The sequence below is a fragment of the Glycine soja genome, chromosome 12 (genome assembly GCF_004193775.1).
Source record: "Glycine soja cultivar W05 chromosome 12, ASM419377v2, whole genome shotgun sequence".
Lineage (NCBI taxonomy): Eukaryota > Viridiplantae > Streptophyta > Magnoliopsida > Fabales > Fabaceae > Glycine > Glycine soja.
The window spans coordinates 10476379-10616119 of NC_041013.1; the positions used below are offsets into that span (position 1 = coordinate 10476379).

Below are 139741 nucleotides of genomic sequence, written 5' to 3' on the forward strand. Positions count from 1 at the left end.
CAGTTGTTACGATTGACTCTCAGACTCGAACGAACACGTGAACACATTAGTCACATAGATGAATCTGCTCATGAATGACGACACAATGATGTGTTGAGTGTTTCCCACAACGTTGAAGGGTGTAACACTCTATTTTTATACTCAATTGCTGAAAAAATCCATTGACTCATTCGCGACACTAATCATGTGTTTTAGAGCAGAGTATGCGATGAGCATACCACATCATCTGACAGTTGTGGCACTTGCCAGCTTTAAGCAAGAACAAGATGAATCGCTTCACGAATTCATGTAGAGGCTCTCATTAGTCTTAGTTTGGATTTGTAACTTGAACCTTGAAGTTGCAATCACTTCTGTGATTATGGCACTGAAATCTGGTCCCTTCTCAAACAGTCTATGCAAGAAACCGCCTACAACATTGAGCAAGGGTTGTCGAATTCATTCAAATGGAAGAGATTACTAGGTTCAAAGAGAAAATGTGTGAAGAAACCTCAAGAAAGCTAGTGGACCCAGAGGTGAAGATCGAAAGCAGTTGAGGAAGATCCAAAATCGACAAACCACCTTGATCCAAATTTAGCCACTATACTCCGCTGACGGAGAGTTAAGGCTGAGTACTAAAGGAAGCTTGCAATACCAGGTTGATCCAATCATTGGCTAAGAATCGACTTCCACCAATAGTTGAAAAGTCCAAGTACTATCAATATCATCAAGTCGCTAATCACAACATTGAAGATTGCACTATCCTTAAGGATAAAGTAGAAAAAATGATCCAAAAGTAGCATCTGCAAAAATTCGTCAAAGATCCATCACATGATAAGAAACATGAAAGGGAGCGAGATAGAAGCCAAGAACGTAGCAGCACTTGCAAGGCAAAAGAAACACACCATCAGGGTGAGAATCCCCTACCCGAAACACAACTTCGAGGTGTAATCAACATAATAGCTGGAAGATTCGTGAGGAGAGGAAGTTCAAACTTGGCACGCAAGCACTATGTCTGTAGCCTTGAGTCTCTTAACTCAGTTGCAGTCGAAAAGAAACCCACAAGGAGCCTACCCCTCATTACTTTCATAGATGAGGATTTCGAGGGAATAGACCGATGTCACAATGATCCCATGGTGGTCAAAATACAGGTTGTTAACATCTTAGTATGCAAAGTTCTACTTGATAATGGGAGATCGGTTGATGTCCTATATTGGTTGGCCTTTAAACAACTAGGCATAGCAGTAAACTAGATTGAGCCATTCCTAAAGCAATTCATTGGTTTTGTAGTAGAGACAATGAGCACAATAGGATATGTGCACTTGCTAACTACTTTCAAAGATGAAAAGGGGTCAAAGTCCATCATGATCAAGTACTTTTTAGTCGACACCTTGACTTCTTACAATATATTGATAAGATGTCCTTCACATAACGAGTTAGGGGCCATCATTTCAACTCCGCATCTAGCGATGAAGTTCCCAAGTAAGGATGGGAAAATTATCACTATCAGAGTTGATCAAATGAGTGGAATGGAATGTTATATTGTAAGCCTCAAGATTGCTAAAGGGAAAAGGGTAGCAAAGCCCAAAGTACAATCGGTAGCATGCACCTCCCTCAATAGTAACTTGGGAGAAAGTGAACTCGATTTGAGAAAAGCAAAGTCGAGAGTGAAACCCACTAAAGAAGTGAAGTCCTTCCAACTCGACAAAGATCCTTCTCAATGCACCAAGCTTATATGTCAGATGAGTAAAGAAATGGAAGAATCCATAACCCAAGTATTGACAAATAATGTGTACCTCTTTGCATAGTTAGCATCAGACATATCAGGAATTGACCTCAAGTTCCACTTTCACAAGCTAGCTATTTGCCAGAGGCTAGACTAGTCACACAAAGTAAAAGGAAACTCGATCCTAAAAGGTAAAAAGCTATGGATGAAAAAGCAAAGCAACTCCTAAATGTAGGATTCATTATAAAAGTACAATTAACCACATGGTTAGCTAATGTAGTAATGGTAAAGAAATTTGACTCTCAAATTTGTTTTCCCTTCTTCTTTTCCCAAAGTCTTTTCTTTTTCTCGCCACACTCAAAATTTTCCCAGTAAAACTACAATTCCGGATGTTGGATCATCATGAAATTAAAACACCAGGTTTGGAACTCATTTTCACACATTCCCACCGTTAGAATTTGCAAAATAATGTTTGTGGTCGGCAAAATCTGCCTCATGGAGCTTTCTTTTTCTTGAATACCCCAAAACTTGTCATAGTAAAACTAAAATTCCAAAATAGTTAACTGTTGGATTGTAATGAAAGTTGCACACTAGGTTTGGAACTCATTTTTGCATATTTTCACCGTTGAGATTTACGAAATAGTGTTTGTAGTGAGAGACACGTCCCTCGCATGAAGACAATGAAGAGACTTCAATCCCTTCCCATTCTCTCTAAATATTGGAAACCATAGCAGAGAAACCAGAGGAAAAGCTTGAGGAATCTTAGGAAATCGCTAGAGACGCTGCTATTGCTGCCGGACTATACATGTGAGCCCACTTAGAGGTAAGGGATGAGTTTATTATTAGTCGTTATTTACGACTAACTTATGTATTGAATAGTTACATAAAATTAACCTCCCCCCCCCCCCCCCCAATTTATGGTTCTTTTTGTAGGAATTGTAAATATTTTCATGTTTAGTTTGATTTTATATAGTATATACTCCTATTTTGTGAATTAATGTTGAAACCACTTCAATTTCAGGCTAAAAGAAGAGAAGGTTCAAGCAGCTGGTGTCTCGCTAAGCAAGGCATATGTGCTTAGCGAGTGACATCCGCTAAGTGAGGCACACAACTTACTTAGTATGTTGGGAAACCCTAGAAGAGATCAATCAAAGATGTGCTCGCCCAGCGCGCCGCAAGCTCGCCCAGCGAGCCATTTGTCTCTTCTCGCGCTCAGCGCGCCTAGCTCACTAAGCCAAATTTCACTAACTCGCGCTTAGCGAGCCAATCTCGCTAAGCGAGCCTTCAGAATCTGAAATGCCAAAGAGCCTTTAAAACACTGAAGTTGGTTGAAACTAAGGGGAGGAGTCGAAAAACAGAGCCAATGGAGAAGCTAGAGTGACAGAAACGAAGCCACCAAGAGAGTCTAGGTTAGAGGAGTGAGATTAGGGTTCTAGAGGTTGACGGAGACATCCTCAACCATCCTTAGCCATTTTCTTCCCTCAAAATCTGTCCTTTGTATTGAAAGTTCATTACTTGTAATGGAAGGCTAAACCTCTTGGTTGGGGAGTTATGTTGAACCTTTGAATTAATACTCTTTCACTATCTATTAATTGTTGTTTTTATGTGTTCATTGCTTCTATCTACACTTATTTTTACATGCTTGTGGCTTGATCACCCATTTGTATGTATAGTTGGGATTTTTAGCATTAGAAAGTGCTTTAAAGCCTTAGAACTTGATAGAGCAAGCTAGAAAGTTGTATGTCTAAGAATGGAGTGCAGTGATTTAGTCTTATTATGATGTAATCGTAATGCAACTCTTTTAGGCTGAGTTTGTTGAGGGATCAAGGACGAGGTTTAAAGAGAGTTAGGCCCATTCACTCGAGGGATCTTGGTTTGGATAATTTCTCAGCATAAGAACACTAAGATAACATTAAATAGAGAAAAATATATCACAACATCAAGGTAAATTCAGTAGAACAATCCAACGCTTTCTCACTTGATTGTTTTTACTTCTCAAACCGTAGATATTTAGTTCATAGTTAACTAGGTTTCCATACAAAACTCCAACTTGATATTTACTTCACTTTTGATGGTGTACAAATGTTTGCTCACTAAACATACATTTTCTGAGTGAAACAAGTTCCTTGTGGATACGATACTCGATTCTTACCATTTTATATTACTTGTGCGACTCGGTGCACTTGCCGATTAGCATCACAGAGAGCGCGAAACATTTATCGCAATTGGGATTAGAATGGACATGTGTAGAGATCCTTAAAGGATTAAACTCAGATTTATTTTGGGATGTTTACTGTATTGTGATTCTTCCTTTATGATTATAAGTATGAGATTATTGTGTTTGACGGGCCAATTGATGCACTGATGAGAATTGGTTGATAAAATTGAGTGCTCTTAGTGTTTTTATGTTTTTGACCTATGATTTTGATTCCTTTGATTTTGATATGATTATGTGAAATTATTTGAGGGGTTTAATCATATGAACATAGCATATTAATATTAGTATTGTGTGACATGTATATAATTCATGAGGCGTGATAATGTGTTGTCTTGGGATTATGAAAGTATGATGAACTATGTGTAAGTAACAAGTTGAGTATGTGTTAAATTGTGAGATTACACATGTGTATTGAAATATTGGGTGCATTGAGTTGTGAGCTATGAACCATACAATCACACCGCTGTAAGACCCTTTAAGGGCGATAAGTTAATGCGCGTCAAGTATTGTGATGGGATCCACTGCGGGAACCCGAAGAATTTAATCACTTTGAGGCGCGACGAGTTAAAATTATTTTAAGAACAATTAAGGAGTCATGTGTTTTGTACAGTTCATAGATAAAGTTTGTGTGCTAAAATATTTTCTAGGTTGGACCTGAATTAGGAGGGAGAGGCCCTGATGGACTCTTCGAAGTCTAGGCCTTGGTGGTAAATACACCCAGTTTGAGTGTTCCTTTAAGTTTGTGCCGATCCCACATGGTTGGAGCATTCTCGTAAAACAGGGTGACCTTGACTAGTCTCCTTATGATTTTACCTAGTGAAAGTGACTTGACTTACAAGTGTGTGGTTTGTCTTGTCATGTACTCCTAGGCGTTCGATGAGATTTTTCATTGACATGGTACTACATTGCATATAGGATTGAGTCTTAGTATATTTGTTGCATAATGCTTGTGTATTGATTGATATTGATTGGTTGAGTGATATTGTGTTTTGATCATTGAGTACGTGAATGATGTGAAAATGTGTGAGACATATAGCATTGAGATATGATGTCACACGATAAGTGGTGGAATGACGTGAGTTATGTTTAAATAAGTTGTATTTCATTTATATGATATGCATATCTATGTTGTTCCACTTCTCTCTATTAGTTAGGAATGTGATAACTCACTCCTTGTGTACTATTTGTGTTTGGATCTTGTGATGATCTCAAACTTTGTGCTCATGGGAGCAGATGGTTAGGTGGATGGCTATGGAGAACCTCATGCTAGAGGACGTTGGAACACAATGCTCTAATAGGATGTGACATTGAGACATGAGTTCTGTATTATTTGCATAATGTTCTAAACATGTTACTTTATGTTATTCCACATCTTACTTGTTTCCTTTTGTAAAAAAAATGGATGACCTTGTTTTGGGTCAGAGATGTTTTCATTCCCTTATTTGATAAGTTTTTAATTTAGTGATTAACACAAATGTGAACCTTTTCTCACATGAGCTCCTTTATGTTTATTGAATAAAACCATTTTAATTAATTCAATATTTTCATGTATGATATTATATAAATATGTATGTCATGGTAGAGGGTGTCACACAGCTAAAGATAGACAACATATAACTTAAGCTATTTGGCTAAAAGAAGACCAAAAAAACTAGGTTACTCGGCTAAAGATAGACCATAAATAACTTAAGTCAATGGCTAAAAATAGTCCCTTAAAGGAAAAAGATACTCAGCTAGAATAGACTGACTTATTTGGCTAAGAATAGAAAGATAACTAAGCCAATTGGCTAAACATAGACCAGAATAGGAAAAAGTTACTCGGCTAGAATAAGTAGAATTATTTCAACTAAAAACATACCAAAGAAACTAAGTTATTTAGCTGGAAATTAGACTAAATTACTTGGCTAAACTTAGAGTAAGATATTTAGCTAAAAAATGAGACTGAAAGTAGTCAACAAATTCAACTAAAAGTCAAGAATCAATAAACCGAGAATAGCTAAAAACTTCAAGTGATTGTATTATCAAGTAATTCCTAATTGAGAATTAAAAAGGGAATAAAATCAAATACAACACTTAGAATAAAAAGGCAATGGTATATATAAAAAGATGGACCCCATTAAGTAGGTCGAGTCCAAGCCTTTACATAACCAAGAAATACTAAGTAGTAGGCTCTTCAATGGCGCCTTTAGCAAGCGCCTCAGCTTCAAGAACCAACTCCCCCTGGTGATTCATTTCCTTGTCACTATTAGAAAGGTATATATCAGCCTCCTTAAATAAGTACTTGGCTTGGTTAGTGGCCTTAAAGAAGCTGACTTCATGAGTTTTGAGGATCTCGGCCTTAGCCTTGTTGAGATCACTGTTAAGCTTAACCTCAGTCTCCTTAGCATTCACCTTGAAGAGAGCAAACTCCTTGTTAAGGCATTCAATCTCATCTTGGAGAGCCTTGGCCAAGTCTTTAGTAGTAGTAAGCTAGGCCTTTAAAGCCTCTTCTCGAGATTCAACCTCTTTCAACTTAGTCTTTGTATCCTCAAGAGACTTTCGAGAATCCTTGGTCGATTGCAAAAATGTCTTATTCTCCTTGGTGGCCTCAATTAGAGCTCATTCGGCCTTGGCACATTTAGCAAGGGCCATATGGGATTCGGCATCAACCTTTTCAAACTCATTATCCCATAACTTGGCAATCCCTTAAGTCCTTTCTTGGAAACACACAATGCAATCCATTAACGCTAGGAGGGAAGCTTCCATAGCATATTCTAGTCTGACTATAAGAGCACATGGATTGAAATCCTTATCCCATAGAGAAGAAATTGCTTCCTTCATAGATAAGAAAATGAGGTGGCTCTCGACGACGAAAAGAGTGGCAATTAGCACTAGCTCCACCTTTTGCCTTTTGGAAGACCCTTCATCTTGAGATGAATTCACCCTCTTAGCGACACCCATGATTATAGAAGGAGGAGGAAGAACCCAGTTGTCTTTGAAATGGTCATATTTTTTTGCCCTTGGCCTTCTCAACTTGTGCCTTGGTAGCCATAGCCCCTTTAGCCTTGAGCCTTTTTAATGGATTGATAGTCAAACTTGGGCATAATCACTAGAAAAAAGAAAGGCAAGGTTAGAAGTAGGCAAAAAAGAAAGGAAAATAAAAGTAGAGTGAAGAGAACACACAATCCAAGTCCTATTTTGGAGTCTTGGAGAAAAAGAGATCAACCAAGGTCTTACAATAAAGCCCTCTCAAAAACCTATAAAGTATAATCATATCCTCTTAATATAAAAAAGGCATATATGGAACAAGTTTTCAAATATCTTTGTTAGGGGAAGGGGTGCAGTAGAAAGGAAATCTAGTGCCCCCTATTGAGTAAAATAAATCAACTTTGACTCAATCCCAGGGTGCACTCGGAAGAAGTAGCCTTTGAAATCCTTGTAAGAAGAGGTGGAGGGACCAATAACAGCCTTGTTGAGAATACCGATAAGGGAGACCCAACCACCCTTCCTATTTTGTTTTACATTGTAATGGTGAAGAAACTTGGAAGTGATAGGAATAATGAAAAATTCATCACATAGCACCCTAAAGGCACACATGGATGCCTATGCATTTAGATGCAACTGGGTAGGGGTGACATTTAACTCCCTCAACACATCAACCTTAAACTTGTCAAAAAAGACAATGAGGTGAAGATGAAAGAAAAGAGTAGAATACAAATACATAAAAGGAGTCTTATTCGAAGAGGCATGCATGAAGACACATTAGTCCTTTGAGCAGAACTCGATGACCATCATGTCAGAATGATCAATGTGATAGAACTCAGCGAATTCAAGGAATTCAGTGATAGATTTGTAAGTTAAAAAACTAGTCGAGTAAGAATTAACCTCCCCATAAACTCAGGTGTAACCTAAAAGGACAACTGGAGGAAAAACCTTTTTTGGCTTTACTAGGTTTTTTCGGTGAAGGAAGAGAAGGAATGAAAGGACAAGGCGCTATGACATGAACAACAGTGGCCTCCGAGTCCAAATTAATCATATTGGGGGAGGATTTGGCAAGGGAGACTCGGCCTCATCCTCCTCGGGATTCTCATGCACGTCAGAGTTAGAACAAAGCCCCTCTTCGATAGCAGCAGCAACAACGACACCAACAGGGGTGTGTTAATAGTAGGAATGCTGGAAACATGATCACTGATGGTGAGAGGGATCATTGTTAGAACTTTCCTCTATTTGATGAACCTTTGGCAAAAGCATCTATCCCCACTGGAGCGTTTAAAGCCCCTACTGGAAAGAGACATAATGAAGAATTTAAAGGGCAGGTGTTGGGACTTTTGGCAAGCGTATCAATTGTCGTTGTAGATTTCACATTTATAAAATAGTTCGTCTCTACAAGAACTCGAGTCTACTTAATTCATTCAAATAAAGGCTATCAGTTCAATAGTTATGTACAAATTTAATCGAATGTCATTGATTTAGGTTTGATTAACTAAAGACAATATAAAGTAAAAGAAAAGTAAAAATAACGGAATAACGGAAATAATGGAAAATGCGAAAATAATGGAATTTAGTGCATCGAAAATACGTAAATTATGGAAATAATAATAACTACTTGAATTAATTCAATAAAACATAGGATTGGATTTCATCATTCATAACCTTAGTATCCTAATAAGATTAACATCTATGAATCATTTTCCAACATTACTGATGCAAACATTAAGTTATCCCAAGTCGATCCCTCGCACTTGGAACCAAAGAATATTTACTAAATACTGATCTCTCGCATATGCAGTAAATACCCCAGCATTACAATTATATTCTCGTGCTTTTGTAATCAAAACATTACGCTCTATTCCTAGAAACGTAACATAAAGAGCGAAATCATTCAGTTCAAATTCTAATATTACCTTCAAGTCTTAGTTAAAATACAATTTCATGACACTAGTGATCAAATAGAATCAAGCATTACGAGTATAATGAAATTACCAATAATGAGTAGAAAAGATTCATACATATATAATATCAAAAAGGATACATAAGGGTACAAAGATTACATCCAATCCTTAAGAAAAAATAATCAATCATGCAGAGCACAAGACTAACAAGAGAAATGATGAAGAAAGTGATCCACAGTCACAACTCTGAAGCGCCTCGGCTCCACTTTTCCTTGTCTCCTTCTTCTTCCTGGCTCTCTCTTGTTTTTCTCTCTACTGAAGACTTTGTTGGTTCTCCTTTAACTTCCTAAACATGGCTATTTATTGAAAAGAGCCAAGAGGTGTTGAGAAATTCGCCTAGGCGAGCTGTAGGTCTCCCAAGCGAATTTATGACTTAATGCTGAAGGCACCAATTCACCAAGGCGAGTTGTAGCTCACCCAGGCGAGTTGGTTGCTTATGGATGAAGAAATCTTATTAGCCTTGGCGAGCTAGATGCTAGCCTGGGCAAATGGATGTTTGAAATCTTGGAAAATGACCATTTTGCCCTTCCTTTTGGCTTTGCTTTTGGATCTAACAAACAACCATCAAAACCTACAAAATCATGGATGAATCTTTCATATTTAAACAAAAACATTAGTAAATGTACAATACATATAAAACAACTAGATTTAAGGGTAGTTTATAAGAAAACTATTACAATTGAAAGATAAGTGCTAACATTTTAATCCTAAAAATAACTAAAATATGACACTTATCAACTCCTCCCAACCTAGAATCTTGCTTATCCTCAAGCAAAGTAATTTTTTTTACAAATAACAATAGTATAAGTATAAAATAAATATGCTTCAAAAATTATGAACATGTTTTGTAAAGAATCAATCCCTAAACTGATCAGAACAACATTTTTCAAAAATGCAATAATGAGAAATGAAAGCACAAAGATGAAATTTACATAACCAAAAATGAGATTAAGATCATTTTGCATTTTGTTTTTAAAGAACATAAGAGGAAACACTGGATGCATTCAAACAGAGGAAAACCTCTCAAAGGTGTATAATTCTCACACAAGCAAGTGTTTCATCTCAATTCCAATCATTGATATGTCATAAATCAATTTTGCAAGTCATTTCCCATCAAATCGAAGATAATGTGCATAATCATCATGGGTCAATAGGTCTTTTAAGATTAGGCTTGGTTTTGAAGGAAATCTTGGTTTTGTGGATATTCAAACATACCTTGAGAATAGAAGAGTAGACATAAAAATCTAGCTAGTAACTTAAACGAATAATCACTTCCTATCATTTTTCATTTCAACCAAGTTATCACTTCTTTCTATTTAGATATTTACAACAACTCTGTACATGATTTAGACATTTTATCCACAAAGAACTTGTTTTTCCTTTTCATTTTCTTTTCTCTTTTATTTTCTTTTCTATTTTTGTTCTTTTCTTTTTTGTTTTCCCTTAATAGTCATATTAAAAATAGAATATTTACATTACATTAGCCACCAAATGATAGAAATCCCTATCAAAACACCCTTGCTCTCCTAACCTAAGCTAAGGTAGGAAACTTTTATCCTAGGTTAGTGTTCCAACAAAATATCAAGTGTTTGGCTTAAAAGGCTTGCAAATGGTAAAATAACATACATTGGGATAGCTATTTGGCCAGTGAATTAAAATGTAAAAAAAGAAAGAATGCCTAGATCATATCCATGAATCATATGTTATGACAATTAGAAATTCATGCAAAACCAACTACAGAACATATCAATGAGGACACTCAATGTAAAATTTGTGGTTGCACACACTCACTAAAGCTTAAGGCATGTTTCCATAATCAAATCAAATCAGTGTTTCAAAAGTTGTTCTTTTATCAAGTCCATGCAAAAACATCTGAATTCATTTGGTTTTTGGGAAAGTCCTTCATTGTTTTCATTCTCAATGTTTTCAAAAAGAAAATTCCTTTTGTTGTGTTCTAATCCAAAAATAAGTTTCAAAAATATTGGTCGTTGATTCTTTCCAAAGCATGTTATGTTCAAGAAATTTTTTCTGTTTAAGTCCCAAAAAGAGTTATAATCTATAACTATACTAACAAAATATCAAAGCACGTGTAAATTAGTCAAAATAAACTCGCATAAGTTTTTCAAAAAATTGAAAACAATAAGGTAATAAAGTACTGAAATTTAATACAAAGCAATAAATAAACATAAAGACAAGTTCACGAATTTTTGAAGACCATGGCTAGGGAGCTCAGTCTCCTTGACAATTATGGTTGAGGAGCTCAGTCTCCTCCAATGAAATAATCAACAGGATCTGCCATGTCTTCATCCTTTTCCTGAAAAATAGGCCTATCCTCAGGCTATGCAATAACAACTTTAACAAAATAGATTAGACATTCAAAAATATAATTCATGAATAAAGACTTAAAAGTAAGGTTCAGAAATATAAGTCATAAGATTAAAGTAACATAAATTAAGACAAAATTTAAAAACACTGGGTTGTCTCCCAGGAGCGCTTCTTTAACGTCTTTTATGCTGGACGTTATTGTTGTGGCTGAGGCTTCACTATTTCATCATCTATAATTCTTTTCTTCTTCATAAGAAAATCCTTCATGAATTTAGCATATGTTGGCATATGCTCTAACGCCTCAGTAAAAGGAATGTTAATATGCAGTTGTTTACAAATATCTATAAAACACTTGTACTATCTTTCCTTATCTTTCTTTGACGGAGCATGCAGATAAGGAAGATGCTCAATTGGTGGATGGTTTACTATAGCTTTACCTTTATTAGTGTTTTGTTCATTTGATTTCTTCTTCTCTTCTTCACTTACCACTTTTTCTTCCACTTTTTCACTAGTCAACACTTCATCATTTTTCTTGTTTTCTTTTTCAACTCCTTCTTTATTCTTTTTCTTGTCATTATCCTTCAAACCAATCATAGTTCCCCACCTTGTTGTAATTAAATTACAATGTTCCTTTGGGTTGACTTGTGTGGTTGCTGAGAAAGATCCACTTTCATGTTCAAATAGTTGTTTTGCCAGTTGCCCAACTTGAACTTCTAGATTTTTAATAGAAGCATCAGTGTTCTTCTGGTTTGTGATGGATACTTGTATAAATTATGTTAACATATCTTCCATATTTGACATTCTATCTGGCTGAGCTTGCTGTTGTTGTGGACCCCTATTTGAAAAACCTCCATAAGAGTTGTTAGAAGGACCTGCAAAAGAAGTGTTAGTGGGACCGAAATTTTGTGGTCTCTAGCCATAAGGCTGATTTGAACCTGAGCTACCTTTATAGCCTTGTTAGCTTCCTTGAAAGTTTTGTTGAGGTCTGGCTTGGTTCTGTAGATAATGGGCTTCCTCTTCTTGTTGTCTATCTCCAGGTGTTGAACAGTGGCCATTTTGATGATTACCTCCACAGAAATCACATATCAAAATTTATTGAACTTGGTGAGCTTGATGTGTTTTGTGTGGTCCACCTTGGTGATATTGCTGAGGAAGTTGGCCTATCTGTTTTGTTAAGGCCTCAATTTGTTGTGTCAAGTGTTTATTTTGTGATAGATGATAATTGATGTGCATAAGTAGATTATGTAATTAAAACATATAAGAATTAGCAATATCTTCCCATTTGTATTGCTTCTTTTTGTGTGAATCATTGGAATTTCGGCATCCAGAGTTTTTATGCAGTAGGTGCCTTAAACTGCTAATTCATATTGTTTTGATGATTTTATTTTGCAGATATACAAGCAAAGGATAGAGAGAGAAGTTAAAGCCTGATGGTAGTGCGCCAAGCTCGCTTAGTGGGAGAGTGTCTAGTCAACGTGAAGAAGCAGCTTAGAGAACCTGCAATCAGGTGAAAGGGCGCTTAGCGCACATGGTTCGCTTAGCACCTAACCACTAACTCGTGCGTAGTGCGCAGATGCGCTCAGCGCGTATTTAACACTAGAATTGCATTTTGAGTGTCAAGCTCCATTATAGCTTTTCTTTGAGTCGAAGCTCTATCATGATGACTTTGATAATCACTGGCTACTATGGAGTCAATGATTACAATGGCTTTCTTCGGACTCTTGGACATCATAGTGCCTCCAGTTGAGGCATCAAGGATTATCTGGGTTTGAGGTTTCAAACCATTATAGAAGATACGCAGCTATGCAAAATCATCAAAGTTATAGTTTGGGCACCTTCGCAACAAAGATTTGAATCTCTCCCATGTCTCATAGAGAGGTTCGTCATATCCTTGTGAAAATGTCGCAATAACATATTTTGTGTTGATAAACCTTGAAGGAGGAAAGAACCTCGCTATGAATTTCTCCTCCACCTCTTCCTAAGTGTTGAGGCTTTTATTTGGATGTGATTGGAGCCATGTTTTTGCCTTACCTGCTAATGAAAATGGAAAAGCTCTGAGGTAGACAACTTCAACATCCTCGTCAAAAGCTCCCATAGTACTGCATAGTTCCATGAAGGTAGGAAAATGTGTGTATGGATCCTCATGATCCATTCCAGCAAAGGGATGTAAGCTAATTAGACTAAGCAGTGTTGGCTTTAATTTCACGACCTTATTGCTAAAAGGAGGAATGACTATGCTATTGTAATTTTTTGGGCCTTGTTAATAAGCATAGTCACCCAGAGTCCTCCTCGGTGATCTATTTCCTTCTCCTCCTCTTTCAACCATGTTATTTTCTACAAGTGACTTATCATTTGAAAGATAATCTGAAGAAGAAGACTTAACCGGTGTTACAGTGGATGCTTGTTTCTTTTTCTTTCTATTCTTCCTTTCAGTCTAGGTAATTTCCAGATCAAATGACATTGTATCTGTTGGATTTTTACCTCGCATAAAGGAAAAAAGAACACACTACAACAACCCATAAGCACCAAGGTTAGTGAAAATAAAAGTAAGAGAAAATTTATACAAAATTAAAATGAAAGAAAAAAGTACAAAGGTAAGAAAAAATAAAAGAGAAAATTTATACAAAATCAAAAGAAATTTACAAAGGAAAATACCTTATCAAATTGAAAGTTTACATCCGAAAGAATTAAGTGGGTGACTCAAGTACCCAGCAACGACGCCAAAAACTTGTTAGGAATTTTGGCAAGCGTACCAATTGTCATTGTAGGTTTCACATTTATAAAAGAGTTTGTCTCCACAGGGATTCGAGTTTACTTAATTCATTCGAATAAAGGTTATCAGTTCAATAGTTATGTTCAAATTTAATTGAATGTCATTGGTTTTGGTTTGATTAACTAAAGATAACTTAAAGTAAAAGAAAAGTAAAAATAATGGAATAACAAAAATAACGAAAAATACATAAGTAATGGAATTTAGTGCTTCGGAAATATGTAAATTACGAAAATAATAATAACGACTTGGATTAATTGAATAAAACATAGGATTGAATTTCATCATTCATACCTTTAATATCCTAATAAGATTAGTATTTATGAATCATTTTCCAACATTACTGATGCACGCATTAAGTTATCCCAAGTCGATCCATCACACTTGAAACCTAATAATATTTATTAAATAATGACCCCTCGCATATGTAGTAAATACCCCAACATTACAATTATATTCTCGTGTGTTTTGCAATCAAAATGTTATGCTCTATTCCTAGCAATGTAATGTAAAGAGTGAAATCATTCAATTCAAATTCTAAGATTACTTTCCAATCAAATATAGTCAAACATTATGAGTAGAATGAAATTACCAATAATGATTAGAAAAGATTCATACATATATAATATCAAAAAGGATACATAAGGGTACAAAGATTACATCCAATTATTAAAAAAAACTAATCGATCATTGTGTAGAGCACAAGACTAATAAGAGAAATGACGAAGGAAGTGATTCACGGTCACAACTCTGAAGCACCTTGGCTCCATTTTTCCTTTTCTCCTTCTTCTTCCTGGCTCTCTCTCATTTTCTCTCTACTGAAGACTCTGCCGGTTCTCCTTTAACTTCCTAAACATGGCTATTTATAGAAAAGAGCCAAGAGGTGTTGAGAAATTCATCCAGGCGAGTTGTAGCTCATCCAAGCGAGTTGGTTGCTTATGGATGAAGAAATCTTATTAGCCAAGGCGAGCTAGATGTTAGCCTGGGCGAGTGGATGTCTAAAATCGTGGAAAATGACCATTTTGCCCTTCCTTTTGGCTTCGTTTTTGAATCTAACAAACAACCATCAAAACCTACAAAATCATAGATGAATCCTTCATATTTAAACAAAAACATTAGTAAATGTACAATATATATATAACAACTAGATTTAAGGGTAGTTTATTACAAAACTATTACAATCAAAAGATAAGTGCTAACATTTTAATGCAAAAAAGAACTGAAATATGGCACGGGTTGAGAAACATACCTGGACGAAAAAGGGTGGTGAATGGAGAAGTAAGAGGAAAAGGAAGAAGGAAACTCATAGGAAAAAATTTAGACAAAGTGAATATGGAGAACAAGGAGATTTTCCCTCTCTTATAAGTTCTAGAACCTTTTGGAGGCCAAAAGAACGCATCTTCTCGGACAGTTAGATCATTCCCCCAAGTGACAAATCAACAGTTAGGGGAAGACACAACCTTTGGTTATCCCAACAACGTTTCAAAATTCAAAGGACGCAATTATTATGCCTTTTTCCGAAAAAGTGCAAAAACATTAAATGCGTCCGAAATGGACGTAACAAGTTGACAATATGTTGTTTTGAATACTTCGCCATCAGTAGACACTAATTGAGCAAAACTTAATTTTCTTTGTGACTTAGTTAAAATCTTAGCTAAAGAGAACATTCCACTTGAACTTGACTACAACTAGACCAGAAAGTATCACTTAAGCTCAACTAGTAAATAACAAAGTCAAATATATATATATATATATATATATATATATATATATATATATATATATATATATATATATATATATATATCGTACCTTGAGGGTCTTATGTACTACTCGGACTCAACAACCTTTCATACTAGGTAAAAGGTCAAGTAAACTACTTGGATTCACAAAATCTAGTAGATTTAATTAAGTCAAGAGAGAAACTCTATCTTCTAGTAAAAAGATAAAAATATCCCTTAAAAATGAATATTATCTATTATTAAAGAAAAAAATAAAATAATATATTTTCCTATTTACATTATCTTAGAAATAAAATTTATATCTTATAATTTATTTTCACCTCTATAATCAATGTTCAGATAAATTAACTCTTAATTCAACCTTTATTTTGATATTTGTATAATTCTATGTTGATAATTTCAACATCAAAATATCTTTTCAAATACACCTCACCACCATATGTAAAAAAACTCCAAAAATTATCGTCATGAGAATATTAAGAAGAAATGACGAATTTTCTTCTAGAAGTCAACGAAAGCAATAAAGATTTTGCATACAATTTATCATAAACACAAATAAATCAATAAAGCACAAAATCAATTCAAAGCATTCACCGAGACCCAATTTTATTCGAGAAGAAAACTGTGACAGCGAATAAAAAAAAATTAAAATGTCATTTTCAAAGAATATCGATGTTATCAATTACTATGGTTTGGTCAAATGGTCAATAATAGTAGCGCGAAGCTTCGTTTCCACTGTTAAATTTTATGGACGTCTGCTTCAAATTTAATTAACGCGTAGACACTCCTTCTCACAAGGTAAAATGATTTTTTTTTTCATTTATTATCAAATCAAGAAATTTTAATTATTTTAATTAATATTTACAGTTAACATGTTGACTTATATTTGAAATTCTTTTTTATACCGTATTATAACTTTGAGTAAAATAAAGAAACAGATGCATCATGCATGTGTATAACGTGTGAAATTTTTAAAGAATAATATTATTTACGCGATAATTTTTTACATATTCGCTTATTCTCTTAATCTCTTTAACTCCCTTTAACAAATTATCTATTTTATAAGAATAAAAGAAAAAAAATCAAAATATTATATGTATTATGTAACAAAAAATAGTTTGGTAACACAAAAAATTATCTATTCTATGACATTTTTCTTTTTTTTTCTTTTCTTATTTTATTAATAATTTGTTGCAAAAATTTATCCTGTAAATATCGTTACTTAAAAGAATAAAACATCATTTTAGATTCTAAAAATATTATATATTATCACATTAGTATTTGAAACTAAAAAAATTAAAATAAAATTTTAGGATATCAAATAAATCTTTAACAATAAATAAAAGCTAGTAACATATCCTTCAAGAATATCATTTAAATCACATAATTTTTTTAATTAAAGTGATTGAAAAACTATATTTTCAGAAACTTTTTTACATTTTCTTTTTTTTATAACATAAATTTTCTTATTTTGAAATACTAGCGTGAATCTATACTATATAGTATATAAATATATACTTTCAAGTTTCAACAACCCAAATAAGTATTTTACCTTACTTAAAAGTATACTATCAGTTCGGTCCAAAAAAAATAAAAATAATGCTATGTATTAGTGGTACAGCCTTTGTGCCTTGTGCACAACTACCGCACTAAATCATATAAAATTCACACTTCGTAAATCTTATTTCTCACATTTTTTTATGTATGAAATAATACAAAGTAGTGATTAATCTTCATATTTTTTTTAATAAAATTTATTTCATATTCAAAAATTAATCAAAATTTAAATTTCAAAATACTTAGATTAAAGTTTCAAATCCCCGGTGAAACAATTTTGTTGATATCTTATATCTCCCTTGTTACCATGAATGCAAACAGGTGCGCCCGCCAAATAAGAAAAAACGAACGAAATAACGGTCAACAGTCAACACCCTTTTACACGAGTCCATACCAAACCCCACAAAACGTGCTAGAGCCTACACACACATTTATAGAGCAAAACACAACTTGGAAATTGCAACCCACCAAACCTAAATCAAAAGCCGTGTCTGTGTTTGCGTTTGTTTTCACTTTGCAAATCACTGTGTTCCAAGGAGTCTGTTGGTTGATTGAAGGGTATGCGTGAATTATTATAAACTTTCCGGTGTTTGAGTTCAATTTTGTGTCCGTGTGCGTGAATCTCCATTTTTTACAGCCATGAGCACGCTTGTACGAAACGCCACCCTCACCTTCAGCCGCAGAAACAGATACGAGCTTCTTGGTCTGCAAGGCAAAGACAAGATGGTCAAGTCCATCAGCTACAGACGCAGAAGGGCAAAGCAAAGACAAATCTTTCTCACAACCTACAAACTATCTTCTTTGAACAGCAATACTTTTGTTGAGCCACAAAAGCCTAAGCTGAAGCTGAAGAAGGTTGCTGTTAAGGTCAAGAAGATTGTCACCTCGGTTTTGATGTTCATGCGAGTTGGTTCTTTCAGGTCCTGCGGTTCTAGGTCTCAGATTTCTTCCACCTCACCAAATAGGAAGAACTTTTGAGGATGTTGTTCTGTCATGGGTTTAGGATGATTTATTTATAATTCCTCCCTTGCCTATGCTCTTCTTCTCAATCTTTGGTTCTTTCACTCTAGGATTTAATTAAGAAGATTAATAAGCAAGGGGTTTTAGTGTGTGTTTGTGATAGCGTTAAAGGCGATGCAATGGAGAAGCAACCCCAGTTTGGCGTTTTCGTATTGGAACGCAAAATTTCTCCGTTCAACGTGGTTTCAAAGTGTTTTCAAACACATTCTTACTAGTATATTTACATGGTTGATGATGAAGGATGGTAAAGGGGTATCAAATATTCTGTATATAAAGCTTAATCTAATGTCTACTTGACTACTTTTACCACTTAATTGCTAGGATTTTTCTTTTAGCTAAATAATTTGCCCTGTTTCAACTTTCTTTTTATTCGTGACTGTCTCAAGTTTCATTTGATTTCACTGAGTATATTTATCCTTCTATTCAATTATTCACCTTTTAGCGTTGATATCAAAGCTTTTGATGTCAGAAATGAAAATAGGCTCTTCGCCGAAATTTCCGGTTGTTATGAACGCCGATAATGCAAATGGGGTTATATATACGAAAAATATATAGTGCAAGAATAAAAGTTAGGTGCACATTTTCAGTATTTAGAGTGCTTTTATAATTGATGTGTAATCAAAATTAAAATTTTACCCCTATATTCAACGTCAATTCCTAAATGTTGATTATACGAATTGTTTAAGATGAAACTCTGATTTTAATAAGAAAAAATATTAAAAATACTTAAGAAACTCCGTCAAAGTGTTTGCCATAGTGCAATTAGCATAGAAATAATATATCAAGGCTCCAAACTCTTTTTGGGGGCAAATCCCTTCTGCTGTTGGTAGAAAGCAGCCATTGTCAATGTGATATTGAAAGGCAGAATAATGATTTTGGCCCAGAAGCTATGAAATATAACTTTGTGAGTTTCTCATATAATGGTTAACGGTGAATCGCGTGGGGGAAATTTTGGTTGATGTCCGTAAATTCTTCTTTGGTTAGCATACAGATGACTTGCAACCAAATAGGGAAGGAAGAATGATTACTTACAAGATTTATTTTTATTGTAACATTAAATCTTTGTTACATTGTAAGATGGATCGATGTGGGTAGAAATTGAAGAGGATGATGGTCAAGGAAAGTAGTTAATAGTACATCTCTCCACCGTAGCATTTTACTTGGGGTAAAGCCCCCATATTAATTTCAAGGTTACAAGCTCTTAGGATAACAAGTGAGTTTGTTTGTGAAAGAGTTGAGTTAAAAGTAATTAGCTTTCACGCGGAAGCAACACCTAAGTTATTTTAAGATTTTTGCATCGGAATGCGAAAATTTTATGTTGAATGTAGTTTGAACGTGTATCCAAACATACTTTATTTGTTATTTTTTTTTCTTTTTAAATAAGTCAATTTTTTTTATTAAAACAAGTCATTGGTTTTGAATCCTCTTTATATTAACTTAATTATCTTAAGCACTTGGAGAACAAGAAAATAAGATTGAAAAATGAATTAAACTGATTTCATAATTGAAAATTAATTTATGTATAAGTTAAAATCAGATTTTGAAGAATTTATATGAGAAATCTTTACAAATTAATTTATGAAGGTTATGATAAAATAATTCATCTTTTTTTTATCCTATAACTGTTTATTGAAAAATTTATTCAAATAAAACTTATCATTGTTAAAAAAAAAAACACGTTCTTTTAACCTTTTATTATCATCGAGGACTAAAACTAATGATTAGTGAAGAACTAAATAAGATCTTTAAAGAATTAATGAATGACTTTGTTAATTAGAGAGTAAGGTTTTAAATAGGGAAGCCTATAACAATTTGCAAATAGAAAAGTTACCACCCCATAAGTTACTTGTTCTTTAGCAAGTTCTTTTGGCAATAATTTGTGTGTTTATTATTAGGTTCTAAGGATGTCGAAAGAGTTTGGGTGTGGTCTAAGTTGCGTGAAAACAAGTAGCTGAAGGGATCGTTTGATGTGTGCAAGGAAGAAGAGAGGGAACAGGGAGTTGATAGTTGAGATATAGATAAAATCTAATGTTGTCTCTTTGCTGGAGAGGAGAGAAATAAAATAAATAAAAAATCAAAGTAAAATAGGTGAAAAATAAAAGTGTTTGATTGGAGAAAAATATAAAAGAGATGAAGAGATAGATAAAGAAATAAGTAAAAATAAGTGTGAAATAATATAATACGTCTCATTAATTTTTAAAAGAACAAATTACACCCATTTTTTCTGATTTTAACACTTATTACACTCATTTCCTCCTTTTATTTTGATCCAACACAAACCTCATCTGCACCGACCGAATCTAGCCCATTATTGGCATATGATAGAGTTATGTTTTTTTCCTTCCAAAATTATCCCTTCCCCTTCCTTCCTTCAGTTCCCAACCTACACAGAACATGAATATGAAAAGAAAAAAAAATACTGTTCACTGTGGAAAGAGATCAACATCTAAGGAACCCATACTTCACGTAACCAAAAAGAAAAAGAGAAAACAAAATCTAAAACTACATCAGCACCTAATTCACAAACCACCAAAGGAAAAATCTATACAAAGAGAACTATCGTGATGTATATGCTAAAAGAAAAAATAATATTTTTGCTTTTACATACCTACGCATTTCTAAACAGGCACCAACATAATCGTTATGCTATAACTCAGAAACCCCTCAGATGCCATCTGATCTGTGTTTCCAGAAAATTAAAAAAATTTCAGCAACAAAAAATTCAAAATGGAGGTTTTGTGGTTGTGAAGCATGATGAGTGGGGGAGGTTTCCGTTGTGCCATAGTGAAGAAGGGATGGAGAAGGTGAAGGGCAAGTGGAGGTAAAAGAACGACGGAGGGCTTGAGCGTGCCACCAATGGAGACCGCCATGGCCTGAACGGTACCGATGTAGGCTTATGGGTTTGAGAGAGCAAATAAACACAAAGGTTTCTGAGAGTGGGTTTGAAAGACTAAAGGGCATATCGACTAAAGGGCATATTGAGGGCAAGTTTTGATGTGGGTTTCTTAATCGTCTCTTTATGATTCTGGTATTTTTTTTTTCTTTTAATGTTATATCACTCATAAGAAACTTATACAAAATTTTATTTCAATGCAAGAAATTATAAGAAATTCAAACATTTAAATTATTTTATTATAAGAATAATTAATTTATTTTTTCAGTTTTAATGTATAAAAATAATAAATATGAATAAATAAAGAAAATATTAAACATAAATTACAAATTACATAACATTAAAAGGAAATGTGTAATAATAAAAAATACATTTTTACATAATAGATAAATAAATACAATGACATTGAAATAAAAAATATAGTGATGAAAAATAAAAAATATTACATTAAATTAATTGTTATTTTCATATTCGAAACGTTTTCAAATATGTTCAACTAAATTTGCTTGAAGTTGATGGTGTTGTTGTTTGTCATGAAGTTGTGTTATCCTTTGGAGATATGTTGATCTGATACTAGGGTGAGCACCTAAAGATATTTTGAATGTTGAAGTGTTATTACCTACACTATCGTAATCAATATTATTTTAATATGTGTTACGTTCGTCCTCAACAATCATGTTATGCAATACAATACATGCATAGATAATATTCTTCATTTTACCAGCATTCCGAAAACGTGTCAGACCACATATAATTGCGAATCGAGATTGAAGTACTTCAAGCGCCCGTTCTACATCCTTTCTTGCTAATTCTTGTCGTTGTGCAAATAATTTTCGTTTTTCTCCTTGTGGCATTGAGATGGCCTTTACAAACGTGGCAAAGTCTGGATAAATTCCATCCGTTAAATAGTATTCCATATTATATTGGGTTCTATTCACTGTGAATTGCACTGCAGGCTCACGTCATGACAAAACTTCATCAAACACATTAGATCCATTTAACACAGTAATGTCATTATTTGAACTGGCGGCTCCAAAAAATGCATGCCAAATCTACAAGTCTTGTGATGTCATGGCTTCAAGAATGATTATTGGGTTGCGATGATCACCTCGACAAAATTGACCTTTCCAAGCAACTGGACAATTTTTCCATTCCCATTGCATACAATCAATGGAACCTAACATACCTGGAAATCCGCGTGCCGCTCCCATTTGTAGTAGTCGTTCGGTGTCTTCGTTATTTGGTCTCCTCAAGTATTCATTCCCAAATATGGTGTAGATGCCTGATACAAATCGTTCCAAGCATTCCACTGCAATTGTTTCACCAATTCGAACGTATTCATCCACATTGTCAGCAGGTGATCCATAAGCCAATATATGAATAGCAGTTGTGCACTTCTGCAATGGAGATAAGCCTTTTTGACGTAGTGCATCGACCCTCATTTGAAAGTATTCATCATGGTTGTTGAGCACGTCTACAATTCGGAAAAACAAATGCCTTCGCATACGAAACCTTCTTCGGAACTGAATGTTTGTGTACATAGGATTTTCTGAAAAATAGTCATTGAACAATCAATCATGACCTTCTTCATGATTATGATGTACCACTATTCTTCTTTGGCTACACCCAGTGGTGTTGCCATGTAGTTGTTGTTGACTCTCAAGTATCAACCTAATGATTTCTTCATTAGTGTTGTCTTCCAATTTCTCATCTATCATTTGATCTAAAACTTCATCTAAATCGATGTTTGGATCCATTATATGGTAACCAAAGTGTTTGAAATAAGAGAGAAATATTGTGTATGTTGTATGAGAATAAGTCAAATGATGAAATATTGAACATTTATACAGCTTCATTTATAAAGGTTACTTTCATAACGGCTAATTTTCAACGGCTTCATAGCGGCTACTATCATAACAACTAGTTTTACAACATAATATTCTGAATTTAACACACAACAAATATCAAACACAACATTAGCATAAGAACTAAAAATTTAATATCCTAGTTTTTTCCTAATATGGTCACAATATTTTCTGTGGTCTTTGCGTTACTGTTCGGACATGTTGGATGTATCCTTCATGAGGATTTCCTACTCCAAACACCATTCCTGTTCTTGCATACGCCTTTCCTGTGCCTCTTTTAACTGAATAAGTTTTGAGGTGTTCATATTTTTGTCCTTCATTACACTTTCTATGCTAGATAAATCGAGAGGGTTAGAACATTCTTTTCCTTTGCTCTTCCTTTTTGCTCCTATTTGTCCAATTGGGCGAGACATTGGCGAAGGCATAACATATTCTTCAACTTCAACGGGTGTCTCTAGGTTAGAAGAAGACGAGTAATTTCCAGAAGTAGAAACCTTTGTTCTTTTCTAACACTTTGACATAAATTCTACATCGAATTTTGGTTGATCTTTCAACAAAAACCAAGCATGCTCAACCTCAAATTTTTTACCTGTGAGTAAATCATATGAGCATCAGTCAAAACATCCTTCTCTGAAATTCCACTTCTCTTATATTTATCTACTTGTTTGTAGCACCCGTTAAACTTTTGAACTAGATGATGGATCTTGTTCCACTGAGATTTTAATTGAGTCCAGCTTCTTTCACAAAATTGCCCGCTTTGGCGCATCATCATTGTTGTACACATTTTTTATCCTTGCCCAATATTGCTTTGATGTTTGATCGACTTCTATAATTGAATCATTTGACACATTGAGTCATGATCGGACGAGAATCACATCTTCTGTCATTGAGAATGCAGTACCACTTTTTTTCCACCTGAAATTTGATCTCCTTCGTCTAGTTGTTGAATATTGTCTACACCGATGGGTGATTCAGTTTCATTGCTAGGGGGTGCAATATTGGATAAAGAAGGCCTATAACATGTGTTTGAGTTGGTGGTAGTTGATGGTTAACTGTAAATTTATGGATTTTGAGAACTATCACTAGTAGGTGGCTCTACATTGGATGAAGGATGCATATACCACATGTGTAGGGGTGGTGGATACATAATATATTGGGGTGAATTTTGAGAATTTTTGCTAGTAAGGGGTGGTGGCGGACACATAACATATTGTGGTGGATTTTGAGAATTTTCACTGGTATGGAATGGTTGATACATAACATACTGCGGTGGATTTTGAGAATTTTCACTAGTAAGGAGTGATTGATTTTGCAAAATAACCATAGTAAGATTGATAATTATACTGATTGGGGTCTATTTTAGAAAGAATAAAAAAATTGACACTTGATAGCAACAACAAAAAAAATACGCAGTACAAATGAATTGTGCAAAACATGTTCAACAATGCACAATTTATAATGAACAGTGCAACACAGTGAAAAAAAACTACACAATGGTCATCTACACATTCAACAGTACAAATGAATTGTGATGAAAGCTTTAATTTCAATAGTCTAGTCTCTCTTTTCTTCATTTCCCACTGTTGTTTTCTTCCTTTAAATTAGTGTCTCTTTTCTCCAGAAGCTTCCCCAACAACACCAAATCGCAGCAACAACAATAACCTTCTCCTTCTCTCAAACATAAATCCCTCCTCATCAACATGACCCGACACCAACAATGCCCTCCTCATCAACAATGCCTCTCTTGTCGGACCCTCCCTTCCTTTGCGCCCATGAGGCCGCCATCGCCGGACTCCTCGACGTCGAGCCACACCACATGCTGGAAAAGGACTACCTTCGCCGTTGCTGCGACCACTCCGTCAACGTCACCACCTGCTTGGACGCCGTCAATTGGATCTTAAAGGTAACGTAAACAATAAACACAAAAACTCCTTATGCATGAATGAATGTTGGCAATGTTGCAGGTCCACGCATATCACGAGTTTTCCCCAGTAACGGCGTTTCTCTCCGTCAACTATTTTGATCGTTTCCTCTCTTGATGCTCTCTTCCGGCGTTGGTTAAAAGCATCTTTAAGTGCCTCCTCTACCTCTGCTCGAAACAAGGGAGTGCTTTCGCACTTGGACTTCTCGTTGTCAAGGTAGTTTCACGCTTGGAACTGTCCATCTTCTTCCTTTTTGTTTCGGCTTCTTTACATATCCTATAAAAATAATAGTTTTTTATTCGTAAGAAACAGTTCCTTATATAAGGAATCCAGAGTCTGCGGAAGAAACCGAATCTACCATGTTACTGTACTCCAACGCCGAAAAACTCACAAAAGACCGTTCCTTAACCTAAGAAACCATGAAAGCACCTCCGGTTGGAGATGTTCTAAGGATATTCTAACATTTTCCTCAGAACTTCACACAATTATTAATTTAGTGGAGACAAAAGAAATGAAATGTAATTTTAAGTAGGAGATATTTATGTAATAACTAATAAGTACAGGTGTAATTGGTTCTTTTTAAAATTATTTTTCTTCCTTTCATAAGTTATACCAAACCAGTCTCTCTCAATTCCATTTGCACAAATTATTTCTGTATGGAAAAACAATCAGACCGTAAGAGAAACAAGAAAGAACGAAGTGAGGATAATGTACAAATGAATTTTACTTTAAACAAGTGTATTTAAATGAGGAAGAAACTAAAAACAAATAACTTACAAAAGTTTATATGTTTGATTCTATGATTTTATCTACTGTAACATTATATAATCCCAGAACATAGAGTAATTTTGATTCGGATCCGTTCAATTTTGAAATACCAACTAAAAACTAAACACAACTTATCGGTTATACAAAAAAAAAAAGTTTCAAAAAATTTAAAGAAATTCAATTTTTTGTGGATTTTATATTATTTTTTTCAGTTTGTGATTTTTTATTGGATTAGATGTGAATAACCTCTGGTAATAAAGCCTAAGAGACACAAGAAAGAAAGGAGGAGGGTGTTAAAATGATTTAAAAAAATAAATTTATTTAAATGGAAGAAAAAAGAAGTCACAAAAGTTTATAAGTTACGAATTAGTTATATTAATTCAAGTAGCTTATAGCTATAAGTTAGTGAAGTTATTTTATTTGACATGTTATTAAAACTCATGTCTCATTGATATTAAGTAGGTTAAATTGTAATATTTATATTTCTATCATTTTAAATTTATGATTTTAGTCTTCTTATTTTTAAATTAATATATTTAGTGTTTTATTTTTAAAATATTGACACCTTACTTATGTAACAAGAACTTAAAAAAAAGAAAAATATTTTTTTTAATAAGAGTTGATCATGACTTTTTATTTAAAGATAAAATAATAAATCATTAACACAATATTTTTTGTAGTTAATTTTATAAACACTAATTTTATATGTATTAGTCAAGAGTTATTTTTTTAATCACAAAAATTTATAAATTAAAAAATATTTAATATATAAATATTTTTTAATTTTATTTTATATCATTTTATATATTTTTTATTTTGAATAAATTACATTTTTTTATTTTAATTTTACCAATATATAATTAAGTTTCATAAACTAATATATAATATTTTATATAAATTATTTTGTAAATTTATTTTGATATACATATTACTTTTACTCTAATTATATAAAACAATATAAATGCATCAATTAAATTTATTTTAATATGTAAATTATTTTTATTCTAATTATATGAATAAATAAAATTTGAATATTTAATTTTTTTAGAAAACTTACATGTTAATATATTTTTTAATTATAAAAAATAATTTAGTAAATAAGTTTTTTTAATACCAATCATATATATAAGAAAATTATATAAATTAATATGTAAATTATTTTATGTAATTTATAATAATTTTGTACATTTATTTTTACATATGAATAATACAAACTTTAATTTAATTATAAATATTAATAAATTTTTAAGTTTTTATATTATTGAAATATTATTTTAAATTTATGTAATTATTATAAATTATATAAAATATTTTTTAAAAAATAATTTATATATTATTTTATGTGTTTTTAAAATTATAAAAAATAAGAATAATTTGTGTTAATTTTATATCAAAATAAAATTTTATGATTAAAATAAATAATGGAAAATTAAATAATAAATATTTTACTATAATTTAGAAATTTTTATAATTAAAAACGAATTAATAACTCTTTGACTAATGTAGATGTAAAATAATGTTTATAAAATTTGTTAAATAAAACAAGTATCTTAGGGTTTATTATTTTGTTTTTCATTTAAAGTTTATGATTTCAATTCTTATTAAGACTCCTTTTTTTTTTTTTTTACTTTATTTAACTCTTGTTACATAAATGCTATGTTAACAACATAAGTGTTATGTCACTACTAATAGGCTAACACACACACACAAATGATCAAAATTATAATTTAGTGTATCAAATTAATAGTAATCAAAGTTAATAAGCTAATTGATTAAATAAAAAATATTTGGTAAAACTTATTGAAAAAAATTTATTATTTAAAAAGTAGAATAATATTTGTAATTTTATTCTTATTTTAATATTTTGATTAAATGAAATAATATAATATAAATGAATTTATATAATTATAATTTCAATGATTTTATATTATGAAGAAATAGACGTTGATGAGAATGAAAGTGGAAAGGAGAGTTAATTTTCTTTAACATACTACATCATTCTCATAATTTTGATGTTTTAGCTTATAATTTTTTTTTCCTTTAAAACAATTGATGTTTTAGAATTTTAAATTTTAAGTAATGTTTCCCCCCCTCAAATATATCCTTATTTAATAATCACTACTAGCAGTATAATTATTAAATATCAAGGTATTAAAAGAAGACATTAAAAATATGTGTAAATATAGCTACTAATTAATAATATTTAGTTTCATTAAATGTTCTTAATCTAATTGCAATAACCTTAAATATAAAAAGATATGGAAGGAGGAAGTAATAAAGATAAAGAATAAATTTTAATAAAATAGTACAATAATTTGCAAAACCTGATTGTTGAAAAATTCTGAACTAATTAATTTTACAATTGGAACCTTGTACTGGTACATGCAATCCCCTAATTGTAAAAGCTGATTATTAAAGTCTCACATTATGCACCACTAACAAAGATATGTTAGAGAACATTTTGAAGAGAATAAATGACTTTTCAAATTCTCTTTGTTAATAATATAGCTAAAATACACAAATATTTAAAATTTTTAATAAGAGAAAATAATAACAAAATGAATAAATACATTATAAAAATTATAAAATGTCTTATAAGAAGCACCATCAATTACTTTTGAATAGTGTCTTATATTAACTTTTTTATGGAACGTTTGAAAGAATTTATATAAAATTTATAAAAATAAATTTATTATATTCTTAGCTTGTTCTACTTGATTATTTCGATAAATTTTATAAAATTATTAATATATTTTTATTTTATTTTGAAAAACTCCAAAATCAAATAATTCTAATATATTTATTTAATTAAATTATTTATCTAAATACACCATTTTGCTGACAATGAATGTAAAACGTGCATGTACTGCTATTAAATGAAATTTAGTTTATACTCCTTTTGCTTCTACAAGTTAGTTTCTAATTTATAAGTTCAGTTTATACACGTTAGTTTCTATCACTCCTTTTGCTTATTGGACCCATTGATTAATTAATCAAAGTAGGTGGTTGATTATGCAACTACCTTGACAAAGTGCCTATGTGCTTGAGATGCATTGGCGAAAGGGGACAATATTTTTCTGTTCCTGGTCCTAACTAGCAGAAAAAGTCGATGCTCCACAAATGTCCTAGATATTGTTTTGGTCAGCAAGTGCCTCCAAGAAAATGGATAGTTTTCTTTATATATATATATATATAAGCTTGCACAGTGTATTTTCAATATGCACTATTTGGGTATGCTTTCATTAAAAATTTGACCTGACTTTTTTTCCGTATTTTATGACCAGTAACACTAATTTTCCTCAAGATAGAAATCTATGAATATTAAACCCAAACCAGCACGATGTGACTTCATATGAAGAAAATGGTCCACTATATCTGCTGTTTTTCTCTCATGTCTACATAAGAAAGTCATTGCATTGTTCTAGACCGCTTATGGATCATCGTGTCGTAACACTGCATACAGGCTAGGATCGGTCAACAATAAAATAATTAAAATTTAAACTTGAAATCTATCAATATTTATTATTAGTTTTTTTAAAATAAAAAGACTAAACATATTAATTAAAAGGTAACCTTACATATCACTCTATTTATTAAAATATATTTTTTAATTTTTACTTTAAGTTTCACTTTCGGTCCGGTTAACCTGAAAATTTGAAAGTGTATATTATTGAAAAACCAACAATACTGCATGTATATTATTCAAAACCTAGCCTAACAAAAGGTCAACATATATTTATAAATTTATATATTTAAAGATAATGGATCTACACACATATCACTTCCTAAATTATTAAAAATGTCAAAACTCAGGATATTTAATTATTTAATTAATTTTATATCAAACAAAAGGTCGTATATATTTTGTTTAATGTTTTTTATGATATATTTCCTTCTTTTTAAAAAAATGTAATTTAATTAAAAAAGCTTATATTGATTAAAATATATTGTTTTCTTCATTATTTTAAAATTTTATCAATTTTTTACTGGTCAATTTTCGGTGTCATCGACGATGCATGTTGCTGCTTTATCATATGTGTGAGTGAAAGACGTGTAAGAAAAAACTTGACATCGAACGGGTGACAAGATAGACAAAAGAATTTGTAAAGTAAAAATAAATAAATTAATTAAAATAAAATTATTAAGGATAAAAAGCTAGTAGGTTTTAAGCTAAAATTTCGTTAAAGTAATTTTAAAAATATGCAAGTAGTTGTGTACCAAACTAGTCAAATTAACTTATAGATTACTAGAATATGTGACTTTCCTAAACACATTATATATATATATATATATATATATATATATATTATCCTAAACTTCAAACTTTTGTTTCACAATTTCTTTTTTTTTTTTAATTTTTACATTTTACAATTTCTTTGAACATTCTTTTTTTTGTCCTTACAATAATTTCGATGCTTATTTAATATAATTGGCAGCTAGCTACTATCAGATTTGACATGCCTGCAATTTTATAGACTAGAAAGCAAGAAATAAGATTTCATTGTTACAAGTTGCTCTCAAGAAACGTACTTCCTGGTCGATCATCCAAAGGTGACAGTGGCTTCCAAAGTATGATGTGAAACAGATGAGTCGTATAATTGTGCATGTGACATAGTCATGCTTGTTTTTCCATCTCAGCCGAACTGTTAGACATGTCAAAGTTAGTGCCCCGTTTTGATTCTCCGACATAATCACCATGCAATGTGTTCCTATATTAGCGTAGACAGTTGAGAAAGCCATACATGAGAAGTAGGTAAGCTGTGTTTAGTCGTTGGGTCAAAGAAAGAGACCACTAAATTTGTCCCATCACCCAACAATAATATAGAGAAAGAAAACATAATCTTCTATTTGCCTAAATAGATGTGATTGAATCCGCAATGAAGATATTCGAGCCACGTGTCCGTGAGTGACTTGTCGAACTTTGAAGGAAAGTTATGTTATTGCTCCTTTGTTTCTTGATATTATGTATATTGAAAGATTAAAAAAAAAAAGAAAATAGAAGATATAATAAGATGACATCATAAGGAGAGAAATAGAAAAAAATGAAGTAAAAAAGAAAGAAAAATATTATAAAATTATTCTATGCATATTTTAAATATTGTTGATTTATCTGATATCATGATATAAAAGAATAAATAGATCGATAGTAATTTGTATATTTTTCTTCATAAAATTATTGTATGCATACAATTAAATATTTACAATTTATTTTTTTAAGGAAATATTTACAATTCATAGTAATAATTGCATAAGCTTTCAGACAAAGATTAATCCACATACCAGAAACTTCAAGAAGTTTATAAGCCATACTCAACCACAGTTTCTGTTTGTAAAGTTAAGAACCTAGACTTTTTTTTATGTCTCTGATAGTGGAATATAATGAACTTTAATTAAAATAATTCGTATTTTTTTTTTTACAGAATAATTTGTATATTTTCTTAATCATATATATCCTCAACTGTAAAGAAGATCGATGTTGTTCATATTTAATTTATGCATAATTAATTACATTCTGACTCTTCCATGAAATCAAGTGAAACAGTTTTTAAACAGGTCCTCGTAGGGCTGGAAGAGCTAAGAAAGTCTGGTTTTGACATTTGTGTACAATGTTTATGGAATTTAGGAGTAATATATAGTAAACTTATCATACATGCATGGCAGATTGTAATTAAAATGATAGGATAAAAAATCTTTATATTATCCATACATATATTAATTCTATTCTAATACAATGGATTGAATTTTTTACATCAAGTTGATTGATAATATTTTATCATAAAACATTAATTTTCAACTGAAAATTAACGTTCCCATCTAAGTTTACGGGACAAGACTTTAACTCGGACCTGGAAAAATAATATTATTACAATAGTATGATTATACTTGAAGAACAAAATGATAGAGATTCAGTGTGGACCCCCACACGTGCGGATTTTCGCCGACATGTTTTGGGGACACCCTTGTGGTGGTTACTTTGTTACGACAAAGCATATCCGAGCTTGAAACCCTTTGCATTGCACCGAAAGTGAAAAGAGGGAGCATTACATGGATCCTTTACCAGACGCAAATTTGCACTGCTTACCTCACACAATTTATCATTAACCCACTTCAACAATTGTTACTCTCAAAAAATAAAAAATAAATGATATTCTTCATGTTTCTTGGGTAGTTTATTGTTCAGTCATTTAGTACTATAGCAAAGGAATTACCGGGACCAACCATTCTTCATGCATTTGTTTGACTTTCTTCATCAATTCAAAATACCTCGTGGTTCCATAGCTCTTTCTTTCTTTATTTTTTCCTTTTTAAACTTAAATTAATGCACGCAGGATTTAGTACATAAGTTTAGAGATTTGGGTCTTTATTGTTTGTCGTCTTGAAAGTTGTTTGAAAGAAACAGCCGTAATGAAGTTTTTAATTAGTTTAGTAAATTTGATGAAGTATGTGATCTCAATCAGGAGAAATATATATAATTGATCAGAGTATAGTAATTAATCATCTACAATGAGGAGTATTATATTGATACGATTATAGTAAATCATCTAATTGATTGGAGTGCTAGCCGACCTTTCGTACTATATTTTTCTTCTTATTTTCTATCTACCATTTGTTCCTACGGGAAGATATATCATTTGATTGGAGGGAACATAATTGCGTTAACTTTTGAAGATACGAAAAATTTGGACTATTAACAAAGTTAGTGACATAAAAATATATGAAATTAGACCTTTTTTTTTCTCAAAATGGGTTAAAAATAAAAATTAATTATCATAAGTTGGTCAATAAAATATTTATTAAAATGAGTGATTTTTGTCACATAAAATATAAGAAGTGTTAAATACCTGATAGAAAGAATCACATTAGAATATCTCCTGCTAAAAACAAACAAAAAATATAAGATATCACTTAGGATGATGTTTTCTATGTTCTTACCTGATAAAAATCACTTATTTTAGTAAATATTTTGTTGATCAATCTATTACACTAATTAGTTTTAGTTTTTAATCCATTTTAATAAAAAAATTCAATGAAATTGTGTAAGTATTATATATGATCATAACAAAGACAGATAAGGACGGAATGTAATCACATATAGTATCTTGTATGAATGTGGGAGGTGAAGTAATTTTGAGGATCAAGCACCTCTGAAGTGAGTTATAAACTAAATAAAGTTCGGTAAAAAAAAATGAACTGAATTCAAACTCTTTTAATTAATTTTATTTTATATCAAAATAGTTAAATTGATTTGAAAATCAATTTAAAACTACATTGATTTTTAACCTTAACTTTTAAACTGATTCTAATAACTGGACTAGTTTTGAATTATTTTTCAAATAAAAAAATTCAAGTAAAAATCAGTTCGATTAATTGAATTGATTTTATAAAAATAATTTGTTTAATCGAATTGATTTTATAAAATAATGTATTTCTTAGTTTAAGAAAAAATTAATTTGATTTAGATTCGATTACAATTTAGTTTAATCAGAAGTGGTTTTTTTGCACACCTCTAGCTGCATCCACGTTGCATTTGACAAGATCAGGAGGCGGAGGGGACCATGGTCATCTTGAATGAGACGCAACAGTTGGAGAAGGAGAAAGTGTCCGCTTGCCATGTTGAATGAATTTCCAGTCTTGGACAAATTGAACAGATGTTTACATACATGTAGTAATAGGGTTTTAAACATCATCCCATACTTTGTCATTTCTATATCTCCTCATGCTCCACAATACTGAAGTAAATTTGTCAAGCTGAGCTTGCGGTAGTTTATGAAGTGCAACAAATAAGGTCTTGGACCATGAAAGATAATCAAAATTTCCTAAAATGCACCATGGAAGATTTGTGTCAATAGAAAGGGACTAAATAAATCCCATGAATCCTTCCTTCTCCTTCTATTTGGAAATCCATAAAACCCTGTAAGACGCCAAAAAAATTTGTTTTGATAGTGAATCTCCATATTAATAAAATTTTGGGAAAAGTATATTAAGCGACAATCCTATGACTTTCTCCAAAATAAAGCCAAACCACCACTTCAATCGAAACAATCAACACAGAAACAATAATCAAAATTCTGCTTCTATTTTATTTCATCAATTTGTTTGGCATGAATCAAAGTTTGGCAAAGAAAAATAAGTCCAACTTATGAGCCCAAATGAGGTCACAAAGGGAATTAACTGCTGGTGGGTTGCCTAAACCTTGGTAGTTCCAGCTTAAACAACTCATTGACCTTGGTAGGCTTGGCTGCCAGGTCCTGCCATTAAAAAATGATCATCATTTCTAGATTTGCCTTGCACTTCGAGGTCAACTATGGTGGTTGTTTCGTTGATAACTGTTGCCATCTTGCTTGATGTGGCAGCAATCAATTTCTTCATTTTTTTGTCCCCCACATAAGTCTGTGTCCATATCATCATCAGTTTCAGCACCACCATTGGGATTGGCATTATTTGGTATTAATGCACGGTTGGTAGGCTGTGGCAAGAGAATATTAGGCTCTTTAAATGCTGCAATCAAGAGATCCTCACGTTTTTATTTTCCAGAATTATAGCCTCGTTATTGGTAGGTTTTGAATTCTCATTAATTGCTAATGAATTTGAAATCCCCCAATTATGAGTTGCCACGATGGACTACTGCCCTCCTTCTCTGAGATATTGTGATCTGCCGGCCATGGCTGAAGATCTAGGATCGGCAGGAATTTTTGGACCCCAAGCACGTTCACCGTCATCCTTGTCTAGCTTGAAAAGTTTGCTACAAAATTCATCCGTATGACCAATGAAACCGCAAAAGTAGCAGAAGAGACCCAAACTGTCATACTTAAAACTGATAATTTTTGCATCTCGTCCCTCCTTTCTTATCTTCTTTGTTCTCTTGAGTGGTTTGTTGACGTCCACAAGAACCCTAATTTGCATAAAATCCATCCATGGAGTCGAGTTATATATGCTTGTTGTCATAGTCCAAGAAGGTACCCCAAAAGTTACCTATATTCTGACCCACAGATATTGTTGCAAAACCCAATGGAATATTGTGCACTTGAACCCATATTGGAATTTTAGTTAAGGGGCACCTGGCTTAGGATCTCCCCCTCCTTGATAATACTTAGAATCAAGAGGTGTTTATCAAAAGTCTAGGGTTTCCCTTCACGACTCTTTGCATATCCTTGTGATTGGTAGAATTGAAACGTAAAACTCCATTGCTCGCCTCCATGATTGAAATCCCTTCAACCGGACTCCAAACTTCTGCCATAAACTCCTTCATGACATTTACTCTAATGGATTTTTATTTTTTTTGTAAAAGACCTCCCCACCAAGCACAGAGAGTAATTCAAACCCTTCGTGGTAACAGCTTCCTTCGAGAACAACATCTCCTCCTCATCTTCCAATGATAGACTTTGAATATCTGGTTGCTCCATGATAGTGCAGAGACGACAAAAACAACTCCAGAAACAAACAAGAAAATAGAAAACTCCTCACTAGAAAGGTAACCCTGGCAAGGAGAGAACCAATTCACAGGGAGAAACCTTTTACATTTGGTAGATTGAAATAAATTCTGTAAATAATCAATTGTCAATGTTATATAAACGTGCATAACAAATTATGGGTGCATTAGCATTTAATTAATCGTTGGTTTTTTTTTTGGTACATAATTAATCGTTGGTTTGGTTTCACTAACAACTAAACTTAGAAATTCCAATTAAGATTATTTAATCTTTCATTAGCTGTCAAGATTATATAAAAAGTTAATTAATTGTGGAGGAACAATTAAAATATATCAAGCATGCTTAAGCATGCCGATTTAGGATTAATATTGTAAGCATGCTTAGTGAGAACACTCAATCAAAACACTAAGCATGCTCATGTTTAGTTATAATTTTCCAATAACTGAAATCTAGTTTATCATCTAATTCAAGACCCGATCAAATAATATTGTAATTGGTTATGATATTTTCCTCTAAAAAAATTAATCAGTTCTATAACTTTTTTGGACAAAGGAACAAAACTTTTATTCCTGCCCATTTAAAAAATATTTTTCACTTGTACAATTAAGCTCTCATACCAATTTGTTATCCGTGGGACTTCAAAATAAAAACCCACACTCACGCACATAGAAGAAACATAAGAGAGAAGAGAAAGCATATATATATATATATATATATATATATATATATATATATATATATATATATATATATATATATATATATATATATATTCAGTTCAAATAGATGCCGGAATAAAGTTGTGTAAGAAGGATTAATATTAATTTTTTAAGAGAAAAGACTTAATTCATTTAATTCAAGATAAGATTGAGGATACAATTTGGCTACTAGTGTAAAATCTTGATATCCTAGTTAAATTAAGTGTGAGTAACATGATATTACTATTAACTTAATATACAACAAATAAAAAGTTTATTTCATTAGGCAAGATCGACTACATGGATCACATCTCGTCATTTGACAGGATTATAAATCAAAGTTTCAAAAATATTATTAAGTGTTAAGTCTCCTTTAATTTGATGAGATCCTCTAATATACTTTTTGGTCTTCCTCTTTCCTTTTTTCTGGGCTAAAGATCACATCATGCATTCTTCTAATTGGAAGCTAGGCACCACTTGTGACCTTTTTTTTACATGTCCAAATTATCTTAATCAATTTTTTTGTCATTTTTTTTTCAATGGGTATTACATTAATCTTCTCTCATAATGTCATTCTATATTTTATCTTGTCTTGTATAATTACATATTTATCTTAACATTCTCATTAACTTAATGATAAATGCTAGCGACATTTTTTCTAACATCATCTTTCTAAAACTCTGTCAATGATTGATCAAAATTTATTGAAAATCATCATTTTTTATAGATTTCGCTTCTCATATTATGATTTTCTTTCTTGATTTTATTTAAAAAAATAAAATCTATTAAAAATAATGATTTTCAATAAATTATAATCAATCATAAAAATAACTTTTAAGAGTGAATATATGAGAGAATGTTGCTAAAATTCATCTTAACGTAATATAGAAACAATCTTAAAGTTATCATAGTCTTGCATTTACTGTTGACATACACACAGCTATTCTAGAAATAACTCTCGATAAAGTTATTCATATCAATATTTTTCTTATACATATTAAAACTTATTGACTAATTATTGAACATGTCGATGTACTATGTATATCAAATTTTAGATTAAAAAAATTGATATGAAATCTATTATTTACTTATATTTTAAAAAGTATATATTATATGTTAAATTAAGAGGGTGAGTCTGACATAAAGATAGATTATCAATTAATAAAATTTGATATATGGACAAAAAGTTATTGAATAAAGAAATAACTTGATCCCTCTTTTTTTATATATTTTTTATTTTACCAAAAATTAAAAATTATCCTAGCGATATACTGGAAACTTGTTGCTGGTTGAAGTTTATGGTCGATAATTTAGTGGAAAACAAAAATGCCCGAATTGAATGGTTACTTTCTATGCCGGAAATAAGTAAGGGTATCAATTGAAAGGTGATCTAAAAGCTGTTCCCGACACAGCCTTTGGGCCATTGTTTCCCTGTCTACGTACCTTGAAGACCCTTTGAGGCATAACTCATATATGCATAGATACATAGCATAAAAGCAGCCAAACAAAACATATGGATGTTTTCTACCTTGCATCACAAACACAGGCACGGGGAGAGAGAGAAGGAAATCAATGAAACTATATATTAAAATTAATTCAATTAATAAGGTCGTGTATATGGATCGAGTGGTTGGGAGAGAAAATTTGACAGAAGGAGCACCAAGACACATGCCATGTGATCAGCGATAAACATAAAACTCATGTTGGAGACATAACATAAATTAGATGGTTAAAAAAATTAAGAATTTTGATCTCTGTTAAAAAAATTAACATTTTAACAGACTAATATTTATCAATGAAAAAAAACAATACAAAATTCATGTGATTTAATAAGGCTCAACTTAAAATTTACTTAAGTAAAATCACACATAATTTTTTTATTTATAAAAATCAAAGTGAAGTATCACCAAGTTTACAACAACATACTGAAGTGACGTGCATTGAATTTAGACCCCTTGATATATAAAGTTATCAATGTCTTTTTGGTAAAAATATAAAATCATAAATATGTCACAAAATTAAGAAGTAAAAAGAGTTTTTATAAAATTAAAGAATAAAATAACCCACGATCAGATTCCCTCATTTTCAAAAAACAGCCAAACAAGTTTTGAAAGACAAAATCACATTCACAACCAAGTATACCATTATTAGTATCTGACCCCATGAACCACCTCACTTAAGCACTCGACTTCCACCAACCATAGCAAGTCATTGCCTCAGGAAAGGGTATGGTAGAAGTTTACAATCTGTCACCAAAAATAGCTACTGGATTTTTTATCCTTTATAATTATTTTAGCACAGTGAATTATCATATTAGTATGTTTCCCCTGTTTTTCGTCAAGTGCGAGTGAGCTGCCACATTAACATGTCTTTCCTTAACGCAGAAGTCTCTTCAAATAAACGAGTCAATAGGATTTTTAGCAAAGAGAAGTATTTACAACGTGCTCCACAAACATGCGTTTGGTTCCCATCTCATGTTACCTGACGCGTGTATTTTCTGAAACAATGAAGAATTGTTTTATGTTTTTATCATGTGAATTTTAGCATAAAGGTAATCAACGATCAACTTTATATAGGTTTAAATGTAAGAGGGTTCAAATTCTTAAAAAACGTTTTAAACTTAAGTCTTCTAGAAAAAAATGATTAAAAAAATTTCTCTAAATGGTAAGTCATATTCTAAAAAAAAATAATCATTCATAAAATTTTTAAATTTGTCACATTTATTTTATTTTAATCGACAAAATGATACTTTATGCAGATCTAGTTATAAGTAAATTAGACTCATGAATTAAAGTATTCAGTTAATAACATTTAATTCAAAAAATCTTCATAAAATATTAGTGCTTGTAGAATAAAAATAAATAATTCACTGGAAACAAGATTTTATTAAATGAAAACATATAATAAAAATATTATCATTGAGATAAAAGTTAGTTGACATTTATTTATATTTAAGTCCAAAATTATTATTATTTTACCTATATTAAGGTCCTAAGAGAGTATATATACAGGCACAATGAGTACCAAAAGTCATTTACAAAGGCAGCAAACCCGCTAAGATGCTACTATGAACATATGGTTACACAATATTAACATGGTAGCATATAAATATAACCAAGGCAAAGCTCCCAATACATGACCATATGTGCACACAATATGCTAATTATCACTTCAATATGCTAATATTTTAAGCTCTTTAGGTAAACAAGAAGCTATATTCACCTTGGTGAAATATTAACATTTGGACATGCTAGGAAGAAGCAGAACACTCTTGAATGAACCAAGTATAGGCCATTTTTTATTTTTTAAATTGATAGTATTTCTTGACTAGAACATATATCTATAAGAAGTTGGAAGAATCCAAAAGAAGACATGCATCAATAATCAATCAACAAATAGATTATAAGAATAAAAGTAACAGAATATAAATTTATTTTATCATATTATCTTCATTAAATTCATTTTCAACTAATGCTGCAAGATCTGAAACTCAAATTTTAATCTCGACTCATACTTATGCTTCAAGATAGGAAATTGAATGCAACAGTGCATACAATACACCAGAGAGGTGCATTAGATTGGAGAAGTCAATCGAAGAAAAAAGAAATCCCTGTTTGCCGCTCCATCCCACTGACACAAACAGTTAATAACTGTTTTTTCCCTCCAACCTCTGTTTGTGATGTGCAACAGTTGGAAAGGCTAATAAGAGGGAAAAAGATATATTCCCAAAGCGAAAGGGATAGAGTGTGAGTGAGTGAAACGTAACCACACAGGTGACTCAGCCCAATTGAGAGAAAAAAAAAAAAATGATGTTCAAGCAATAGATGGAGCGCGTGGGACCCACGCTAGCCAACCAGTGACGAGACTTGTTCCAACTCTTGCTGCATTAACTCGAAAAAGTTTGATTTTAACACCTTTCTGCCCTCTCTCATATAAACCCCTCCACTCGCACACCCTTTTGCTCGCATAGTTCTAAATTTCCCCTGGTTTCACCACTTGTGAGTTGTGAGTCTCTGAATACACACGTTGACACCCCCAAAAGCAAAAACCCACCATAAACCTTCACGTATGCATATACCACTCTCCCCTTTGATTACACAAAACAAATTTTGAGATGGGTCCTTCCAAATTTACAAGCTTTGCCATCCGATTCTGTTTTTTATTCTGATCGGATCAGCTTTGAAATTAATCACAACCCACACTCCAAAATTCTGTTTTTTTTTTTTCCCACCTTTTCAACTACCTATCTCAAGATCAATCGGTAAAAATTATTCCAATTTAATTAGTAGTCTTCAATTCGAATCTTGAATAACATCAAATACTGACGAGACAAACTCTTACTCAAAATGGCCCTACTTGATTCGAGTAAGCTTGTTTTTCATGAAAGATACTTATAGTTTGTATCAAAATTATCTATCTCAATTTGGCTTTTGAGATAGTGAGTGGAAGAAGGGTCAGTTTTTGATTTTGGTATTGGTGGTGGTGGTGGTCATGGCAAACAACAGTGGAAAATCCAACAAGGAGGGTGTTGAAGGGACTCAACTCAAGGTGATTGGTGAAAGTGAAGGCCAAGATTGGGAGAAAGAGAAGGGAAAGCGTCTTGATTTGAGCTCAGGGAGGAGACAATGGAAGCCAGTTTTTGATGATGCTTCCGTGTCACATAGGCCTCTCAAGAAAATCCGCAGCCCCGAACCCGAAAACCCGAATCAACAACAACAACAACAGCCATCCTCTATGCTGTCTCTTCAACCTCCTTCATCAAGAATAGTGTTTCCTTTTGCTTTTGAAGGCTCTCAACATCCAATGCCATTCCCACACCCTTTTGGAACCACAAACTTGCCTCTTTTTCGTCCACCTCTTCATCCAACTCAACAAATGATATCTTTTTTGCCCTCACAGAACATGGGGTATCCACCATTCCTAGCCCCAGAATCCACCATGCCACACGAACACCAACAACATCATCATCAACAGCTTCTTCAGTATTGGAGTGATGCACTGAATTTGAGTCCAAGAGGGAGGATGATGATGATGAATAGGACTGAAGGGAGACAAATGTTAAGGCCCCAAGCACAGCCTTTGAATGCTACCAAGCTCTATAGGGGAGTGAGGCAACGCCATTGGGGCAAATGGGTCGCTGAGATTCGTCTTCCTCGCAATCGAACTCGCCTTTGGCTTGGAACCTTTGACACTGCTGAAGATGCTGCTATGGCTTATGATCGAGAGGCCTTTAAGCTTAGAGGGGAAAATGCAAAGCTCAATTTCCCTGAACTCTTTCTCAACAAGGATAAAGCAGAACAATCCACAACTGCTCCTGCATCTTCTTCTAATGAAGGTTCAACATCGAGCCAGAACACAAAGCAACCTGAACCAATACCAGAAGGGACGACTAACACTGAGAGTGAGGACATGCCACCAACAGAGACATTTGCAGTAGAAAACGCTGTAACCGAAGAAGGAATTTCACAGCCTCAGGAATTGGTTTGGGGTGAATGGTTCAATGCAATTCCTGCAGGTTGGGGACCTGGAAGTCCTGTGTGGGATGACTTGGACCCCAACAACAATCTTCTTTTGCATTCACAACTTCCCTTTGTGAATCCAAATCAGCAAGAGTTCCATGATGCTGGTGCTTCTTCTCGGACACAACAAGAAGATAACAGCACAGAACCAGGTTCTTCTTCTCCCTCTTGTTCCATGAGGCCCTTCTTCTGAATGGTTAAGATTAAAATCATGTCTAAAATTAGCATCTTTTAGTCTTTCTCTTTGGTTAGTATAAGAGAATTATGAAGTCTCTCATTGGATAAAGAAAGACACTTTTTGGACAATACGCGTCTTCTGCTTGATACAGTTTTAGTTTAAATGGATTTCCTCAATGAATCAGTCATTGGCTCTCAGCAGAGGAATAATCTAAATTTACTATAAAAAAATTCAGCCCACTCCTCACTCATTTCTTATTGAGCCTGTGCAAAAATTCAAAGTGTTGAGAGATTCCTCTTAGTTTTCTTTCTTCTCCTGAATTGATAACTATCTTGGTCGGATACTGAAGCTTCCACACGTTCACATATCAGGACAAGAGTGATAACCACACCCCACCAATTTTATTTTGTTCTCAATGGTTGCAGATATTTTCAACAACAACCTGTGAATCATGGATGTTTGAAGTATATAATAATTTTCGCAACAAGGCTACATATTTTAACAGGCCTTTCAGCATCTGGCTCATACTTGGTGGGCCTTACCTTAATTTGTTCCTAGTGATAATAGTTTAGTTTTCTAAATTTTTGGGTAATTTATTTTAATACTAGTATTATTCTCTTTGCTCTCTTGTACTATTTGTTGTTTTTAATTAAATTATGCAGCGGTGCCTGTAGTTTAGCATGACCAAGAAGGAAACGTTTTTGTGATTTCCTTTTCAATGGTCCATAATGATAATGTTCCGTTATGATCTTCCTTTTTCAGGTCGACGGCTGTATTATTATTATTATTATCATTATTATTATCATTATTATTATTATTATTACTACGTTTGTAGTTTGTTATGCACATTGTTTAAATTCATATTATCTATTTGGTAACAATTCCAGTATAATATGATATTAAATTTATATTAGTGTTTTTTTTATCTTGAAATGTGTATTACAAATTATATTTAATTGTAGTTTTATGTTTCTTTAATTCTATAATTTATTATATATAATATCAAGATTGATTTATTATGTTAAAAAATCAGGTTAATAAAAATAAACATAATCATATACAACTGGGACTTAATCAAGCCAAGTTTAAATTCAAGTATCCTATCAAAATTATGAGTCACATTAATTAGAATAGAAGTAAACTCATGCCAAGTCTTCCTATGATCACCCCTAATAATATTATTCTGGTTTTGATTTGCCTCCACTGTCATTCATAAATAAAAATATTGATAAAATAAAAGTTGATTTTTTTTAAAGCATCGTGTAGGCACCATTTGGACACCATTTAATTAGGCATTACTTGGGCACCATTTAGGCATCATGTAGGCATATTTGGGCATCACTCAGGAATCACACATAGAAAGTAGACATTAACATACGACTTAGGCACCACACCGACCTAGGCATTAATATTACATTGGAAACAGTGAATAATTATACATAAACTCGTGTGTTATGTGATACTTTGAGAGAAAAAGAGAAAAGTATAATAAGTTTGATGAGTGATATGATTTGAGTGAAAGAAAGATATAATAGAAGAAAAAACAAAAGGGTCAATTAGGTGTTTATAATTTGTGGGTGTCTAAATATAAGCACTTGGAAACAAATTTCATATTTTGCCACTTAGACATCACAGAGTCATCCCACCACTTAGGTGTCAAACTGACTTGACGCATGTTTGAAAATCCTATAGAAAAGTATGTTTGAGGCAAAACTACTTTTACAAAAGCATTACAACTTATATTCAATGCTTTGTGACAAAAGATTCATAAATACAATCATAAAAGTGCTATAAAAAACTGTCAACAAAATGCTATCAAAACTAAAAGGTATTAGATGTCAATTAGGGCAAAATATTTAGATTATTGGATTCTGATTGGAGGCAGTCATTGTGCTCTAGTGAGAAAGAAACATTGGCTTTCAATTAATTGATTCTCCTTCGTTAAAAACAAAGTCAACACCACCTTTGGTTTATTTTTAACTCATCTTATCTTAGCTGATCAAACTGAAATATAATTTTTTTATAACTAAGATCTTCTTTCAAGAGCAACCGACCCATTATATACCCATTTGTTAATTAATTGAAAAAACTACACAATTCTGATAAATAAAAAAATGATAGAAAGTACTATTTCTAAATCGTGTATTCTGATTTTTTTTTTTTCACTCTTGTCCAAGTAGACACATTGAAACAATCATTCTCATGAAAGAGAATTCAACTAGAACAATTTGTCAATGCTCATGGGATGTAAGATATATGCAAGTTAGCATGTGCTAATCATATTTGTTTCTTTAATTACATATTAAGCATAAAAATAAGTCAAAATTGTATAAGATCATTAAAACAATTTTAATTTCATTCATTATTTTTTACAGATTTCTTGTGATGGTGCATGGTACACAAAATATGTTGTTTTTTATGAGATTTGTTAACTGAAGTGATTGTAAAATCATATTTTATTGAAATTCAACTACAACAAGAGGTTAAATACATTGACACATAAGAAGTCTTTCACTATTTATATGATTAAAAAGATGAGAATTTGGTCCTTATGAAATATTATTCAAGTTAATTTCAACATCTAAGTTCTTTATTTTCATTGTTAAATTGCTTAGTTAACATATTCTCTTGGTTGAATTGAATATTTCATTATTCTTTTGGACTATGATTTCATAATATCTGAAAGTCTAATGTAATCTTTGTAGATTCATTGAATGCCTTTAATTGCTAGCTAGAGTCTATATACACTACTAAAAAAAATAAGTTTTAACATCGTCTTATTAATATGATTATTTAAAAATTGATGTCGTTAAGCATTTACAACATCGATTTTCAAATAATCGATGTTGTAAGTGTTTTGACGATATCGGTTTTTAAATAATCAATGTTAACCGCTCGATTTAGTGCGATTTTAACATCGGTTATTTTAAAACCGATGTCGTCTAAGCACTTACATCATCAATTTTAAAATAACCGATGTTAATATATAAACTCTTTTTCTTTAACTATTTATATATTTTTAAAAAATCATATATTGAGTCGTTAATTATATTTTAATTAAAAGAATATAATAACTAATAAACAATAACAAATTCAAAAGGTAAGCATTTAAAAATTAAACTAAATTTTTAAAATAAATTTTGTAATTTTAATTTTATTATTTCATGATTATCATTTAAATATAACACACATTTATATTAATTATTGCATATTAGTTCATTTGAAAATAAAATAAAAAAACTGTTTTTAATAGTAGAACTTAACTTTTATAGAATTTTTATAGAATGTTGGCAAAAACAATTATATCATCAAACAATTAAAATTTATTATTAATATATTTTATTTAATTATTATCAAAATAAAAAATTTATCATACAAAAACATTTATACAGACAATGTATATATTATTTATTATTAAAATGTCTAATAAATATTTAAAAAGTATATTTTATGAGATACTTGTCACCATTCAATATATAAATATTAAATCATCATTCTATTTTAAAATCTCTACAAACTTATACCTACGGGTACTTTTACTTATGGATATAAATAACTGTAGATTAAATATATATAATTTATTATTTTTAAAAATTATATTTTTTATTGATGTAAATATGTTTTGATTTTAATTTTAACATGCATAAATAATTATTAAGATTATTTATTTAATTTATTATTTTATAGAAAAATATAAAATTTGTAACTTAGTTATAATATTTTATTTATTTAAATAATTTATTTCAATGAAAAAAAAATTCCATAAAAATATTTTCAAAAACATATGCTAACTAACCCCTCTACGTGTAGCCTCCTTTCATATTTTATATTTTATTTATTATATGAAAATTAAAAAAGAATAAGTTATACTTTGGTAAATCCCTAACGAGTCAAAATCATTCTAATTAATTAGGGAAATGGATAAAGTTTTTTAAAAAATGATCATAAATGATATTTTTTAAATTACAAAAATAGATAAGTTATACTTTGTTATACAATTTCATAATAAAGAAATCTTATATCTAAATACATTTTTGCTTTTTATTTGCTTAAAATGTTTTTCTTCTTCTAAAAACTGAAATAGTATGTTAAATTATGATTTTAGTTTTTTATTTTATTTTTTCTAATGAAATATATATTAAAATATGATATTTAAATAACTATAAAAATATTATTTGCTGATATATAGTTAATATTAAGAGGATAGTTAATTTTGGGCCCAGCCAGTTTTGATTGAAGACATGATAATAGGTGCGTGTAGTAACATTTCCATTTCATTTGGAGAGACACAGTAGTTAGTAGTGAGTAGTGAGAGGGAGGAAGCAGAAGTGAAGCGATGAATGCCCCAAATCGTTATGAGTGTTTTGTCGTCCTTGAAGGCACCAAAAAGTAACTATCTATTCTCTCGATCTTCAATTCTTATCTTCTCCTTCTTCCATTTTTTTCACTTTCTCATTCTTTTTTTTCCTTTCAATTTCGGATAAAAAAACAGGGTTTCTTATGAGAGGGACACGAAGATCATCAATGTGGCGTCCTTCACCATCGAGAGAGAGGAGCACACTATCAGCAACATCCTCCACATGTACCCCCGTTCTACTTCCTCCTTGCTCTCACTTCCCAATGTCACCGCAAAACCCTAACTTTTCTTTGTTTTTGATGTTCTTCAGGCAGCTGAACAGAGACCCCAATGTCTTGTTTGCCGGATACAAGCTTCCTCATCCTCTTCAATACAAAATTATTGTCAGGGTTTGCGATATGGATGCTATGTTCTCTTCTATTTTTTCTGGAGATTGTGCACCTTATAGCCCCGCTAAGTTTTTATACAAGTTTGTATATGGTGATGGCGTGTAAGTTTGTGATTGAATAAATGTAGGTATAGTTTTTTTAAATCCTAATATAGGGTTTAAGTTTCATTAATTACAATCTTGTTTTGGAAAGTTTATCTGTTTGATTAGTTATTATTAGGGTTTTGTTTCAGTTGGTGGTAGCACGCAACAAACCTTGCCACTTATGAACAACAGGATGCACATGAGTTTTTCATTTCCATGCTTGATCGAATCCATGAGAAGGTGGAGAAGGTTAGGCGTAAGCACATAGTGAAGGTAATATGTTCCGACAGTGACACTGATATATTCTTTTCACCTTCTTTGAAGTGCCTGCTTGTTATTGTTATAGTTATAATTTTTGGTTGGGTTTAGTTTCAATTTTGTGGCATGAAGGGATTTTTTTTGTATTAAACCACTTATTCTAATGTCTTCTTAATATTCAATTTAAACAGAATATCAAAATAAAATTAAAGCTTGTGAGGAATGTTGAAACTTCTGACCCTGTGTGCTAATAGAATCTTTAAGCTGGCTTGATTTGGTTTATACAACAAATTATTTTTTGGATAAATTCAAGTCTTCCATCCTTCCTTGCTTAACATTGGTTTTGTAGTTTTTGTCTAACTTCAGTGGAAGCTGTTGTGGCTTCTTTGTGTCTTTCACTCAAATTTTTAACTAGTGTTTATTTATGTGTATTTTAGTCATGGTTCATAGGGCTAAGGTACTATCTTTTAAAAAATATAGGGAATATTGGAACACAAGTCTTTTTGTCCTCTTATTGCCGTCAAGGACACTACTAGAATTATGCTATCTAAGTCGGTTATGCAGAACCGCCTTAGATAGTGGCGCGATGACAAACTTATAATTATGAAAGCTGAGAATAATTTTTTACAATGTAAATTTTAAGGCGGTTATAAATAACCGTCTTAGTAACTTGCTGGGTGGCATTTTTGTAAATATATGAAAAAAATTCAAAGACGGGTTTGGACCAAAGCCGCCTTTGTTTTATTTCCCTCAAATTAGGGATTACAGCCATCCCTTTCCACTGTTGACCCAGCGTCTAATGCTGTGTTCAAAGACAACTCCAGCGTCCCCTTTGGTCTTCACTAAGCCCTGTTGAAGAGAACTTTGTGACCCATCATCACTAAGCCCTGTCGAAGAGAACTCTGTGACCATCACTAAGCCCTGTTCAAGGTGTGTCGTGCCGCGGTCGTATCGCACGAACTGGTAAGTACCCATGCCCTAGTGTTGCTTGCTTGAAAATGTGTAATGAATGACATTGTCAAGACACGGTTTTTGTTTCGCTGGTAGGTAGGGGCTTTTATTTTGCCTTTATCGATTAGCAACACATGAACGAAGGGCAGCTTGCTTGCGGCTTCAACATCTGCCAACCAAACCCTTAGTCATCTAGGATTTAAAGGTACCGCATGTTCTTATTTTGAACCACATGTTTATGGTTTTATATTAACATATTAATACTATTAATTAATAATAATACAATGTTTTGTTGTATGTCCCTTTTCTTTTGTCCTTCCTCTTCAACTTCTTCACCACCGTTTGAGGGTTCATTTTTCTTCTATTTTATGTTGTTTATGAGAGGAAGGGCTTCTCTGAGAGGAGAGGAACGAGTAGGGACTGCACAAGAGGAATAAGAGGTATTCGATTGATTGGAAAAGGTGTTGGTGTTGGTGTTTGAATATGAAAGAGGGTAAGAACAGAGTAGGCTTGATTGAGAAGTAAAAGAATTAATGGGTTTCATCATCTGGTTACATTTTATTTTCAGGGACTAAAGTGACTGCTTAAAACTTAAATATTGCTTTACATTTTGTAAACAATTGTGAATACTAATAATTAAAAAGAAGCACATTAATGGGTTTTATCATCTGGTTTGCTGGTTTTTTTTTAAAAAAAAAACATTACCCAATCAAAAAGTCATTGGATTTGTACAGGTCAGGTTGGGTTCGACCCCAAACAACTCTTGAATCTGAACCAGTTTGTTTGGTTGTTTGGATTTAGTTGGTTCAGGTTCATGGGTTACGTGAACTGAGAACACCCTTACTCTTTTAAGTTTCAAAAGCTGTATTTTGTATATTGTATCCTGTCTTGTCTGTGAAACAGACATGATAAAAGACATTAAATTTATTTTCACGAATTTGTACAAATCATACATGTTATAATTATAGTGAAATATAACTTAAAATTCCTTTCTTGAATGGTTTTAGTCCCTACATATCTCTCTTTTATCATATATTTATTTTTCTAAACTCTGCATCAATCTTCTCATATTTTCTTATTTACCCAAGCTATTGTCATATTGAAATGTTCATCTGATTCATCTAACAAATTTATGTTTGTAAATTGTCTTTCACAGTTTAACTAATATGCTCTCTGTCTATGACCAGATCGAGACTTTATGGTTTTGTCATATGCTTTGCTGCTGGATTAACTTGTACGCTATTGGTAAGTTTGACATTATGATTTTTCTCTTTAGATAAGTGAAGCTTATATGCTAGTTCTTCAGTTCAGTGTATAATCTTAATCTTAAGCTGTCTTGAATCTTTCTTTAAATATGACCACACCCAATACTAATAGATAGCCCAATGGCTCCTACACTACCAGTGTGGGCTCATGTATGTACCTTATATCCCTGTGAATGTGATTGTTGAGAATGTTTCTATGTCTAGTATAATTATAACCTAAGACCAATGAAGTCTCAACACAAGGCAGCAACCTTGCTATTGTGATTTTGTTCATCATTAGATTGCATTATTGTGATTTTTTAAAAACTATCGAACAATTATTGATACTTCCAACTAAGCACTGATGCCACAGAATTCTCCGAATAGATATAGAGCATAAGAAATATGCTCCTATGCTTTTGGCTTTTTTGACTTAAATCAACAATCGGAGTAGAATAGATGGAAAGAATTACATATTTATAATATGAGGATAATGAACAAATCTCATAATGGTGTCTCTCACCTTTTTTTAATTTTATGTAAAATTGTTGGAAATATAGTTCTTTCCACTGCCTTTCTGAAAACTTAACTTACAACTGTTACTCTTTCTACTTTAATGTAGAATATTGGCAGACAAGAATAAGCACTAATAAATGGCATTTCCTCTCCTGTTACAGTCTATGCTTGTTTTCTTCAAACCAATCAAGTTTGTGATAGCATTCACTCTTGGTAATTTGCTTTCACTTGGAAGGTATGTTCTGTTTTACAGCTGTATAATTATATTGTGATGCTGACTTCCTTGTGTTTTGCAATTTAATGTATTAGAAACAAGGATAAATTTAAATGGTCTCTAGTTCACTGGATTCCATTCACAGATTTCAAATATTCCGCTGTTGTCAGTAATGGACAATGTTCCTTTACTGTTTAAATCAGTGAACACAGCACTAATCATATGAGCCTCAAATGAGTACTTATGCCATAAGGCTCTCACACCCAGTAGGATATTCTATTAGATTGTGCTCTCTTTGTGGGCTTTTGTTCTAACCTAGGTTACATGAATGACCAACACCACGACCATAATTTATCATTTTATAGCCGTCTGACTAAAGTAACTAAAATTTCAATTGAAAATGTGTAAATCAAAAGTGTAACGATTGCGTCTACTGCATTTTAGTGCGATAAGTGTTGATAATGATGCAGCATCAATGTTTATTAATTATAAGCATTTATCAGAGCTTAGTTACCTAGTAGCAGAGATGAGTTAGGATTGAATTAGTTGTGTGATTTAGATTGTTTGAGGTTAATTATATGCTCAATTTTCATTATCACTTATTTACCAAGAAAAAAAAAAGTAAATTAGGGAGCTTTGTGGGTAGGGGTGGGAATAGGCTAGGCCGGACTACAGGGGTCTACGACCTGGCCTACATAAAGCCTGACCTGGCGTGGCCTATTTAATTAAAAGGCTAGACTCAGACTTTTTTAAAAGCCTATTAAATTAAATAGGTCAAGCTTAGGCTTATTAAAAAGCCTTATAAGTATATATATATATATATATATATATATTATTTTTTGGGTACAATTAATATTATTTTTTAAAAAACTAGCATATTTCATTCCTATAATTAAGTAAAATTTTAATTACAAGGTGTGAGTCATGTGTTCCTTTATATTTCTCATTATTTTTATTAGTTTTCCTATTTCTGTTAACAGTTCCTTTTTCTATTCCTATTAGGTTTTCTTTTTCTTTTATTACGTTCATGTATTCTAGAGCAAGTAAAAATCATATCCTATCATATCCTATTACATTTCTATACAAAAATCATATCCTATTAAGTTCCTATACAAAAATCATATCCTTTTTCTATCAGGTTTTTTTTTTTTTTTAACTTTCCTATTACGTTCCTAAGCAACCAAAAATCATATCCTTTTCCCTTCAAGCTTTTTGATAGAGGTAATTAACATTATGTGTAGTCCACCGAGGTAATGCTCTAATTTTCTCTCATTTCCTTATAATGTTTCCTTTTCCTATTACGTTTCTCTCTGTTGAAGTAAAATAGAGAACACAACAAACAAAAATTACAGAGCAAACAAGAATCGTATCCTTTTCACTTCAAGCTTTGATAAAGGTAAAACTTCAAATAGGATGAAGATGTAGGCTTTAGTTTTTGGTTGTAATAATTAATATGTTGGTTTGATAGACTTGGATGATATTACCTCAAGTATGAGATTTTCTTTTGTTTTAGATTATTTTATATCATTTGGTGATTTTTGTTTATATTATTAATATATTTTTAGGACTACCAACTAAATTAACGTTAGATTAAAAATTAAGGCAAACTATATATTAAGGCATTCTTTAGCCTATTATAGAAGGTGTGTTTTTTTTTTTTTGGTAAAAACAATTAGGAATATTAAAGATTTAATGTGAAGAAGACTTTTAAATAAGCTTTTAAATAGACTACCAGGTCAGGCTAAGCTTTTAAAAAGGCCAGACCGAGCCAAAATAAAAGCCTTTGATAGACTATAGGCTAGGCGCGACTCAGACCTCAAAAATTAATCGTAGACTAGACTCAGGAATGTTAATGACACTAATGCAATTGCAGTTCACTCTCTTTTATTGATTATAAAATCAAGAGTGAAATTAATTAAATAATGAGTGAGCCCCGTAAAATTGTGGTTAATGACACCAAAGTACAATAGTACAAAGAACTTGTTATCATAAATTACAAACAGGAATGTTAATGACACTAATGCAATTGCAGTTCACTCTCTTTTATTGATTATAAAATCAAGAGTGAAATTAATTAAATAATGAGTGAGCCCCGTAAAATTGTGGTTTTTAATAAATTTAGTCAATAATAGAATTTTTAAGAGTATTAAAATTGTGATTCGGGACCATTTCCCAGCTAATCTGTGATACGTAGTTACTTTTTTCAGTTGACCAAAAAAATGCCAATATAGTTTAGCTTAGTATATTTTTAGTTTGGGTAAAATTTTCAGTTTTCAGTTAAACTCAATTATACCCAGTATTTTTAAGCATTAAGTAGGACTTTTATTGTCATTTCCTAATGCTTAGGCTTAAAGTTGAAATCGGCACACTCTCCTTTCTCGTCTCACTTTGGAGCAACAATAGAGACTACTTAAAGATGCAAGTTCCTAAATTTCCCATTATACTTTCCTATAATTCATTTTTTTCTTTATCTCTCCCCTACTAAAACACTTATTTCATCTCATTCATCTATCTTTTTTTATTTCTTTCTTAGTTGTAAGAAAAATTATACCAAAAAAATATCGTATAAATAGATTTTTTTAATACAAATATCCAATAAATGATTGAGTACTCAAACTTCTCTGGTCTACTTGTGTTCCTGATCCCCTGCTTATGAACCAAGGACTACTTGTATAGGATTCGTGTTGAACAAACCGTCAAACCAAATAGTGTATGAACGTTAGGCTGACTTGGCTTCTCGTGTGCTACCCAAAATAGCAAGTGGAAGCACACCTTGTATGGTTGGGGACGCCGTGGCTACTATTGGGTTAATGTTAATTTGTAGTCCAGAATGAAAATTGCCTTTCACGCTAAGTTTTGATATGATAGCCATTTCCCGTGAAAAGGACACGGACGTTGCAAGCTAGATAGTAACCCTAGTTTTACTGAAATTAATTAACGTAAGCTAAATATTAAATACAATGAAAACCTTCTTTTTTCTAACTATATAAGAGAGAGTAAGGGGATTTAAAATCTAAGCTTTGATTACTAGAGAAGAATATAGATCCTTGATATTGACCACTGAATAGATCCAAACTGTTTTTTAAAACTTTTTTTCAATTCAAAGACAACCACCTCAATAAGTATTTGACAATTTGGTAATGAAAGTTTTACATATCCCCTACAAAGAGAAATAATTTGCAAGGGGATTTAAAATCTAATCTTTACAAGAGAAGTTTATAGATCGATCCTTAGTAGCTCAACTTATCAATTTGCTTTCATCCGTCTGTCCCAACTTTTTGAAATAAATGTCGTGTTGCTATCCTTATATTTCAATTCAATCAATGATCTTAAATTCCTTTTCTTTTTTCACCTTTTATAGTATGCACTTAAATTAGTACACATAAACAACCAAATGAAGTCTGTATCTGTCAGATCAAGTAAATTAAAGTTGTAGAAGCAAAGCTTCATGATGAATCAAGAGTGATTCAAAGATGTTTTGATGATAACAAATATGATAACAAAAGATGATGATAAAGGTGATGACAAAAAGCTCAAAGGTCAATCAAAGGATGAGTTCAAGATGTTCAAGAAAGAATCAAGAACAATTCAAGACTCAAGAGGAAAAGTTGAAGAACACTTCAAGATTCAAGAAGAAGGATGAATTCAAGAATCAAGATTCAAGGATCAAGCTTCAAGAATCAAGATCAAGATTCAAGACTCAAGAATCAAGAGAAGACTTAATCAAGATAAGTATGAAAAGGATTTTTCAAAAACTGAGTAGCACATGAATTTTTCACAAAACATGTTTACCAAAGAGTTTTTACTCTCTGGTAATCGATTACCAGATTGTTGTAATCGATTACCAGTAGCAAAATTGTTTTGAAAAAGTTTTCAAATTGAATTTAAAACGTTCCAATTAATTTCAAAAAGCTGTAATCGATTACAATGTTTTGGTAATCGATTACCAGTGCCTTTGAACGTTGAAATTTAAATTCAAATGTGAAGAGTCACATCCTTTCACATAAAAGCCTTATGTAATCGATTACACTGATTTGTTAATCGATTACCAGTGATTGTTTCTGAATAAATCAAAAGATGTAACTCTTCAAAAGGTTTTTGACTTTTTCAAATTGGTTTTAAGTTTTTCTAAAAGTTATAACTCTTCTAAATGGTCTTCTTGACCAGACATGAAGAGTCTATAAAAGCAAGACTTTGTTTTGCATTTTCATTCATATTCATCATCTCTTTCATTCATTCTATCAATCAATCTTTTCCAATTCATTCTTTACACAAGCAAGTTTTCCACATTGATTTCTAAGTCTCTTTGAACTTCTTCTTCTTCTTCTTTGTGCCAAAAGCTTTCCAAAGTTTTTCTGGTTTTCTAAACCTTGAAAACTTGTGCTATTCATCTTTTCATTCTTTTCTCCTTTTGCCAAAAAGAATTCGCCAAGAACTAACCGCCTGAATTCTTTTTGTGTCTCTCTTCTCCCTTTTCCAAAATAACAAAGGACTAACCGCCTGAATTCTTTTGTGTCTCCCTTTTCCCTTATCAAAGAATTCAAAACGACATAGTCTGAGAATTCTTTTGATTCTTTCCTTTCCCTTATACAAAAGTATTCAAAGGACTAACCGCCTGAGAATTCTTTTGTATCCCCATTCACAAAGTATCAAAGGATTAACCGCCTGAGATCTTTGTCTTAACACATTGAAGGGTACATCCTTTATGGTACAAGTAGAGGGTACATCTACTTGGGTTTGACTAAGAACAAGAGAGGGTACATCTCTTGTGGATCAGTTCTAGTGGAGGGTACATCCACTAGGGTTTCAAAGAGAACAAGGGAGGGTACATCCCTTGTGGATCTTTGCTTGTAAAAGGATTTTTACAAGGTTGAAAGAAATCTCAAGGACTGCAGGTCGCTTGGGGACTTGATGTAGGCACAGGTTGTTGCCGAACCAGTATAAAAACTCTTGTGTGTTTGTCTCCTTCTTCCCTACTCTTTTAATTTCCGTTGTGCATTTAATTTCTGCTTTTACTTTCTATTAAGTTTCTCTTCTACTCCTCATTCTCTTAACAATTTAGTAAAAGCCTTAGAAGAGTAATTTTTTAATTAGTAAAGGTTTAGGAATAATTAATTCAACCCCCCCTTCTTAATTATTCTGAGGCCACTCGATCCAACAAAAGTGTTTTGAACCATATGGGTAAATTTAAGGTAAAAGAACTAAAAACGGAAGCATATGTGTGTGTGGAACCACATACTCAAGAAATTACCCCCCTGCAAACCAATTAGAGAAGTTAAAAGCTTCAGGGAAAGCCAAAGATAGAATCATTGATTAGACAATTGCTGGTTGTTTCCCCAAGAGATAGATATAGATGTTGCACCACTTCCATGTACACATACATACACATCTACACAAAAGAAAGGAGAGATAGAGAGAACATTCTGTTATTTTTTTTTTTTGCTTTTTCTCTTGCCTCAATAAACAAATAGATGTTGTTTTATATACTTACCTAGCTACATCCAGCATTTGCTTGGTTGGGCGTGTTTAGTGTTTCTTACATTTGCACGCATACTTATATCCATTGTTCATACTAACACTAGCTCATCACTTGAATGTTTACATATTTCAGCATGGTACATTATTTCAGGTTCTGGTATCCTTGGTCTACCGCTTCCTAGTTGCTTAACCTCACTGTTGTGTAGAAGATTGTACCAACCTTTTTACTTGGTAAGATCATAACATACTTTTTTGGTACAATTGAGACTTCATTGTCAAACTAAAGCCTTTTTCTGTAGTGATATTGATAATCAGGGCATATTAGAGTAGGAGGGCCGTTGTAGCATGTTTGCACGAGTACTTGTAATAAAAATATTGAGTTATTTTGTCTTTAATGAACATGTATTAAGCATTCGTCTTCAACAGCTTGAGGGAAATCAGAGTGAAATATAGTTATAAAGGGCTGCTGTCCTATAAACCAAAAAGGTGTATATAATTTAGTTTGATGTGGAGACCCATGAAAGACAGCAAGAGAGACAAAATTAACTTCTGCTGCCTCACAGACCTTGTCTTCAAATAATGTTTAATTGACTTTCAATTCCTGCTGTCTGTTGTACAGTGTGGCTGCCTGAGACAGATAAAAAATAGGAGATATTTTATCAATAAATATTGAAGCTATCCCCATCTCACTGTCAAACAAATTTTGTCTCCAAGAGAAATTCCATTCCCACCCATTTTCAAAGAAAGAGCCCATATCTGCCACAATGTGTAGTCTTTGGGAAGAAATTTGATATAATTCTGGAAATTGATCTTTAAAAGGTATCCCACCATCAACCTAAGAATCTTCCCAGAAAAGAATCTGATCTCCCCTACCTACCTTCCAAGTAAACTGATTAGAGACATCAACCATACTCTGATGTTGATTAATAGACCTTAGGTCAGACCACCATTGAGAGAAATACTGCTTTTACAAGAAAATTGTGATTTGTAGTAGCCGTATAAGAAAACATTAAGTTCTAGCCTCTACACATGCATAAGAATTATTAGTTTATACTGTGATGAGAAATTGCATCATGCCATCCATGTCATACAACAACATACTAATAAGTTCTACAAAAGTCTTAGTTATACTCAGTTGTAATCACTTTAACCCAAAAATCATTTTTCTGCTGTAATGACAGGTTGTTGAATTGAATAATAAAGTATATTTGGGACGTCGTGTTTGATTTTTTATTGCTAAAGGCTAGGAAAGGGTGAATATACCTCCAATAGAAGGTAATGTACATAGTTATTGAATCTGTGCAATTGCTTTGCCTCTGGTCACTGTTTGTCGACTAAAACTCCACTTTTTCAGCAATTTATATTTTTTAAATTGTACATTTTACTAGCCACAGTGGTTTTTTTACTAGCACTGGTGTAGTTCATGGATAAGCTTTGCATAGATAGAAGAAAGACTGAGTAAGAGAAAAAAAGAGACACGTTAGAAAACTGTAATCGGACACCCTTCAATGTATAATGATCCTCATATTTTTATAACAAGGTTAATAGAGTAGAGCATAAGAAGACTTCCCCTTAAGCTGAAGCCTTAATAGAAAGAGACCATGTACATTAGAACTTTCTTTTGGGTAGCCTTTTGCAGCTTCAAAGTGGCTGTGCTGTGGCTGCAGCCACTTTGATATCTGCTAATTTATCAGACTCCTTAACCTTATGAAGTAAGGATTCAAACTCCTCCCTTGAAATTGTAATTCTTGCACCAGGTTCAGAAGGTGATGAATGAGAATGACTAGTTCTCATAGATAAGACCTTAATCTGATCAACAACACTTGCCTCTTCTGCATTAGCTGCTTCCACTTCTTCCAGTGCTACTCTAAGCTTTGTGTCTACATCTTGTAACACAAGTTTAGTCACTGCAGCTTCCATCTTCAATTTTGCAGTGTCATTCTTCATATGTTCTATTTCCCTCTTTGCATTTTTAGTAAACAAAACAATTGTTTCAATTTCAAGACCATTTCCTCTTATGCTCCTGTAGCTTTACATTTTGCTGCCAAGTAGGCTTCATGTTCAAACTCGCTTTTTTAGAGTTGTACCTACAGATTCTCAACAATGGATTCAGTTTTGGGATTCTTTTTCCTTCAATTTAGAGTGACATGTCTGAAATAGTCGAAGTTCGATGTCTTTTTCAAGAACCAGTTCCCTGTTCTTCCGATTCAGTTGCCCACCTTGTTGAAGAACCAGTTTCTCATGCACCATGTCCACATACAAGGACCTTCAAAGCTTCACATTCATCAGCAAATCCCTTGAAGATAAGCTGTGTGGATTCAGGGCACCAAATTAGTATGCTCTTCGCTGGACTTTTTAACAGACAAAACAATGTAGTTCACATTAAGGGAGTTGCAACTTGTAATCATTAACAGACTTACCAGAAGTTCATCAACTAGGTGTTTCAAGAAGATAAGAGAAGACCATTTTTTGTCAAGTCTAACCAGTTCTGTAATGCTTTAAGAGTGTCAAAACTTTGTCAACTCTAACCATTCATCACAACACATTGTAACTTTGCTGTGCATCCAAAAATAAATATGAAATTGGAGCAACCCCTTTGTTGACCATCAACTTGTCAATCTTTGCATCCTCTTCGAGATTGTCATCCCTATAATGAATCTGAATGCTAAAATTCTAGTAAACCTGCAAAACCTTCTTAGTTCTCATAGGCTTGACATGAACCCGCATCAAACAATTGAACGTAATCCCATTAGGATCCCACCGTGCATCAATCATGTGCGATACAACATCATGAGGTCACATAATTTTTTCGCACCAGCAAAAAAAAATCATTTACAATACTATAACTATGAAAATTAGGTTAAATTCCAACCATCTTCATATCACTATACACTTCTTCAGCCTAACAAAATTCAGGAATCATTCTTCAGTTTTGCGTTTGACTTCCATTACATAGTCCACCCGTATTTATTTATTTAATGCCTTTTAGAGGTTACCAAGTTGTATGGGGGTTTGTTTTGTTATTTGGAAACTCAGTTTCAATCAGTTCACATTAAGAGATACCATTGTATAGAGCATTTATTGTCCAATTATTTTCCCTAATATGCAGGTAAGGAACCAACCTGAAACAATAGTTTTAAGATGGAATGTAACATTAAGAAAAGATATGATGAATAATATTATAGCATGCCAAAATTGGGGAACGGTACGTTCAACTATATCATCAAAATAACTTTTAACAAAATGACACCAATTGCAATTTCATGGATATTCTGCTAATTCCTAATTCCATAAACAATATAGGATTGCTACCAGACGAAACATAAGCAATAGATTATAGCAATTTTACTAATTCTGCACCTAAAGATAAATTGATAAAAGTTAAGTAGAAGGCTGATGACTACTTATTATTCAATTACCTATATTTTTCACTCAAGGGTATTAATCCATATGTCAGAATTCAGTCAAAATGCATAGTGCACTAACTTATCAGGTCAAAGTCTATATCGTTGACAGTTAGGGAAGGACTTAAATTGTGGTCATGGTCACAATCTTGTCACAATTCTTGATAATGCAGGGAATTATATTGGTTGTGGTCATTGACACCCCAAAAACCTTGATGTTGCAACCAAAATCATAGGCATGAAGCCTAAGGAGTTAACTACTGTTACTCGAGACAGTTCAATATAGCTCTAAGTCACGAGAGTCTTATGCAGAGTCAAGAAACCCAAAACCAACAATAACAACATGGAGAACAAAAGAATGATAGAAAATAAAATTAAACAAAGTAGTTGCAGAAAAGGGATTTCTCTTCATGTAGGTGTTGATGGGAAAATGGGAAGTGAACTCATTGGGGCTCACAAAAACTTTCCTGAATGCTAAAATTCTAGTAAACTTGCAAAACCTTATCAGTTCTCGCAGGATTGACATGAACCTGCATCAAACAATTGAACATAATCCCATTAGGATCCCACCCTGCATCGATCATGTGCGATACAACATCATGAGGTCGCATAATTTTTTCGCACCAGTAAAAAAAAATCATTGACAATACTATAACTATGAACATTAGGTTAAATTCCAACCATCTTCATATCACTAAACACCTCTTCAGCCTAACAAAATTATGGAATCATTCTTCAGTTTTGCGTTTCACTTCCATTACATAGTCCACCCGTATTTATTTATTTAATGCCTTTTAGAGGTTACCAAGTTGTATGGGGGTTTGTTTTGTTATTTGGAAAGTCATTTTCAATCAGTTCACATTTAGAATAATTCGAAAGAGTGGAATTGCATGATTTCAATCAGTTCACAGTAGAATAACTCAGTTTGAATCAGTTCACTCCCTTTTTGGAAATGTTTTAATACAACAATAGTATTCCTCATGCTTTTAAGACATTGTTTGTTCTTAATTTCCTTCATTTAACAATGAATACTTTATTTGTATGCATTGTCACATTTATGTCGTTATTTATTATATTGTTGGTTCACATGAAACTATTGTGTAGTACTACATTGAGCGAGCCATAGTTCTCCGTTTGAGGTTCAATACAACGATTAATACGGATAGTTTGGATTAATTGTTGTATTGAATCTTGAATTGTCCGTTTGGATAGTTTGGAAAGACTGTTTTTTTACTTCATTTTCACTAAAAATTTAACTATGTTGTGTTATTTTTAACTACATTTCGGGCACTGCATCTTGCTTTGTTCTCCGGGTGCATACATGATCGGGGTGAATTGTGGTCACCGCTTTCATGTTGTGTACTTGGAGACCAAAGCGAAATGTTGCCGAAATGTAGTTAAAAATAACACAACATAGTTAACTTTTTAGTCAAAATGAAGTAAAAAAATGTTTTCCTGAATAGGGTAGGGTCACACCTTTGGTTTAATAAAAGAGAGGTTTGCATGCATATCGAATAATCTATCTCGTCTGATAGTACACCAAAGATGGATCGGCGTTGGATGAAAACAGCACGCATAACTGAAGAGTACGAAAATGGGGTTGAAGGTTTCTTAAAATTTGCTAAAGATAATGCACCCGACAATGGTGGACTATACTTTTGTCCTTGTGTTAAATGTTTGAATGGGCGACGACAATGTGCGGATGACATTAGAACACACCTTATCTATTATGGTATCTGTCCTACTTATACAAAATGGATATGGCATAGTGAGTTACCAGAAATGTCATCAACCTCTCCAACTGCTCCAGTTGATGAACAAGGTGGCGATCATATAGAAGACATGCTATGTGATCTTGGACAAGAGGGTTTTAGGAAAGCAAATGCACCGTATTATGACACCTTAGATAATGATTCAAAGATTCCATTGTTTATTGGATGCACTAAGTGCACACGGTTATCAGGGGTGCTAGCTCTGGTCAATTTGAAAGCAAGATTTGGGTGGAGTGACAAAAGCTTCAATGAATTACTGTTGTTATTGAAGAATATGCTTCCGGGAGATAACACGTTACCGAAGACTCATTACGAGGAAAAGAAGATATTATGTCCTGTTGGAATGGAATACCAAAAAATACATGCTTGTCGTAATGATTGCATTTTGTATAGACATGAGTTTGCTTATTTGCGCAACTGCCCTACATGTGGGGTGTCATGCTACAAAGTGGGTTCTGGTGCTTACAGTGAAGCTGCATCCACATACATTGATCGGCCAACAAAAGTGTGTTGGTATCTTCCAGTAATATCGAGGTTTAAGCGATTGTTTGCTAATGCAGAAGATGCGAAGCACCTAACATGACATGTTGATGGCAGGACCAAAGATGGATTGCTCTGTCATCCTGCTGATTCTCCTCAATGGAAGAAAGTTGATCAATTGTATCCAGTGTTTGGCGAAGATCCCAGAAACCTAAGGGTTGGTCTTGTATCGGATGGAATGAATCCATTTTGAAGCTTAAGTTGCAATCATAGTTCGTGGCCTGTTTTGTTGATCATTTACAACCTACCTCCTTGGTTGTGCATCAAGCAGAAGTACATAATGATATCTATGATGATAGCTGGTCCAAGACAACCAGGAAATGACATTGATGTGTATCTTGCTCCCTTGATTGAAGACCTGACTCAATTGTGGGTAGAAGGGGTTGATGTGTACGATGGGAATGCTCATGAGTCCTTCAGGTTGCGAGCAATGATTTTCTGCACCATTAATGACTTTCTAGCATACAGGAATTTGAGTGGATATAGTGTGAAAGGCCACCTTGCTTATCCCATTTGTGAGAAAGACACAAGTTACATCCAATTAAAGCATGGCAAAAAGACTGTATATACAAGACACCGTAGATTTTTACAACCTTTTCACCCATACAGGCGACTGAAGAAAGCGTTTGATGGGACATCTGAGATTGACAGTACACCGATTCCTTTGTCAGGTGTTGAAGTTTTTGATCGTGTGAAGAACATTTGCAATATCTATGGGAAGACACAAAAAAAAAGATGGTGCTGCCAAACACGTTTGGAAGAAAAGGTTCATCTTCTTTGATCTGCCATACTGGTGCAATTTAGATGTGAGACATTGTTTAGATGTGATGCATATTGAGAAAAATGTCTGTGACAGTTTGGTTGGCACACTGCTTAACATAAAAGGGAAGACAAAAGATGGTTTGAAATGCCGGTAAGATTTAGTAAAAATGGGACTACGATAGCAGTTGCATCCTGTGTCAAAAGGCCTTCGAATGTATTTGCCGCCCGCATGTCATACAATGTCAACGTATGAGAAAAAAAGTTTTTGTCATTGTCTGAAAAATGTCAAAGTCCCACAAGGATACTCTTTAAATATCAAGAGCCTTGTATCAGTGGATGAAATGAAATTGGTAGGGTTGAAGTCCCATGATTGTCACGTTTTGATGCAACAATTATTGCCTGTTGCCATTCGTGGAATATTGCCTAATAAAGTTAGGGTTGCAATAACTCGATTGTGTTTTTTCTTCAATGCAATCTGCAACAAAGTGATTGACCCTAAATAGTTGGATGATTTGGAAAATGAGGCTGCCATTATCATTTGTCAGTTGGAGATGTACTTTCCCCCAGCTTCTTTTGACATAATGATTCACTTACTTGTTCATCTTGTTTGAGAAATACGGTTGTGCGGGATTGTATATCTGCAGTGGATGTATCCGGTTGAGCAGTACATGAAGGTGTTGAAAAGTTACACGAAGAATCAATATAGGCCAGAAGCAAGCATTGTTGAAAGGTACGTGGCAGAAGAAGCTATTGAGTTTTGCTCTGGTTACATCGAAGATGCATCACCTGTTGGTATTCCTGAAAGTCGTCATGAAGCTACACGACAAGGTAGGGGCACGCGAGGATTCAATGTTGTAACCATGGATCACCAACAACTATCACAAGCGCATTTGTATGTACTAAACAACACAGCTGAGGTAATACCATACATAGATGCTCACAAAGAATATGTGGCAGCTTCTCACCCAAACATGAATATGATGAGGGTGTTGCAAGAACACAATAGGAGTTTCATTAATTGGTTTAGAAATACAATATTTGCTAGCGACAGTGCTTCTAAGACATTATCATTGCTAGTTGTTGGGCCGAATCTTAATGTCCTCACTTGGAAGGGTTATGACATCAACAATTATTCCTTCTACACAAAGTCATAGGATGATAAAAGTATCGTGCAAAATAGTGGGGTCATGATTGATGCTCATTCAAACCACTTTAGTCGTGCATCGGATAACAATCCTATTCGAGCTTCCATGGCTTATTATGGAGTCATAACCGATATCTGGGAGCTAGACTATGGTGAATTTAGAGTGCTTGTTTTCAAGTGCTAATAGGTTAATGGAAATGTCAGAGTCCATCAAGACAAATTTGGTTTTACTTTGGTTGACCTTCAAAGGATTGGTTACAAGGACGAGCCTTTCATCATGGCAGCACAAGCAAGACAGGTGTTTTATGTTGAAGATCCTAGTGACTCAACATGGTCAGTTGTACTTCAAGGGAAAACAAGTGGTATCCCTTCCGATACTGACTAGGCAAACCTTGATGTTAACGAAATGCCTACGTTGGCACAACAAATGCCTTCAATAAATGCTGAAAATGACGATGATGATGTGTATGCAAATTGTATCGATCATGATGAAGGTTTATGGGAAAATATGCCAACTTAAATGCGGTAAATAAGACAATAATGTTAAACTTGTCAGTGGTTATTTTCTATTTAAAGTTTCTTCTCTTTCATTACACTTTGATACTTACACGTTGTTCTAATCAACATTTGCTTTGTTAATATTATTGCAGGACCCATGGCAACACCCCCAAGATCCCCTCCACCTCCTACATCCCCTCCACCTGCTGATTCACCAAGCGCAATCTCAAAACCGAAGACTCGACAAGCAACCAGGCTGAGGAAATTGACTGCAAGAACCTTGGATCAACCATGACCAATTGTGCACGTGAACCCCACTACTGGTAGAGGTTCTGGTCCAGAAAAAGATAAATTTCACAGTTACTTGGGGGTAGTGGCACGAGAGAAAATCCCTATTGTGCATTCATCTTGGAAAGTTGTCCCGGAATCACTTAAAAATATTGTATGGAATGACATTTTGGTAAGTGCGCTTAAATTAAAACTTTTATTTCATTTATGTCTCCTTTAGGCCAAATTGTCATTTTTATCATTAGTGTATGACAAACTATTTGTTATTTCAGGGAAAATTTGACATCCCGGAAGGAACTGCTGCCAAGAAAAAGGTCATGTCTACTGTTGCGACCAGATGGAGGCAATTTAAGTCCTCTCTGACCACTAGATATATATATGCTGAGAAACAAGGTGAAGATAACCCTGATACAGCTTCTAAGTATGGAATAGAGCAACAAATATGGGAGCAATTTGCAAAGAGTCGACAGACCCCAACTTGGCAAGTTTGAATTGAATTGATATTTCACAAGTTTTGTTAGTTAAATTTTGTTAACGTTATAACACAATGAATGGTTTTCGTTACTATGGACAAGGAATTCAGAAAAAAGCACAGGAGATCCAAAAATTCAATGACTCCCCTCACTTATTGTCTCGTGGAGGGTATGAACTTACGGAAAAAAAAATTGATGGATGAGAAAATGAAGACAAGACAAAGGCAAGCTGAGTATACAGAAAATACACCGATGGTTGTAGACCCTCCATCCCCAATTGCAAGACACGTTAAGTGGAAGATGGCTAGAACAAACAAATATGGCAAAATGACATCTGCAGTAGCTCAACAAATCTCTGACAAAATTGTAAGTGCAATTTAAGCCTTCTTGGAAAATTTAATAGGTAGATGGTATATCATTCAACTTTTCACTGATTTTTGGCTATTTATGACAGGATGAATTAGAAGAACAAAGCACACAAGGTACGTTTCTGCCACATGGCTGGAACGACATATTGAACACTGCGCTTGGCCGTGAAGAGCATCTTGGTCGTGTCCGTGTTGCTGGACATGGTGTCACCATTAGTACTTACTTTGGACAGTGTTCAAGTGCCTCTAATAGTTCTGCAGCAATAATAACCACAAATCAGTTGGTTCAAATCATAGGTAATCTCAAGCAAGAGTGGACGAAAGAGGTAGAAGATGCAAGCAAAAAGAAAATGGACATGATGCAAAAAGAGTTGGATGCAATCAAGACTGAGTTGTCACAGATGCAAATGCAACAGTCAGCCCCTGTACAATCGGCTAACCCCAATGTCTTGCTTGGACGTGTTAGCACCAAAGAAAGTTGTGCAGAAGCTATTGCAAATGTTGTTGCTGGGGACCCATCTGCAGTTGAGGAGAATACCATGGGGTTGTATGTTGTTCGTGGCGACAGTAAACAACTGGTGGCCTTAGGAAAGGTGTATCAACTTGGCAGCATGATACACAATGTTCCTTACACAGATGAAGTCGTGAGGGTTTCTGTGGTTATTGTTTATGATGGTGATGCAAGGGTCCCAATTCCCACGCCTGAGATTGAATACGTCAGGGAGGCCATGAACACATTCATTGGCTAGCCAACTAATCTTGTCAAACCTTTCTCCGCTGTAAGTAAAATGATTTTCCTTGTGGTTCCCCTAAATTAAATGGCATATTCCAATAATGGTTGCTCAATTAAATTTAATATTTATTTTATAAAACCATATAGGATTCCAATCAAAATGTAAGGAATCCAGAAGGACATGTTGATCGGTCAAATGCAGGTGTTGCAAAGGATCCACTTGGAGAAATCATGAAGATACTTTATGAAGTGTATATGAATCCAGTGGAACTCCCGTGGGAGGCTAGCCGATTTGGAATTCCAAATATAGATGCAAAACTTTACATCACACATGTTGATATGGCTGAAATAATATCAGGCCACAAGTGTTTAAACATTTCTATATTGCAGCTGTGGATGATGTAAGTCATTTAATTGCAACCTTTAACCCTAAATGTTATCATAAGCAACAAATTGTAAATGTCATACATTTGTGGTATAATGATTGTATTGTCTTTCAAATAGGTATTTGGATGAATGTGCTACAACCAGAGGTGATGGCTCAGTGTATGGCTTCCTTGAGCCTCAATCAATACACATTGGTAAGGAGGACCGTCAACAATGTCAACTTTATATTGAGACATAGGTGAAGGAATCACAACGACACTTGTACTTAGGAGCATACTTGCATCAGTAAGTTAAAATTATTTGTGGTATTTAACAAATCTTATGATTTCTAAACTTGCTAATTATAATCGTCAACTTCAGGTCACATAGGCGACTATTTGTTCTCTGTCCTAGGGAAAACATGGTTGTTTGGTTTTGTTCGTTGAGAAAGAAGCCTGATGTTACCATAAAAGCCATAATAAATAGGTACGAGTGTAAATGTACTTAAAGATAGGCGAGCTGTCATTGTTGTTGAATATGCAGGGTAAATGTTTGTTATAAGTAACATCGTATATAATTTTGTTTACTAGTGCAATGAAGACAATAACTAGTTCTTTGGAAGGCATGTCTCAGCAAGGTCCACCTCGATGGATATAAGCCAAGGTTAGATGGTCGTTTAGATGAACCCCTATGTAATTTTTAAAGGGTACAAGGTATAATAGTTATTTTCACTGATAAATATAGAGTCATGTTCAAAGTGAAGGGTACGAGTGTGGATACTATGTCATGCATTGGATATGGTGCATCGTTAGTGCCGATTTGAAGGATGACTGGAGCAAGGTATACATACAAAGTCTAATTTCAATTTTCACATTACTTGATATTTGTTTAATTACTAATAATGTCTTCCATTGTTAATTTTGTAGTGGTTCTCGGATGGATCAGCATTAGACGTGGAGGCCATGACAATAATTCGAAAGAATTGGGCAACTTACTTTTTAGCTATTAGAAATAATAGATGCTAAATATGATGTACATTATTATGAACGACTACATTTTCCTTTCATGACACCCTTTAGTGGTATATTTGATAGGATTGCTACTCGAACAAGACTTCCTATTAGGAAGGTGTATGAGAGAAGGAACCAAGCGTAGTTTCTAGATTGTTAGTTTTGTTAAGCGTTGAGTTGTGCCAGCTGTAAATCCTAAAGGATTAGTTAGAATGTGTAGTATAAATAAAGGAAGCTTAGTCATCAGAGGGGGTAGTTAGAAGGTGGTTTGGTTGCAACTGAATGGCATCTTGTAACTTCTATTCTCTTCAATTTCTTTTTCAGTTTCAATATTACACTCGTGGGAGAACTATTTCGACTCTCGCTCCTTCATCTATTTCTGAGTTTCTTCAGATTTCACTTTCAGTTCTAACATTGGTATCAGAGCACCGATCCGGTGCCCTAATTTTGCTTTCTTCTATTGCGCATTGCATGAAGACAAGAAGCATGGTGAGAGATTTGAGTGATTGGGAGCAGGAGCGTGAGGAATGGCGCACACGATTGGAGTTAGCAGAGGCACGCGCCAAACATACGGAGGATCAATTGGCTGTACTTGCTGCCAAGATTGATTCAAACGGCAGCGGTAATGTTCGCGGGGAAGAAGAGGAGACCAGCAGGTGCGATGGTAGAATCCTCCAATGAGAGTCAAAACTCAAAAATAGATGAAGGAGCGAGAGTCAAAATAGTTCTCCCATGAGTGTAATATTGAAACTGAAAAAGAAATTGAAGAGAATTGCAGTTACAAGATGCCAACCAAACCACCTTCTAACTACCCCCTCTGAAGACTAAGCTTCCCTTATTTATACTACACATTCTAACTAATCCTTTAGGATTTACAGCTGGAACAACTCCCTTATTTATACTACACATTCTAACTAATCCTTTAGGATTTACAGCTGGCACAGCTCAGCGCTTAACAGAACTAACAATCTAGAAACTACGCTTGGTTCCTTCTCTCATACATCTTCCTAATAGGAAGCCTTGTTCAAGTAACAATCCTATCAATCCTATCAATACCCCCCTAAAAGAACTACCTTGTCCTCAAGGGGAAAGGAAGGAAAAACCTCCAACATCTTGGAAGCTCGCTCCCAAGAGTTATTACAAGATGGCAAATGAGCCCATTTCACCAAAACCTCCATATTGCCTCCAACATTAGTCCTCAACTGCAGTATATCTTCTGGCTGTACAACTAATTCAAGCTCCTCAGTCAACATTGGTGGCAAAGTCTGAGGTGAATGCTGAGGTTTCAAAGCCTTCTTAAGCAATGAAACATGGAACACCAGATGAATTTTAGCTTCAAGGGGCAGATCTAACTTGTAAGCCACCTCCCCCACTCGACTTAGAATTTGAAAAGGACCATAATACCTAGGAGCCAATTTAGCATATGGTCTAGGAGCTAAGGATTTTAATTTGTAAGGCTGGAGTTTTAAGAAAACCCACTCCCCAACTGCAAAATTCACCAACCACCGGTGCTTATTTGCTTGTGTTCTCTTCTGGTCTTGAGATTTCAACAAGTTTTGTCGCAATTCCGCAAGCAAATCATCCCGTTGCTGGGCCAATTGATTTACATCATCCAACTTTGATGGAATGGTGCAGCTCTTAATCAACAATGGAGGATCTCGTCCATATAAAGCTTTAAAAGGTGTCATTCCAGCAGAGATATTGTAGTTACTGTTAAACTAGAACTCGGCCCAATGCAACCAATTCAACCAAGTCTTGGGCTTAGGGCTAGCAAAGCACCTAAGATAGGTCTCTAAGCACCGATTAGCAACTTCAGTTTGACCATCCATTTGGGGATGATGAGAATTGCTATGCTTAAGACTAGTTCCAACCAATTTAAACATCTCCCTCCAAAAACTGCTGAGAAAAATTGCATCCCTATCCGATATAATTGTAGAAGTAAATCCATGAAGCTTCACAACTTCCTTCACAAACAAAGCTGCTACCTCCTTAGCATTGTAAGGATGCCTAAGAGGAAAGAAGTGAACATGCTTTGTAAGTCTATCAATGACTACAAAGATTGTATCCTTGTCTCTAACTTGTGAAAGGCCACCAACAAAATCCATAGAGATGTCCTGCCACACTTGGCAAGGAATAGGCAAGGGTTGAAGTAGCCCAGCTGGAGATAAAGTGGAGTACTTGTTCCTTTGACACACATCACATTCTTCAATAAAATTCTTGATATCTCCCTTCATACCTTCCTAAAAAAAAAATCTAGAGACCCTTTTAAAAGTTCTAAACAATCCAGAATGCCCTCCACAAGGTGAATCATGGAATTCAGCTAAGATAAGTGGTATTTTGTTAGAACCCTTAGGCAGCACCAATTTACCTTTATACAAAAGCCTTCCATTCTTGAACTCATAACCAGCATGAGAAGTAGGAAAGACAATTAAGTCCTGCACCAACTGCAGCAATTTAGGATCTTGTTGTAATTCCCCATCCCAAGAGTCATCATCTTCCACATGTAGGATTGATATGGCAGCATACATATCTCTCCTAGACAAACTATCTGCTGCAGTATTCTCCTTACCCGGTTTGTATTGGATTTCAAAATCCAAACCAATGAGCTTGACAGCCCACTTAAATTGCTCAGTACTGAACAATCATTGATCAATCAAGAATTTAAGGCTCCTTTGGTCAGTTCTCACAATGAAATGGTTTCCCAAAAGGTAGTGTCTCCATTTGGTCACAACCTGAACCAAAGCCATAAGCTCCCTCTCATAAACAGATCTTTGTTGAGCTCTCAAAGATAAGCCTTTACTCCAAAAGGCAAGAGGTTTACCCTCCTGCATCAGAACAACCCCCAACTCCTTACTAGAAGCATTGGTTTCAACTACAAAGACCTTAGTGAAATCAGGTACAGCCAGCAAGGGAAGATCAACAATGGCTGTTTTCAAGGCCTGAAATGCATATGTAGCTTCCTCCGTCCAACAAAACTTATTTTTCTTCAAAAGCTCATTTAAGGGTTTGGCTAACTTACCATAACTTTGGACAAAACGTCTATAATACCCCGTTAGTCCCAAGAAACCCCTAAGACCCTTCATATCAATAGGAATAGGCCAAGACGTTATGGTTGTTCTCTTGGAAGGGCAAGCCGCCACCCCTCCTCCAGAAATCACATGTCCCAAGTACTCCAAACTAGATTGTCCAAAGCTACATTTTTTCTTATTTACCTTTAACCCATTCTGCATTAGTATTTCCAAGACTTGGTGGATATGAACAAGAGGAGCATCCAAATCCCTGCTATACACCAAGATGTCATCAAAAAAAGACCAGGACAAATCTCCGGAGGAAAGGCTTCAAGACTTCATTCATGAGGGCTTGGAATGTGGAAGGAGCATTGGTGAGACCGAAAGGCATCACCAAGAACTCATAATGCCCCTCATGAGTTCGGAAAGTTGTCTTCTCTATATCATTTTCCTTCATCCGAATTTGATGATAGCCTGATTTTAAATCAAGCTTAGTGAATATTATTGCTCCATCCAGTTCATCAAGCAACTCTTCAACGATAGGGATGGGAAATTTGTTAGGGATAGTAATTTTGTTGAGAGCCCTATAATCCACACAAAAACGCCAACCACCATCTTTCTTCTTAACTAAGATGATGGGACTAGAGTAAGGACTAATGCTTGGTCTTATAATCCCAACCTCAAGCATTTCTAAAACCAACCTTTCTATCTCAATTTTTTGATAGCGTGGATACTTATAAGGTCATAGATTAGGTATCTCAACCCCCTCCTTCAAATGAATTGCATGATCTAACCTCCTTTGGGGTGGAAGACCTTGAGGATCCTCAAAAACCTCAGAATACTGCTGAAGAGCCTCTGAAATAACTTCAGGTACAACTGAAACCTCTACTGATTTTTGCTCTGCAGAATCATACTGAATTAACAAGCCTTTCCCTTCCTCTTTCAAAATTTGCACAAAAGCTCCATAAGACAATTCAGTCTTAGTTAAGGAAGGATCGCAAACCAAAGTAATCAACTTGCCATCTCTAGACAAGGTAAGCTCCAACTTGCCAAAGTTGGTTTTGACCTCTCCCAAACTAGACAGCCAATCCAAACCCAACACCAAATCCACCCCTTGTAAGGTGAACAAATAAAAGTCTTGCTTAATCTCCATTCCTTGCAATAGCAAACTCAACTTGGAACACTTTCCCTTACATTTCACCCTATGACCATCCCCCAATTCCATAATATAAGAAGGGGTATCTTCCACCATCAAACGCAGTTTCTGAACTACCTCCTGAGAAATGAAGCTATGAGAAGATCCACAATCTATGAGTACCAAAACAGAATTATTCTGAACTACCCCTTGTATCTTCCAAGAATTTGTGGAAGTCAGCCCATCCATTGAACAAAAGGACAATTGTAGAGAATTGAAAGTTTCTCCTTCATGAAACTCAGTATCCTTGTCCTCCTCCTCATCTTCTTCTAAAATGATCATACGAAACTGCTTATTCTTGCATTTGTGTTCTCTATGGTAGGGCTCATCACATCTGAAATAGAGTCCCTTCTCCCTTTTGTCTCTCATCTCAGCCCCGAACAAACATTTGAAATCACCACCCCTGGTTTTATTCATTTCCCCAGCTTGAACACTCACAAGATTAGTAGCAGAGGTACCACTCTCAGTTTTCTTATCTAACCAAGGCTTGGTATCCACAGTCACAGACTTAGTGTAAGAACTAGCCTTAGGAATAGTGGTTGGCTTAGTGAAAGTGTTGGTTCCCTTCTTAGTCCAAACCAGATTCTTCTCCTCAATCACAATAGACTTTTGAATTAAATCAGATAGAGACTTTAATTCATAAAGTTTTACCTCGACTTGAATTTCCTCTTTCAAGCCATTCATGACGATGCCTCGTGCAAATTCTTGATCAATGGCCTTCAAAGCTCCAACATATTTCTCAAACTCCTCCACGAACTCCACCACCGTCCTTGTTTGTTTTAGTGCCAGCAACAACTCAAAGGGATTTTGCGCCATTGAAGGTTGAAACCTGCGAACCACCGCCAACTTGAACCCATCCCAAGTCGGTTCAGGATTGCACCTAGCCCACCATTGATACCAGCTCAGTGCTCTACCCATCATGGCCACCACAGTGGCACACAATTTCTCTTTCTCATGAACGTTTCGCAACTCGAAGTATCGTTCCAAATGGTGCGTCCAACGGTACGCATCGTCGCTGGAGAAAATTGGGAGCTCAATCTTCCTCCACCGGTCGCGCTCAACGTAGTCACCCAGGATTCTACCATCGCACCTGCTGGTCTCCTCTTCTTCCCCGCGAACATTAACGTTGTCGTTTGAATCAATCTTGGCAGTGAGTGCAGCCAATTGATCCTCCGTATGTTTGGCGCGTGCCTCTGCTAACTCCAATCGTGTGCGTCATTCCTCATGCTCCTGCTCCTAATCACTCAAATCTCTCACCATGCTTCTTGTCTTCATGCAATGCACAGTAGAAGGAAGCAAAATCAGGGCACCGGATCGGTGCTCTGATACCAGTGTTAGAACTGAAAGTGAAATCTGAAGAAACTCAAAAATAGATGAAGGAGCAAGATTCGAAATAGTTCTCCCATGAGTGCAATATTGAAACTGAAAAAGAAATTGAAGAGAATAGCAGCTACAAGATGCCAACTCCAACCAAACCACCTTCTAACTACCCCCTCTGAAGACTAAGCTTCCCTTATTTATACTACACATTCTAACTAATCCTTTAGGATTTACAGCTGGCACAGCTCAGCGCTTAACAAAACTAACAATCTAGAAACTACGCTTGGTTCCTTCTCTCATACACCTTCCTAATAGGAAGCCTTGTTCGAGTAGCAATCCTATACTATTTTAATCAATTGTTTCATGTCACATTAATGTTTTTTAAAAACCTACGCAATGGTTTAGTGACGAGACTGTTTATTCTGAAATTGTTTTGGTTTGTTGTAGTCTAATATTAGAAAATATATATTTTGATAGGATGAATGCAATTTTCTAAGCAATTGTACTCCTACTATGTATGTATTGCACAGTTGCACCTTCCATCAACTTAACAACACGTAGTTACTTGTGATAGCACTTGTATTATTTTTCTTCCCATTACCTTAAGGCCTGAAGTGCTAAGTAGATAATGCCGTGTGTGTAGCACATAATTTCTACTTTGGGTATAGCCTTGCAAGGGAATATCACTGTTTGACCCCTCTAGCACATGAAAAACAATGCTTGCAAAGGTTGTGGCAACTGAAGCTGGAGGAAAAGCAATATCCCAATAGGTATGTTAACAGATTATTTTAACCCTTTGGAATGTTTGCAGTCAGCTGAGTTGACTTCCATGTCAATGTAATCATGTTCTGCAGGGTCACATGCAAAGAGTGTAGTAGCCATTTCAGCCTCTGAGGTACACAAAGTAAGGTATTTTGGACTTCTTCCTACGAGGGAATAACAACTGCTAATGATTGTTGAGCTTTTATCATGGAAAAATGAAGAGTGGTACTAGTACTGCTTTTGAAAGTGCATAAAATGATATATTCAAATAGCAGTATCCTGGAATTAGTGGTATTCTAATGTCATTGTTTTCTTATTTTTTATTTCATGACTCAAATCATTATTGAAAGAGTTTGTCTGCAAGCATCCAAATGTAAAATTAAAATCTGGTTGATTTTCATGATTGGGGGAAGCACTGACCCACCCAACATAAACTTTGTGAGTTATTTCTCATTGGGATTGCTACTTTTATAATTTTTTTCCTGCTAATGGTAACTAGCATGGCACGATTTCCATTATTTTGTTTCCTCAAGGAACTAATAATGCAGAGAAATTGACCAAAAACTGCAGTGTCTCACTGTGGCTTAGATAGTAGATTGGTTAGCTAGAAGCAAGTTATTACATGATGATTGTAGCCATTATTTGATTCCTTTCTAACTAGCTAGAGTCGTTGTGGTTCTGTTGATGGGGATGTTAAGAAACTGGGTCATAGTAATTCTAAAGGCCATAACAATTATGATTTCATGCTTAGTCTTCAACTTGGTATTAGGTATTTCATCTACATTACTACTTTAATATGCTTTTCAGTTATGGTTTGCTTAGAATTAGATAATGGCATCATACATCATACACCCCTTTGATGAATTAATTGTGTTTTTGTTTAGATACTGTATTGGGAACCACGCTTTGGTTTTGTGAGATATTAGGCCGGGGGATTTTGTGAGATATTAACTGTCTTATATGAATCACCAGGTTTCGCAACAATGCAGCAGGAAAAATGTATACACCTGGTTCACATTCAAGCTTTTAAACACTTGAGTCTCAAGTGTACTATTAAGTATTTTCTCTCCCTAATTTGTTAAAATACACCTGTATCTTGAGAATGTCTTTCAGTGACTGATACAAATTTCGATCCTTTTCTATGCTTGAGCATTTAGGAGCATGATGCATGACCCTTTGTTTAATAGTTCATTGTAGAAGTTCATTTAGTTCTGGCCGCATGACCTTCTTGTTGCTGTATTCATCTTTTCACATTATTGCTTCAACTTGATGAATTGTTGCTTGTTCATTACTGTCTGATAGCTTTCATTTTTAGAAAAATAGGTTTACCCAATTATCACTTAACTTGCTGTTATAGTTACAAGTTTAGTGCTCACCCAATTGGCTAAGGGAAAAAATGATTATTGACTACTCTTGGTCCAAAACTACAAAATTATAAGCATAATAACTCAGTAAATAGTCTGACAAAAATTTGTCATTTTTTAATAGATTTCTGCTAACAATAAAAAAAAGGTGTGTGTCATTGGCATTTCTATTTTCTTAAAGCTATGTTTTACAATCAACAAACGTATGTAACATGATCTTGTTGGTGCAAAATGTCATTTAATATTTGTGCGGCTATGATTCACCTTTTCGGATCTAACTCTATGATTATTGTTGTACTAATGGTTTTATATCGTGGTCCAGTATTGATAGGGTATTTAGAAACTGACTTTGTATCACAGTGACATAAGTGCTAAAGGTCAACCGGAACCTTCTGGATGGTTAATTAGTGGTGTACAGGATCTTGGATTAGACCATTTTCATCTTGGGGTTTTGTGCTTCATAGGGAACTGCATGTGTATGGCTACTTTTCTATCCATTCAGGTTCATATCTTTTTTATATTCTTCAAATTATTGTTGATTACAGCAGCATTAAGAAAAAAATGGTTGTTTTAACTGTCATTTCTTATCTATTACTTGTCTTTTAAGCCCCAATTCCCATGTTTTATACACATGTGATGTGATGCTCTAATAGTGAGAGACTCATAGGTGAAACTCTCTTGACTTGCTTTAACCCACGAGCTGACCTATTTTGATCTGATGAAGCTGCATGCAGCAACATCATGACACTTGCGGGGGCTACTGGTGAGAAGTGTTTCCTACCATTGACAATTTTGAAAGGGTAAGGAAAGTCGAGTTTGAACGAGAAGATGAAACATGGGCAACAATTGAACTGGTGCTTTTAGAAAGCAAATGAGTGATGCACACATAGCCCTACTCATACCTCACAATAGGCAAAGCTTATTTCCCCAAGACTTAGCTAGCACTTGCAAACGCCTGTATATCTAAAATGGTTTCATTTTCTGATCATGAGCTGGTTTTGATCTTTGGTCTCCTAGGTATTAATTTGTCTTATAAGTTGTAGTACAACTCTCATTCCAACCATTTGACTGCACCATTTTCAACTTTGATGTCATCATGAAAATAATTAATATTAAGCTAGTCTTTTATTCCATTGGCTTAGCAAAAAGGATAGCTACCCTTCTTTGTTTTGTAACTTTTCCATACAGTCTTACTTAAGGTTTTTATCACACAATGAATGTAATGCTTATATTTGACTGCTACATTAAGGTTTTGTCAGGATCCTTCACTGATGATCTCTATTTTCTTTTTGTTTATAGGTAACATTGTGTCATTCATGGTGTTCTTAGCACCCTTTTGTAAGTTCGGTTTGAAACAAAAATAGTATCATAATTTTCCATTACCACATACACCTTAAAATACTGATTTTTTTCTTTTTATTTTTCCCATATCTATCTTTCACAGGCCAACCTTCTATACAATTTACAAGAAGAAATCATCCGAGGGTTTTCAATCAATCCCATATGTTGTTGCACTTCTTAGTGCATTATTGCTTCTATATTAAGGCTTCATAAAGACGAAAGCTACTTTGATTATCACCATCAACTGTATTCGATGTGTTATAGAAGTTTTATACCTAACAATGTACATTATATATGCTCCCAGGAAACAGAAGGTGAAACCAACATGACAATCTTTCCTTCTCAACCCTTTTACATTTTGCTCTATATAACGATATTTAAAGTAACTGCACAAATTTGTTCAGATTGAAACCAGTTTTATAGTTAAGAGTGTTCTAAAGTCTAAACTCAAACTTGGTAATGATACTCATTGCCGACATTGTTGGTTTGGCCTTAACCATGTTAATCATCACCTTTGCTGTGAAGGGCATCAACCGTGTTCATGCTATTGGATGGAGTTGCGCCATTTTTAACATTGCAGTGTTCGCTGCTCCCTTAAGCATAATGGTACATTTTATATTCAATTATTCACATTGCATTTACGTGCTCAACAATTATATTTGCACACTTCAACATTTTAATTTGCAGTCACTATTGAGATTACATCCTCGCATATCGTTATGTAAATATGCATTAACATCACATTTGCGCTTTTTGATTATTAGCACGCTTGAAGATAAAAGATTGGGGATCAAAATCATGAGTCTCACCTTGTGTCACATTTTCTGTTTCATCAAACAAAATGTAGAGTTCATGCCATTTTCATTGTCCTTGTTTCTTACCCTCTGTGCCATCATGTGGTTTTTATATGGGTTCTTCGACAAGGATGACTTCATTATGGTGAGGAATATCATTTCTATATCTATTTCTCATTCTACTAATTTACTCTAGAATGTACCATTATGCTTAAGGGAGCATCAAACACTGCAATGTTAAGTGAAGCAAATGAACTGAAAAACTAGGATGAAATTTTTTAACTGTATGCAAGCAAACTAGAACCAACGGGACTAGAATTAAGGCACGTTGCCTACAAATAACAAGGGTTAGATAGTTGGGCTAGGTAGTTGGGCAGAGATTATTAGAAGAATTAAGGCATGTTGCCTACAAATAACAGGGGTTGAGAGGGAGAGATATCTTGTCGTTTGAGAGAGAATTCAGAGCTTTGGGCATTGGTGAGTGTTGACCCTTGAAGTTCTTCAAGTTATGCACTGTATTTAAGGGAGAAATCTGTCATTCTTTCTATTATACCTACCAGCTATGTATCAATTTGCAACAAGCTAAACATCATTAATGCTCTAGCTTGAGGGGGATTTATAGGGATTAGTCATTACTGTACTAATTGTTATTTATTTAAGGGAGAAATCTTTCATTCTTTCTATTATACATGTACCAGCTATCTATGAATTTGCAACAAGCTAAAAAGAAAAACTATCATTGAAGTTATCAAGTCATGGATATATATGATGAAAATGGATAATTTACTCTTAACATAATGATGTTAAATGTGTTTTAGGGGATGGGAATTCCTGTTGGTAAATTGGCCTTGTACACAACACTAGGAGGAGTTCGACCATCAGCAGTAAGCACTTTACATATGTTCTTATATTCTCATTGTTATATCATTATATGTCTCCTTTCTCTATTTGGAACGTTGAGATTGAGTAATAGTGTAATTAAGTTCACTCTATTTGGAACATTGAGATTGAGTAATTATATATATTCCTAGTAAAGTAATGATAAAATGCCAATTACTTTTTGAGCATGTTAGTAATTACAAATTATGTTATGATAATATTAATTACTTTTAGTTTAATTAGCAGAATCAAAGTGATACTTTTGTGAAAAGGGACTTATCATCTGACTAGATCTAGGAATGAAACGACTAAGCAATAGGCAATTATATATATCTTTAAAGGCTTCGTTTGTAGTAGTGATAGTTGCGGGTGGTGTAACTTCAACTGCAACAACTTTAGTGTTTGGTGCATTTTGAGAGCAAACCATTTCTTCATGCATTGAATGAATGAAATTAAAATAAGTTACTATATTGATGTTTGAGAGTAAATGGTTTCTAAATAAAAAATAGATCACCAAAAATATTAGTATATTGTTGTTTGAGTTGTTGCAGCTATAGTAGGAGTAACAATATATAGCTTCAGGTGAGGGTTTTCATTTTTTGGGTTTAGGTGGCATACCACCATTATTGCAGCCCCTACTATTAATGTGACCTTCAAGGCCTCATCTCATTTAAGTAATAGTGGGAAAATTCCTTTTCATCCTGGTCCTATTGTTGTTGCTTTCTCCCTCAATTGTGTCCTTTCTCATAGCCTTCTTAGGTCGTCCAGGTCTTCTCTTCATTGGGGGTGGCTTTGGTTTTTCATATGGTGTCCTCACCCAATACTGTTGACTCTTGGTAGAATGAATGTAGTAGTCATATGTTGCATTATATGACCCCAATGCCAACATCCCATCACAATAGTCCTATGGTCTGTAATTTTTGAAACGGATTGCAACAATGGCATGCCTGCATGACAAAGCTAGATATAACACAATAAAAGACAACAACAAGATAGGAATTCAATTCAATCCAACACTAAGCATAAGATAGTATGAAATAAGAAAATATAAATATATGCATGGACATATATACCAATAAGCAAATGAATTCCACAACCATAAAGTTAGAAATGTTATACATGTCAACTGCCGGGCTACCTAAATTCATCAAGAATTTCATCTTGCTTGAAGAAGCTGCATGAGTCAGTCTACTTACTTAGGCTTAAAGTCTTGAATTAATCTTATCATAATAGGTCGAGTTACACAAAGAAACAAGGTCGTAAAATAATTTACAAGATAAAAAATGACTAATACACATAATTGTTTAGTTGAATTTGAATGTATTTATAGTCTGTTCCTTAATATGCAATATAGAATACAGATGTAGAATTGTCAGTTGTCACTTGTCATGGATTTTAGACATTTGAGAATTTACGACATTCATTTATTTATTGTTATAAACTTATTTTACTTGGATGTTGAACATATATAATAATGTGTTTTTGTGCTATATTTTTTTAGAGAAGTTAACATGAGAAATTTTTTACAAATTGATTTATGGATAAATATATATGTTATTCTTGTAAGTTCGTACTTTTTTAATTTTGACTTCTGTGAATGTTTTATTTATTTTTAATTCCTGTAAGTTTATATTTTTATTTTAAAAATTTTGATCTTTATAAGATATTTTACTCATTTTTAGTTTATGTAAGTTTATATTTTTTAATTTTGGTCCCGATAAGCATGATATATATGAAAAAATTAAAATCTTAAAGGAATTAAAATTAAAAAAAAACACAAACTTACAATGATTAAAAATGAAAAAAAAAACTTACAGAAACCATAATTAAGAAAACACCAATTTATAAGGACTAAAATTAAAATAATAAACTTATAAGAACCAAAAATATATTTAAATCATTAATTTATAGAAAAACTCATTTTAATTTTTTATTCTTCTAAAAGTATTTATAGAAAAAATTATCCACACTTGTCTAAAATGACAACCCTTAACAACTCAATGCACAAAAATAACAACCCTATCATATGATGCCATTATTCCATATTAGAATATGATTTTAGGTTGCAGCAAATTTTGAAGTAACCACCTTACAAAGCCATCCAGGAAATATACATTTTTCTAGAATTTACAATGCAAGATCTGTATCCCTTAATTGGATTACAACATTTAAATCAATTGTCATTTTCAATATTTTTGGTGAAAATTCATTTAACAACCCGAAAATCACATTTGTTGTGTCCCTAGCATTTGCAGAACAACAAAAAGTCCTGGATGAGAAATGTTTTAAATACTCAATCCATGTACTCTTGCCCAAATCCACCTATCAACATCAAAATAGACTAGTGACTAGTAACAATTTAGTAAAATTATATATATTGCACATGCAATGTGAAACATGCATGATCCTTTGCAAAAGGCAAAAAATAAAAAAGGATTTTTATAACCAAATCTATACAACATTAGGTTAGTTTATTCAATTTATAAAGTACTAATATAATTAAGCTAAAAGTTGAATATTCCTAGTAAAGTAATGATAAAATGCCAATTACTTGTTGAGCATGTTAGTAATTACAAATTATGTTCTGATAATATTAATTACTTTTAGTTTAGTTAGTAGAATCAAAGTGATACTTTTGTGAAAAGGGACTTATCATCTGACTAGATCTAGGAATGAAACGACTAAGCAATAGGCAATTGCTTGTGTTTGCCTATTATGATCGATGTGGGGATAAACAATGAAAAATTACTGAATGATGAGTTTTAGATTGGGCTTAGACAAAAGAGGGCAAGTGGACAAGTTTGTATAACTAACATAATAACATAATATGATTTATGGGTTGGTCAAAGTTGTTTATCTTAATATACTATCATTATCTGCATCATTTTAACTTGCATTAATCTTGATGCAATTTGGTTTCTGGTTTCTTCTTGGGAATGGAGAAAAAGTTCTTATTGAGGTTGCAAATTTCTTGTGTAATTCTTAAGATTTCTGAGCTCATCCAATCTTAGTATCTCTAACTGTTTAAATTGATTTTGTGCAGTTTGAAGATTTTGCAAACCATAATGCTTTTGAATTGCTTGCAAAATATGGCACAACTCATCTTGTTCAGGTACTAAATTGCATAAAGGCTTACACAATCACATTACTCGCATACATATTGAAGATTGTTATGTTCTATATTTCTAATTATTAATGCATTATTGTGTCAGGGGACCGCATCTGTCGTTCTTGCTAGGGTCGTGGCAGCCTTGAAGCTCATTAACGGTAATCTGGCTGACCATACATTCTTGTTCCTTGGGGCTGGAGAGGTATTTGCCCCTTTTCTGACTTCATATTTATGCATCTTTCCATGTTGCTGAAGCAAAGGGAAACAACCAGTGGAATAGAATGAGTAGTACATAGTTTGAAAACTTTTAAATACCCATTTTCTTTATTTTATATTTCTTCTTGTTTTGAGGTTTATGCATGCACGATATCACACATCACCTGTTGTCTGTAATTGGCAAGATTGTGTAATTTATTTTCTGTCATGTTGTTTAGGCTAGAACTGGAATAGCAGAACTAATAGCTCTTGAGATGTCAAAGCAGGTGAATAAGTTATTTATTGTTTATACTTTATATAGTGGTCATGTTGATTTGTTAAGTTAGTTTTTAAATTGAAATTGCTAATTTTCTTATATTTATTTCTCGTGCAGACAAAGACACCTATAGAGGAGACTCGCAAGAACATATGGCTTGTAGACTCAAAGGTAGTAGAAAAAAATCATGATGGGTTGTCCATTCAGGCCAACAATGCATACATCTTCCTTGCATTTGGTCTTGGGTTGGTAATCTCAGCAACAATCAGAGTGCATGACGATATGCTTCTAGCAGCTTGTAAGTGGATAACAAATTACTACATAGAGGTTCCACCGCATATTTTCTTTGATTTATTTATTGTGATTGGAGATGCCAAGATCTCACTAATTAATGCTTTTGGATGTTGTAAAATTCACAAAGGAATCTTCAACATTTTCTTCATTTATCCACCATTCTCTAACATCAGAAAAATTTCAGCTAACATAGCTGCAAGTGTAGCTGCCAAGGCATATGAGCTAGGTCTCATGAATCGGCCATGTTTTGAAACTGACAATTGTTTGAACTTTCTTTGTAGGCTTGGCTACACGTCTCCCTCGCCCTCAGAATCTTGTGAAGTATGCTGAGAGCTACATGTATACCCCTGTCTACCCAAACTATAGGTGAATTATGGGGCAAGTCACTTAACTTTGCCTGTAAAAAACATATGTTTTGGTGGCATATCTGACTTGTTTTATGTAACTTATGCATAAGTGAGAGTGGTCTTATGCTTTTTATTATGAAATCACCAAAATTGTAGGTGAATCATGCTTTTTGTTATGGGGCAAATCACTGTTAGCTTTGGCTGTAATAAACATATAATGCTTTGTATTATGAAACCTTAGTTCAATTCATCTCATGTCATGCCGATGGCTGGCTCAATAAACCTTGCCATTATGGACAAAGGACCAAGCTGAATGTTTTGATGATACCAAAGTTTCACATGCGTCTCAAAGCTTTATTCAAGACAAAGAAATTAAAGATATTCAAGATGGATGATCAAAACAGTCTCTAGAGTCTTAGAAAGGGTATATTAATAGATTACCAGAGGATGTAATCGATTACCAGTGGCCAAAACTGATTTACAACAGCTATTAAAATTTGAATTCAAAGTTTGCACTGTGTAATCGATTACACATATATGGTAATCAATTACCAGCAGTTTCTGAACGTTTTAATTCAAATTTTAAAGCTTGTAATCGATTACACACATACTGTAATCGATTACCAGAGGAGTTTTTCAGAAAACATTCTCAACAGTCACATCTTTTTGTGTGGTTCTTGAATGGCTATCATAGGCTTATATATATGTGACTTGAGACACGAATTTGATAAGAGTTTTGAAGAAAAAAAGGTCTCATCCTCTTAAAAAGCAAAATCGTTTTATCCTCTTACAAATTCCTTGGCCAAAACTCTTGTGATTCAATAAGGAATTATTTGAGTGCTCAAATTGTTCAATCTATCTCTTTCAAGAGAGATTTCTTCTTTTCTTCTTCTTCATTCTAAAAAGGGATTAAGAGACTGAGGGTCTCTTGTTGTGAAAGAATTCTAAACACAAAGGAAGGGTTGTCCTTGTGTGTTTAGAACTTGTAAAAGGAATTTACAAGATAGTGGAACTCTTAAGCGGGTTGCTTGGGGACTGGACGTAGGCACAAGGGTGTGGCCGAACCAGTATAAATCTGAGTTTGCATTTTCTCTTCCCTTAAACTCCTTTATTTATTATTGTTTTATATTCATATTCAAATTGTTCTATTTGAATCAATATTTAAGAAATTCATTATTAAGGGAATTTATAACTTGAATAGAAAGTTAAATAGAATTTTTAATTGGGGAAATAAGTTGTAATATCTAAATTCAACCCCCCCCTTCTTAAGATATCTGAGGTCACTTGTCCAACAGCCATAGGAACAATATGGCTTGTTGTACCATGCATTGGTTTTTAACAACTAATTCATGTAATTAATATAAGAATAAAAATGTTTGTGTACCCAGTGGTGACCAGAGTTTTGTTCAACAAATGAAAAATAGAATCATAAAATCATTGAAATAGGTTTGGTAAAGCATTTTTCCCTGGCATATTTAATACTTGCAAGTAGCAACTTTTAAAGGAATGAAAGGAATGCAAGTCTTATTTAATACCAGAACTAAGTGATCTTTATTGCAACTATTGTTAGCAATGTTAGATTCTTGCAAAACTGTAGTAGAATATCATTAATTATGTAAATTCTTGTATTATGTAATTAAACGAATTTACAATTGTTGAAAATGATGAGTACTTTTGCTTCAAATATAAAAAACAACACCAAAAAAATAAAAATAAAATAAAAAAACATTCTAAGACAGTTTTTGAAAAAATCATCTTAGTATGTCTACCATTCTAAGACGGTTTTGCAGGTAACCGTCGTAGAAATGCTTACACACAAATGACATACTAAGACGGTTATCACCAAAAACCATCTTAGTATGTTCCACTTTCTAAGATGGTTATTGATAAAACCGTCTTAGAATGTTAGACATACTAAGACAGTTTAGTGTCAACCGTCTTAGAAAGTCTGACACACAAATGACATACTAAGACGGTTGTTCCAAAAACCATCTTAATATGTCTAACTTTCTAAGACAGTTTTAGCGATAACCGTCTTAAAAATTTGGCCTACTACAACGGTTAACATCCAATAACCGCCTTTAATAATTTATACATTCTAAGACAGTTATTTCTAGAACCATCTTAGAAAGGCCAATATATAAAGTCGGTGCGAAAATCGTCATTGTATATGTTGACACATTTTACGACACTGCGTGTTACGACGGTTCAAAACCATCGTAAAAGGTCCTATAGAACCGACTTAAAAGGCTTGGTTTGTAGTAGTGGGAACTTCTTTGAAGACCAAAATCTATGTTTGCCTAACTCGATCCCGTTTTGTAGGAAAAAACTTACTGTATGGTTTAGTTATGAGAGAAGATGTTGATAGTGATCTCTATGGTAATGGGCATAATAGTATTTTTTATAGTTTTTTTTCTTAATTATATAATAACTAACTTAAAACTCATTATAGCATGACTTATGATTAGTGAAAATTTATAGTTTCTACTAATTACATAGTGCATTAGTAGTCCTTTTTAAAAAGTTTCAAGATAGGTGGAACGTGGTCCCTTTTGATGGAATGAATCTTGAACTGTTTTAACACTTGAACATATTGAGTTGTTGACTTGTTTCATAAAGCGGTGTGCTACTCATGTTAATCTTTTCTCTCCCTCTTGGACAGCCGTTCTAGATGTGATCCTGACTTGGAAAGCACAATGGAGTATGTCACTGTATGTTAAGTTAAGATACATTCTAAAAGTTGTTTCAGCTGTAGCATGAATTATTGGTACTTTCATATTAGTTCATATTTTCTGAGAAAATTTTGTAAGTGTTGAGTGAAGCCATTGGCTACATCTATTTCCTTCACCAAAAAATTCATGTGGATATTTAGACATTATTATAGATCAATCGTTATTAATATAGCTGGTCATTAAGCTGCGTTGTTTTAAGTGTACGTACGAACCTTGGGCTTGTTAACTAGAGGCCCTTTAACTATATTTCTTCCACAAATATGGAAAGAAATAAATTCACAAATTACGTTGATATATTTCTTTCACACTTACTTACAATATTCTCTTTGTTCATTGCAGCCTTTGAGCATCCTTACATTAAATAAGGAGCAAGACTTTTGTAATTTTTAATAAATTTCGACAAGTATTAGAGAGTGTTATATAGAATATTTTGTTAGTATTTCTCTTATTTGTAGTTTTCTTCTGATATGTATGGCTGAAACTGAATTGTGATTTTGAGTTGTTGCAGGTATCAGAGAGAAGAAGCAAAAATACAAGCTTCGGTAAACCTCCAAAATGCTAAAGCAGAGTCCAGGCCAAGAAAGCTTGAGGTATTTCATTGCCATTCATAGATTATATTCTGTATAACAAATTTGTACAGTTTCTTGCACAATAAGAGAAATAGGTAGAAATGTGAAACAAAATAAGTGTAATAAAAGAAGATAAAGAGAAAAAATACTATAAAAGTGTGTTTCCTATAATATACTCAAAATGCTAGTATCGAAATGCTATTCTAAGCCATAGATGTAATGGCATAATACAACTAGTATTAAAATGCTATTCTAACTTCTAAGTCATAATAGCTGCAATAGCCGTAATTGTTGAATGTTTATTCAAATGACAATTGTTTAATCCCTTCTCTTAAATTAAATATTCAATATCAAGACAAGTTAATCTCCAATCTCGAGATTGATTCCACTTAAAAGATTTATTTGGAGTCAAGTAATTTTTTTAGTTTTTATCTCTCTAAAATCTAAAACAATATTTTTAGATTTATACTAATAATCATATGAAATCGGTTAAAGGAATGTAAAAAAAAAAGAGTTACTGAAACTAAAATTAACTTATTTTACAAAGACCAATAATGAAAATTTCAAATTTTAAGGAAATGAAAATTAAATAAAAATATTTTAGAGACTAAAGATAAAACTTGTTCATTTTACAATACCAAAACATATAGTATAATCCAATATTTTTTAATTTTAATATTTTAACATATAAAGGCTGTTTTCCCGCTGGTTGTATGTCTGACCCTCCATTTGTTTGGTACTTGACTTGTTGGTTTTGAGTTTTGGCATTGAAATTAAGCATTTTTTTCCTGCAAGTTAAAATTCTAATATTATATTTTAATGGGCAAGCATTTGAGTAATTGCAATCATATAGCATCAACAAGTAATTTTAACATATAGTAGAGAAGTTTACTATTAGTTGTGTGGGAAATGGAAACTAAGAGCAATCATTTAAATATGGAGTATGTCATCCATGTGTACTTTAATATTTTCTTATTCACAATTTGGTTCTGCAATCATGGAAGACTAGCTTTTTTTTGGTATTTTTGTGTATTTATTCCTCCTGTTTGCCCCTTGTTACTTATAGTCACAATTTAATAATTTACATGTTTTTCTTTAGCTTTAGAATCTTGCAGAGTCACTATATGCCTTTAGAGTTTGGATCTAATTTATTGCTTATCATGCATATGAACTTGAAGTATAAAAGTTTATAAAGTACGGCAGGTTGGTTATGCTAGCCAGAGTTGATTCTTGCTATGCTATCTATGCCCAAGTGCATGCTTGACCTCAAGAGTTAATCTCATTGTTGTAAATTTATCATATTTATCAAGTTTTCCTGTTTGGAAATCATTTCCTGACAACAAATAAACCTGTTAACACAAATAAATCATATCCTGACCAGGCATTCTGGTGCCTGATTTCCTGTGTAAAATAAATTAGCTTGTGTCTTTTCTTTTTAGTTTTAAATAGTTTTGACATTTAGAACTTTTGTTTTAAGGGAATGCCTGGAGTAATTGGAGCAGTGATGTGGGATAATGGAGTTGCACTGGGAAAGTTTCCAGAGCATGTTGTTGACTCAGGGATGTTTGTCCTTCAGGGAAAGAAGATTGTTGAATTGGGTTCTGGTTGTGAATTGGTTGGGTAAGTTCAATTGCAATCTTATTCTATTTGACTTGTTCATGCTAAATGGCTATACTTTGTCCATAATTTCTTGAATAGCTCTAAGTTGTCTAGCAAATGACGAGGAATTATGTTGAAGTTTGTTCTTACTCATTCTATGATACACCTTTCTTATTTTTTCTTCCTTAGTTGCATTGCAGCCCTTTTGGGTAGTGAGGTCATTGTTACTTATCTGCCAGATAGGCTGAGGCTATTGAGAAAGAACATTGAGATCAATATGGAACATGTTTCTCTACGGGGTTCTGTAACAGCAACTGAACTCACGTGGGGAGATGATCTAGACCCAAAACTCATTGACCCCACACCCGATTTTGGTAATATTCTCTCCCTCAACTCCTTCAAGTGACAAGGAGCAAACAACATTCAATTATTGGCATAAGAAAATTTTGACGTTTTGCTGTGAACTATGATTATTGTAATCATTCTAATCATAGCTTTGTAGTTAATTGTATCTTTTTCTTCCTTTGACTTGCATGCCTTGTCAAATATTTGAATTACCTGCATCTCATATAATATTTTGCTAGTATTCCTTATTGATTCAATACTTGACTTCTTGTTTTTAGTGATAAGATCTAATGTAGTGTACACTGAGGGGGAAGTTGTGAATCTACTAGAGACACTTATGCAGCTCTCTAGACCTAATACAACAATATTTTTGGCTAGAGAACTCCGAAATGGTAAAGAATACCATTCCTTTCTCTTTTCTTGTGGGAGCCCAATTTATAGCATACTGAGTAGTGTTTAATATTTACATTAAATGTCATTGTTCCATATCGTAATTCAATTTCAAAGAAGCATTTGCAGGATGCAAATGCAATGTGTTGTAATCATTTGCCATAGTAATGTAAATTATTATGCATGTTTCTCGTGAAAGGTTGTCTTGAAAGTATTGAATGAACAATTATTTTTTCTATTCTTCAACATTTATTTCTTATTCTTCATTTTTAATGTGACTTATACACTGAAGATGAATGTTCCTTGTCTTTATGTTTGTACAATCATCATGGTAATGATGCTAGAGATACACTTGGAATGAAATCCCTCCTCTTTAATTTTATTTAGTTTAGATGTAGTTTTTTTATTGCAGACTCACATATTACAGGCTTCCATAGCTGATATTGGCCCCAAAAAATATTGAATTGCCACTACTACAAAAAGTAGTTTTAACATCGGCTTATTAACATCGGTTTTATACAAAATCGATGTTAAGTTAAACGCAGTGGCATATTTGTAAATAAAGTATCCTTCTTAACATCGGTTTTCCAAAAAACCGATGTTAATGCATACACGTTAACATCGGTTTTTGGAAAACCGATGTTAACGTATAATATGTTAACATCGGTTTTTTAGAAAACCGATGTTAATGCATACACGTTAACATCGGTTTTTAAAAAACCGATGTTAACTAATGATGTTAACATCGGTTTTTCACAAACCGATGTTAACGTGTATGCATTAACATCGGTTTTTTAGAAAACTGATGTTAATGCATACACGTTAACATCGGTTTTTAAAAAACCGATGTTAACTAATGATGTTAACATCGGTTTTTCAAAAACCGATGTTAACGTATGATATGTTAACATCGGTTTTTTAAAAAACCGATGTTAATGCATATACGTTAACATCGGTTTTTAAAAAACCGATGTTAACGTATCATACGTTAACATCGGTTTTCCAAAAACCGATGTTAATATAAACTTTTTTTTTAATTATTTAAATATTTTTAAAAAAATCATATATTGTGTTATTAATTATATTTTAATTAAAAAAATATAATAATTAAGAAACAATTATAAATTCAAAAGGTAAACATTTAAAAATTAAACTACATTTTTAAAATGAATTTCGTAATTTTAATCTTATTATTATTTAATCAACAAAATTTGACCAGACTTCGTCATATTTTTTATCATTTGACTAAGCAAAGTTATTTATAAAAAATTATAAAAATTAATTTAAGATATGATTCTTGCATAATACTAAATACATGCCGTTAAGAAGATGCATATTTTAAAAAATGTGATTATATCCCATGAAAATTAATCAACAATTTATTATATAAAAAATAATTGTTAATAATTAAAATGCACTATGCCTTGTATTTAAGGATTTTTTTAAAAATAATCTTATATTTTTAAGAACAGATGAGGAAGTATATCATAAAGAATAGAAAAATTATTGATAAATACCTAATATGCTAACAATACCTAGTGAGAGAGAAAGAAAAGTAAAAAAAAAAAGTATAAATGTTATAGGTAATGAGATTTGAGATATGAAGAGATAAATAAGAGATATTGATTAGATATATAAAAAAAAAACATAAGTATCCATGTATTCCTGATTTTTTTTTTAATTTTTATTTAAAAACTTTGATTATAGAAAAATAAATCAAATATTAAGTTGTATATCGATAAATTGTTGGTCCAAATAGTAGTGAGTTAAAGTAAGATTTTGGATTTGGATCTTGTAGATGAAAAAAAACATTGTTGGTCCAAATTTCTTTGACTTTATTATGAAATTTGATTTTTTTAGAAGTCGTTGGGCCGGTGACTTTTTAGTTTTCTTTTTTTTTAATATGTTTGAAATAGAGGTCGTAGAATATGTAGGGATTTCTTTCTTTTTTGAAATAAGTATTATTAAAATAAAAATTTATTTAATTTATTTAATATGATTATTTTAATATTAAGGATAAAATATTTATTTACTAATAAAAGGTAAGAAAAATAACAAAAGGATTTATTTGAAGATAAGTGGATAAAATTTAGAGTAGACAAAAGTTGTATTTAATATAGGAAATAACAAAAGGATTTATTTTCTAGTTTTTTCTATTTTACTAATAAAACAGCAAACTGATTTAACTTAGTCGGCATGTATTTAATATAGGAAATAACAAATTTAGAGTAATTACTGGTAATACTAATTATTCAACAAACTTTTCTTTCCGTATTTTAGACGACAAAGTTTAATTGGATCAAAACAATTTAACTATTAATTTGGTTTTAATGAAAACTAAACGTTAATGATGTTGATCATGATTAAGTCTATTAAACGTCTAATTGGGTTCATTTTTTATTCTAACAATTCCTTCTAGGAGCAGCCACATTGATTGTTTGGGTCATGTCGTAATAATTATGAAAATTCACATGGGTTAACTAAATTCGACTACTTTATTGGGCATACATTGTACTAGTAATTAATTAACTACCAATGTAATCCAAATTCTTGAAGAAAGGGGAGAGAAAGCAGCCACTCGCGCGTGAGAGATTTAAATATTACTTCCATTAAAATCTGGTGTAAACGGTCCACAGATTTTGAGTAAATGAAAAAAAAAATATTCTCTTTAAAATGATTAATTATCAGAACTTTTTCAATAATATTATTTTAAGACCTAAATTAAAAAAAATTGAAAAAAAACATGAAATAATTTTTAACTAATATTTTAAAACACTCATTAACAAAAATAATTTATTTAAAATTTCTGGCAGTTAAAAAAAATACTTCTATTTAATTACATAGATTGTCGTGTATAATTTAATTGGTAGTTTTTATAATAATTACATTAATTATCATATTTAACATAATTTATAATTATTTAATAGTTTAAAATATATTTGCATTAATAGTGTATGAAAATTTAACTTAAATAATAAACACAACTTTATTATGAAATAAACCACTGAAATTATTAAATGTGAAGATAAATTGTTTACTTGCTTATTCCATAATAAATTTCTCGTATATTTACATGAATTTTATGCACACCTACGTAAATTTAATTGCACATAGATTCTGACAATACCAATTAATTGATTCTCAAAGAGCATGCTTGAATTGTTTTTATAAATATGAACTTAAACAATTTACTTAAGGTTTAAATTTAATTCTAATGGCCACGGTGTAAAAGAATGAATGAATAAATAAATAATTTAATTATGATTTTTATATTATTAGCTAAGCATGTTTTTTTATAATTAAAATTTATTGAATTTTGTAATAATTATAATATTATATTTAAAATAATTTTAATTAATTAAAATATATTTTATAATAATAATAATAATGTATTAAAATAAACTCATAAATAAATACAATAAGAAAACGTGTTTCATGACACATATTTAAGAAATGACTGCTTATGAATAAAAAAAGTCTGATGACATTCATCATCGAATTAATTAAAGCCAAAATATGTTAATTCACGTGTAATCATTAAGTATTTGGGGGTGCTGATGATGTAGGATCCATCATGAAATTGAAAGTGTAACATTTCGTTCGTTCTAAACTAAAAGAGTGCTAGACACGGTCAAAAAAGAACAATTGTAGACAAAACCCATCAGTCACTACACAGAATCGCGCCTCTCTCGCTTCTACCCTTTTTACTCTCACTCTCTCAAACCCTCTCTTCTTCTTCTTCTTCTTCGGTACGCTTCTTCTCTTCCCTTCTCACTTTTCCTTTTCCTTATTACATTACGCATTCTCTATTCATCATACTACGGAGTCGTTGTTTGTATAGGATTATATATATATATTTTGTTTTGAAACGAGAAATTAGAAAAGGGGATGTAATATTTTAGGTTTGGTTGGTTTGAACTGTATTAATCTAATTGGATAGAAAACCTATGTTACGTTGTGATTGAAGTGAATGTGCCTTGTTTTCCTTTTAGTGTTACCAAATCAATTGCGTGTCAGTTCTTAAGGACTTTTTTTTTTGTGTATTGTTGATTGTAATTTTAACTGTGGGATTTAATAGTTGTGGTTTTGATGTTTGAACTTGCTGAATACTGATTGATATTTGAAGTTTGGAAGACATTTGTTATGAGAAGCTTGAAAATCAAACATGCACTATTGCACAGCCATACCATTGTCCAAGAGTATAGCTTGGCCTGGCTTTCCTTTTTCACTTGGTCAGGACACATTAACCACTCCCTCCTATTAGCTTAAATGCCAAAAGGATTTATTTGAAGATAAAACTAGATATAGTTATTTATTTTTTTAGTGTTATTCTTTTGTCAAAATTTTATCTTAATAATGTACAATAGAGTTTGGTTAACAAAAAAAAAAAATACACAACTGGCACTAAGATGGCACTGGTTTCCGAAGTAAAATTTTAAAAAATCTATATAATCAATGTTTAGGCTATTATGACTGAAAAGCTTTTTTACTTTAGTATAACACATCTTTTTTGTTTTATTTTTTTATTAGGAATCTGCACAGTATTATCTCCAGAGTAGACACTTCAGGATTTAAATCCCTGATATCACAAGTTACTTCTACCTTAATCAGTAAACTTGTATGATTGCCATACTAGTGACAAAATCTATAAACTTGTTTATGTTTTTTAGTTCATGATCTTTAGTGTACTTCGTAGAGTTCATTAGGCTATTAATAAATTTGCAGACTGGCCCCACCACCAAGAAGATATTTGTTTGTGTATTTGTTCTCTTTTGCCTTTTAAAATGGAATCGCTAAAATAAAATCTGACAAAATATAGCTCAAATTTAATCAATATATCACTGGGATTGATTTAGCGTATCTTGATAATGTTGGACAAGATTGAATCAATATGCTACTAAGGGGACTTATAATACACTTTACTTTTTCAAAAATACTAAGGAGAGAGGGTAATACAAAAATAGCAGATTATGATTTATTCTGAGCATTGACGGCATGCATTGCACAGGTAAGGGTTCAAGAGGACTGCATGTCATCACTCCAAGTGTAGAAGATTTGCAACAAGCTCACTTGTATGTGTTGAATAATAGTAATGAAGTTTTGCCATACATAGTTCGTCATGAAAATTTAGTCAAACAAAGTAATCCAAAAATGTCGAAGAACTCAGTGTTGAAAAAACATAACAAGACTTTCCTAGATTGGTTTAAACACACAATCTTGGCTGATGATAATGCTTCTGAAATGTTGAGAAAGCTAGCAGATGGACCTAAAAGAAATGTTATAACTTGGCAAGGATATGATATAAACAAGTATTCCTTCTATACAAAAGCACAAGACCAAAAAAGTACAATGCAAAACAGTGGGGTTACCCTAAGGGCTGAATCTCAACACTTCGCTAGTGTACATGATGACAATCCTTGTGTAGCTTTCATCCCTTACTTTGGTTTCATTGAAGAAATTTGGGAGCTTAACTATGTCAAATTCACTGTCTGTGTTTTCAAATGTAAGTGGGTTGACAGTAATACCGGTGTGCGGACCGATGATGTGGGATTTACGTTGGTGGATCTTAACAAACTCGCATACCAGAATGATCCTTTCATTATGGCAGAACAAGCGAAACAAGTATTTTATGTCGAAGACCCTTGTGATCAAAGGTGGTCAGTGGTTTTACATGGAAAAACAATAGGTGTCAATGTTGAAGATGATTATTCATACATTGATACTTATGTTAGTCCTTTGTCCACACAATTGTCACCTAATGTCATCGGAGAAGAAACTGACGATGTTCATGCTAATCGTAATGATCACGATGAAGGAGAATTAATTAACATCGTCTAATGTAATTTTTTTTTATTTTGTACTTAATTTCAATTCATTTAATTACATTCATACGCATTTATTTTTTATAACATATTGAATTAATGTTTTTTTTTTCACAGCCAAATGGCTACACAGTCAAACTCTCCTCCGCCTCCTCCTCCTTCTACTGGTGTAACATCGCATTCGTCGTCACCACCATTGAAGCGGACTAGAAAGGCCTCACGCCTAAGATTATTGGCGACTAGACCAGTTGGGGCAGAGAGACCCCTTGTCCATGTGGATCCTGTTACTGGCAAAGCAGACGGTCCCCACAGCAAGAAATTTAGAACATATTTAGGGATCGTTGCTCGTGATAAGGTGGATGTCACATACGAAAATTGGAAGCATGTCCCTATTACTCAAAAGGATTTGATATGGGAGGATATTCAGGTATCATGTATTATTTCATGTTCCATATTGTTTGTTAGCCAAATATTTGAATTTAGTATTAATAAAACCTAATTTACTCTTTGTTAGGCTGAATTTGATATCCCTGAAGCATCTGATTTAAGGACAAAAAAGAAAATACTTCAGACTGTGGGGGAGCGGTGGAGACAGTTTAAGTCTGATTTGACGTCGAAATGGGCACTTGCAGCTGACAAGGATAGTGTTGATGACACTGTATGCAAAATGTACGGCATTAGCAAGGAGAAATGGACCCAATTTTGCCAGAGCCGTAGAGACCCTTCATAGGAGGTAACTAATTTGGGATTTTCATTTTTTTAACTTTAAATGAACTTATTATAATACATTGTAATCATGAGTTTCATTAATGTTTCATTTTTACAGAATGTTCGAAAAAAAGCACAAGCTGTCCAAAAACAAAACACTGCCCCTCACGTGATGTCTCGTGGGGGTTATGAATATTTAGAAAAAAAGTTGATGGATGAGAAGAGAAAGAAAAAACTAGAGGAAGCAACTCAATCCGGAAGCACTGACACCGTCATTGATCCTCCATCTCCCATCAAACGACACGTGAAGTGGAAGCTAGCCCGCACCAAGAAAACTGGTGACATGACATCTGAAGCAGCAAAGGAAATTGCTGACAAGATTGTAAGTCACTTTCAATTCATAATTGTAATTATTTTTTTTATTGTGTGATTAAGTATAGAATAAATGTGTTCTTCACAGGATGCGCTTGAGGAGCAGGCCTCACAGGGTTCCTTTGTTACCCATGGACGTCATGATATACTGACTGCTGCCATTGGGCGACCAGAACACCCTGGTCGTGTGCGTGCTGTAGGAGCCGGTATAACCATCAAACAATACTTTGGATCAGCTTCAAGGACCTCCTCCATTGCTCCCGAATACCTGCAACAGTTGACGCAACAAATCAAGGACCAACTAGAGGATTCAATCACAGAAAAAGTCACTCGACGGCTAATGTTATCCCTCAGCCAAATGCAATCACAGGGACTCGCACTGCCTCCTGAACCTGATGTTGGTCCTTCAGCTGCTCGTGTCAGCACAAAGGAGAGTTGTGTTGATCCCTCAGGGAACGATCTAGACACCGGTGACTCATACAAATGTGGGTTGTATATTGAAGAATATCCTTCTCGCCTGGTTGCCCTGGGAAGAGTTTATGAGGGATCTACAACAATTCACAACATTCCTTTGTTGCATGATCAAGTTAAGGTTGGTGTTGAGGAGATTAGAGATGTAGATGCTCCCATTCCTGTACCCACTAAAGAGGTTAAGGTCGTGGGACAGGCTCTTAACACATTCCTTGCTTGGCCGACACATCTAGTCAAGCGTTTATCAGAACAGGTATTTTAGTGTCATTAAATGCTTATTTTTCCAATTAAAATGTTTACTGTGATTAAATTATGTCAATTAATTATGTTGGATAAACAGGGAGCTGTGAGACCCGCGAAACCTGCAGATAGGCCGGATGATGAGGTCGATGATCCGCTATATCTAATGACATTGACCATTCCACAGCTTTTTCTGAAGCCATTGCAGGTTATGTGGGATGCTACCTTGTTTGGCCTATTTAATGAAAACTTTCCCTTGTACATAAAGCATGAAGATCTGTCTGAAATTGCACATGGTGGTCAATGTCTCAGCATATCTGTTATACAGTTGTGGATTCTGTAAGTCAATTTAGATTATTGTTAGTTACCTAATTTATTGTTTTACCTTCATGCATAATTTACTTTGTGTTAACAATAATAGGCATATGACTGAGACAAGTATGCGAGCTGGGAATATCGATGTGTATGGATTCCTCGAGCCACAGTCTATCCAGAGATCTGGCCAATCACAATTTGAATCAGAAAATTACATTAAGAACTGGATGCAAAATTCAAAACGAGATGTGTACCTATGAGCCTACTTGAATGGGTAACTTAAACTCAACAAATGAATTTAAATAATGTATAATAGTATAATAACATATATTGGTCTCCACTGCAGTGCACATTGGCAAATGGTCGTCATTTTGCCTAAGGAAAATGTTGTCATTTGGTTTTGTTCGTTGCATAATAAGCCAGACAACTACCTCAAAGGCATAATTAATAGGTCAGTGTTGTTTTTTAATATATTTGCATTAGCATTAGTCAGGTAAATCAAAATTTTAAATGTACAATAAGAATCTATGTTTGTATTCAATAGTGCTTTGAAAGGACTTGACGATACTCAACAAAGTAAATCCAAGACTCCTGCTAGGTGGATTGTTGTTAAAGTAAGTTATTTAAACAATATGTTTTCACTTATATTTTAGTATTGTGTAGACTAATTTGTACTGAACGTTGCATATCTAAATTTCATAATGTATTTAGTGTAATAGACAAAAAGGAAGCACTGAGTGTGGGTATTACGTCATGCATTGGATGTCAACTATAATCTTAGGAAATTTCCAGAATAATTGGGAAATGGTAATTTTTAATTCACCAAATTTCATATTATTATGATTGCTAATATATTATTAACTTATGTTTTATTATATCATGCAGTATTTCACTGATCCTAGACCATTGGAACCAGAAAGATTGAAGGCGCTTCGCAACCAGTGGGCAAAGTACTATTTGAAAGTGAAAAATGAAACTTAGGATGTTTAGACAATCTTGTAATTGTAGTTTATATTTACTTAATTTACAATTCATGTCTCAACATTAAATATGTTTTAAATTCATAGTAATTAGTAAATTTCTTATTGAATTTTCTGGTAAAAACTGTTTCAAAACAGAATGAAAATTATATGTTGTGTGGTCTGATTTTAAAATTTGCAGGTTATTTTTGGGATTTATTGAAAAAACAGACATCATGTTAAAAATAAATTTCTAAAACAACATCGGTCTTTAAAAAAACTGATGTGAAATGTTACTTACAACATCAGTTTTTTTAATAACTGATGTTAAATGTCACTTACCTCAACATTTTTTAACATCGGTTTTTAAAAAAACTGATGTTGTAAGTAACATTTCACATCAGTTTTTTTAAAAACCGATGTGAAATGTCACCTACAACATCAGTTTTTTAAAAACCGATGTCAAATATCACATTTAACATCGGTTATTTTAAAAACCGATGTTACATGTCACTAACAACATCAGTTTTTTAAAAATCGATGTTGATTTATAGATTTATAACTTTTTTTTCTTCATAATTCATATCATATAACATCGCCTATTTAAATAACTGATGTTAAATATCACTTACAACATCAGATTTTTAAAAAACTGATGTGAAATGTTACTTACAACATCAGTTTTTAAAAAACCGATGTCACATGTCACATTTAACATTGGTTATTTAAAAAACCGATGTTAAATGTCACTTACAACATCAGTTTTTTAAAAAACCGATGTTAAATGTCACTTACAACATCAGTTTTTTAAAAAACCGATGTTAATTTATAGATTTATAATTTTTTTTTTCATAATTCGTATCATATAACATCGCTTATTTAAATAACCGATGTTGTATTTATTAGTTAACATCGGTTTTGAAAAACCGATGTTAATGATACTACTTTCCACATCGGTACTTTCAACATCAATTAATAACCGATGTTGAAAGTCTTAAATAACCGATGTTAAAACCTTATTTTCTAGTAGTGTGCTACGAAATGCTATTATTGCTACTACTCTCTTAGGAAGCATAATTATGTTCATCCCTTTATTGAGGTACCAATTAATTATGGCAGCAAATCCATAAATATGAAGATGAATAATTTTTGTGCACAAGTGTAATTTGAAGGATTTTGCAATACTTAAGAGACTAGTATTTATACAATTACTTTGTTATCTTAAAATTTCTAATACGTAGGAACTATTCATATAATTTCCAATACTTTTGGCACTATTTACGAAAAAGAATAGTTTAGGGACCAAATTTATGGTTATTCAAATTATTGTATAATGGTTTTTGCATATAATTTTATCACTTTATTGCAATATTATTATTAGTCGGTGTTGGCATGTGTGTCTAGTTTTTTGTTAAGAAAAATCTCTACTAATTTTGGAATCCTACATTTTGTTAATTCCTTTTTTCTAGTAGCTATTCTTAATTTCTTTCATAGTCTTTGTGTGTTACCCAAGTCTAATATATTTCTCGCATCTTCTTTTCTTGAACTCTTTTGGAAAGGATTGCAGTGGTAGTAGGTCATCGTTTATTATCATACTATGATGATTCAATTTAATTAAATTTCATGTGTATAAAACTCCTTATATTTAATTTATTTAGTTGGGTATGGCATTTTACATTAGAATAACATTAATATATTTGTGTAAGTTAGTTATGGTTGATTCATGGTAAAAATAAATAAAAAATTTTAAAATTTTGCAAAAAAATAACATCGGTTGCAAAAAAATTTTATAGAACCGATGTAGAAAGTGCCTTTACAACATGGATGCAATTTCTGCATGGGTTTAACACCGAGGTTGAATGTCCAAAATAGTCAATGTTAAAAGTGTTTTTTCTAGTAGTGATAGTAAGAGAGTGGAAGTGGAGATTTTCACTCCGTAGGTAGGATGATTTATTTCTTTCATAAAATGTATATAACTTTCGCAATCTCAAATCATGTTTACAAGATAAATGTTAGTAACTTACTTTTTTGAAAATATGTTTTTATTTGATGAAATTTATTAAAAATGATAAAATTTTATAGGTTTCATATCATATTTAATAACTTTTTCTTTTGATTTTATAGTTTTCAACAAATATTATCACATATGGTGTTAGAAGGAGTGTCTTAAATAATATGTTCCTCACACTTCTCTCTTTGTAATCATTCAAAGTTTATGTACAAGTCTTCCTCTTGGAAAGGATGTGTTTTATGAAATGTGTAGGCAGGATGATGTGAGAAGGAAGAAATGTATGTTTATTTATCTCTTCTAATATTTTTATATTTGTTTTGTATGAATTGAATTGTGAATTTTGTGAAAAAAATTATAATATTATATTTCATAGTTGCAAGTGGAAGAAGGAGAACAACATATGTTCAAAATATATTTATTTTTGGAAAATTTCAAGGATTTTGAGAGGAATGACTATTTCATCTCTTATATATATATATATATATATATATATATATATATATATATATATATATATAATTTGAAGAAGAGCATGCTTAATAATTTAATGTTTTGTAAGTTAAATGTTTGATTGTTGGCTAAATAAATTTTTTTTGTAACGAGTAAATTAAAAAACAAAAAATAAACTTATGATAAGTTAAGTTAAACTCCACTAAATTGGAAGAAAAAAAAAGTGTTGGGTGCTTAAAAATTCAAAATACAAAGGATATGAAAAAGACATCTACTAATAGTTGCAAATGGAATGCCTAATCACCCGATGGTTAGTTGTCAATCTAATTTTAAAGTTGTGGGATCTATATATTTTTATATATCATTCAAAGTGCATGATAGGATATATATCTAGAAGATATACACACACTCAATTTATATGACTATTGTCATAGTAAAGTTTAGTCCCTCCTCGACATGTGCATGCAAATTATCTTTTTGTTTTTTCACAAAAAAAGAGAGTTTTTTTATGAAAAAAAAAGTTCTTTTTTGTTGATCTTAGTATTTAAACCAATTCCTATTGACACATAAATACACATGTATATACAACCAATACTTTAATTTATAAAAAAAGGACGTTAGGCCTATATATTTTGTACTAACTAGTTTTAAATTTATTAGTAGGTTTCTAATTATTTGAAAACTTTTAATTAGTTTCCTTAACTATTTTTTTTAATTGAGTCTTGAACTTGTACTTTTTATTTAGGTCTTTTCGTCTCATTGTTGTCACCGGAAATAACCACAAGTATCTAATTAGTCTAAAAATTCAATATTATCACCTCTACAATTTTGTATTGAGTATTCTCACCACTTTAGATCATTATTATTGCCTCTTCTTATGCGTATTTTCATCTTTGTAGGTTTTGAATCAAATATTTTCAACTAGGTTCTTTGATTAGTATTTCTTAACTCTATAGGTGTACTCATGGAGTTAATTTTCATAATGATAGTTAGACAAAAAAGACCAAATATATATATATATATATATATATATAATAATAATAATAGTAATAATTTAACCAAAATAGAAAAAAGGAAGAATGGAAAAATTCATTTGTGCATTTCTTACATCGAATTTGAAATGTGTGTGTGTGTGCGTGTGTGTGGGGCTTAAGCCCTCGTAGACTCAAATTTTCAGTAGCAAAGTACCGCTAGCACAATAAAAGTGGCACTTAAGCCCTAGGTTGCATGTGACTATCTTTAAATCAATACATGCTAGAGGGTGAAAGGTTTACTCTTTTCGGTGGGGGGTGGGGGGGTGGGGGGTGGGGAGGAGATGTAACTGAACCCATGTTTGTATATATTTTTTGGTTACTAATCTATGTTTATTTTTCATTATTAAATCTTCTCTTTTATGTATTAATGTTTGCTTTGGCTTGACCACTCTTTGCTTGATGTTGTGATTTGAATATTCATTGTAAAATGAATTTGAACCTAGAAATGGAGAGAAAGACCTAATAGATTTTGTGTCTAGGGATGGAGTAAGACTTGTTAGTCATCTTTTAAACTTATTTTCTTAAAGTAAGTCACTTTGTTAGACTAGTCAAGGGATTGATAGTTTGGTCATGAGGCTTAGATTCTTTTCATCTGAGGGATCAAGGTTTGAGTATTTTTCCAAGTTAATGATAATAATTGGGTTTGAACAAGATATGTGATCACTACTAGAAAATAGGATTTTAGCATCGATTTTTTTTACTTTCAACATCGGTTGTTAACTGATATTGAAACCACCGACATTAATGAACTCAATGTTAACATTAGTTTTTTTAAAATTGATGTTAACATACAATACATAACATCGGTTTTTTTTAAAAAAAAATTGATGTCATATAATAAGCAATAAACCAAAAAAATATAAAATATGCAAAAAACAACATCAGTTTTCCTAAAAACAGATGTTGTGTTGCACATGACAACATCGACTTTTAGGAAAACGGATGTTGTCAAGTGTACCACATCATCAGTTGTTATAAAAAAATTGATGTTGTGATGCATTGACAACATCGGTTTTTTGATTTATACACGACAACATCGATTTTTATATAACAATGTTTTTTTTGTAATTTTTTAATATTCTGTATGTTTTTTTAATATTACCTAAACCTGCAAATTAAAAAATATACCAATCCAAATAGTTTGACGGTACAAATTTTTATATTATTAATGAATAATTACTATCAATTATAAGAAATAGTTAAAGAAAAAATAATATGAATCCAAAAAATCATCTACTATAGTCAAATCTAATTAAACTATCTATACAATTATAAAATTCCTTAGACACTTAGTGTTTCATTTTTAACTTTGAGATAACATCTTGCCTACTAAATGCAAATTGTCTTTAATCTCTTGGTGTGAATGATCTTAGATCAGTAAAATACCACATAATATAATAAAACATAACTTAATCAATATAAATAATAACAAGTATAACAAATGAAATTAGTTTAGAAATAAACAATTACCATTTCTCAATTATCCTTGAAACCTCCTAGGACTATCGTTAACATCCAACGCATCACATAATAGTCACACTTAGTGCTTTCTCTTTGCTTATTACACTAAATTCAATAAGATATTGAAAGTTAACCGAAAATCTATTAACACAATAATAAAATGCAATTTTTAAGACATCAATCATTGTTTAAATGACTTACTTTAACTGGAATTCACTTAGCAGTAGCCTTGGATTTACTTCCTTGAATATCATTGAATCCCTTTAAAGCACTGGTTAAGAGAAACATGCATACATATTACACAATTAAAATGCTGATGTCTTACAAATGATAAACTAAATGTCTTACAAATTACAACTATCCTGTTAATAATTCCTTTCAATTAGTTGTCAGGCTTATTATGCAAAGAACAAAACCGGACAACAACATTGTCCTTAGGACATATAGCGACCAATGACTAATGCGCACTGCATTGGAGAACATTAAGTTATTATAGTGCATATATTATTTAAATTGATTTGTTCGGTTTTACTTACTCATTCAAGTAGGCTCCTATTATAGACATCTCTTTGTGAATTATGCATATATTTCTTAATATAATCCTCATATTCAAACTGTGATTGTCCATATCTCTGTATGGACTGTAGCTCAAGGAATCCATACACAGAGGAATTCTCCAATCACATACTTAACTCATTCATATGCCTATTATTGTTAAAATAAAGTACATTATGCATCAATTTAAAACAATCAGTTATGTAGTGGATTGTAATGCAAAGTGACTTACAGAATCCACATTTTTATAACAAAGATGTTGAGACATTGACCACCATGTGTCATTTCAAAAAGATCTTCATGCTTTATGTACAAGGGGACATTATCATTATACACCTCAAACATAGTTAAATCCCACAACACTTGCATAGCCTTGAGGAAAAGCTCTGGGATCGTCAACATCATCCGGTATAGGGGATCGTCATCAGGTTCTGGGTTCGTCAATGTGATCTGGTATAAGGGATCATCAATGTTTCAGTTATGTAACTTGTGTCTTCTTCACAGATAGGGCACGCACGATGACTCTTAACACTGTATCCACTCAAATTCTCATATGTTGGAAAGTCATTAATGGTACAAAATAGCATTACACGCAACTTGAATGTCTCATTTTGATACCCATCAAACACGGCAATCATTTTGTCCCATAACTTTGTCAAGTCTTTAATCAAGGGACCGAGATAAACATTGATGTCATTTCCTGGTTGTCTTGGGCCCAATATCATCATAAACAACATCATGTATTTTCTCTTCATGCACATCCAAGGAGGCAAGTTGTAAAATACTAGCAAAACAGGCCACAAATTATGTTGAGTGCTTAAACTGTCATAGGGATTCATTTCAACAATGGAAAATCCAAGCCTAAGATTTTTTTCCTCTTTGCTGAAATCTAGATACAAACGATTAATCCTTTTCCACTGGGAGGAATTGACTGGATGACGAAGCATTCGATCATAGTTTCTACCATCTACATGCAATGTAAGGTCTTTTGTGTTATCTCCATTAGCAAACAAACGCTTAAACCTTGGAATGATCAGAAGATACCATAACACTTTCACAAGGGGGCTTTCTTTGTGCTTTTGTCACTGCTACACTCTTCATCATCCTTCACTTTGTACCATGATACCCTACACTTGAGGTATTTCTGCATTTCTTCAAACTCATGTCTGTACAATATGCAATCATTAGGGCATGCATGAATTTTTTGATACTTCATACCCATCGGACATAGTATCTGCTTCGCCTGATAGTAACTTGTTGACAACATATTTTCCTATGGAAGCATATCCTGCACTACCTAAATCAGGGAATTAAAGATTTTGTCACTCCACCCATATATGGCCTTGACAGTAACCAGACCTAACACCACTGACAACAACATCAAAGACTTCTTGCACCCTAGATACAAAGGCATCTTCAAATAATTTTCCAATGTATGATACATAGGGGCATGTGCTTGTTGAAAAGACTCTTGTCTATGATCACGACTCATATCCTCTAATCGATCTCCCATTTCTACATCAATTGGTTCCGTTTGAGACCCATTCTGCATGTTTGTCAATTCTCCATGTCATATAATTTTTCTTAATCCCATCACAGAGAAAATTTTCTAGTATGTTGTCTAGTACTTTTCATCTCCGATTCAAACAATTTATACAAGGACATAAATATTTTCCATCCTTATTCGATCAACTTCTTTTGGAGGCAAATTGTAAGAATTGTTCAACGTCTTCCTCATATGCAAGGCTCAAGCAACTTGCATTCATCCAACTTCGGTCCATCTATTTAATAACTCTATGAAACTCACAAAGTTATTCCATGCATGAAAATCTCACTTTTTTCATTAAAGGTGTGGCCTTATCCCATTCAAGAAGACATCTTTTTTTAATAGATTTATACGTAAAGGTTAAGTCTCTTTTATTAAATTTGACGAAATTTTGGCAGCATTTGGCATTGATCTCCAAGTACATGACATGAAAGCGGTGACATGAATTTCACCACAATCAAGTATGCACTCAGAGAATAAAATGAAATGCATTGTACCAAAATTTCATCAAATTTAAGAAAAGAAAGATAACCTAAACATATGAATCTACTATAAAAATTGATTCTTCCTAAACTGTCCAAACGAACAATTTAAGATTCAATACAATGATTAATCCAAACTATTCGAAAGAATCACTGTATTGAATTTCAAATGAAAAACTAAGGTTCACTCATAATGAACATAACTTATACATAAAACAATAGTCATTAATCACATAACACAAGTTATAAAAGTATTCATAACAAAAAAGACCGTGAAAGACATTCCTACCTCTGAAGATGGTCACTAACAATAATAATCAATGTCTTGATGACAATGCAAAACAACAAAAGGAAAAGTGCCTACAAATTATAATTACAACTACAAAATGTTATTTAAGGGACTTAAAAAAAAACAAAAAATTTAAAGGACTAAAATAAAAAAACTCTTATTTTATAGGGACCAAAATAAAAAATAAATTACAAAACTATAAAATATTTTCATAAGGTCAAGTGAATTTTATATAATTATTTTGATAATGATAAAGAATTCAAATAATTTGTATGAATTCTAAAATTTAAATTAATTATTTTTATACGCTAAAAAATGTATTTGAAGGGGGGAAATAGAGAAATTATCACAATGTCAATTGAATATGGGGAATAATTATGTTCTTTAGTCAAATTTCATACACTAAAAAATTTATTTGAAGGAAAATGTATATTGATAGTATTCTAGAGTTGCATGAAGTGAATTGTCACTAGGCAAATTAGGTAAGTACCTAAGTGTCTAACAAACTTTCTTGTCAAAACTTAAGGTATTTAAGCAAAGTCATCATTAGGTACACATCATCAATGATAATTCATTACTTTCACTCTTTCACATACAGATTAATTATCAAATTCTCCGTAGGTAATCACCATTGAAATGTCGAGTCACTGTATATATCACATATATCACAGTTAAAGTCCATATCTCTATTATCAAATCATATGTTTCAACCAACACTATTTTTATATCATTATTTAAACCAAAACTATTTTTATTTGTTCATATGTTTCAACCACAACCTTTTTTTTATTCAATGTGAAGGATCAAATGCAATCTTGTATTTTTTTTCATAGCTAGCTACAACAATGTGGAATAGTTATAGCACAAAATTTTCAATGGAAAAAAGAAGGCAAAAATTACTATTAATTCTCACTAAATAACGAGAAGCACCAAAACTTAAGAAAAAAAAGGTAAAAGAAAGACAATGTTGCCAAAATCCAATGTAGCTAACCAAAATCCAATAAATAAAACTTAATTACAAATTACTGAACATGGAAGAAGGGGGACCTTAACATAGCATTGAAATCGAAGTTGCCAAAGGTAAGAGAAAGGCATACCTCGTTGTCGAGACCGCCAGCAAGATCAACAACTCTCCTTTTGTACACTCGTCGCCGCCTCGGAGAGGTGGCCATCGAGAGCTAGAGCACGACTGAGACCAAGAGTGGCTGCAAGTGGGAGTGAGAGTGGCTGCGAGCTTCAGACCGAGAGAGAGTACGAGTGCTAAGACGAAGGAGACTGAGAGTACAAGTGCGAGTGCTGAGACGGAGGAGACTAAGAGTGAGAGTGTGAGTTGCAGTGCCGCAAAAGTGACAAGGTCAAAGTGAGAGTGAGTAGACCGAGAGTGGGTGCGAGAAGAGGGCCAAATTCAATTTTATATATATATATATATATATATATATATATATATATATATATATATATATATATATATATATATATATATAAACAACGTCAATTTTATGAAATCAATGTTAATATTGATTTTTTCAAAAAATGATGTTAACATTGATTTTCCAATAGTAGATCTTAAAGGCCTTTTTTCAGTGATAGATCTTTGTTTGTATGAGGAGTTGGTTTAGTAAAATCAATCTCAACTCTTTTATTATTTGTTATTTTACTTTTTTTTTTTGCACTCTGTGTTTATAAAAATACAAAAAACATTTTTTGTTTATTTAAGCTGTTGATTGCATCTTCCTATTTCAATTAAAATCACTATCATCCCAATATTTTAAGAACCAGGTCAATCATCGAATCAATCACAACATTAGATTAGTAGGCCACTAGACCGGTGAATTACATATCAAACTAATTTTACTCAATATATATTTAAAAAATAAAATATAATATAGTTGATATTATTTAATCCTTCCATATTCCAAATTTAACTTTTGAGGTTTTCTACGTCTCCCGCTAAATAATTTACTATGATAATTTTAACTTTTAATTTTAGTTATGTTAGTGACAGATTGCCTCAATATTAACAGTTAAGATGTGTTAACGTCTTGCCTCAATGTTAAAAATCTCTAGCTTTTTCGGTAATAAAAAGGTATATTAGTAATATGACTAGGCAAAAAAGAAAGAGAGAAAGTATGACATAGGATAGTGTGAAATTATGGTGTTGTATAGAGAGAAAGTGACAAAGAAGCAACAGGGACTTTGGGCAGTGTGCATAGCAAGTGTAGAGATTTTGAACCGTACAAATGGAATGATGACTAACAAAGTAAATTTTTTATACTTAAAAACCGGTTCAACCAATGGATGAGTCTAACGATTTTAACTGGTTTAGAGCCGAGTCCACCAGTTTTAAGCGGTTCAAATGCATTTTTGATCTGATTACAGAAGAGACCGGCCACTAATCCGGTTTCCGATTGAACCGGTCGGATCGGTCTGTTCGATCAGGTTTTTAAAATATGCTATCCCCTACCACTACACTAAATGATTAATTATTGTCCACGAGAACAAATATACACAGCATAAGACTCAACTAAACATGTTTTCACAGAGAAACCCAATCAATCTTGTAAGAAGGAACTTGAGTAGAATAAAATGTGTTTGAGCATCTTCCCATTACGACTCAGTCGTGTCAAAGGTAAAGATTAGGCAGTGGAGAAGAACCAACAGAACCCTCACTTACAGTCATAAAAAACAACAAACGCTGAAGGTTCAAACTTGCGAGAAAGGTCTAGGTTCGGATTTGGAGCGAATTAGACAGAAGACATTTTAGAGTTCCTGAAACGTCATACCATAACCCTGTTGCGTGGAAACGAGAAAAGAATAATCCATTCCAAGTTATCAAAGCGAATTGGTCGTAACGTAAGTTAGGTACTAAGTTGAAATCATATGACCTGGTATTCCACGAACACCATGGTTGAAAATGAAACCAAAATCCCGAGTAAGAGCCAAGAAAAAATTATAATAAAATGTCTGTGCTTGAATTTTTATTATTTAGGGCTTGCCCATTAAACAAATATTCTGAGCATGTAAAAGTTCGAGCTTTTTAGTCTTCGATTTCCTAGGTTTGTTTTGAAATATGCGAACTTTAGTCGATTTTTTTTGCCAAAAAAAAAATAATCAAATTTTGTGTCTAAAAACCAAAGAAATTTGAATTTTTTTAATCAAAAAGTCAATTTTGATGCAACGAAGAAAAACAAATTTGTAACTTTACTCTTTTCCAAATCATACCAATAAAACATACCCACTCCATTTTTGTTTTAAATAAAATATCTCTCACTTTGGAATCAGACACCGTCTCAATGTGCGGGAATGACTTATCTATAGTTATTTATTAAAATGGAAATATTAGTTTTAATTTATAAGAAATATTATATTCTCTCTGCTCACAAATATATATATATATATATATATATATATATATATATATATATATAATATATATATATATATGTATGTATTATGTTATAACATCTATGCTAAATATTTGATAATAAAAAATATATGATAAATATTTTCATTAAATAGATATTTTTTTTATTTTATTAATTAATATTTATTTTTTATTAGCATTAAATATAGTAAAATGTTTATAAACCACTAGTAAAATATTTTTTATTAAGCATAATTTTTTATATTTATAAATTTTAAATATCTATACTATGTATTTATACTTCTAAAAAGATTATATTTACTATCATTGAAATATGTTTTTACCTATTACATTAATTTAAAATATTTTATTGAATTTTTATTAAATAACTTAATTGATAATTTTTAGTAGAGTTTCTCTTGATAATCATTCTTTTTATTTAGAAGTGTCGAATTTGAAATCTTATTTAGAAAAATTGAGTATGCTACCTCTCATATTATTGACTTGTTAATTTGTTATCATTGAAATAATTATTTATTAATAAAATTAATTTAATATTTTACATTTTATCAATGTATGCGTGCAACACTTATTAATATTATTTTCATTCTTCCCCTTTCTCCACATGACGGGACATGTTTTCATGGCAGACAACTCATCTAATTTTATATTTTTTTTTATGAGGATGCCATTATTTATATATGGTCATACTTGATGTCTTCTTTAATTAGATCCAAAGCGACGTCATGTGCGTACCAATTTCAATAGCATTTGTGCGTATCTTAGATTAACTACTTATTAGTCAAATTTGGACCTAAAATAAATTAAATTTCAATACATAAAATAGTTTTAGATCCAAATGTAAGAGAAACTAGTTTTTTTAATAAGGTTTAAGTTTATTGCATACAAAAAATTGTAACGTGCTTCAATTAGTAAACCTCGTTAAATTTAATTCCATATTAAAAAGGTTTAATTTAATTGCACACAAAAATTATAACATGTTTTAAAAGAGTATTAATTAATAATATGTAAAATATATATTTTTAAATTAACCATATACTGTTTTTGTCTTGTGAGGATCCGAAACATCAAATTTAAGCTTAAGCTGATTTACCACATCAGGTACACATTTAAACTCAAACAATAAAACACAATTTTTTTTTTACATTTAACCACGTGATATTATTCATATTTTTAATTATTATATAGCGGCAAAATTAATTGTATTATAGGTTTTATAAGTTTGATTAAATAAATAAATTTATTTTTTAATATTATCATTCATGTTCGATGCATGGATTTTGATTGTTATGATCAACCTTTGGTTATAACTTTTTTTTAAAAAAATTAAATATATTAGTTGGCAGTTTGTAGTAGTGTTAAGGCCCAGCTAGAGGACAATAAAATTGTCGGTGCCCATTGTTGATGTGAAGGAATGAATCACAAATTCCAGAAAAGAAAAAAGCAAGATTCCATTAGATTACAGTTAGCCGACAACACGGTATATATATGCTTATTTCTTTTCCAAAGCTTAATAACGTTTTTAATTTTTAAATTTCAATTTATGTACTATTTTAATTCCTGAAATATTTTTCTTTTACAGAAATTCCTGAAATCTTAATTATATATCTTTAGTTTTTATAATATTTTAATTATTAAAAATGAGTCTCACATTCTATATATAATTTAATGACTAAAATGTAAGTGAAATAAAACATGACATTAATTTATATAGATTGACAAAGAAAAATATTTTTTAAAAAAAATGAAATTTTTAATCAATATTTTTTTTTTATCATTTTACGTAAATTAATATCGCATCAAGAACTTAGATTTAATGATTGTAAAATTATAAAAATTACAATAATAGACTCACTAGATGAAAGCTAAAATTATAGGAATTAGATACAAAATTAAAATTAAGATGATTAAAGTCACGCACAAACTAAAATATGAATATAAAGGTAAAATTAAAATTTTATATTATAATATCAATAATATTTAACTTTATTTAATAACAATGTAAAAGTTAAATAGTTTTATATAATTATCTAGTCGTAACATTTTGATATATTATTAAATGAATTTAAAAATTCAAATTATTATTGGAAACAATTGACATTTTTAATAATATAAACATATTGCCAAATGATATTTTAAAAACTTTTAACATACATGTAAATACAGTGTTTCTACCCGATTTGGATAGAATTGCTTCTAATAATGGATATATATTTGGTAAAGAGAACAAAAAAATTATAAATTTGTTTACCCGAGGAATGAAATGCCAATAATTAAACAATATATGTAAATTATGTTGCCGAGTAAAGTCAACAAGACATTGTTTATGCTAATTGCCTAATTTTATATTTTCAGATGTCTACAACTCACCAACCATCTTAAATTAATATAGACTTTAAAAATAAATGAATTTACAAAATATTACAGTCATTAAAGCAATACAAGAAGCTGGCCAAATAATTAAGAATGTGGTCTCCATCATTAAATTTGAACCTTAACTGCCCATTTAAATAATTTCTTTAGACGTGAAAATTGACCAGAAAAATTGTATAAGTCCTGAGCTCTCACAATTTAGAATTATCATCACCATTATATATTCAAAGCAATAAGTCAACTATCATTCATCGAGACTGAGAAGCCGAGAAACTTATCTTGAGAAATAAAAAAGATATTTTTTTCCTGTTGAATTTGTTAGAAAAACAGTTTATATAAAACCACGCATGTTTGGTTAAGGAAAGTCCCTTCACAACTAAATCGACAATTATAACACTAATACAGAATAAATTACTCAATCTTTCACATCAAATTTTCTCCTTGAAAGCTGTTTTATTTCTAATGAATAGAGTCCGCGTCAGCTTCTAAATTAAGGTGATTTCTTTTTTCCCTTCCCCAGCACATTCGACTAGGCGATTATCACGAAATAATTCAAGTTACCATTGCGCCCTCTAATTATGAATTTTAATTTTCTCTTTTTTTTTTACTATAATGTTTTGTATAGATAAAAACATAGTTTGTAGTATATTTTTCTCAAATAACAATAAACAATAGTGCTATAGTTTAGAAAGTTACAATCATATTTGTTGCGCTGAAAGCGCCATTTAAGCTTAATAAAGTGGGGGGTCAAATCCTCAAATCTTGTGAATTGTGAATTTGTGATGCATGAAATGAAATAAAAATATTGAAGAAAGATTTCAACTTGGGTTGCTTGAGCTTTTAATTTGCTTGCGTGACAAAAAGGGGTTGGTCCCTCTTGTTGCCTAGTCCCACCCTTTAATTTCGGGAGGTTATTCTTTCATTCTTTTAGTTTCAGTTTCAGACTTTCAGATCCAAAGGCCAAATCTTAGGGTCATGATTTTGGTGTTGGTGAGTCTTGGATATGTCATGTGATAGTCCAACCAAACCAAACAACAAACAAAAGAACAGCACCCTTCTGACTCAAAGGTAGCAACTTGAGACAGTTTCTCAGGTTTGAACATCAAAGAGCACACAAGGGTCCAATTGGATTCCTAAGCAGAGAGATGGGGTTCCAAGAAAACGGGAATGGGGAAATGGGGTTGTCTGGAATCCCCTTGGGAGCAAAGAACAAGTACAAGAGGATGAACTCTGAGCTTCCTGAGGACAACGATGATGTGTTGCACCAACAGCAAGTGGATGAAAGGAGGAGCAGTACCAGGAAATATGTTCTTGCCTGTGCCATCTTTGCTTCTCTCAACAATGTCCTTCTTGGCTATGGTATGTTTGAAAAAGCCTCTGATTTTTTTTTTTTTCAGTTTTGTGGAAACCATCTGCAGCTACCTCTTTGATTTCGTTGCTGCATTTTCCATTGACTATTCTATTTAATTAGAATCAGATTGTGTTGGTGTGATGGTTTTTAACAATCCATTCATTTCCCACCTTGTCGTTTGTTCTGTGGTTCATCTAGATCAACTTTGTTCATATGTGATTTATCTTTTCATTTCTAGTATCTATGAAACAGATCTACCAAACTTTGGGTTCAGGGCTGGCAAGCTGAGAGAAGTCAACTGTATATGTATTTATCAGTGAGTTTAATTTCTAAAAAAAAAAAAAATTACATTACACTAATCATTGGTATAACTTTTAAAGTAGTTATTGTATAAATCAACAAACATTGGGGATTGAATGACAGAGTGTCAGTACATAGATTATTTACTCTTTATCTATTATGGGGATTTTAGTGTGGAGATTGTTTTGATCTTGAATTTTAATTCCGGAGCCATTTGGAATGAGTCAAAGTTGACATGATTTGTTCTGTGGATTTTGCAGATGTAGGTGTCATGAGTGGAGCTGTTATATTTATCAAAGAAGATCTGAAGATATCTGAGGTTCAGGTAGAGTTTTTGATTGGTATTCTTAGCATTATTTCTCTATTTGGTAGCCTTGGTGGTGGAAGAACATCAGATATTATTGGTAGAAAATGGACAATGGCCTTAGCTGCAGTTGTCTTCCAAGTGGGTGGACTCACAATGACTCTTGCCCCTTCATATGCAATACTAATGGTTGGAAGATTTCTAGCTGGAATTGGAATAGGATTTGGAGTTATGATATCCCCTATATATATTGCTGAGATATCACCAAATCTAAATAGAGGCTCTCTCACTGCCTTCCCGGAGATTTTTATAAATGTAGGAATTATGCTTGGTTATGTGTCAAATTATGCGTTTTCTGGCCTTTCAGCACACATAAGTTGGAGAGTGATGTTAGCAGTGGGAATTTTGCCCTCAGTGTTAATTGGCTTTGCGCTTTTCATTATTCCTGAGTCCCCAAGGTGGTTGGTAATGCAGAACCGCATAGAAGAAGCAAGATCAGTGCTGTTGAAGACAAATGAAGATGAGAAAGAAGTGGAGGAGAGGCTTGCAGAAATACAGCAAGCTGCTGGATGTGCCAATTCTGATAAGTATGATGAGATACCGGTGTGGCGCGAGCTGCTATTTCCTCCTCCTCCTCTTCGCCGAATGCTGATCACTGGCCTTGGAATTCAGTGTTTCCAACAGATCTCAGGAATTGATGCAACTGTGTATTACAGTCCTGAAATTTTCCAAGCAGCTGGTATTGAGGACAATTCAAAACTTCTAGCTGCTACTGTTGCTGTAGGCGTAGCAAAGACTATTTTTATTTTGGTAGCAATCATTCTCATTGATAAACTAGGTAGGAAGCCCCTTCTCATGATAAGCACAATTGGGATGACAGTTTGTTTGTTCTGTATGGGGGCTACTCTTGCTTTACTTGGAAAAGGGTCATTTGCAATTGCATTGGCTATTCTGTTTGTTTGTGGGAATGTAGCATTCTTCTCAGTTGGATTAGGACCAGTGTGCTGGGTTTTGACATCTGAAATCTTTCCTTTGCGTGTGCGTGCTCAAGCATCTGCACTTGGAGCTGTGGCTAATAGGGTCTGCAGTGGCCTTGTGGCCATGTCTTTTCTTTCTGTGTCTGAGGCTATTAGTGTTGCTGGAACGTTCTTTGTGTTTGCTGCTATTTCTGCTCTTGCCATTGCCTTTGTTGTCACATTAGTTCCTGAAACTAAAGGGAAGTCGTTGGAGCAGATAGAGATGATGTTTCAGAATGAGTATGAGATTCAAGGGAAAGAAATGGAGCTTGGAGATGTTGAACAACTTGTGCAGAACAAAACTGGTTTAACAAATTAATTGATTAATTAGCCCCTGCCTTTATGTGACTCTTATGGATTTGTTATTCCATGGTTACACATCTTCCACTTGTTATGTCTAAGGCTCTATGCATGCTACTACTCGTGATTCTGTAGAGGACATTCCTGGCATGGATATATGATCTTCTGCACCAGAAAATTTGAGATATGTGAGTTGGGGACACAAGGAAACATGAAGATAAAATGCACTCTAAACTTTTCCTAGTTGTACAATTATTCTTTTATTTTTATTTTTTTATCTACATTAAAGTCAATTATAGCATTGTATATGGAAGGACATTTTTGGTGGAGATGATCATGTGTCCACATGGTCCTTTCGGATGTCCTGAGACAGATTATAGTCCATTATTACAATGTATTCATGAGGAATGTATGTAATTCAGATGAAAATTCTTTAACAGGTTATATTCTTTTCAACTCCGGTATCTGAATTGTGATCATCTTGAGATATAAAAGCATACATAAGTTTCAGTTTATAATGTGATTGGCACCAAGCTCTCGTTTTTCTTTTATCAAACAATTTAAGTGAACAAATAGTATTCAGTATGGCTTCGTCTTGTAAGTACAGATTTTTTAATCTGTAAGAATCGAAAACATGTACTAAGAAATTTACAAAAATTAATGCATTTTGCTCAGTCGACTGAATCAGATTCCTTTATCTTGTAAGTACAGTTTGAAAGTTACAATCGAATTATTAAGTAAAAACTATCCAATAAGAAATCTTTGTAAATTCAGAGGTTGATTTACAAGAGAACTGCAGACCCTGTTTTGTCACTGCTGCTAACTCCTAAAAGTTGTATAAATGAACGTCCAGAATGTACAAATGAACTTACAGCTCCAACACTTATGCAGATATTAGTACTATTGTATATCTACTCTAGAGACTTTTTTACAGGTACAGATGAAACTCTCTTTTTTATTGGAAGGTTCCCGTGATGGACATGAATATCCTCTTACCTGTCATGGTAGTTGCGATATGAAAAGAATGGTTGATGACTTCAATTGCTGTCATATGTTTTTATTCTTCAGTTGTTGCTGAATCAGATTTGTGGTCCTATTAGACACTCCGAATAATGTTTTGATAGGCGTTGACAAAATTAATTTTAAATGTAATTGATTTTGTAAAATTGATTTTAAAGTGACATGATTTATGTTTGAATGTTTTATTATAAAATCAAGTTAGGAGTAAAATGTATTATAAAATGTAGTTGCTTCAAATCAAAATCAATTATGATTTCTTCACCAACGTGAAATTAAATACGTGAAAATATATTCAAAATCAATTCTTGACTTGGAATCAATTTTTCAACGTCAAACCAAACACACACTAAAATATAAAAGGAGAAAGAATATATAAGGTGAGTTAGATAATTAAAGAAGAGAAGACCACCGTTCGATTTTTTTGTCAACAACAAACCTGATATTTTAACCATTAACATTGATAAATAAAAAAAAAACTGTATCCATTGCAATTAGAGATTCTAAGGTGATACCCACATAAAGTTCTGTTTTAGTCAGATTATATAAATATAAAAATATATATGAAAGCATATTAAATTTTAAATCTTAACAGTATATATCTAAAAGACTAAAAACATATATAAAAATGAAAATTTTACATAAAATATGTTCATATATCATGGAAGAAGAATATAGAATCTATGTTATGAGTGTAATATTTACAGCAAATGGTGATACCGATCATCTTTACTTGAAATAATATTAATATCCAAATTAGAAGAATAAATATAGAAAACAATAAAGCTAAATAAAATTCGATAATTACTATTAACAATAAAACTAATTAATATACACATGATGTTTATCAAGATAAAATAATGGGGTCGTTTCAAATTGTGGGAAACACTATTACTTATGGTTTGGTAATTGAGCATAATTCTAATTCTTTGCAATTGGACAAAATCACAGGTAAGTGCTATGATATATATAGGTAATTCTTGTATCTCAAAAATAATTATCATTTTAAATTATTTTATAGTAATAAAAAACAATAAATAAATAAAAAAGTAAAAATTTTATAAAAAAATTAACTTTATATCATTATTAATTCATTTATATCATTATTAATTCATTTATAGATTCTATTGTCATGATTAACATTATATTTTTAAAAAATTAATATTACATCAAAAATTAAATTGACAATTATTTTAAAACAATATCTTTTTTATCCGATAATTATAATAGAATGACAAAAGGGATCATGCAATCAAGAGTTGTGGCATGACATTTAGCTAAGCCTAGCAAGAAATTATCAGAAGAAAATTTACTATAAGAAGCTAACAAATGAGTGTAGAGTCAGGAACTACATGATAGTATCATATAGATGGTACGTAACGATGATCTCAAACTCTAGGGAATCACCAATCTTGTTAAAGCAGGAATAAACCACATTAATTGTGTGAATCTATCTCAACGTCCACGCTATCCACATGTACCGTGCTATATAAAGAATTACAGATTGAAGACGCCACACCTCAATATGCCACTTCAACTGTGTCAGGAAATTAATGTTTCTTTTTTATCTAAAAAAATCAAACTCAAGTATAAGAAATTTACAAGAGTCACAAGATGTTTCAATACACAGAGAATAAATACAATATGGTGAAAATGAGAAAAAGTTAGATTAAAGATTACGTGTATAGCCGTTCAAAAAAAAATATTACGTGTATATATGTTATTTAAATAATAGGTTTAAGAATGTTCGACTTAATTACTTGATATACTAATTTTTTTAAGGTTCAATTATATCTTTTTAAAAGTTTATATGACTTTTGAAAATAATAAGTTTTAAAATTAAATTATGTTTTTTTTTCTTTACTCAAAAGAATAAAAGTTGGATTGGCCTGAAAAAAATTCTTTGAATAAGTCTATAAACTTACTCTAAATATGCTCTAATAAAAGGCATATAATCTCATAATATTTTTTTAATTATAATTATAATAATATAATATATTAATAAAAATATGTGCAAAAACAGTAGACTTTTCCTTTATTTTTCTTTTCTTTTTGCACCCAAGTTAATCTTCTTGTGAGTCAATAAGATATGACTTACTAAATTATATGACTGAATCAACAAATAACAAACTATATAGATTACCACATGAATGTGCACTAATATTACTACATTAGACATTTTCTTTTTTTGGAATCAAGTTATTTCTATAGTTGAGAGTCATAAGATTAAATCATCAACACATAAAAAGATCACTAAACTAAATTTTATCTTTTCAAATAAAATCTTTTTTATATACGCAATCAGAAAATGAAAACTCTATCAATATGTTTAAAGAAACTAACCATCTACCAATCGGAGTTGACCTCGTTACTGCATCAATTAGACTTATAATTAACTTGAAATTATGAAAAGTTCCCGTCATGCTTATAATGTTTTATAATTATTTTGCAATGCTTTATACTTAATTATTTTAAAAGTGTTTTAATTGAATTATAGTTATATTTATAATAATTGTTTTTATTTAATTAAATTACTATTAAAAAATGCATACATAAACACTTAGTACTAGCCCAACAAGTAAAAGTACAACTACTAAAACAACTATTTCATTAAAAAAAAAAACTACCGTTTAAAAAAAAAACAACTATTAAAACTATTACCCACTCAAAAGTATGTCTAGGTGTAGTATTTATATAGACGGATAGAATAGTATCCAACCCATGCATAGCTATTGCCATCCCAATTAGTTGACCGTCCACTAAATTTTTATACATTAAATACTTAGGGTTGTTGTATACTAATTAATAATTTTTGGTATACTTCCATAAATTATGTCCTTGCATTTCGGACTTCTTCGTCTTGGAACTAATTTTACATGTCCTTGCTTGAAAGTTATGCAAAAGAAAGTTATTAATTGACGAGAGGATCAATTTCTTCTCCGAATATAGCTTATGTGATGTGACGTATAATTTTGTTTTTTTCTTAATCTTTCCATTCATCATAAAAAATAAAGTTTATTCGAAAAGTAAATAGAATCTGATTACTGAATTTTTTAGGTGCATAATTAAATACCTGTTTGAAATTTTTAAGTTTTAACTTCTTAATGCCTCCCGTTATAAAAATTAAAAATACTTAATGCCAACTTTTTTTTTTTTTACTTCTGATAGGAGAGAAATGTGCATGAAATAGTTTAATGATAAAAAAAGTAAATAGGCACCATTATTCATATCAAAATAAATAAAAATAATAGTTTATATATGATATTTTATAATTAAAATAATTATTGATTCAATATGAAAATGTATGTTTTAACAATTTTTAAAATATTTTTTTCATTTTTAACAATTTTATTAAAAAGTTTACTCGAAAAAAGTGGCTATTTTCTGAAAACAAATTAATAAATTCAAACTAGGACAGAGAACATTAATTTAAAAAAAAATGTTTTATTTTGAAAAAAGTTACTACTACAACATGGGCCGGCCTAATTGATGGTAGGGGATTCGATAATAGCTTGCACAAGTTCTTATAATCTTGTTGCTATCATTGTAAAAAAAAAAAAGTTATTAACATGAGTTACAAAATGCAAATAAAAAGTGATAATCAAAATATATAATATGTTTTAAAGTATTCAATAATATTAAATCTATAGTTATTAAAAATTAAAAAGAAGGGGTGAATCATAAATGATTTTATGAACACCCAAGTTTTCTTTTTAAGTATTTAACATATTTATAAATCTAAATATTATATTTAAGATCACTGTTAAATTAAAATAATCCTGAATCAGTTCATCTCATGTCGAATGATTGTAATCTGTCTAATTTATCAATAAGATGCATTAAAAAAACAAGATACATATAATATTAAGTCAATAATTAACTTATATATAATTTTATAAATAATATGGAATAATTATAATCGTACATATACTTCCTTCATGTAATTTTCATTCTACTTTTTTATTCACAACTTGTTATATTTATTATCTCTTTCAATTTTTTTTTCTTCTTTTTCCTATCTTTTCCCCTCCACTCCACTCTATTTGGGTTGGATTGATACTTCTACAAATTACAAAATAGAAAATGATGATGAGTAGGCCTTATTTTTGGGAAAAGATAGAAGAGAAGAGATAGATAAAAAATAATAAATATAAAATGATGTAATAGGATAAAATGAGATATAAATAAGATGAATGAGAAAGTAAATGTAAAATAATAATAACTCACAAAATTTCCTCAACCACACCACACTGCCACATTACATGATCTTTATATTTGACAGTCTAGTGTTCCTTATGTTCTCGGTTCTCACCCATTTCCTTACTCTTTCACTCTACTTTTCAGACAACACTCTTACCCCTCCTTGTATGATGGAGAAGATCCAGCACAGTGAGGTGGAAGTAAAGGGACTGAAGCTGCACGTGGCAGAGATTGGAAGTGGTCATTTTCTGAGTGCATATTGGAACACACTTCAAAACAGTTAGTTAATACTCATTTGCATCAAATTCAGGTTAATGATCCTTTTGTTTGTGCAGGCTCCAAGGCAGTGGTGTTCTTGCATGGATTCCCAGAGATCTGGTACACATGGAGGCACCAAATGATTGCTGTGGCAAATGCTGGTTATAGGGCAATTGCCTTTGATTTCAGAGGCTATGGACTCTCTGAGCAACCAGCAGAGCCTGAAAAGGAAACCATGTTTGATCTGGTTCATGAAATAGTGGGTCTTTTGGATGCTTTAAGCATCAGCAAGGTAAGAAGAAGCTAGATATGCAACAGTGCATGTCTCATGATGAATTTGTCAAATTTTATAATTATATATATGTGGATCAGTTCTAGAAATTTTAGTTAGATGTTACAGTACACGTGCCTCTAATGTACCTCCATCATGCATGTAACTTAAATTGAAGAAATATTTTAAAGATAATCCAATTCTTATGCAAGTATGAATAGGGCTGGGTAGTATAATTTCTATACCTGCACATTTACTTGCAAATTTTATAAATAAACTTGTACTCAGACCAAGATTCATTTAATAAGGAAATACCTTAACAACTAAGTTTGAGTCTAATAGAAATATTCATCCTTCCTAATTGCATATGCAATTTTGCTTGTTTATATCAGGCTTTCCTTGTTGGCAAGGATTTTGGTGCCATCCCAGGACATCTTACTACTGCAGTACACCCAGAAAGAGTAGCTGGTATCATAACTTTAGGCATTCCTTTCATGCTCCCGGGTCCCTCTGCAGTGGAGAGCCACCTTCTGCTCCCCAAAGGGTTTTATATTACTAGGTGGCGGGTACAAATTCCATCTTGCACTATAGATTTTATTTTTCACTGGAATGTTTTAGTAGTAGTTATTGACTAGTAAAGCATCGATTTCATCCTTAAATTATTACCTTCTTTCCTAAATGATCCTTAAAGTAAAAAATACAACTTAAGTAGTCTCGTAAGTATAGAAAATTATGCTAAGTAGTTCTCCAAATATTGAAACCTCCCTCAAATTAGTCCTTAAACTTTACTAAACTAAACCAACTTAAGGACTAAAATGATGAATATTCAGTACTTCAGGAATTACTTAAATGGTTTTATAGCTTTCGGGACTACTTAGGAAAAAGGATAATACTTTGAGGACTAAATTGATGATTTATTCAATTATTGACTGATTTCAATTTTCAGGAGCCTGGGAGGGCAGAAGCAGATTTTGGCCGCTTTCCTGTGAAATCAGTGATAAGGAACATCTACATTCTCTTCTCTAGAAGTGAGGTTCCAATAGCAGCTGATGATCAAGAAATCATGGACTTGTTTGACCCATCTACTGCCCTACCTCCATGGTTCTCTGAGGAAGACCTTGCAACATATGCATCATTATATGAAAAATCTGGATTCAAATATGCATTGCAGGTTCCTTACAGGTAAATAGAAAAAATTCTCACTTCCCCCCTTTTAAATTGAAATGCTACTCCAAATGTTTTTATTTTCCCTCAACTTAGGTTATTTCTAGACTATAATATCAATTTATCCTTCCAGTTAGTTTTATTCCTAAATCCTAATATCACAAAATGGTAAATTTAGTGTCTGATCTATATTCCTAAATCCCTAAAGTTAACATCATCGGTCGGTATGGTCCATAATTTGGTACCTACCATAATGTTAGGTACCTCATAAAAAATATTAGGTACCAAATTAACTTATACACATTAGAATTTTGAAAAAAATTGGTTGATAATAGACTGATAGTTAAAATCAAGGATTAGTTGCTTTCGACTAAATTAACTTATTATTGTCAAAGATTAAATTTGCTTTTTCAAATTGTCAAAGACAAATTTGAAGGATGGAGATTGATGTTTGTGAAAGCTGGCATTTTCCCAACTCTTTAAAATAAAACAAAATGTTATAAATAGTCTTGAGGGTACAGATTTCTCCAACATTACATTTGAAATGTTTATGATGCATGCAGGAGTATTAATGTGGATGCTGGCTTAAGTGATGTAAAAGTTACTATTCCATCACTTCTGATCATGGGTGAGAAAGATTATGTGTTCAAGTTTCCAGGCATGGAGGACTATATTCGAAGTGGGGCAGTGAAAAATTTTGTGCCGGACTTGGAAATCGTGTATATTCCAGAAGGAAGCCATTTTGTGCATGAACAAATGCCAGAGAAGGTGAACCAGTTCATCATTGAGTTCCTTGACAAACAAAATATATGAACGTTTGCTTTCAGGCTAAAGGTTTGGTGTAATAAAGTTTGATTCACGTTATTTTTCTTTATAACCCTTACAGCTTGTATTATGTCAAATTATTTGACATGGAGAGATGAGAGAGTATGTATATTTGATAATTGGCGTAAGCAAATCTAAATGATGTGGAAAATTCAGGACTCTTTCGATGCTGCTTAATCTGCCCAAGTTGTAATGTCTGGTTCTAAAACTTTAAGCTTATTAATGGAATAATAGAAAGATTTGTAAGGGTATAACATTACTCATTTTGCATATACAATACAAAATTCACATTTTATTGTCAACAAAAAATTGACAGTAAAACACAAAATGGATGATAAATAGACATTATCATAGGCTTTGCATCTACCTTAGCTCCAACGCTACAAATCCGGAAGTTGTGTACATGTTTCTAGCCAACACTACCGAATGTTGGCCAAAACATGAATGCTAACTTGAAAGTAAAAAATAAAAAAAAAAACAGGTTGAGTCTACTTTTTTATCGGCCATATTAGTGTCATCAATTACATGGCTATTACTAATGGTTATTTTTTTTTTTAACAGGAAAGATATGTATATATAAATTAACTTTCTAGAAGGCCTATCAACCACACAAGGTGTACAGAGATGTCTATACAAAATATGGGACCAGCAAAAAATGAGGCTTTTGTTAATTGGGGATAATCTTTTTTGGAAATTATCAAATGGAGGTGCATTTTGAAAAATTATCCGAAGGGTAAGTTGCACATGGTGTCTACGACTTTGTGATCATAGATGGATTTTAGACTTGAAGTTTTGATTTTTATTTTTTCAAACAGAAGTTGTAAGTCTTGTTGCGACTTATTAATTCTTTTTTTAATTGTTCATGTTAGAAGTCATAAAACATGAATCGACTTCATGATTGTCTTAAATAAGAATTAATTTGTTTTCTAGTTGCAAAGAAATTTTGATTTTATCACTACTACAAAAAGCAGTCTTAACATCGGCTTATTAACATCGGTTTGTCCAAAATCGATGTTAAGTTAAACGCGGTAGCATATTTGTAAATAAAGTATCCTTCTTAATACCAGTTTTTCCAAAAAACCGATGTTAATGCATAATGGTTAACATCGGTTTTTCAAAAACCGATGTTAATGCATACACGTTAACATCGGTTTTTCAAAAATCGATGTTAACATCATTAGTTAACATCAGTTTTTGAAAAACCGATGTTAACGTGTATGCATTAACATCGGTTTTTTGAAAAACCGATGTTAATATAAACTTTTTTGTAATTATTTATATATTTTTAAAAAATCATATATTGCGTTATTAATTATATTTTAATTAAAAAATAAAAAAATTAATAAACAATAATAAATTCAAAAGGTAAACATTTAAAAATTAAACTAAATTTTTAAAATGAATTTTGTAATTTTAATTTTATTATTTCATGATTATCATTTAAATATAACACACATTTATATAAATTATTTGATATTAGTTAATTTGAAAATATAAAAAAACTTTTTTTAATAATAGAATTTAACTTTTATAAATTTTTTATAGAATGTTGGTAAAAATAATTATATCATAAAAAAATTAAAATCTTTTATTAATATATTTTTATTTAATTATTATAAAAATAAAAAATTAGTTTTTTTCTACGGAGTCAGCGTCAGCATCATTAATATTTTGAGAAGTTACCTATTACGGTTTTATTTTTCTGCAAAAATAAAGCCAAATACTGTTTATTAAGATATGTAATAATAATTATATAATACATATTTATTCACTGACGCACAAGACTATAAAATTACCATTTTTTTTGGAATTTAATTAGATTAGAAATTGACTCCCTCCAAAAATAAAAGGGATTAAATACAAAATACATGGGTTCCTGCAATTTAATATTTTATTTTTATGTTTAATTTTTTTGTTTTAGTTTTTAAAAATGTGTTTGTTTTATTTTTGGTTTTTAAAATATTTTAAATAATATTTTTTTAATGTTTAAAGTGTTATTTAAAATATTTTAAAGATAAAAATAAACAAATAAATTTGATAAGAGGAAAAAAATATATTTTAAGGTAAAAGAAAATATCACTTGGTAATCGTATCTTCATTTAAAATCCAAATGTTCAAATGTAAAAAGCGCCTCTATAGTCCAAATGTTCTAAGAAAATCCAAATTCCAAATATAAATAAATAAAAAAAGTCAAAATGAGGTCGTTTTTCAGTGTGTGAGCTTTATTTTTCAGTGTGTGAGTGGTAAAGTGTATTTTTGTGAACTCAAAATTCCCAAAAGCAAAGAACACAGTGCCACAAAGAACACAACGCCACAAAGTGGTAAAGTGCTGATTTTGTGAACACAGCGCCATTTTACTTAATTTATTTTTTTTCTTCTATAAAATAGATCCAACTTATATTTAACTTTAGTTTTTTTTCTTTTATCTTTAGGATCGAACAGGATATAAAAACTCTTTTGCTGGTTTTGGAGGCTTTGGCACCTTTAGACCTCTCTGGATAGATTGCTAGAGTAGGTGAGTTTCCATTCTGCTACTTGAGGATTATGTAGGTTCATCATTGATATTTATATATGGTGAATGATGATTTTTCTATAGACTCTGTGAGAAAAATGCCTCAAGTTAGGGTTTGCGTTTTTATGCTGATTTTATTGACTCTGTGAGGAAGAAAATAATATATTAAAAAAATGGTACTATGAGATTTATATCTTTTATATTTTATTTAGATCTAAAAGTTTATCTTGTATTTTATTTTTCCTCTCTGATTCTCTTGTGTAAATCAAACACACCTAAATGGACCATTTATATTTATTTATTTATTCACATTTTGATACGGCATGGCGCATGTACATGGAATTAATTTATAGCATTTACTAAACCAAGCATTATCCATGGCGATGGTGGGTCTCTGTTTATTAATAATAATAAAACTGTACAAAGCTGGATGGGAAGCACCTTGACATGCACACCATAGAAACGTAACCACAAGGCACACACACAAGCATTAGGAAATTGACAACTTTTGTTCCTTGTATATCAATTAGTTAAAAATAGCTCCCAGATTCACGTTGCAAGTATATATACATATAGTAATAAAGCAGTATTTTCATTCCATGCCTAAGCAATGTTGGCATGGCAACCACCTCATATTGTTGCCTCACGTGTCTCACGGCACACCACTTTCATGGATAAGGTCTCATTGTTGCCTCATATTGCTCTTTCATTTTCTAATTGACAGCTACTACCAGCCTTGTTTTTAAATTCATATGAAAATCTCCTTAAAAAAATTGAGATGAAAACTATAAACAAGAGGTACCCATGTCACCCAACAAGCAAAAAGTTACATTAATGATTAAAATGATAAAAATAAAAATGTAACTTTTTTTACTGAGAATTAGATAAATTATTAAACTACTTCGAAGTAAATTTATTTTAATTTAATAATTAATAATTTAATTGATTGAATTGCCTAATTTTTGTGATTGAACATTAAATTTATGTTGGGAAAAAAAGACGTCTCATATTTTGATAGATAATTTGTGTAATTAATGTTTTGAAACATTATATTATCAAGATTTTATATAAAAATTTATGTATATATATATATATATTTAGACAAATTTTTGTTTACATATTCCGTTTTCTTGACATTGAATACTGGTTTCGTCCCTGTATTATGTACTTATCTTTTCTGAGTTGGTTGGATTTCACTCCATGCGATTTTCAACTCACTCTTATATATATATATATATATATATATATATATATATTACCTGTTGATTTGTCTTCCAACAAAATGATAACATTAAAAATGATAATAAACATTCAATTTAATTTATTAAAGTTTGGTATTGGAATGTGTGATTCTATAGCGTTCTAGTCCTCTGTCCCTATGTGTGCTCCATATATATAAGTCTCATCTCTCTCAGAATCCAGTGCCTACTACTGTCTACCGACTCTACCGTCAATCATCACTAACACTTGTATATTTTCCCTTGGCTTCCTTACTATTTCCATAGCCAAGTGTGCCAATGCTTTTCATTTTTCTTTCAACGCATTATCATCCTATGCCATCTTTACATCACATACATATCACTAGTGGAGCTCCCATCTATACTACAGAGCAAATAGTCACTCCGTGAGAAAAATGCCTCAAGTTAGACATATAGTAGCATCATATGATTCACATCCCTTCTCTTCTCTATGTAGCTTGTAATGGACTCAACATTTTCGTGAAACTTCCGTATATTGAATTACTAAGTGAGTAAAGATAAATTTACACTCAAAATAATATTTACCAAACATGTACTAAATATCAAGCTACAAAAACTTATATATTTGAATTACTAAGCTTCTTATTATTAAAATTTGTATCCTACATAAAATACAATTATTTAATGCTAATAAAAATTTACTATTATGAGGCTTATATTTTTGTTAAGATTACATTTTTCTTGTCATTTGGTTTTTCAATTTAGGTACCTATTATGTTTTATTTCATGACAATTTCCATATACGACCATGATGCAGGGAATATGAGCCTGTACTTTTTCTAATTCTTCCACAGGGAAGAACCCTATTTTGTTCATTGTTATTATTTTTTCATCTCATTTTTTTTTCTTTTTACAAATTTTAGGAAGTGCAATATTAGATTGTACATGTGGTAGAGTAGATATATTAAATTGAAAACGACCATATTAGTGAGATCTAAATAGGATGTCTTTTGTTGAGACAATTGGTTTTCAGTGTGATGGTTTAAAACTGTTGACCATTTTCTTTTAGTCTAATTCCCTAGTAGTGGCGAGAGTAGCCACTGTTGACCAATGGTGTCTTATGCTCGCAAGGTAGCCATTGCTTATGGAATGTCTTAATCATCAATCACTTATTTAGTCTGCTTGAAATGATTGCATGAAGCATGGAGGGACCTAGTTAGTTAGGTAATCTCACCCCAGCACTTCGCGCTATGGTAGGGATCTTATTGAGCATGAATGGATATTCTAATGTGTCATGTGAACAATGTATATATCTATTTTTCGTCATTAATTAAGTGAGATATAATCTAAATTTATATAAAAAAAATTAAAAGTAAATGCAAAACATTCACATGAGAAAATAGATGAAAAGGTCAAGTCTTGTATAAAGCATATGCCTATTGACAATTCTAATTATGTGCTCAAAGTAACGTACGACTCACAATATGTTGAAAGTTTATTGCACTCTATTTTAATCAATGTCTAATGTGGTTGTTCCTATGATGATGAATCTATCAACACGCGCGTAATTTGCGTACAAAAAAAGAAAAAGAAAATTAAAGTATAGTGATTTTTTTAGATCTCCCTTAACTTGTTTATATGTTGATGCAGGAAGAAATTGGGAACGTGCCACGTGCTACCATTTATATTCTCTAACGCTGACAAGAATAAAAAGTTAATTAGCATGTGCTCTCTGCGTGAGTCTATTCAAGATTTGAGAACTATATCTGATTAATTAATCTGAATTTCGTATCCATACAAGAACAAAGGGTTAATCATATCATATATATGCTCAAGTGCAATGATGCAAGTTGAAACAAAATAATAAATACGTGCAAAAGTAAATATCATTTACTTGCACGTATTTATTATTTTGTAGCTTACTTTCAGAGCTATTCGAGTTTATGTTTATACTTGATTAATGTTAAGAATCCATTTTTATTACTTTTGTAGCTTACTTCAAATAATTTGGGGGAGGAAAGAGACAAAGGACCACACTTGTCCCTTTTTCCATATACGCCTCTCATTCTTTTGTTAGGTAAATGTTTGTCTCCAGTTTTATAGTTAATAAAGATGTTTAGTTTCATTTTTACAAAATAAAAATAGTTTCTATGCAAAAATTATAGAAATATATATATATATATATATATATATATATATATATATTTCATATTTATTTGTTAATTCATTTATTAATTATTTATAATCTAATTAAGTTTCTTAATTAATAATAGTAATATATTACTTTTTATGCATTAACATTCTTCACCTGTATGGTAATTGTCTTAGATACTATTTTCAAATGAATGCTGGCTGGTAACATCCAAAAATGTTTATGCATGTATTGAATATGAATTTTTTATTGGGTTTGGATTTTATTTAGAAATCCAAATCGAATATGAATTGTCTTAGACACTCTATTTTTTTTTCAAATGTAACACTCACTTTCTATTTGTTTTTTTTATTGCACTCAATTTCTATTTGTATTAATGGATAATTTTAAACCTTCCCTTCCTATATATAACCTAAGGCAATTTATAGCTTCTTGACAAATTCATAGCACCGGCAGGGACGGATAAAGGGGACAAGCAGGGCTTTAGCCCCCTCCCTCAAAAGCTTTTTATTTTCTTTTAGTAACTCTTTCTTAAAAACTTTAATAAATGTATAATAATTTTTTTAGATACAAATATGGAGGTCAATGTCATTAAGCAGTGCCAATCAAGCAATTAATATACACGAGGTAAAAGGAGAATTTTTTTTGTGTGTCTATTTTTCCATGTGAAGTTAGTGGCATTTGAATTTGGAAATAATAGCCTGGATGGGGATGGGGAGATTGCAGGAGGTGGCATTATTGTGATACAACCAAATGTGACTTTTTGATGATACTTCATAGCATAGGATCTCCATCATTCAATGTGGTCATAATTGGCAATTTGGATGGAACACTTTCTACTCAAATAGAGAGGGAATTTTTTCTCTGAGTGACAATTAAACTAACTTTGAGTAGCAATTACATGAGTCGATACTATAGAGTTTTGCTTCTGAGTGTAGCATTCATATTGATATTTGTTTTTTCGGAATGATGATTGATGTAGGTGTTCATTCAGTCATTTTAGATTACTATTAATTACCAAAGTAATTGTTTTAAATTCATACATAATTAACTTTGACTTAACAACACAGCCATCTGACTGAGACAAGTGTGCGAGCGGGGAATTCTGATGTGTATGGATTTCTCGAGCCACAGTCCATTCAGAGATCTGGGCAATCACAATTTGAATCCGAAAGTTACACCAAGAGTTGGATACAGAGTTCAAAACAAGATGCTTACCTTGGAGCCTACCTGAATGGGTAAGTCAAACACAATAATTGAATTTAAATAATCTATATTATTACAATAACCCATATTCGTCTCTACTGCAGCGGACACTAGCAAATGGTCGTCATTCTGCCTAAGGAAAACCTAGTTGTCTGGTTTTGTTCTTTACATAACAGGTCAGACAACTACCTTAAGGGAATAATTAACAGGTCAGTATTGTTTTCAATACATTTTCATTGGCATAACTCAACAACATCAATATTTTAATGTTCCTCATATTCAACACTAGTGCTTTGAAAGGACTTGATGATGCTCCACAACCGAAATCCAAGGCTGCTGCTAGGTGGATTGTTGTTAAGGTACGTGATTTAAATAAAATTTCTACTTATATATATTTTATGTGTGTGTACACTAATTGTAGTTAACGTTTAATTAATATCCAAATTTCATTATGTATTTAGTGTAATAGACAAAAAGGAATCACTGAATGTGGCTACTACGTGATGCATTGGATGTTCACGATAATCTTAAGATCTTTCAGGAATAATTGGGAGACGGTAATTGTTTATTTCAAACAAAGTTGGTTTTCTTATAATTGTTATTACATTATTAATTTATTTTTTTATTTGATCATGCAATATTTTAATGAAGTTGGACTATTGGAAGCAGAGAGATTCAAGGCGCTTCGCATCCAGTGGGCACAATATTATCTAAAAGTTAGAAATCAAACATAGGATGTTAGGCAACTATGTAACTTTAGGTTACTTAATTAGTTTACATACTTTGCATTACATTTTTTATAATTGTTGTTTTCATCTTAACATTGAATAACCTTTGTTGATAGCTAGTTTTTTGCTAAAACCTATTTGAAAACAGAATGCAAATGATATATGTTGTGTGTTGTGTGGTCTGATTTTAAATTTACAGGTTAAATTTTGGTTTTTTTTGTAAAAACAGAGACACTATTTAAAAAAATTCCTGAAAACAACATCGGTTTTTTATAATGTTAGTTAACATCGGTTTTTTGAAAAAACCGATGTTAACTGTCAATAGTAACACATTTGTTAACATCGGTTTTTTTTAACCGATGTTAACTGTCAATAGGAACACATTCGTTAACATCGGTTTTTAACAGAAAACCGATGTTAACTGTCAATAATAGCACATTCATTAACATCGGTTTTTTTACAGAAAATCGATGTTAACGTTAGTTAACATCGATTTTTTGAAAAAACCGATGTTAACTGTCAATAGTAACACATTCGTTAACATCGGTTTTTTACAAACAACCGATGTTAACTGTCAACATTAACAAATTCGTTAACATCGGTTTTTTTTTACAGAAAATTGATGTTAACTAACGTTAACATCAATTTTTTAAAAAACTGATGTTAAATGTCAATAGTAACACATTCGTTAACATCGGTTTTTTACAAACAACCGATGTTAACTGTCAACATTAACAAATTCGTTAACATCGGTTTTTTTTACAGAAAACCGATGTTAACTAACGTTAACATCAGTTTTTTAAAAAACCGATGTTAAAAAACCGATGTTAACTTTCAACATTAATATACATTTTTTGGGTGTAATTCATATTAGCAACATCGGTTATTTATATAACCGATGTTTGTAATTTTACGTTAACATCGGTTTTTAAAAAACCGATATTAACGATAATACTATCAACGTCGGTACTTTCAACATCGATTCAAAAATCGATGTTGAAAGTCATAAATAACCGATGTAGAAAGCATATTTTTTAATAGTGTATCCACTACGTTTGTGTTTTCTACTCTTTTTCTTTTCATTTTGACGTAAGTTTTAGTTTAATTTTTTTGTTTAATATTTGTAAAATTTATATTCTGTCTTTAAAATAAGTATTATAAAAGTTAAATTATTAAATTTATTTAATAAATTGATTTTAATATTAAGGATAAGAAATTATTTACTAATAAAATAACTTCTTAAAATCAAAACAACATAATACGTTAATATTTTTTAAATAAATAATAATTCATAATATTAAAATTAAAATAAAAATTCACCACTTTTTAATATAAATTAAAAATATCATCATAAAGAAAATTTTAAAACAAAATATTTTAAAATAACCAAACAACTCCTCCACAATAAAAAAAATTGTAAGAAAAATAGTATTTTTTTTTAAAAAAAGCGTAACAATGTTCACGACTTTGCTTAGGAATATATATATATATATATATATATATATATATATATATATATATATATATATATATATATATATATATATATATAAACAAATTCACGTAAATTTCAGAAACAGTAAAATAATGTTCAACTTCATGCACAAAGTTGTGTTTGACATCCATGACTTACCCTTGATCGGGTATTTTTTTAAAATCCACCTCCATTTGATAATTTCCGAAAAAAAAAGAATGCCCCTTCATAAAAGAAAGCTAAAAAAATGAAGGCTAACAAAGTTCCTATATGACTCCTCTACTAAAAAATCACATGACACCATGAACACCATGAACACCAACCACTTTAGGAATAAAGACACTAAATTGGGTTCATACACCATCCTCTGAATTCTATATCCGGTTTTGGACCTTTCCTATACAAGAACCATTGCCATGAAATGACCTTAATACAATATAAAAGTTGTCCAATTTCTACAAACCCTCCTCTAAAAGCTATTCTATTCCTCAAATTCCATAAACACCAACCCGTAACATGTCAAAACAACAACCTCCATCTGCTCATTCGAACCCTCTAAAGAAATATGTCACCTGTTGATACAGCTATGTAATATGTTGTGGTAACACGGTGATGAACCTAAGCCATTTGAAAACTTAATACCAAACAGAGTTAGAAACCGGACATAGCAAGAATAAATGGTTATTATCTTCCGGGAACCTTCTACAGAAGTAGCATGATTGCTCAAAATTAATGATCTGGATACTAATAGTTGATGACACTAGTAGGTGCTAAACCGATGCTAATAGCGTCATCTACTATGTGACCAATACTAATAGTGTTGGCTACCTAATCGACGCTAAAAGTGTCAGCACTTAAATTAACCCAACTCAAATCTTTTTCCACAACTTGAATTCCTGCCTATGCTGACCATTACCAAATCATCGCAGTAAACTCATACAGGTTAACAGTTTAGCCATGGTGGAAGAAAATGAAGAACACAATAATAAACTATTGTAGCACTTCTAATTTACACTAGTGGAAAAATAACACTTTAGGACTCTTTCAATATGCTGCTTAATCTGACAAACGTTGTAATATCCGGTTCTAAAACGTCCAGCTCGTGAAAGAAGTATATTATATACTAAAATCTGCAACTGCACATCGAATAACTCTACCTTTGGTCCAAACAGAAGAGGGGACAAAGTACATATTAAATTCATCGTTATTTTAACAGAGAACATATATAGTGCCAATGGGGACATGGGATCCCTAAGTATCACAAATGTGTGATTTTAGTCCTCTAAATTCTAATTGTGACAATTGAATCTCATAATCACAATTTTGTAATTTTAATCCCTAGGAATATATATTATATCATATATATGTGTATATATATTAACAAGAATGATGTCAGTCTGTTAAACGAAAGGATTAAAATTGTACAATTGTGATAAGTAGAACTTAATTGGCTCAATTGAAACTTGAGAGACTAAAATTGCTTAATTACATATGTGGACATGATTGGTACAATTGAAATTTGAAAGACTAAAATCACATAATTATTATGCAATTAAGCCATAACTATTTTAAAAGTCATACTAAACATGATTTCTGATTGGTGGCAGTGGAAAACATTTTTTATACCCCTTCCATGTTGACAATTTTCGGGAACCAGGCAGAGTAGAAGCAGATTTTGACCGCTTTCCTGTGAAATCAATGATAAGAAACATCTACACTCTCTTCTCTAGAAGTGAGATTCCAATAGCAGCAGATGATCAAGAAATCATGGACTTGTTTGACCCATCTACTCCCCTACCACCATGGTTCTCAGAGGAAGACCCTGAAACCTATGCATCATAATATGAAAAATCTGGATTTAGATATGCATTGCAGGTTCCTTACAAGTAAACAGACCTGGCATTTTCCTAGTTCCTTAGAAATTAAAATTAGAAATGTTATTATTTATAAATAATCTTTAGACTACAGATTTCTATAACATTATATATGGTCATATGGACTATTTATGCAGGACTTCTAAGGTGGAAACTGGCTTAAGTGACGTGAAAGTTACTGTTCCTGCACTTCTTATCATGGGTGAGAAAGATTATTTCTTAATGTTTCCAAGCATGGAGGACTATATCCGAAATGGGGCAGTGACAAATTTTGTTCCTGACTTGGAAACCGTATATATTCCAGAAGGAAGCCATTTTGTGCATGAACAAATTCCAGAGAAGGTGAACCAGCAAATCATTGAGTTCCTTGACAAACAAAGTATCTGATTCTGTTCTACAATCGAAAGCTTGTTTGTTTTAAGGTCTGGGTAAATTCTACTAGACAAACGTTGTAATAAACAGGCACAATTCTGAAAATTCCATTTCATGAAGTGGTATATTCTGTAAGGGTGTATGCAGTTACATATCAAATAAAAGTTGAAACTATGTAGCAATGCTTTTAAAATTGGACAGGTAATTGATCCAGTGAAAGCATTAGTTTAACTGTTGTTAAATCATAGTCAAATAGGTAATAACTAAAAATTAGTAATAATATTCACAATGTCAGTTTGAAAAATCATTTTATAATTTTTAAGTATATTGCGTGAGCATTACATGTTATTCTTATAATATTTATTTATTATTGAGTGTTTACAATGAAACTGGTATTAGAAGTCCTTGATTTTATTATCAAGCACCAGAGAACAAAGCACATTATAGGCCTCTTGTGTCGAATGGAAACTGTCCTAGAATATGTAGTTTAAACATATGTGCAAGATGAAACGGTTGCACAGTAAGCTTACTACAAAATTTCCTGTGCCACAACATCCTTGGTCTATTACTTCAAAACCTAAACCACTAAATACCATTAAAATGGGCAATGAATGAATCAGACAAACAAAAATCTACTAATCAAATTTTAGGCCTTAACTAGTCAAGTCTCTAAATCCTATTCATTGTTGCTTTATGGACATTTTCATGCTTAACGTGTAGATATCATGGGAAGAGGATGATGAACCTAAGCTAAAAGTTTAAGACAAACAACCCGACTATTATATGAACGTGCAAATGAATTTTCTAGTTATTACTATTTTTCTTTTGAAAGAAAAATCTCTGAATATAATGTGTGTTGAATCATTGTTGTAACATCGCATTTTTTCGTAAAATAAATTAAAAAGAATTTTATTTTAAAATAAATAAAGTTTTAAGAAAATAATGAGATTTTTGTAATTAAATAAATAAAGAGAAATAATTTTATTAATTAAAATAATGGTTTTAAGGTAAATAAAATAAATATATGTTCTTAAAAAATAAAAATAATATTTTATTTATTCATTTGATAGACAGCAAAATAGAATTCTCTTTTATAAAATAATAAAATAAAGAAAAAGTAGAGTAAATAATAGATCGAGAGTACCCTAGTTATAAATAGAGACATGTTAGATCAGTTTTTACATTTATGATACGTCTCTATCTCTTCTCTCAAATTTGTTTTCTCTTCCCCCTCTCTCATAACCTACTCTTTTTTCCGCATACACTTAAACCTATCACAATAAAACTACGATCACAGACTCGTTAACCGTTGGATTATCGTGAAATTTCAACACCAAGTTTGAAACTCATTTTCTCGCATCCCCACCATTGCTATTTGTGAAATAATGTTTGTGGTGAGAGAAATGTCCCTTGCACGTAGCTCTTTTTCTCCTGCATACACCCAAACATGTCTCAGTAAAACTACGATCTCAGACTCGTTAACCGTTGCATCATCGTGAAATTTGAACACCGAGTTTGGAACTCATTTTTGAACATTCTCACTATAGGGATTTGCAAAATAATGTCTGTGGTGAGAGAAATGTCCCTCACACGGAGATAGTGAAATAGAGGTTTCATTTTTTTCTCTTTCTCTCTAACGCTTGGAAACCCTAGCAGAGCAAACAGATGAAAAGCTTGATGAATTTTAGGGAATTGCTAGAGACGTTACTATCACTGTCGGACTACACACGTGAACCCGCTTAAAGGTAAGGGATGGTTTTATCGCAATTGAGGTTACAATGAACATGTGTAGGGATCCTTAGAGGATCAAATTGGGATTTATTTTGAGATGTTTACTATATTGTAATTCTCCCTTTATGATTATAATTATGAGATTGTTGTGTTTGACAGACCAATTGATACCTTGATGCGAATTGGTTGATAAAATTGAGTGTTTTTGGTGTTTTCATGTTTTTAACCTATGATTTTGATTCCTTTGATTTTATATGGTTATGTGAAATTGTTTGAGGGTTTTAATTGTATGAACATAACATAATAATATTATTATTGTAAGACATGTATATAATGCCTGAGGTATGATAACATGTTGTCTTAGGATTATGGAAGTGAGATGAACTATGTGTAAGTGACAAGTTGAGTATGTGTTAAATTGTGAGATCACACATATGTATTGAGATGTTGTGAGCTATGAACCGTACAATCAAACGACTGTAAGAGCCTTTAAGAGCTATGAGTTAATGCGCGACGAGTATTGTGATGAGATTCACTGTGGGAACTCGACGAGTTTAATCACTTTAAGACACGACGAGTTAAAATATTTTGAGAACAATTGAGGAGTTGTATGTTTTGTATAGTTCATAGATAGAGTCTGTGTGCTAAAATATTTTTTGGGTTGGAGTTGAATCAATAGGGAGAGGCCGTGACGAACTCTTCAGAATGTAGGCCTTGGGGGTAAATACACTCGATTTGAATATTCCTTGAAGATTATGTTGATCTCATATAGTTTGAGCGTTCTCGCAAAATAGAGTAACCCTGACTGGTCTTCCTATGGTTTTACCGAGTGAAAGTGACTTCACTTACCAATGTGTAGTTTGTCCTGTCATGTACTCTTGGGCGCTCGACGAGGTTTTTCATTGATATGATATCACATTACATATAGGATTGAGTCTTAGTATATTTGTTGCATAACACTTGTGTATTGATCGATATTGATTGGTTGAGTGATATTGTGTTTTGATCTTGAGTATGTGAATGATGTGAAAATGTGTGAGACGTGTAGTGTTGAGATGTGATGTTACGCAATAAGTGATGAAATGACGTGAGTTGTGTTAAAGTAAGTTGTATTTCATTTATATGATATGTATATCTATATTGTCTCGTTTCTCTCTATTATTTAGGAATGTGATAACTCACTCCCTGTGTGTTTTTTGTGTTTGAATCTTGTGATGATCTCAAACTTTGTGTTTATGTGAGCAGATGATTAGGTGGATGACTATGGAGAACCTCATGCTAAAGGACGCTATAACACAATGGTCTAATAGGATGTGGCATTGGGACATGAGATTCTGTATTAATTGCATGAAGTTCTGGACATGTAGTTTGTATCTTTTTGTTTCACATGCTTAAGTTTTTAGTTCATTCTTTGGAGTTTTGGACGACCTTGTTTTGAGCCGGAGATGTTTATAATAAGTTTTATTTGGTAACAGTGAAGTGAATGTAACCCTGTTACCTATGTGAATTTATTTAAGTGATTTGAATAAAATTGATTTAATTAAATTCCATATTTTTATATGTTTTTCTTAAGTATATGTATGTCAGGGTAGAGGGTGTTACAATTGGCATCAAACAATTGGTGTATATAGGCTAAATATTCTAAAGGTATAACTATAAATTGAGCTAGCTAATTGTAAATGGTATACAATGGTAATAGATATGTTTGATTACCATATTTAGTAGGGTTTTGAATCATATAGGATAATGGGTTGTAAATATCAAGGTAGACAAATCTAGCCTCTGAAAACTGTTTTTAAAGGGAATTCATTAGGGATGAGAGCTTGCTGTTGAAGAGCATTGTAGCCTGGTTTTCAAAATCTGAAACATGCTTTGTATATGCCTCCATGAATTGTTCTCTGTGAGGGCATGCACCCTAGTAGCCGCAAACCAATTACTCTAATTCGTCTAGCTCCTAGTCCATAAAGTTCCTGCATTGATAATTTTTATGCAAAGATATATGATATGAAATAAATTCTAAGAAACAATGCTCTAATACAAAAGTCTAAACCAAATTGATCATTTGTGCATGTGGTTCACATAAATACACACATCAATGTTTATTAGGATTTTTCCACTTTAGTGCTTAAGTAGGCCTCACAGTTAGTCGTGATTAAGGGAATAGATGGCCTTGTGGCCCACATGTGTATGGCCTAGGTCTTCCTTCTAGAGTCAATGTTTTAACATCAAGTCTATTATGGTCATCGCAATTAAGATAATTTTCGCTTTGGTGTTCATGTAAGCCTCACAATTTGGTCCTTCAAAGGTGTTTTGATGGCTTAAGGGAGGAGGGTGTTTATAAATTACCCTTAGCCTCAAATTTCTAAACAACTTTTTGGTGTTAAAGTAGAATTGCCATGTCATGAGTTTTGACTCAATAAAAAAATGGTACAATTGGTTGTTTAACAACCTTTCAACATAAAAAGCCAATTGCCAACTACAACTAAGGACTAACAACAATGTCATTTGTCTTTGAGCTCTGTGTTGGGGTAACAACTGCATGTGCTATGATTGAAAAGTTATCACTTAGACCGTATTTTAGTTCTTTTAAGTCGGTCAACTTCAAAATTTATAGGAAAATGCACACATGATGATGCTCAGCAAAGAAATATGCATGTTTCTAAGTTCTAACTTTATCTTTTGGTCCTTTAATAGAGCATACCTGCAAGAAGGCACACATGTCAACCAATGGGAATAAAAGCAAGCACTTCCTTTTTGCACCTTATTTTTCTTTATACTACTTTTTTTAAAAAAAATAAATACCCAAAATATCTTTCCCTCTCCCTTCACTTTCAACCCAACACCTCCCTCTTTTTCCCTATTACCAGAACCCATTATCTACCCATCTATCGTTTCCTTCTTCCTCCCACGCAACCTTCTCTTTCTTTGGTGTTTCCTTCACCCATCGTCTTCATTGAATTTAACCTTTATTTTCATCCGTCAAACAATACAAAAACTAGTTTATGTAATATAATTATGTTTTAATGCATTCTAAAAACTATTTTTGTAATGTATTAAAACATAACTTTATTATGAAAATTGTTTTTAGTAGTGTTGAAGCAGTGTTGGTCACAATTTTTTATAAATACATTATGAAAAATTGTTTTCAAAAATGTTAAAATATATTTTCCTTTCTCATAAATATAAAAACGCTTAGAATTCCTTTCTCATGAAATTGAATGGAAGCATGTAGAAATTGAACATAAGCATAAAAAAGTTGTGAGGAAGAAGAAAGAGAATTTGGGATAGACAATCAACTTTTATTCAATGAATTATTGCTTCAATTTAGTCTAATTGTTAGTACAAGCTTTTATACATAGAGGAAGTTAGTTACAAGTTTAACTAACTATCAACAACCATAACCAACTACCAACTACCAACTACTTTCTAACCATAGTTGACTCTTTAATGATTGTCTTCTAACATGGCTAATACTTTATTTTCATCGGTCAAACATTACAAAAACTAGTTTATGTAATATAATTATGTTTTAATGCATTCTAAAAACTATTTTTTGTAATGTATTCAAACATAACTTTATTATGAAAAATATTTTTAGTAGTGTTGAAGCATTGCCCATGCTTTTTATAAATACAATATGAAATTTTTTTTTCAAAAAGGCTAAAATGTTTTTCTTTCTCATAAATATAAAAATGTTTAGAATTCGTTTCTGTAAAATTTTTAATATGTTTTTCGTCCTCAATAAATTAAAATGTGTCACATTTTTGCTAAGACGTAGATTCGGATAAATTTAAATTTATAATGATAGTTGTTTACTATGAAGAGTGATTTGTATATGATTACTCTTTTTATATTTATGAAGACAAAATAAATATTTTAGCCTTTCAAAAAAATATTTTTGTTAAAAGATACATATGAAGGGTGCAAAAAGAAAAAGGTAAAGTGCAAATAGAATTCACCTTAAAAACATTCAGATGTACTGAAGGGAAAATAGTGAACTATAAGCCAATCATCCTCAAGACAAGTTAGATCGAGAGTATAAACAAAATGCATAGTGGAGCCAGGTTCAAACTAACATTGATAAATTTATTGGGAATAGATAAAAAAAAAAAAAACAAGGACAACTTCAAAGTGAATAAATTATTAATTTAATCCATTGATAATATTGGTTAAATGAATTCTTGATATTGTGGAAATATATATCAATTTGGTTCTTAACATTACAACAAGAAGGAAATCCTCGAGAAACTGAAATGGCATTCATTATGAGACAAATTAATTAAGATTCAGGGCATGGTCCAACGGTAACGAAGTCTAAAGCAAATTTAAAAAAAAAACATATTTTTTTAAATAAAACAATTATAAGTTGTGAATTTTTTTCTTTTTTTTCCTTATATATGGTATGTGAGAGAGAGGTTTTTTTGGTGTAAATAATCACAACAATGGGATGGAAATGAACCGAGTCGCTTGTCAAGGGCCTATGACTCGGCCTATTTAAGACTTGGTTCGGCTCGGCTCGGTTTGCCTTGTTTACTATAAAGACCAAGTTCAAACTTTTTAAAAAGTTTTTTTTAGATAAAAAGACCAAAGTCAAATTATAAAAAAAGCGTGTTAAGCTTGACAAACTAGCTTGTTTAAATAATAATAATAATAATAAGAATAATTATTATTATCTATACCATTTTTATGGCATTATGAATGACAGTATGAAGTAGCATAATGTGCTTAGAGAGTTCACTTGCATTGGAAAATTTTCAAAAAGAAAAAAACTTAAGTTAAAAGGATAATGCAACCAGATTAATACTTCCAAAGAAAAAAATGTTTTGTAAAAACATTTTCAGACAATTTAAATATTTTTATTTGACTATATTAGTATAAATCATCTCTAATCCATATATTTTTAATATTATGTTCTTTTTTTTTCATTTTCTTTTGATATACTTTGTGTTTTAATAACTTGAATTCAATATGATTTTGTTTATCAATTATTTTTGGATTTGTGCATTACTTATACGAAATTTTATAAGTTTCTTCTTTTGGTTAGTATGTTAGTATTTCACGAGGTTTTAAAATAATTAATTGATTAAAGACGTCTTTAAGCAGACTTTTAAATAGGTTCGTAGGCCGATAAGCCGAGTCGAGCCTTTAAAAAAAGTCTATGACAGATAATGAGTCGAACTCAAATCTTACGTAGTTAACTTAAGTCAAACTCAAATCTAATAAAATTTGGCTTGACTTAACTCATTTCCACCCGTCACGAACCTATTATATATCACTAAATATTATTACCACTCTAGACTTATGAAATATTTTAGCACGGTAGATTAGCAGAATCTTGATTCGTATGTTTGGGTCGGTGAAGTATATATGATCCCTTGATCATACTACTTTGTCGTTACAATGCATTACCTTGCTCCTTGCATAATGTGTTGATTGGTCTCGTGTCATGTGATTGTATTTTGCGGTGATTGAATTGATTTACATGTTGTAATTTCACGTTTAAAATCAATGTATTTTATATCTAAATCCTATAATTAGCTGCCCATGTGTAGCGAAAAGATTCTTACCTCATAAAAATTTCTATTTGTTCTCTTTTCCTTTCTCTTTTAGTTAGTGTAATTCATTATAATATATTTAATAAACATAATATTTGTTTCATGCATTAAAATATTTACTATTTTTAATGTTGAAAATAATTACTTGATAAAAACATATTTTAAAGTAGAAAAATTTGAATATATATTGATAAAATTTGAATAAATTGATAAACATATATAATATTTTATTTCATAATATTTTTATAATGTCCAAGATATCTCTTAGCTGCGACCTAGAGACTAATCTCTCAACTTATAGACATTTATTTAAAAGACTAACCTCTGGACGACATGGACGTCAGGATCTAGTCCATCTTAACATACTTAACTGTGTGATAATTTTTTATATATATTATTTTGTTATCTTTTATAAATATATTGAAATTACTATCTTGTATCGTGACTCCTTTTTTTATGTCTAAATTAAATGTAACATGTGATTATGAAGTGTATTTGTAACATTATTTTTCGTAGACTAAATTAAAAAAGATTATTATTTATAAATAAATA

At 32.1% G+C, this 139741-nt stretch overlaps 9 protein-coding genes, 1 long non-coding RNA gene and 2 pseudogenes across 25 annotated transcripts; 11 read left to right on the forward strand and 1 right to left on the reverse strand.

Annotated features, from left to right (window-relative positions):
* The first annotated feature begins 17684 nt into the window (after nt 1-17684).
* LOC114378526 lies at nt 17685-18661 on the forward strand. Its single transcript, XM_028337131.1, has one exon. It carries the CDS (start codon nt 17885-17887, stop codon nt 18221-18223), a length of 339 nt encoding a protein of 112 aa, XP_028192932.1. The 5' UTR covers nt 17685-17884; the 3' UTR covers nt 18224-18661.
* A 2949-nt stretch (nt 18662-21610) lies between these two features.
* On the reverse strand, nt 21611-22915 carry LOC114378697 (annotated as a pseudogene).
* A 16882-nt stretch (nt 22916-39797) lies between these two features.
* Nucleotides 39798-42220, forward strand: LOC114379267 (ethylene-responsive transcription factor ERF054-like). The gene has a single exon (XM_028337896.1). It carries the CDS (start codon nt 40334-40336, stop codon nt 41552-41554), a length of 1221 nt encoding a protein of 406 aa, XP_028193697.1. The 5' UTR covers nt 39798-40333; the 3' UTR covers nt 41555-42220.
* A 3539-nt stretch (nt 42221-45759) lies between these two features.
* On the forward strand, nt 45760-63918 carry LOC114380431 (DNA-directed RNA polymerases II, IV and V subunit 11-like). Of its 11 annotated transcripts, none has more exons than XM_028339487.1 (13): nt 45760-45928; nt 46032-46121; nt 46207-46386; nt 46505-46641; nt 47107-47589; nt 47674-47782; nt 47966-48070; nt 48765-48822; nt 49499-49572; nt 55181-55260; nt 56211-56304; nt 63302-63609; nt 63710-63918. In XM_028339487.1, the coding sequence occupies exons 1-4, from the start codon at nt 45876-45878 to the stop codon at nt 46551-46553; spliced, it is 372 nt and encodes a 123-aa protein (XP_028195288.1). In that variant the 5' UTR covers nt 45760-45875; the 3' UTR covers nt 46554-46641; nt 47107-47589; nt 47674-47782; nt 47966-48070; nt 48765-48822; nt 49499-49572; nt 55181-55260; nt 56211-56304; nt 63302-63609; nt 63710-63918. The 11 variants fall into 11 exon arrangements, with proteins under 11 accessions (XP_028195288.1, XP_028195289.1, XP_028195290.1 ...); XM_028339488.1 differs by having other exon boundaries at nt 47386-47589; XM_028339489.1 differs by having other exon boundaries at nt 47420-47589.
* LOC114378698 lies at nt 59979-60788 on the forward strand. The gene has a single exon (XM_028337338.1). It carries the CDS (start codon nt 59979-59981, stop codon nt 60786-60788), a length of 810 nt encoding a protein of 269 aa, XP_028193139.1.
* A 9207-nt stretch (nt 63919-73125) lies between the features above and the next one.
* Nucleotides 73126-81565, forward strand: LOC114380430 (NADP-dependent malic enzyme-like). 6 transcript variants are annotated; one of them, XM_028339483.1, is made up of 10 exons: nt 73128-74538; nt 75336-75374; nt 75481-75691; nt 75903-75983; nt 76990-77055; nt 80094-80162; nt 80263-80361; nt 80594-80641; nt 80749-80929; nt 81207-81565. In XM_028339483.1, the coding sequence occupies exons 3-10, from the start codon at nt 75659-75661 to the stop codon at nt 81293-81295; spliced, it is 666 nt and encodes a 221-aa protein (XP_028195284.1). In that variant the 5' UTR covers nt 73128-74538; nt 75336-75374; nt 75481-75658; the 3' UTR covers nt 81296-81565. The 6 variants fall into 6 exon arrangements, 5 of the variants coding, with proteins under 5 accessions (XP_028195281.1, XP_028195284.1, XP_028195286.1 ...); XM_028339484.1 differs by lacking the exon at nt 73128-74538 and adding an exon at nt 74845-75053; XM_028339485.1 differs by lacking the exon at nt 75903-75983 and having other exon boundaries at nt 73645-74538.
* A 2845-nt stretch (nt 81566-84410) lies between these two features.
* LOC114379627 lies at nt 84411-86933 on the forward strand. Its single transcript, XM_028338312.1, has 3 exons — nt 84411-84594; nt 86051-86193; nt 86373-86933. The coding sequence occupies exons 2-3, from the start codon at nt 86088-86090 to the stop codon at nt 86576-86578; spliced, it is 312 nt and encodes a 103-aa protein (XP_028194113.1). The 5' UTR covers nt 84411-84594; nt 86051-86087; the 3' UTR covers nt 86579-86933.
* A 6593-nt stretch (nt 86934-93526) lies between these two features.
* On the forward strand, nt 93527-95498 carry LOC114378699. Its single transcript, XM_028337340.1, has 5 exons — nt 93527-93819; nt 93898-94533; nt 94621-94859; nt 94942-95004; nt 95489-95498. The coding sequence occupies exons 1-5, from the start codon at nt 93610-93612 to the stop codon at nt 95496-95498; spliced, it is 1158 nt and encodes a 385-aa protein (XP_028193141.1). The 5' UTR covers nt 93527-93609.
* A 14629-nt stretch (nt 95499-110127) lies between these two features.
* LOC114380421 (probable polyol transporter 4) lies at nt 110128-113107 on the forward strand. Its single transcript, XM_028339465.1, has 2 exons — nt 110128-110739; nt 111292-113107. Exons 1-2 carry the CDS (start codon nt 110526-110528, stop codon nt 112668-112670), a joined length of 1593 nt encoding a protein of 530 aa, XP_028195266.1. The 5' UTR covers nt 110128-110525; the 3' UTR covers nt 112671-113107.
* Nucleotides 113108-117904: 4797 nt separating this feature from the next.
* LOC114379319 (epoxide hydrolase A-like) lies at nt 117905-120637 on the forward strand. The gene is made up of 5 exons (XM_028337960.1): nt 117905-118108; nt 118204-118418; nt 118790-118963; nt 119344-119579; nt 120125-120637. Exons 1-5 carry the CDS (start codon nt 117931-117933, stop codon nt 120372-120374), a joined length of 1053 nt encoding a protein of 350 aa, XP_028193761.1. The 5' UTR covers nt 117905-117930; the 3' UTR covers nt 120375-120637.
* Nucleotides 120638-125324: 4687 nt separating this feature from the next.
* On the forward strand, nt 125325-127611 carry LOC114378338. The gene is made up of 4 exons (XR_003659301.1): nt 125325-125833; nt 126090-126174; nt 127320-127487; nt 127560-127611. It is a non-coding gene; the product is annotated as an uncharacterized LOC114378338 (long non-coding RNA).
* Nucleotides 127612-130222: 2611 nt separating this feature from the next.
* Nucleotides 130223-131918, forward strand: LOC114378700 (annotated as a pseudogene).
* The last annotated feature ends 7823 nt before the right edge of the window (nt 131919-139741 follow it).

What these genes read in the sequence shown, in the direction of transcription:
- LOC114378699 (XM_028337340.1), top strand. Translation starts at nt 93,610, where the DNA reads ATGTCTCGTGGGGGTTATGAATATTTAGAAAAAAAGTTGATGGATGAG. An exon ending in AGGAAATTGCTGACAAGATT is followed by an intron (nt 93,820 to 93,897) that starts GTAAGTCACTTT and finishes TGTTCTTCACAG; the next exon opens with GATGCGCTTGAGGAGCAGGC. An exon ending in TCAAGCGTTTATCAGAACAG is followed by an intron (nt 94,534 to 94,620) that starts GTATTTTAGTGT and finishes TTGGATAAACAG; the next exon opens with GGAGCTGTGAGACCCGCGAA.
- LOC114380431 (XM_028339486.1), top strand. Translation starts at nt 45,876, where the DNA reads ATGAATGCCCCAAATCGTTATGAGTGTTTTGTCGTCCTTGAAGGCACC. An exon ending in ATCAGCAACATCCTCCACAT is followed by an intron (nt 46,122 to 46,206) that starts GTACCCCCGTTC and finishes GATGTTCTTCAG; the next exon opens with GCAGCTGAACAGAGACCCCA. An exon ending in TTTGTATATGGTGATGGCGT is followed by an intron (nt 46,387 to 46,504) that starts GTAAGTTTGTGA and finishes AGTTATTATTAG; the next exon opens with GGTTTTGTTTCAGTTGGTGG.
- LOC114379267 (XM_028337896.1), top strand. Translation starts at nt 40,334, where the DNA reads ATGGCAAACAACAGTGGAAAATCCAACAAGGAGGGTGTTGAAGGGACT.
- LOC114379627 (XM_028338312.1), top strand. Translation starts at nt 86,088, where the DNA reads ATGGAGTTGCACTGGGAAAGTTTCCAGAGCATGTTGTTGACTCAGGGA. An exon ending in TCTGGTTGTGAATTGGTTGG is followed by an intron (nt 86,194 to 86,372) that starts GTAAGTTCAATT and finishes GTTGCATTGCAG; the next exon opens with CCCTTTTGGGTAGTGAGGTC.
- LOC114379319 (XM_028337960.1), top strand. Translation starts at nt 117,931, where the DNA reads ATGATCTTTATATTTGACAGTCTAGTGTTCCTTATGTTCTCGGTTCTC. An exon ending in CGTGGCAGAGATTGGAAGTG is followed by an intron (nt 118,109 to 118,203) that starts GTCATTTTCTGA and finishes TTGTTTGTGCAG; the next exon opens with GCTCCAAGGCAGTGGTGTTC. An exon ending in ATGCTTTAAGCATCAGCAAG is followed by an intron (nt 118,419 to 118,789) that starts GTAAGAAGAAGC and finishes TGTTTATATCAG; the next exon opens with GCTTTCCTTGTTGGCAAGGA.
- LOC114380430 (XM_028339480.1), top strand. Translation starts at nt 73,656, where the DNA reads ATGCAGCAGGAAAAATGTATACACCTGGTTCACATTCAAGCTTTTAAA. An exon ending in CTCTTGAGATGTCAAAGCAG is followed by an intron (nt 80,642 to 80,748) that starts GTGAATAAGTTA and finishes TTTCTCGTGCAG; the next exon opens with ACAAAGACACCTATAGAGGA. An exon ending in CGATATGCTTCTAGCAGCTT is followed by an intron (nt 80,930 to 81,206) that starts GTAAGTGGATAA and finishes CTTTCTTTGTAG; the next exon opens with GCTTGGCTACACGTCTCCCT.
- LOC114380421 (XM_028339465.1), top strand. Translation starts at nt 110,526, where the DNA reads ATGGGGTTCCAAGAAAACGGGAATGGGGAAATGGGGTTGTCTGGAATC. An exon ending in CAATGTCCTTCTTGGCTATG is followed by an intron (nt 110,740 to 111,291) that starts GTATGTTTGAAA and finishes TGGATTTTGCAG; the next exon opens with ATGTAGGTGTCATGAGTGGA.
- LOC114378698 (XM_028337338.1), top strand. Translation starts at nt 59,979, where the DNA reads ATGGATCGGCGTTGGATGAAAACAGCACGCATAACTGAAGAGTACGAA.
- LOC114378526 (XM_028337131.1), top strand. Translation starts at nt 17,885, where the DNA reads ATGAGCACGCTTGTACGAAACGCCACCCTCACCTTCAGCCGCAGAAAC.